The sequence below is a fragment of the Equus caballus genome, unplaced genomic scaffold, assembly GCF_041296265.1.
Source record: "Equus caballus isolate H_3958 breed thoroughbred unplaced genomic scaffold, TB-T2T haplotype2-0000561, whole genome shotgun sequence".
Lineage (NCBI taxonomy): Eukaryota > Metazoa > Chordata > Mammalia > Perissodactyla > Equidae > Equus > Equus caballus.
In genome coordinates this window covers 1-144,179 of record NW_027221924.1, presented here as the reverse complement: position 1 = coordinate 144,179, position 144,179 = coordinate 1, and the positions used below count along the sequence as shown (strand labels likewise).

The 144,179-nt window shown below is 41.1% G+C and overlaps 1 protein-coding gene and 2 long non-coding RNA genes across 8 annotated transcripts; 1 reads left to right on the top strand and 2 right to left on the bottom strand.

Moving 5' to 3' along the window:
* The first annotated feature begins 77,077 nt into the window (after positions 1 to 77,077).
* On the top strand, positions 77,078 to 120,903 carry LOC138922154 (ral guanine nucleotide dissociation stimulator-like). Of its 3 annotated transcripts, XM_070258988.1 has the most exons (18): positions 77,078 to 77,233; positions 104,440 to 104,550; positions 104,961 to 106,689; positions 107,891 to 108,040; positions 111,447 to 111,557; positions 112,310 to 112,420; positions 113,450 to 113,631; positions 114,987 to 115,180; positions 115,323 to 115,702; positions 116,461 to 116,676; positions 117,031 to 117,134; positions 117,637 to 117,706; positions 117,800 to 117,826; positions 118,748 to 118,825; positions 119,259 to 119,333; positions 119,887 to 119,919; positions 120,287 to 120,408; positions 120,615 to 120,903. In XM_070258988.1, the coding sequence occupies exons 6-18, from the start codon at positions 112,325 to 112,327 to the stop codon at positions 120,649 to 120,651; spliced, it is 1,614 nt and encodes a 537-aa protein (XP_070115089.1). In that variant the 5' UTR covers positions 77,078 to 77,233; positions 104,440 to 104,550; positions 104,961 to 106,689; positions 107,891 to 108,040; positions 111,447 to 111,557; positions 112,310 to 112,324; the 3' UTR covers positions 120,652 to 120,903. The 3 variants fall into 3 exon arrangements, with proteins under 3 accessions (XP_070115089.1, XP_070115087.1, XP_070115088.1); XM_070258986.1 differs by lacking the exons at positions 77,078 to 77,233; positions 104,440 to 104,550; positions 104,961 to 106,689 and having other exon boundaries at positions 107,347 to 110,980; XM_070258987.1 differs by lacking the exons at positions 77,078 to 77,233; positions 104,440 to 104,550; positions 104,961 to 106,689 and having other exon boundaries at positions 107,891 to 109,201.
* On the bottom strand, positions 87,904 to 108,184 carry LOC138922156 (uncharacterized). The gene is made up of 2 exons (XR_011435236.1): positions 108,049 to 108,184; positions 87,904 to 88,591 (listed from the first exon to the last, which is right to left on the bottom strand). It is a non-coding gene; the product is annotated as an uncharacterized lncRNA (long non-coding RNA).
* A 4,164-nt stretch (positions 120,904 to 125,067) lies between the features above and the next one.
* On the bottom strand, positions 125,068 to 143,024 carry LOC138922155 (uncharacterized). 4 transcript variants are annotated; one of them, XR_011435233.1, is made up of 5 exons: positions 142,722 to 142,975; positions 142,128 to 142,362; positions 140,669 to 140,962; positions 129,412 to 131,617; positions 125,068 to 128,101 (listed from the first exon to the last, which is right to left on the bottom strand). It is a non-coding gene; the product is annotated as an uncharacterized lncRNA (long non-coding RNA). The 4 variants fall into 4 exon arrangements; XR_011435234.1 differs by lacking the exon at positions 140,669 to 140,962 and adding an exon at positions 132,415 to 132,522; XR_011435235.1 differs by lacking the exon at positions 140,669 to 140,962.
* Positions 143,025 to 144,179: the final 1,155 nt, after the last annotated feature.

Genomic DNA, 144,179 nt, shown 5'->3' with positions numbered 1-144,179 from the left:
ATCAATGTCGTCGCTAAAACAAATGTTATGATGAGGTCCATTACTGCACTGTGAAAGGCAATCAGAGAATGACCAGATCCAACTGGTTTCGTAGAGAAAAATGGTTTGAAAACAAAAGTGAGACAAATTGTTTGTTCTCTCATGTTCCATGGTAAAACAAGCTCTTGCCTCAGTGCCCCTCACCTCAGGGCCCAGGAGTTGATCCTCTTTCAAATGGGAAGTCAGAACTTGAATGAAAGCATCTGACTGTGACACATATTAACTAGACAAAAGTTTCAGGAGTGACTTTCTGTTCAGTTTTGTGACAATTTAAGCACCAGAAATCAATAGTTTAGTGTCTTCGACAATTGCTGTAATTTTTTTCTTTTTTCTTAGTGATTGTTTTTAAAGACAACAATTCATAACTAGAACAAGCGCTGCTTGAATTGTAGTCAGTGTCAACTAAGAAGAATATTTGCATCAAAACTCTATAAAACTGTAACTCATCACTGTAAGACTACTGATCTGCCAGCAGTCATCTTCTCTGGAATCTCAACTGTGTCTTTAGAAACATGTAGGATGCAATTATTATATAGTTCCCAGAAATATTTTGAAAACAAAACCACCCTGAAATAGAAATGATACAATATTATTATATTAGCATAAATTCTTGAGAAAAGTTTCAAAATATACTTTTTTAATATTTGAAAGTTAGAGAGTATTAAATATTAGATCTTTTGCTTTTAAGATTTTTTTGACTTCCATGTTAAAATATAATATTCAAGTAAAAAATTAGATTTTTATCTTATGAATTTCTCATTTTAAAGTGCATATCATCAATTGGGAGAATGTATGCTAAACTCAAAACAGTGCCAGGATGCAAACATTGTAAACTTTAAGCCCATGAATTGTAGCATTTTGTAAACTATTCAGAATAATCACAGAAGATAAAATTGATATCTGTTAAATTGTCTTAAAATAATTTATAACATATAGTTATGAAATAAAGAGAACTATTAAATAACTATAAAATAAACTATGAAATAAAGAGATCTTGTTGCTATTTAATATTATCAAACTTACAAGTTATTATTCTGACCCACATTTATCTCCTACAATTGGTGCGTGTGGGAAGGTGACTTCTTTTATACTCATTGTAATTTATCTTTACAGGTTATTTTCAGCCACCCATCCTAGAAGACTACTTTGACTTTCTTCTTATAAGACTGTACAACCAGTGATCTCTCGTTGTAGTTATCTATTGATTCCTAAGTTACCACTTGTAATTCCTTGAGAGCTTTACTATTTTCAGCATTATTTCTGTTATATATCTTGGGGTTTCACTATCTACAATGACAGCTCTTTCAATAACTGTCACCTCACTCTGTGACCACTTCTCTTCCAAATACTACTCAATCTTTTCTAAACTATTCACTCCTATGATCATTCATTAGTTCTTATCATTTCCCCAAAATTCACCACCTTCATCAGCTCAGTTTCCAGCATTCAACTCTTTACTAATGCCTTCAAAATTACAAGTCATTCACAAACCATTGTATCCTGACTTCAAAAAACCTTTTACCTTACTGAGACTTTTATTCGTTGATCTTCTTGAGTTTCTTTAACTTTATTTATTGATCTTCTTAACATTGATCTTCTTAACTTTTTATTGTTTCTGCCTAATATGTTCATTTACTACTCTTTCTAGCGTAAATGCAACGGGAATTCATAAGGATAATCATTAAAATTACTTCTTTGTATTGCCTTTTTTATACTTTCAACTGAATTCTACTTTTATGCTCGGCAAACCCACAACACTATGAATTGGGGGGTGGGGAACAATTCAGCCTATAGTATCCATTATTGAAATCAGAGATTTTCCTTTTCAAACTTTCCAATTCACATTTATCAAAGATACAGGATTTCTTAAATATTTCAGTACTTTAAATGAGACTTTGTGGCAATTTAGAGTTAAGAAGTTATTTTACTTGTGAAAACAAAATGTAAACATAGTTTAAATGCTTAATTCTTTGAGTGTATGCAAACTTGTGTCAAACATGCTTACAAAGTGGGCAGTTGAGACTCTATACTAGAAACAATTCATAGGGTTATAATATAAACATAATATGAAATTAATATATTAATGATATCAGAAACAAGTGGAAGTCATGACTTTGAAAGAGTTATAGAAATGGAAAACATAAAAAATCTTATCCACTACATGATTTGTCGTAGGTAAAGAAAGAATTTTTCAAGTAAAAAACGGTATTCAAACACATAATAGTGTAGAGTTTTCTAGAATACATTAAAGTGTATTTACATTGAGGGAAGGAAATATCATGTTTTAGAAAACCTGAAAAATCTCCTGATAAAAACATGCAGAAATGCTAAATAAAATCAAATTAATATCATTTTTATTTGGTATAGAAGTAACACATAAGTGGGTTTTTCTCTTTATCCAGATTGATCACCTTTGCTTAATTGGGATTTATAATGCTTTATATTGAGTATAATTACTGCCATAATTTGCTTTAAGCCAGTGTGATACTGGTAAATATTGAGCAAGTTGGCCAGATAACTAAAACAATTAGTATTTTATTTTCCTAGGACCATATTTCCAGACCCTATCCTTGCCCTAATTGCTTTCTCCCAAACATCTGGGGACACAATATTGAGATTGAGTAACTCTCCTGTAGACTCCCATTTCGGGGTCTCCTTTGTGGATCTTGTTTCCCATGTTCCACTGTGAGAGTTGTTTGCAAAGGCACGGCACTAGGTCCATTTCCTGAAGGACATTTAGCCTCTGAATCCACTCTGTGTGGATCTTATCTGCAGTAAGTAGACAAGTCAAAGCTACCTGAACCTAATGTTTTGTTGGACTAGAATTCCTTCACTCCTTGATCACTCTGTTATTTTTTGTGTTTTGGTTTTTCTTGAGTACTCTCACCACCATCAATCAGACAGGTTTATATTACTGGTTATATATTTGTCTCTTCTGATTCAATCTCCCCTTTATTGGTTGCAGTGAGTAAATATTTACTTTTTCCTAATTTATTTACGAAACTAAATAGTTCAGAGAAGTAGGAATGAAGTTTGATTTTTGTCAGCTTAAGCTTAGAGAAAATGATAGGATTCAAATTTACCCCTTCATATACTGTTCAAAATTAGTCTGATCCACTCTTCCTGTTGCACACACTTTCAACAATAAAGAAATTTTATAATCAAGTAATCTCGAAACAGCATGCTCTATGTGACTCTCATTCTCTAAGAAGATCAGTTTATTCAAAAAATCTAGTGTAATATAAATATCTTCTATCATTTCTCCTCTCTCTTCCTTCTCTGGGAATTATCTTAGAAATCCTTTAATAAACTGTATTAAATGGTCAGTGAAGCCATACGATTCTGCTCCATGGCCAGAGTAGTAATATGATATACTGGTTAAGAAAACAGATTATGAATCAAAGTATTCTGAGTACTTATCATGAGTCTATTCTCTATTTTTATGTAAACTGGGGAAAAATTAATTAATATTTCTGTACTTCAGTTTTCAGAAATAATATAAACTTCACACAAAACAAATCTAAAGTTTGCTTATTTTTCTTTACTTACATTTTGATTTTACATACGAATGGACCAAATTTAAAGTGTAGATACTAGATATTGGAATACTTATGAAAACATTCCTTATTTAAATTTTAAAGATTGATGTAAAAATTTAACATGTTGTAGCTACCTCTGACTCTTCCATCTGAAGAAAAGAGGATTTGTATATGTTAGAATGAAGTAAGCCACAATTAACAGAAAACACTGAGTCCCATACACTTAAATAATAATTAGACTTGTTATATCATATCGGCTCCACTCCAGAGACCTGACTGATGGGTAATTGAATAGGTTAATGATATCACGTCTTTTGCATCTCTCTGCGCTGGCTGGCATCCTGAGTCTAAGTGTTACCTTCAAATGACTCTCATTATAGGAATAATACAGTTGTGATAATTCTATATAACAGTAACAAATGAAAAACCCACACCAATGCACAAATCAATTACCGGCGAGACAATGGAATCCCCAAAATGTAAGATTACTCACTTCGAGTGGAATGGATACTGAGGTGTCAACAAAGTGAACTAAGGAATTGTTTATGATCGTGAAAATATAGATTGTGGTGTCTGGTCTGCATACCTCCCCCCCCCCCCGCCAAAAAGAACAACAACAAAATCCCTGCGTGATTGATAGCATTTTCTTTTCAAATTTCTTTTTGAATATTATTTAGAAGTTTATTATAAACATATTTAAACTCAGAGAATTAAAATTTTAGTGCCATAAGAGACTTCACAAATAAAAATTCTGACTACTTCATATTGTGAACAGGTTGATTGTCTTATGCAATTGGTCTAAACAATGATCAATTTGATACAGTAACTAAAGCCCTAGGGTAAGGGTAAACTCTAGATGTATAAAAAAAAAAACCTTAATAACAAACCTCAAAAAAGAGACTAAATTAACTACCTGACTGTAAAAACACAACAAAGAACAAACAAATTCTCACCATTCCTTTAAAAAAAGATCACAAAATTCAGAATTTCTATTTGTTCACTAAGTCCAGAGTACAAAATCACCAATTACTGGACCTAGTAAGAAGTAGGAAAACGTGACCCATAATTAGAAAATAAAATTGTTAAAAAAACAACTCCAAGAAGACTAGTTATTGGGTGTAGCAGGAAAGGCCATTGAAATGACTATTACAAATAGGCTCAAGAACTTAAAAGAAACTATGGTTATTATAATGAAGGAACATACAAGGAATTTTAGGAAATTAAACTATAAAAATAAGCAGATAAAATTTTAGAACTGAAAAGTACAATACTTGGAATTAAAACTACAATAGATGGAATTGACATTAGATTTGAAACGGCAGAGGAAAATACTCAGATCAGTCAACAGGAATTATCCAATCTAAATATCAGAGAGATGAAAAATTGAAAAAAAAAAAAAAGGAAGAAACAGGGCCTCAGTGATCAGCTGGATATTATCAAGTAATCAAATCTGCATAAAATTGAATCCTAAGAAATAAAGGCGAGCGGGAAAAAACTGCAAAAATATATTGGAGGAAATAATGACTATGAGATTTACATATTTGATAAAAAATGTAAACTAATATATCCAAGAATCTCAGCAAATAGCAAACAAGATAAATAAAAAAAAAATGCATCCTAGGCACATAATAATCAAATCTTTGAAAACCAACAATAGGAAGAAAAGCTGAAAGAATCAAGAGAAAAATGACATACTACACACAAGGCAAGAATGATATGAATAAATCTGACTTTTCATCAAAGACAATAAAATTCATAAAAATATAACAATATACTTACATTTCTGAAAAGAATGTTAACCCGGAAATCTATATCCAGAAACAATATCCTTTAAAAATGAAGATTAAATAAAATAAATAATCAAGAAAACTAGAATATAGTTTATTGCTAGTAGACCTGCACAGAGGGGATGTGAAGGACATCTCTGAGTCCACAAACCATTGACACCAAACGGAGACTCAAAAACTACAAGAACGACTGAAAGGCTGTAGTAATAGCAAATATTTCAGTAAATATAAAATACTATCTTATTACCTATTTACTTTCTTTAAAAACATATGGCTATGTAAAGCAATACTGTGTTATTGGATTTAGAATATATGTACTTGTAATATTTATGAAAACAGTGGCAGCCATGAGAGCGAGTGGTAAATAGCCGTAGACAGTCACTAGGCTGTCATTTTACGATGAATACAATGATACAATAAATGATATGATACAATTTTATGATACATAAAATGATACACTACTAACTCAATGTAGGTTTTAATAAGTTAAAAATTCATGTTCAAATCCCTAGAGAAAATAAAATTTAATTTAATGCAAAAAAGGATAGCTTAAAAACTAATAAAAGAGTTAAATTGGAATTATGCTACATTTCTACTTCTGGACAGTAAAGTGGAGTTCTGACATGTCACTGATAGTCCCAGGCTGGCTGAGCTCTTCTATTTAAAATCACTGGTCAGTGTGGTAGATGACAGGAAATGTGCTGAATCACAGAGGTGACACACATGTCATTGATCAAAGTCATTTAAACATGTCCAGCTACAGCTAGCCAGGGAAAGGCAACTGTACTAAGTGCCTTGTTCCTATTTGAAAGATACAAAAAATAAATTCTAATCCTCTGTTAAAAATTTTACGAGTTGTGGTAAACAGAATAATTGACCCCCAAATATATTAGATCTGAATACCTGTAATGTATAAATAATTTTATAAGGAAAAACATTTTTGCAGATGTGATTAAATGAAGGTATCAAGACAGAGAGATTACCTGGATTTTCTGGGTTGGCCCTAAATGCAATCATAAGGAGAAGGAGAGAAAACATTCCACAGAAGAAGAGAAGGCATTGCCATGAGGGAGGCAGAGATTGGAATGATGTGGGCACATTCCAGGATTGCAGGCAGCACCCAGATGCTGGAAGAGGCAAGGGACGGATTTTCTCTCACAGCCTTCTGAGGGAGCATGGACCACCTTGATTTCAAGCCCATAAAAATGGTTTTGGACATTTGGCCTCTAGAACTGTGAAAGAATAAATTTCTTTCTTCTTTTTTTTGAAGATTGGCACCTGAGCTCACATCTGTTGCCAATCTTTTTTCTTTCTTCTCCCCAAAGCCCCCCAGTCCATGGTTGTATATTCTAGTTGTATGGCTTTCTAGTTCTACTTGGGATGCCACCTCAACATGGGTTGATGAGTGGTGGTAGGTCCTCGCCTAGGACCCGAATCCGCACAACCCTGGGCCGCTGAAGCTGGAGCAAACAATCTTAACCAGCGGGCCACAGGGCCAGCCCCAAAGTCCTGTTGTTTTAAGTCACTGTTTGTAATCATTTCTTACAGAAGCCATAGGAAACTAATTTACCAAGTTTTCCTAAAATATCTTGCTACTTAATTTTCTCTACAACTTTACCAAAACACCGCATATTGCATTTAATTACGTTTTGAAATATTAAGTGTATTCCTTTTAATTTGCATTTTATAACATTTTAAGATGATGCTTTGTGATAGTTTCCCCCAATGTAGCTTTTTCTTTCATTGGTTGTATTCCACAGAGAGACTCAATTGGAGTAAATTTGATTTCTACATTCAAATCACTCTGATGAAATAAGTCAAGATATAAAATGAACATATAATTTATTTGCAGCCAGCATGTAAATTAACATTTTTCAGGAAAAAATCCTGCTTCTACTTTAGCATTTTCTGATAAATCATGACATATACAAAATAATTTATTTATGAGCATATTTTATTGATTAAGCCAATAACTAAAGAACTCCCCTGAAGGTATTTACTAGAACAATCAATGACAGAAATCAGTGACAGAAAATGACATTGTTATAATTTTAGGAGTTAAGCGCCTATGTTTATTTTTAAGAAGTGCATTCTGATTCTATATTTCTTTAACAAAGGAATCTATTACACGATTTACATATGATGAAATGTTAGCGAAATATTGTGAGGTTAATGTAAAATTCACACAGAGATTCAGGGTAGCAGTTACCCAAAGTCAAACACGTATCTTCACTTCTTGGGAAGCATCTGACTTTAAACTTTTTAGGTCAAATATAAATGCTCAAAATGTGTGGAAAATATAAATCTGTGTCTCAATCAGGATCAAAAAATAAAAAAACTGTGAATCACTAACAAGTTCAGGAATTAATTAATAGGAAATTAATACAAAGAGTATCTTCTGATCCAGAACAGAGGTCTAAGAATCTAATCATACTCAGTGATGGGCTTTTGGGGGCTATGGGTTAAACAAAACTGGAGAGAATTAGGGGGAGGTGAGGATAATAAGCAACCCACCCTAGAAACCAGAGTGAACTTAGACAATGCTATTGCCATGACTGAAAGCCCAGCTTCTGATTTTTTCAAGCCCTAAGACTGGTTTAGGGATACCATCAAAATTTGCTAATGATCCTAGATTCCTATCAGAAAGAAAGGCAAATCTCTTAAAGAGAAGATAATACCATCTTTAGCTTTATTTTTTTTCTCTAATTCTTCGTACACAATTCTCAGCACTCAATCAAATATAACCAGGCACCCAAGATGACAAGATGACATAAAAGAAAACTGTAAGAGACAGCAAACCACACAAACAAGTCCACAGGGATAGTATGTATAGGAGGAGTCAAGTTAAAATAACTCTGTTTATTAAAATAGAGATACACAAAACGTAAGACTGATAAATTCAGAAGAAATCAGAAATCAGTTAAAAAGAACTGAATACTGTAACATGTTTTTCCTGTTGAATTTTCTTGTCCACTTTGTTGAAAATCAACTGATTATATATTTATTGGTTTATTTTTGTACTCTCTAATCTGTTCTATAATCTCCATGATTCTCTTTATTCCAATATTGCAGTTATGATCTCATTAGGTTCATAGTTAATCTTGAGAACATGTTGTGAAAGTGCTCCAATATTTTTCTTCTTATTTTGAATTCTTTATGCTATTCTAGTTCCTCTGCATACCCTAGTAATTTTACATCCAGCGTGTCCATGTCTACAAAAAAGCCTACCAGAATTTTGATTGGGATTACATCGACTGCACAGAAAAGTTGGGGGGTAAATGACACCATTAATATAAATTCTTCCAATCGCAAGCGTGGTTTCCTCTTGTTTAATTAAGTATTGTGCCTCTTTTGTTAAATCTATCCCCAGAGATATCATAGTTTTGAGGCCATTCTAAAATTTGTCTTTAAAATTTTATGTTTCAATTGGTTATTGTTGGTATATAAAAATGCCATTTATTTTTGTGCCCTCTGTTTTTTATGCAACCCTTCTAAATGTACCTTCATCTGGAAGTTTTTAATAGTTTCCTTTGGATTTTCTACATCATATTTATATGCTTGAGGATTAAAAACAAATTCTATTCGTCATTTCCAATTTGAATTTTTGGGGGAAGAATTTAAGTTTACCTTAGTCCTAATATGACCTTGTTAGTAACATTGCAAGATAAAAGCAACCATGATATAATTGTGTTTAATAATAATTTCCCTCCAAAATTCTATAAGAAGTCTTTTTGAAACATGAATTTGCTTCCTTTACTCTAAATGAAAAGCTTGTCATAAAATTATGGTAGATTATCCTTGATATATTAAAGTAACAATATTATAATGAAATATGCATAACTAATTAAATAAACACATATTAGAAGTGCAAACTGGAAATCTTTCTTATTCTTCTTTTGTCTGTTTTGATGAAGTCTACAGCAAAATAAAAATATGTCACCACTGCCCTAAATATAGGAGTATTAGTTACCACACTGGAAGCCCCTATATCAAGAACATTTTCTTTGCCTATTATATATCAAAGTCCAATAGCTGTTTCTTGTTTATTTATTTACAAATTTGATGTTCATATCTGACGTTTAAATTTGTAAGCAAATATCTGTAAAACTTCCTTTTCATTGTTTTCTTTAAAAAATTCCCCTTAGGAAACAAAGGAAAAGAGATATTTGGCATAGATAACACCCAGTGAGTAAATGACCAGGCAGCAGATATGGTGTCTCTGGAATAGAGTTTATCTCCTATTGATCAGTGCACTTGCCTCTGGGTCAGCACACAGGAATATACAGGGTTGTATTTTCACCTAAGGGGTCGTTTGCCTGGCCTTTCTACTGTGGTATTTTTAAATAACATATGAGGGAAAACACTCTCTCAAAGCCTAGTGTGATGGAAGATTGAGATACAGCAGTAAGATCATTTTGAAGAATCTTGGCCTCTTGCCCTGTATTGCTACCTTACTCCAATGAGGAAGCACAAGCTACTTACCCACAATTGTCTGAAGCCAAGAGTCCAAGATTTGAAGCTAGTGCCACATGACGTGGTAGAAAATGGGCCTCACTTGAGTTTCCGTGGCTGAGGAAACACTAGCCCTTCCCAAGCTGTAACCAGGGCTGTTTGATCCAAGCTTTCTGATACTAGCTCTATGGTTTGGGAAACCAGTGGCCTTTGGGACTGATTAGCTGCCTCAGCATTCTATGAGGATGGATGCACTTAAATTTCCATAGACTCTAACTGGAGCTCTGAAGAGGACAGCTCCCTCTCTGGAAGGCTAGTCTACAGGAGAGCAGTCACATTAGCCTGTACTTCTTGTTAGATTTAATCCAGGTAACAGAAAGCAATTTCTGTCTTGATAATTCTTCATTATGCATTTCAAGGGATGCAAAATGAATATATACAGTCATATTATACAGCGTTTATACTACTAGAGAAGCTAGACAATTTACATTGATTGTCCATGTTTTTTTACAAATTTCCGTAGGATTTTCTACCCAAATCCAAAATACCAATACTTTTAATATCGCTTGTCACTTTTCACAGAATGTCAGGCAAGATCCACAAAAGTTTTAGTCAGCAGAAATAGCAATAATGGTACCTTCGATGATGCTATGAGTTATAACATGCGACACTAGTCAAAATCCTGAAAAGAGTATGACATTGAAATTAATTTTTTTTTTACTAAAGTCTGATCCCTTTTTCATCACGGCAATTCTTCCTAATGGCTGCATTTGCATTAGGCTGCAAATCCCTAGCATTGCTGTTGCAAGTGACAAATAAAAATGGCAAGCAATAGGATATATTGGAGTATATGAGGAAGCCATTTGGTATAAACCTAATTCGGCCTGACCTTGTCTTTCCAAAAGGGCCTGAGCATGGCCACTGAGCATGCATTGTATATCTGCTTTAGAGATTCCCTATGGCAAGAGCAAAGGCCCTTGAGATAAAGGTGCAACTTCTCTCCCCCTCCCAACCTTGGCATCTCCTTAAGGATTAAGTATCTTTCCTTAGGCTAGAAACTGATTGCTGCGCGCACCTGTGACCACCCAGCTTGAGACAATAGACTTGCCTCCTGCTACGCCCACCGAGATAGCAGACCCACTAACTGCTGTGTTCATCAAGCGCTGTGCTGACAGGGCAATCTTGTGACTATTGTGGGAGGGACATTTCAATCGTATGTGAAACATACTCTTTGAGGGTATATAACCACCCTATGTACCCTCACTTCTTTGGAGTGCTCTGTTTCTTTGTGGAAAGACTCTCCCGGGTTATAATCCTAAGATTTAAGGTCAGAATAAACTCACCCAAATTTTCATTTATAGACTGGTTATGGATTATTTTCGTCAACACAAGAATTTCTAACTTGTTTCTTTATTTCTTGAGTTTATCTTTTTTGTTCATTATTTAATAACCAAAACCCAAGATTTTTAATTTTTTGCCCTGGTCGTCTCTTGTCTTCAGGGTGACCCATGGATGCTAGCCTCCATATTTCTAGGGCTTGTCATTACTTCTACTTCTCTCTTTCTTGGAAACATAGGAGATGTATTTCCCAGTACCCTGTGATAGTGGGGCCTGGACATTAGGTATATGTCACTTTGGGGATCAAGTATTGAAAGGCATTGTGGGATTCCTCATGCTTTCCTCCACAGCAGAAGGAAATGCTGAAGGCCTGTGTCGACCTGGTAGAATTATTAGCAGGGGAATCCTCTGTCACCCTTGCCTCAGGTTCCGAGGGAACTGGAATGCAGCCCACTTGCTGACTCATGTGACAAAACAAGAAATTGCTTTGCTGTTTTAAAAAATACTCCTACTTTTTATGGTGCAGGGGAGGTGTTTTTTTGCTACTTTTCCTCTACAACATCATAACCTGGTAAATACAAAATTGCATTCCAACTTTAATTTTCCAAGCCCGTTCCACCAAGAACTGGCTCTCAGGTATACAGTAAATTTCTCTGTTTTTATCGAGTTACTTTGCCTCCATCCTTCCCTGGGCCAATTACTCAGCTTCCTTCTTTCTCTGATATCCATATTTTTTAAATTTTTTTTTTTAAGATTTTATTAATTCTTTTTCTCTCCAAAGCCCCTGGGTACATAGCTGTATATTTTTAGTTGTGGGTCCTTCTAGTTGTGGCATTGATATCCATATTTTCATTGCTGGTTTCCTCAAGCTTGTGCTCAACCTTGCCAATAACTCAGTGTCCACTGTAATCCAGGTAACTTCGTTTCAGTCAAAAGCAAAGAATGAAAATCACAACTCTAGTACTTTTCCACTTTCAAATCTTTAGCAGCTGAAATATAAGAGTAAGAAAATCTCAGTCAGTTCCACTTGAAATATAAGCAGCTCAAGGAAGCTTGTACCACCGGAAAATGTCCTCCCGCTAGTGAATATTCTGAATCAGTAGAATGCTTTTAAACTCAGCATGGAATACATATATCTGATTTGTAGAGTTTCACTTTCTGTCAGAGAAAGAAAGGTTACATTCCCAGTGTGTTTTGAAGAATGCTTTGGTTTTGGAGAAAAACCCCTGCAGCATTTTGACTAGGAAGTACCCTCTCAAGAAAGATTTCCCATCATGCCTCACTTTTAGTTAGTAAGTGCAGAGAGAATTCCTGAGGTTTTGTCTTTATGATGTAAAAACAAACGAACAAAGACTCACAACCAACTGATTCTTTAAAAAATAGTACCACATTGTTTGGATAATTGTATCAAGAAATTCTCTGAATTGTTTGAAAGTGGCAGCTTTCTTAAACACCAAATAAGGAAAGTAAGTCCATAAACAAATCATGTAGCTCGTACCCCCTCCCAAGCAAAGACCCTCAAAATAATAAGTTTTGATCAAGGAGTAGCTGGGATCTTTCTTAATGGGGTAAGAAATTTCAATGATAAATTGAGAGATTGACTATATTTGTAAAAGTTTTGAATTCTGACAGGATTTATAATTAGGAAATTAGGAAAAACTACTGTTGCAAATTAAGAGCAAAAAGAAGGGTGGCAGTTTTGGCTTTAGAAAGCAGAAAGAGAGAGAAATTGAACAATAAACACATAATAAACTGATATTATGTATTTTGGTATGTAAGTCTATTATATTATGGGTGAGGACATTTAAGGAGCCTCAGAATATATAATTTTATATATTATTTATCTGTAAATCAGATATATTATTTTTTGTCCACTGAATGCAATTAAATCAATCTTATGTTTCACTTGGGGTGTTTTAATAAGTTGGTAAAAATGTTTTCTATAGTTTTATAGTCACAGTTTCCTGTAAAATAGTGCTTTAATAGGAAAAATTTGTATTATAAGGGCAACAGTGCTTACTATTTATTTTTCTATGCTATTACAAAAAGAAAGCTATGTTAGATTTAAGATCCCGGGTTTGAAACCTTTTAATATGATTAACAATATACACATACATACATATATGTGTATACATGTATATGTAGGTGTATACATAGAGAGACAGACAGACAGACAGAGGGGGAGGGATTTGTTCAAGAAGTTCAAATGTTTGAATGAAATTTTCTGCTTTCACCCAGAGAAGCAATATTGCCTAAACTATTAAATTGACAATTTTATCTCTAAGTTTTCTTCTCCATATCCCTTAATTAATGACCACCTACACCATCATAGTTAAATCTATCATTACTGATTTATGATTTTCTTCACCAGAACTAAACTGCATGTTCATTGAACACAAATTGTTGGTGTAAGTTTTTCCGGCTATTTATGCTGGATAATATGATGAATATGAGTCAATCAAAGTAAAGCCAAATTTCCATTTGTAGAGTACATTATAGTTACTTTCTGAAAATCAAGTCCATCCTCTGAAATTGTGGAAGAGCTGTGTTATTTGGATCGGCTTAACCTTGTTTCCAATAGAATGATGTGTCTGGATTTGTCAGTGCTAGCTAGAAGCTAGGCAAGTCTAACACCCTTTGCCATAGGGACCGACTTAGGCTATTGCATCAGTCCAGCCTGGGACAAGCACTAGAGCTCATCTCTCCATGGTAGGGATTGGTTCAGGGATGACAGGTGAGTTGGATGGTGTGATAAGAAGGAAGCCCATTTTGTTGGAAGAGACTTTCACTCTACTCACTAAATATTAACGGTCAACTATAAATTTGAAGTTGTCAAATTTAACAGGTAAAAATACAGACTGCCCTGTTAACTTTAATATCAGATAAAAAATAAAGTTTTCTATTTGTATGTCCCAGATTTTGCATGGGACATACTTATAATAAAAAAAAAGTGTTGTTCATCTCAAGTACAAACTTAACAGGGCATCTTGTATTTTATCTGACAGCCCTACGTAAGTGACTAGCTCCCTTTGGATATGAGAGAAATTAACTTGATAACAAAGCCTTCATGAAAGAGGATATGGCCAAAATAACTTAAAGGCCACATAGTCAGAAATGTGGTTTTACTATTCTAGAATTCTGCAATATGTCTACAGTTTTCATTTGCACACACTACTAAATTTCTATCTTTTTGTTAAAATTTTTTTATTTGATCTTATTGATTTGTGCCACTAAGAAAACACAGTGAGTGAAGAGATATAGAAATCTCTGAGCAGAGAGAATTCCAAGCAGAGGGAATAGCAGAAGTTAAAAAACCTGTAACATGAGTAGATTTGTCAGGTTGAAGAAGAGCAATCAGTTCACTGCAGCTGGAATACAATGAAAAGGAGGAGAGTGGTGAGAAATGAGGTTAAAGTGGTAGCCAAGATCTAGAAGGGTTGAGATTTGTGGGTCTCAAGATTTCAGGATCATATTCTCAGCATGGTGCATTAAGGTGAATGTGTTGAGAAGGGAGTGGTATGATTTGATTTGAATTTTTAAAAATATCATTCCAATAGTTGTACAGAAATTCTATAGATGAGCAGATTTAAATTTTTTTGCGATAATTTCGGTGAGTGAAGTTAACAGTGTGCACTGGGGTGACAGTGGTAGAGATAGAATTGTGCAGAAATACTCTGTTTATTGGATATAAAACCAAGAAGAGATGACTGCCTGGCCTGGAATCTCAGATCCATCACTTACCACTTTTGTGACACAAATCTAATTATTTAATACAGATTTTCTCAACCACAGCACTACTGACATTATCCTCTGGGTAATTCTTTGTTGAGGGGATGCTGTCTTGGGCATCATAAATGTCTAGCATCATCCCTCTCTGGCCTGTACTCACTAGATACTAGTAGTGTGTCCTCAGTTGGGAAAACCATAAATGTTTTCATACGTTGCCAAATATCCTCAGGGGGATGAAATTGCCCTCAGTTGAGAACCACTGAGTTGTTTTAACACTTTTTCTTCACTTTTTTCATCTGTGATATGAGGATAATAATAATCAGTTGTATAAAAAGATGAACTACATTAGTCCTTAAAAATTTTGTCTTAATGAAATGTTATGACAAATGCATTAAATCTCTTAAAATTAAAGGATTATTAAACCAAATAATTAATTATACCCATTTTATGCCGACACCAAGAAATAGATGAAGCGGAGAGAGATGGTAGAAAGGGATCTCCCTGTTATCACCACACCAGAAAGAAAGAATCTTAAAATTATCTTAAGTAAAATGGACAGTCATGTGGTACTACTTGAAATAGTGTGTGCAGAATTTGCCACCAGGGTCCTCTTTTGATAAAGATTTGAACTCATAGAAGGGATATATTCATTATATACTTAAATGGCAATGTTAAAAACAGTAATTTTTTGTTTCAAATGTTAGAAAATTAAAACTTCTGTTGTAGGTGCGACCTGAATTCTTCTGATCGCCAGCAATTGTGAGACTTTCCTGGGATCGTATGTACATGCAAACTAATCCAAAATTGATACTTAGAATAGAAGTGAATTTGGGAGTGATTGAAATTAATGTATCCATTGAAAAGTCAATGTACAGTGTTGGTGATAACTTTGAATGAAGAGGAAGATTTTATTACATTATTTTCATCTCCAAAACATCAGTGTTCTAACCTGATGGACTCTATCAAAAACAGGAGCTATAGTGACAGAATTCTCTAACATGGTGGCAGCTTCCCAGATATTACCACGTGAGGTAATAATTTGTGTAACAACACTTGAAGCTATCAGTGTAGGCCTTTGCTTTCTGAAGCTTGTCAAACCACATGTTATCTGTGTGTTTGCATTTGTGAACAAATCTAAATTTTGTAAAATTTGTACACATTTTCAGAAAATTTTATTTTTAATAGATTCATAGAGAACTTATAGAAATAAATTTTATTACCTTCAGCTTTTTCTCAGTGAAATACAAGACATTTTTATTCAACATATATTTTCATTCTGCTACTTTGTTTAAAATTACACACTATGATTTTAATATCAGTTATTTCATTCTTTATGTAATCCGTTTGTAATAATTTGTATATAAAACAATTTTTTGAAATTCTTCAGGAATAATTACTGAAGTTCTTAAAAATTCTCAGTTTAAGAATAATTCATATAATTTATTAAATAATAGAAAATTCTCCTAAGATTTTTTATATGGTCTTTCAGTTTTAAATTGAACACTTTCACTTTCAATCTATGATGGTATTTTAGAAGCAGAGATATCAGTATTGATTGATTTTTTTTTAAGATAAAGAGAGAGAGAGAGAGAGAAATAAAGATGGCTGTGCGATTATGCATAGGTTTGTGCACACACATACATTTCCTAACTCTACCCACTAGGAAGCCTGTAAGCAGCGACACCCAGTGGCAGAGAGAACAATTAACACCTAGATCTTGGTTTCTCAACATCATTGTCCAATAAAAGAAAATAGAGCTTCTTGGAGAAGTGGTGTACCAATGGTCCAATTGAAAACAACTTAAGCAGCAAAGTAATGATAGCTTTGGACTATAACCCATAAAAAGAAATAAATATTTATTAGTCTAAAATAATGTAAGTAAATAATTGAATAAATAAATTAATGGTGGGGGAAAGGACAGCTCTTCCTTACAGAAGAATCTCATTTCATCAATAGAGAAAGAAGGAAAGAAAATCACCATTAAACTTCACGATAATAATTGTTTAGGCAAGATTCACCAACAGATGTTTAAATTAGTGAGTGAAAGCTTGAGGAGAGACACATTAATATAGAATGTAAAGAAAATTTTAATAAGTAAAATATTCCACTCAGCATTCTCTCATAAAATAATGGAAAAATCTCAGGGTTTTCTATATTTTACTCATTTTTGTTAAAACTAGCTTAATTTTAGATAATGATATACCTCAGAATACTTTAAGAAATAGGAGTGTTATAAACTGAGAACAATTAGAGAAGTCTCGTGCTTGAAAATCAATTTGTCAAATTATTTTAACCATTCTAATGACATGAAGACAGCTTACTGATCTTGTTTAATGAAATCATTCACGTGTGTATGTGAAAAATATACAAATATAAATGTAAACTTATACATATATGTGTATGCATGTACTTATTCCCTAGGGCTGCTGATAATAAGCTGAATGAAATTAAAATTAATGTAATTTTTGAATGCTTGCTAATAATTTATTACCCACATTAGCTACTTTTGTCATTGGTTTTTGCTTAACCTCCAAGAACTAAATCACATGCCTATCCCTAATGGCAAAGGAATATAGGAAGTTGAAATTTTTATTTTATTTTGCTTTACACACAAAAAGTGTATTTTAAGTTGCAAACTAACAGTCTGCTATTATAACTTAAAATTAAGCGACAAATAAAATAAACTTGTTTTATCTATTAATTTAATAACTTTATTAAAGAGATTTCCCAAGTTATAGCAAAAGTATCAACATAAGTATTTAAATTTATATTTGTATAGTATTTTCAACTACTATTTAAGTTCTTCTTTTTATCTTTAGGTAACTAACAATTTTCTTCCATTAGATCTGTGTCAGATAGCTAAAAACAGAAATTTACTTTCAAAATCAAGCAAAGAAATTAACTAATTAAATATTATCTGAAAATTTAAATTTAAAATAATGAAAGTTGAGTGAAATTTAGCACTAAATTCTCACAAGATATGAAATATCGCAAACATGGTAGAACTCCTAGGATATTGATATTCAAAAAATAGTATTGCCATTCTATACTGAATTTTAAACCAGCATTCCTTTGTTCTTAATTGACAGAAGTTTTTCCTCTACTGACAAAATACACAACCAGGAATCTCTAACAAGTTCTGTACACACTAGGCGATAATTTTTCACCAAAATTATTGTATGCAAAATATGATTGAAATCATGTATATTCACTACCTACCAAAAAGTAATTCGCTTGTTCTCTTGAAAGTTCTTTTCATCTTGCTATTAATTATATCTCTTCTATGAAACACAAAAATACTGGAGGAAAGAATGTAGAATATTTTACCTATTGGTTTAATAAAATATATTAATGTATCATGCTACATAAATATACAGCTTAAAAGCACGTAAGAATTTATAATGAGAAGTCTTCACCAATCATTTTGCTTCTTATTTAGTATAATAATTCAATATCATAATATCATCTATGCAAGTATATTGATTTTTCTTAGAACACATACCCTAGGATTGTGAGCAGTTAGAAATTCTGTTTCTTATGTAGATTTCTGAGAAATAATAAAATTATATTCTTCCAGAAATGTTCTCATCTAACATAATTTATAGTTAAAAGAGATATTAAAGAATATCCATTTGTGTTATGTCCATCCAAGCTCACAACTGTCTGAGAATAGTATCTGAGGATTGGGATGACAGTTAGTGAACAAGATCTCATTTCTTTTCTCGTATCTCCTGGAGGCTGCAGCACTCCATCTAGCCACATCTCAGGAAGAACAGTTGCACCTAGGACAAAGGAGCTCATCTATGTAGCAAGAAAAGCGAGCTACTTATAGAGGCCATGGGAAATTTAGAAGATAAGGAGATAAATGAGCAAGAGGTAAGAAAAAGTGCTCTGGATTTTGGATAAGTTGAGTCCCCAATGTGTGGTTTCTGAGAGCATTTTGATGCTTATCCATAAACAGGAATATAGATTGTAGTAGTGAGACTACATAAAAATGCAAAGAAGGAAAAGAGGTGGGAGGAAGATAAAAGAGGCTTTAAAAACAAGGTGGAAAAGGAAAGAAAAAAGGATTTTTTGTGCATCAATTTTGACTGCAGCTCTTGGATGAAAGTGCCAACTGTGGGATGGGGGCCATAGAGGAGATGTCGAAGGAGAGAGAGACAGAGAGAGAGAAAGAAAGAATTGATTGGGGATCCCTTATTATTAAATCAGAGTATTTGAATTTATACTTACTATTTTTCTTTCATGCTTTCAACTTCGAGGTAAGTGAGAGAGCACGGAGCTGCCTGTGAGTGTGTGGGGCAGAGAATTTGCCCTTTGTTTCTCTTTAATTTTCATGTCAAATAATTGTTTAATTTTTCCAAGAAATACAAACATGTAGTAGGAAAAAAATCCTAAAAGGTTGGTAGAAAAAAAAAAAAATCCTGCAATGCTAATCTGCTCCTTACCTCACAAGGCAATAAGTTTATACTACATCAGCTATATTTTCTGATATGTAACATTTTTCAAAACTTGATTTCAAAATTTAAAAAATACAATTTTATTTTAAGAATTAAAAAATGTAGAAGGATTAAGGGACGATGTAACAGTCTTCACAGTTTCTCCATTGTTTGTTAATTTTACGTCCAATCACTATCTCTGTGGTAAATATTAACACACTAAAATTTAATCTGCTATAATCTTTTTCATGCTCATCCCAACAGATATGCACACAGATGTAGTTGTATTTGATTGAAACTGTGTATGTGTGTGTGTGTGTGTATTTATGGATATAAAATCATTGTATAAACATTTCTTTGTGACTTGCTGGTCTTTATTTATTTATTCTTTAAATTAACAGAGTTGATTTTTTAGAGCAGTGCTAGGCTTACAGAAAAATTAAGGAGAGAGTAGAGTTCCCATATTCCTCCTCTCCCACAAGCAGTCTTCCCTGTAATTAACATCCTGTGCTAGTGTAGTATATTTGTTACAATTAATCAGTTAATGTTGACACATTATTATTATTTAAAGTCTATAGCTTACATTAGAGTTCACTCTTTGTACCGTACATTCTATGGGTTTTGACAAATGTATAATGACATGTGTTCATCATTATAATAGCATGCAGATTACTTTCACTACCTCAAAAATCCTTTGTCCTACCTATTCACCTGTCTCCCTGTTTCCTAACCCTTGGCACCCCAACCACTGGTCTTGTTGTTGCAGCCATAGTTTTACCTTCCCTGGAACATCACATGGTTGGAATCATACAGTATGTAGCCTTTTAGATGGGATTATGTCACTTAGCAATATGCATTTAAGGTTGCACCATGTCATTTCATGGCTCAATAACTCATTTCTTTTTATCAATGAATAATATCCCATTTTATGAATAATATCCCATTTTATGGATGTACCACTATTGGTTTATCCACACACCTATTGAAGGACAACTTAGTTGCTTTCAAGTTTTGGCAATTATGAATAAAGCTATTGTAAACACCTGTGTGCAAGTTTTTATGTGGACATAAATTTGGTAAAACTCATTTGACTAAACACCAAGAAGAGTGATCGCAAGTTCCTGTGATAAGAGTATGTTTAGTTTTTTAAGTAACTACCAAATTGCCTTCAGAAGTGGCTGTACAATTTGCATAGCATCAGCAATTAATGAGAGTTCCTGTTGCCTTACATCCTCACAAACATTTGGTGTTGTCTGTGTTTCAAATTTTAGCTATTGTAATAAAAATGTAGTGGTAGCTCATTGTTTTAGTTTCCAATTACCTAATGACATATGATGTTGAGCATCTTTTCATATACTTATACGTCATCTGCATACCTTCTTTAGTGAATTGTCTTTCCAAGATCTTTTGCCCAAGTTTTGGGGGGTCGTTTGCTTTCTTTTTTTAAAGATTGGCACCTGAGATAACAACTGTTGCCAGTCTTCTTTTTTTTTCTTTCTGCTTTTTCTCCCCAAATCCCCCCAGTACATAGTTGTATATTTTAGTTATGGGTCCTTCTGGTTGTGGCACGTGGGACACCCCCTCAGCATGGCCTGATGAGTGGTGCCATGTCCCCTCTCAGGATCCGAACCCGTGAAACCCTGGGCCACCACAGCGGCGCGTGCGAACTTCACCACTCGGCCACCGGGCCAGCCCTGCGTTGTTTGCTTTCTTATTGTTGAGTTTTAAAAGATCGTTGTATATTTTGAGTAACAGTCTTTTATCAGATATGCGTTTTACAAGCATTTTCTTCCAGTCGGTGGCTTTGCCTTTCATTACCTTAACAGCATCTATAGCAGAGGAAAAGTTTTTAAGTTTAATGATGCCAAAATTTCCACGTTTTTTATTCACAGATTATGCTTTTGATGTTGTATCTAGAAAGTCATCGCCAAACCTAAGGTCACATAGATATTCTTCTATGTTAACTTCTAGAAATTTTATAATTTTGTGTTTTACATTTAGAATAGGATCCATTTGAGTTAGTTCTTATGAAAGCTAAAAATTCTGTGTCATGATTCATTTTTCTGGAGGTGAATGGGCAATTGTTTCAGCACCATTTTTTGAAAGACTATCCTTTCTCTATTGCATTCATTTTGTTCCTTTATTGATCAGTGGACTGTATTGCTCTAAGTCAATGTCTGCACTCTCTATTCTGTTCCGTTGATCTATTTGTCTGTTCTTTTGCCAATAGCACACTTTCTTGATTTCTGTAGCCTCACAGGAAGACTTGAAGTCTGGCATTGGGAGTCTTCTACCTTTGTCCTTCTCTTGTATATTGTGTTGGCTATTCTGGGTCTTTTGCCTCTTTATATAAACTTTAGAATCAGCTTGTCTACATCTACAAAATGACTTGCTGGGCTTTTAATTGGGATTGCGTTGAATCTATACATCAAATTGGGAAAAACTGAGATCTTAACAATATTGAGTATTCCTATACAAGTACATGGCATATCATTCCATTTATTTAGATCCATGATTTTTTTCATCAGATTTATATAATTTTCCTCATTTGCAACTTTCATTTATTCTTTCTCTAATGCTCTTGCTTTCTTTATGTACGTCTGAGTTTCTGATCTATATCACTTTCCTTCTTTTAAAGAATTTATTTTAACATCTCTTGCACAGCAAGTCTCATGGTGATAAATTTCTTCATGTTTTTGAATTTTGAATACTAGGTTGATTTTTTTCTTTCCTCACTTTAAATATTTTACTTTCTTGTTGTTTGCATGGTTTCTGAAGAGAAGTTCAATGTAATTCTTCTCCTTTCTTCTCTATGGTAAAGTGTTGTGTTTCCTCTGGCTTATTTTAAGATTTTTCTTTGGCTTAGATTTTCTACAGCTTTAGTATAATATGCCTAGGCTTAGATTTTTTGGTATTTATCCTACTCTGTGTTGTCTGAGTGTCCTGTATCTGTAATGTGGCATGTGACATTAATTTTGAGAAATCTTCAGTCATTATTAATTCAAACATTTCTTATGTCTGTTTCTTTCTTCGCCTTCTGGTATTCCCATTATGTTTCTGTTACACCTTTAGAATTGACCCACAGTTCTTGAATCTTCTGTTCTATCTTTATCATTCCTTTTCTCTTTGCATTTCAGTTTTGGTAGTTTCTGTTGTCATATCTTGAATCTCACTTCAAGCTTATTGTATCCAGTCTATTGAGGAACCCATGAAATTTGATTCTTGATTTCTGACATCTCCTTTTGAATCTTTCTTACTCTTTCCATCTATCTGATTATGTTATCCATCTGTTATTTTCTTTTTACAATTTTTCCCTTGGAGCCTTCAGCATATTAATCTTGGTTGTTTTAATTTCTGGTCTGATAATTCCAAAAGCCCAGCCATACATGCTCTATTACTTCAGACTGTGTTTTTTGTCTTTAGTATGACTTGTAATTTTTTGTTCAAAGCCAGACGTGATGTATCCTGTAAAGAAACTGAGGTGGATAGGCCTTTAGTTGGGGAGTTTATGTTTATTATGCTAGGAATTAGGCTATGGGCACTGTTTTCTCCAGCTGCAAGCTTCAGAGGCTAAAGTTTACTTTGGTGTCCTTGTTTTGGTTTCTCCTGTGTCTTTGAGTTTCCCTAGAGACTCCTTCACAAATAAGGTCTGAAGCGTGCAGTTCGTTCAGTTGCAATCCCCCATTATTGCACAGCAGCCTTATTGATGTTGTGCTAAGGTGTGGGGGGAGGTGTTCTATATTCCCATGATTATGTTTCATTCATCCTGTGCCCCAGGCTGTGACCTTCATAAGTGCTTCTTAGTTTCTTCCTCCCCTTAGCTAATACAGGAAGGCTAGAGTGGGCTAATTATTCATTTCCCTTCTCCATGTTGATTTGTCTCAAGTAAAGTGGTTTCACTTGAGGGTAAGTCTTCGTGAAGCTGCGTTTCCAAAGAGCTGCCTTTCCCTCACCCTGCCTAAAGGATAAGGAAATTCTTCTTAGGAGGAGGGATATTTTCTGTAAGAATCTGTAGGGCTCCTCTAGGTAAAACTCATGAGTGTGTGGGGGCCCCTCCGGAGTTAAATCTCAAGCTTGTCCACACGAAGACCTTAAGAATTCATCAATTACAGTTTGTTTTCCTATCACAATATCAGCTCCAGCAGCAGGCTTCTACACCTGGACTTTTGCTCCACTAAGCTGTGGTTCTCCATAACTGCCGGTCTGCCCCTCCAATTTTGGGTGCAGTAATTTGCCCTGTGACTTCAATTCTCTGACAGATCTAAGAAAAGTTATTAATTTTCAGCTTCTTTTTCTTTTTTCTTGTTATAAGGACAGGAGGGATGACTTCCAAGCTCCTAAATGGCCTATTTCTTAATTTAAAAATAAATCATCGACATCACCACCAGCTTGTATTTGGCTCTCTCTCTATTTTTATTTCTCCTATTTTTTCTATAAATATACATAAATTGGATCATATCTTTCATACTCCACTTGTTGGTGTGATTCTCTTTTGATTTGCCCCTCTCCTTTCTCCCTCCTCCAAACTACTCACATTGTCATTCCTCCATCCCCTTTGTGTATCTATGTCAACAAACTGCTCTTTTTCTCTTCAGATAATCATGGATGTGTGCATACACACCCAAATTGCTTTATTTTTTGATTTACAACATATAATCATAATAGACTCTTTTCCCTCAATACACTGAGAGAAATTTGCTGTTCCCGCAACTGCTTTCTCCTAGAGTCAGATTGTACCATATAGTCATTTTGGGGACCCTGTGCTATCCATCTAAGACATTAAGATGTGCAAGATCCTGTAACAGTTAACTAACAGCAGTTACTTTTCACAGCTGAACAAATGACGTAAATAAACACAGACACTCTGTTTCTCATTTCCTTATTAGAAGTTAAATTTATATGTGATTCATTCACCAGATCCCAAAATAGTGTATGTTTATATATGTTTGTATATATATATATATATATATACATACACACACACACACACACACAGATACACATGTAAATAATGTATTATTACACAAATATGAAGCGCCTAGAATAGTCAAATTAATAGCAATACACTCATGTATATCTGTATATATATGTTTAAACATACATATATGCAAACACATAAGCCTATATGCGTATATACACAAACATGCCATACATTACATGTATTATTAAATGTCTACATATGGTGTATTTAAAATAGTGCAACCTCTTTTGCAGAATACTTTAACAATAATTCATCTCAACATCAGTGTATACACAATAAAAATTTATCAGTGTGTTTTTAGGTATTTAAAATAAGTGTTACTTTGATTAAAGGTATTTGTAAAAATAGTCCAATAAGGAAATTGTTTTGATGCAAGCAATCTTTCATAATCACCTGTCAGGAAAAATTTCTAGAAACAAATAAGGTGATCTTGAATTAAGCCCTCCCTCAAGGGAATTTTTGTTTTTATGAGGTATAAAAATATATATTTTTTCAATTAAAAAATAAAATCCATCTATGTATATCCATGTTTATAGCAGTATTATTCATAATACCAAAGGTGGAAGAAATTCACAACCTCATCCATAGATGAATTGATAAAAATAATGTGGTATGTACATTCAGTGGGAAATTATTCAGCCTTAAAAGAAAAGGAAATTCTGACACAAGCTTCAACATGGAAGAATCTTAAAAACATTATACTAAATGAAATGAACCAGTCAGAAAAGGACAAATAAAGTATGATTCTAGTGATAAGAGATATCTAGAACAGCTAAATTTGTAAAGACAGAAAGTAGAATGGTGGTTGTCAAGGGCTGGGGGAAAGAGGAATGGGAAGTCATCGCTTAATTGTGCAAAGTGTCAACTGGGAAAGGTGAAAATGTTCTGAAGACAGATGGCGGTGATGGTTACACAACAATGTCCGTGTACGCAAAGCCACTGAACTGCATGTTTAAAATGGTTAAAATAGTAAATTTTATATTACGTATATTTTACCACAGAAAAAATCCGTCTGTGAAACATTAATTACTAAGTGTTTGGCTGAGACGGAAACTTAAAAATGAACAAGTTTCAAATTTAAAAAAAAGATTATTACTTTAAAAATATTTACCATAAATTGTAAACATCAGAAATGAAAAAAAATTTAGTACCACATTTCCTTCAGACATTGAAAAGAAAGTAAGAGGCTACAATGAATAAAATAAATACTATCTAAAAATATCTAATGAAAACTGGTTTTTTTCTTGCATGAGATGCCATTTACTGTTTTGTTCAAAGGCAAAACACAGCTCAAATTGTCAATTCTTCCATGTATTTATAAGGGCACCATACAAATATTCTCTTAATTATGAATTCTGTCCAAATAAGACCTACGATATTTGTTCAACATTCTAGAGACTGCTTAGATAAAAAATAATACATGGTAGTCATTTCGAGTTTAAATTTTACAGCAAGTAATAAGACTGTGTTATTATTTTCCTTCTCAAGCATTGTGTCGTTTGAAGTTGGAATGTGAGTTACTGTGTGCTGTGCATGAACATGTATGTTTATGCAGAAGAAAGAGACACAGAGACATTTCTCTGATTTCACATGTTACTTTAAAAGGGAATAACTAAACTTTGTACTTCAGTTTCTAATAGGTTACAGATGCCAAAGATAAGGTAGGTGCAAGATGCTGACAATATTAAGGATACTAATAATCTGAAGCTGAAGTCCTTAATTTTTAATAATATTTTAAACACAGAAATCTGATTTAAATTCATCCATATGAAAAACGGGTTCATTTAGAAAAATACATTATAGTCTAAGTTTTTCATTATACTTTTGTTAATATTTTGAAATTCAATTCCAATGTGAGTAATAGATTTATGACTATACACTAAACTTTTATAATTGGAATAAATATGCATATTGTGGATACTGACACTATTTTTAGCTTTGTGTGCAGGATGCTTTTTCATTTGGTTTTTGGGCAGTGGTCAGGGAACCATCACTGGCAATTTATGACTCTAAAGTCAAACAATATTTTAGACTCATGATGTACCATTTAAGCCAAAGGACATATTTACGGTAAAAGCTCTTTTCCTCTTCTCAGCAATCTTTCTCTGTTTTTAGAAATATTTCAAACTCATGGTCTTCAATACGTGTTTGGCATTACAAAACTAACTTCTGGAATATTAACATGGAGCTAGATATAACCTCATCTGTACTTTCATTACTTTAACGATTCCACAAATATTTACTGAGGGACTTTTCATGTATCCCACACTGTTTTGGTTAACTGAGAAGCATCAGTGTATAAAAGAGAGGAAGTACGTGCCCTTGGGGAGCCTTCATTCTAGTGCAAAGAAGAGTGACTGACACAGAACACTGTGTTAGTTCTTCTACCAGTTAGTATCATCCCAAATGAAATCTAAATCATAAATTCTGTAGAGTAATTTGGTTCACTATTCTCCACAGTCTTTCTATCACTCTGGACTTGAACTTTATTTCTTTATTGACTCAACATTTACAATATTTCTGGCTTATTCCTAACTATAATCTAACATTAACAAAGCTGAACACCTATTCCAGTCTTCAAGGCTAGAAGTCCAAGATCAGGTTGTTCCCAGAGTTGGTTTCTTCTCAGGTCTCTCTCTATAAAATGTCCATCGCCTCTCTGTGTCTTCACATGGTCTTCTGTATACATGTCTGTGTCCTACTTTTCTCCTCTTATAAAGACACCACTTCTATTGGATTGGGTCTTGCCCCTATGACCTCATTTTGCATTACCTTTCTAAAGGCCCAACCTCCAAGTATAGTCATATTCTAAGGTACTGAGAGTTAAGACTTCAAAATACAAATTCTAGGAGGCCACAGTTCAGTCCATAACATAGTCTTTATATTTATCCACATACTGATCATTTCTGGAGCTCTTCAATTCTTCATGTAGATTTGCGTTTCTGTCTGTTATTCTTTCCTTTAAGCCTGATGGAGTCCTTTGGTCTTTTTTTTTTAAGGGAAGTATGCTACCCATGCATTCTCTCAGCTTTTGTTTATCAGGAAATGTTTTGACTTTGTCTTCATATTTTTGTATGAGGAAGATTGGCCCTGCGCTAACATCTGTTGCCAATCTTTGTATTTTAGCTTGAGGAAGACCTCTTCTTCCTCTATTTTGTATGTGGGATGCTATCACAGCATGGCTTCATGAGCAGTGCATCAGTCCATACCTGGGATCTGAACCTACAAACCCCAGGCTGCCGAAGTGGAATGCATGGACTTAACCACTATGTCACCAGGCCAGCCTGTTGTCACTTCCGACTGATAACTTTTCTAGATATAATATTCTTGGTTGACAGATTTTTCCTTTCTGTACTTGAATATTTCATTTTATTTAATTCTGGACTTTCTTGTCACTAAAGAAATGTCAGCCATTAATCCTATTGTTACATCCCTGTAAGTGATGAGATATTTTTTTTCCTGCAGCTTTCAAGATTTTCTCTTTCTCTTTAATATTCAGTTATTCTACGAGTTATTTCACATGTCTGACTGTGGATTTCTTTGTGTTTAGTCTAATTGGGATGGTTTTCATTAAATTTGGGAAGTTTTCTGTCATTATACATTAAAATAATTTTTACTTCTTTCCCTTCTCCTTTCTTTCTGAACTCCCATTATACTTATGTTGGTGTGCTTGATGTTGTTTTCTGTTACTTTTAATCTTTCTTCAGTCTTTTTTCTCTTAGTTCAACAGACTATTTCTACTCATCCATCTTCAATGTAACTGATTATTTATTTCACCTTAAATCCACTCTTTAGAACTTCTAGTGTATTTTTGTTTCCTTGTTCTAATTTTAGTTATTATATTTTTAAATTTAGAATTTCCATGTGGGTTATTTTTGAAATTTCAATCTCTCTATTGAAAGTATCTATTTTTAAAAACATTGCCATTATCTTTTAAAAATGATTTTCATATATTTCTAATAGCCACTTTGAAGTTTTTGTTTACTAAATCCAATATTTGAGCCCACTCATGTGTGGAACCTATTGATGGCTCTTGTTTTGCTGAGTATGAGATACATTTCCTAGTGTGAACATTTTAGATAATATATTTCACTAACGGTGAATTCTTATTATTTGTTTTTCCCCCACTTTGTAACTTGTCTGGACCTAAACTGAGGAATGCTTCCCATAGTCTATGACTGCTCATGTTTCTGCCTTTTAAAAAAAATATTTTTATGTCTTTTATCACTGCTTTCTATAGATTTCCCCTGTGTTTGTGTAACTTTGTGTTTGGCCAATGATTTGAACATAGATTCTGGTCAAACATCTGAAACCCACTAGGCTTCCACCCTCTGATAATCACTCTTGGTGGCTGCTTAAAAGCACATTCAAAATTGAGTTGGTTCTCGTTTCTCCATGGTTTTTCTTACCACCATGCTCACCCTGGCATCCCTGTGCATGCATATAATGTCCAGACAGCCAAGGATTTAGGGAGACTTAACTGGCCTTTCTGCAGCTTTTCCCAGACAACTATGATAAATTTCTGGCTGGTTCACTGCTTATCCTAAGCTAACTATGGCCCGAGTCTCACAAAACTGCAAGTTTCCCATGCCTTTTCTGTCCACATTTAACGCTTTTTTCTGACAAAGTCATGTGTTTTGCTTGCCCCTTCCCTTAACCTAAAACATGTCCACTACATCTCTCAGCAAAGTTGCTAGCTTTCATAGCCAGCCTCACCTAGTGAAACTCTAGTTTTTGGCACAGCTTAGGTGAGGGAGGGAGTGTTATAAATCAGCATGCTCTATAACTGTCCTGAGTTCACAAGAAATCAATGTCATGAAATTTAAAAGTTGCAGCACCTTCACCTTTGATTACATTGACAACACTGCAAGAACATCATGCTATCTAATTCAAAAATTTTCATCAACCAAAGCAGACACTCTACACCCATTAAGCAATAACTACTGATTCTCTCCTCTGTTCAGGCTCTGGTAACCTCTAGCCTGCTTTCTGTCTTTATTGATTTGCCTAGTCTAAATAATATCAGTGGCATCATACAATATTTGTCCTTTTGTGTCTCCCTTATTTCACTTAGTACAATATTGTCAAGTCATACATTTTGTAGCATGTATCAAAACTTCATTCCTTTTTATGCCTGAACATTATTCCATTAATATTATACTACATTGTTTTATCCATTTATCTGTTGGTGGACACTTGAATTGTTTCCACTTTTTTGTTATTGCAAATAATTACTGCAACAAACATTGGTATACACTTACATGTTTGAGTCTCTGTTTGGAACATAATTAGGTATATACCTGGGAGTGCAATTACTGTATTGTATGGTAAATGTATACATAGTGTGTGCCTTCCAGGAGTCTATAGCTGTCTTTTTCATTTTTCCTCTGTTGAGGGATTACAAATTTCAAAATAACTTGTTTAAATCACAGCTGTTCCTTTCTAACACTTTTCACAAAATTTGATTACCACCTTTTGTTTCATAAACACTCCTTACTGCTTTGGTTATGTCTTATAGTGCATAGGCTGTTGTGTGATTATCTTGTAAATGGGAAATCATATTTTAGGTTCCAAGGACATGGCATCAAAATATTTTGCCATGTTGAAACTTATTACCTTTTGGCCTTGGACAATTTCTGAGTTTATGCCACCTTCATTTTTTCCAACATGTCTTTTGCACCTATTTTTACACATAGAGACAAAGTGGCCAGAAATTAATATAGGACAATCTTATAAAATAATTATATCTGATCTTAGCTAAGCTATTTCTACATTTTACATTTTATTTATTGTAAATACATAATTTAAAAATGATTAAATGATGAATCAAGATTCTACACTGTTACACAAAGGTATTCAATAAATATTGTGAAAGTCATTCCATATTCACTTGGATAATATTTGAATTCTTTAATAAATATAAAATCCCAAACTGGGCCCTGTTATGTGTATGCATCCAAAAATAAATAAAATAGGAGCATTACAAGAATTATCTGCTTATTTAGTTGCATAAATTTTACAAGTTGTACCTATAGTATATTTTAAAGTCTGAAAGAAAGTAAACTATTTGAAATTTACTTACTATTCAATTTTCAACAAAATGTTTTATGGTTACTAGATTAATATTTCTATAAATGTTACAGATATATGCTAAATATTTTGTTCTTAATATGTTTTCATTAAAGAAGCTTACATTAAGCATCTACTATAGATAGTAGGAAAGGAAAGGGCTAGGTGCTGTAGAAGAGAGAAAGACAGAGACAGACTTTTGAAAGAGGAAGATGTGAATACAAATATTAACCAACATACTAAATGCACAATTGAAAGCTTTTTTGTAAGGAAGATTGGCCCTGAGCTAACATCTGTTGTCAATCTTCCTCTTTTGCTTGAGGAAGATTGTTGCTGAGCTAACATCTATGCCAATCTTCCTCTATTTCATGTGGATGCTGCCATGGCATGGCTTGACGAGTGCTGCTGGGTCCGCGAACGGGATCTGAACCCACGAATCCTGGGCTGCCAAAGCAGAGTGTGTGAACTTACTCAATACACCACTGGGCAGCCCACATGATTGAAATATTTTTAAAAGCCACTAGCATCATAGGCTAGAGAATGATTGATATTAACACTTCCATAAGGAATTTATATTTAACAAAGTAGACAATTTTGATGTTAGAGCACACATTTAAATAAATTCGGATTGAATAATTAATATACTAATCACAATAAAATTTGGCAACTTTTAAAAAAATTTTTTCTTTAGCAGTTTCTTACAAATATTATCTGGTAAAAAATACAGAAATTATTTGAATTAAATAGAAGTTTCTGTGAGAAATATTTAAAATAAGTAAGATCAAACATTTAGATATTTTTGAAAATGAGTAGTTTAAGCTTAAGTATATTTATGTTAGAATATGCTATATTTACAGACACACAGATAGTGATTTCGTAGTTTTTAGTCTGTTAATTTTCATGGTACGTCAACGAATAATCAGCTTCTCTAAATAAGCTTATAGATGAGCTTCGAAATTACACCTCATTTGGAAACATTACAAAATAATATGCAGGTAAACTTATTCTAATATTTGTCAAAAGTAATTCCTTTAAATTATAATCATCATGCTATGTCTGATTCATATCTAGCGCAAGTTCTTGAATGAATTAAAAAATGTTTCTATTAAGTTTGATCTGATAGTAAAATAGTGAAAGTTTGAAAGTAGTGCTCTTGGAAATGCATCCAGTGAATAATGATCAAAATTCTAAAATATGCTGTCTCTATATGTTTACTGCTAATTACAACCAAAAATTTTACAGCAACTTGATGACCTTCTAGGATGGAATTCAGAGATATAATACATTTAACTTGTAATTAATTTGTACAATAATTTGCCACCTTGAAGTTTTATTTTATTGAAGTTATATCAAAATAAAAATTTTATTGAAAGTGAATTATATTTGTACCACATATGATTTGTACTTTTACAGTTGTCACCCTATGACTGATTAACTCTTCCGGAAGATATTAACAGCCTAGCCTGTTGAGTTTTCACTTTTCAGCTCTGCTGCACTTCGCATTTCTAAGATTGTTATTATATTGCTTCAAAATCTATTTGCCTTTGAAGTCTAAAATATCCAACTGTCAGAAAGCAAAGGCATTTGGTAATTAATTTAACACCAAATCAGGCATCTGCCATGGCAATGGACAGAGCTAATTGCATATGCATTTTTTAATACTTGTTATGCTTTGAGTACAGGCTGATAAATTTTCTTGAAAAATGTTTAATTGATAACTTTTTAAGCCATGTTATCAATTTATCACATATCAATAATCAGTAGAAGCCTTCTTTGCTTACTGATTTTGATTGAAAACCTCAATGACAACATTGGTGATCAACATTTCAAATTCATGTATTTCTATGCCTGCGGCAGACAGACAGACACTCCAACCCGTACAGATGGAAAGCAATGTTTATCTCAATGTTGGTGTCTAGAACAAATGGCTAAACCTACAGAAAGAATATCATCAATCACTTTCTCACTAACTTATGACTCTAAGAATTTGGATAAAAAAAGGAAATTATAATGATAAACATATGGGTGCATTTATGTATTAATCATATCATAAATTATGGTGTCTCTGGAAGAGGTCAAATATTTCACATACAAAAGTTCACACATCACAGAATTATGTTCATTTGTTATGATAAATGAAAGCCTGTTGATGGCAAATAGCATCTAATAACAAAGTTATTATCATTTAAAGAAAAAGACCTTTCTAATTTTCACTAGACACACTTAAAACCAGAAACACGCCAAGCCAATCTTTGAGTTATTTACTTAATGTTAAAATACAGCTGATAAAAATATTCATAATGCTCTTTTATGTAGAGAGTTTGAAGGTAAAGTTCCTTGAGAAAACTACAGGTTTTTGTACTTGGTACACAAGGAATGAAATTCTAAAGCACGGAGAATGCGCATTTCTTCACGTGATTAGCTCCCCAGTTTTAGTGAATACCTCTGAGAGATGTGCAAATACAATAAAGTGTATGACTAAAGCATCACACTTAACTCAAGACTCATTCTATACAGTCACCCTATCTGCAAATATTTAGTATGTTATTTCTAATACTTCACAGTATCACTGCCATCGATGATAGTAATACTAAATTTCCCTTTGAAAGCATCCTAACTTGCCAATTTCTTTGACTTTCTAATACTAGAACACTTATATAGGTAAACTGAATATGTTAAAAATGAAATGGAAAACAAGGTAAAATTAAGCTAGCATAACAAAATTATTTGATGTACTTAAATATTTGAAGAAGATAAAATTAGATAAAATTTATTTGAAAAAATAAAATGTCAACAATTTTAAAATTAAATAATGTGTTTGAAAATGGTTATATGCATTTAAATATAATGTATTTAATATTTATAATTAATTTGAATATTTGTATGATTTAGTGATGCTGCAAGTATACATTTTTACCAAATGAAATGGGTATATATTAAAATTAATTCCCTGTCAAAGACCAGATCAATGGCAAACATTGCTAAAAAGAACAAGCTTCTGAGATTAAGAATTAAATCTAAAGACTGAAAATTTTTACTATCAAATATAAATTGCAAAAGGTGTTTTGAGTCAGATTTTTTAAAGGAAAATTATTTCTCAGCATTGCCAGATCTCATAGCATGCACAAGATGGCAACATTCTACATAATACCCACTTTCTCCAGAGGGGTGTGGAGAACCACATTAGATTTTGGTCAGCTCTGAAGTGGCTGCCACCAGGTTGTTTGTCTTAATTCTCTACTAGTAAATGAACTTGACAAAGATTTCTCTTTTTTTCCACACTTGGACTTGAATGATTTCATTGTTTGTGGTCAAGTAGATTGATTCAAATAATGTCACAAAGCAAAAGTGTTTATAGCTTGAGGAAGAGGCTCTCGGAACATCTCCTGAATTGAGTTTGGATTGTCATCCTCATTAGATCTTTTACTTCTAGTGTTTCTCATACGCCTGCTGCCTGATTAAAACTCATCCTTACAATATGAATCAAGAAATGCGGCCAAAGAAGGATGTGATTGGTTTTCAAAATAGACAGATAATCTTTGAATTTTTAACCATGTCTTGCCTTTTATTTTACACACATTGAATAATGCACCTTTCCTGATATAAAATGTTAAGGGCTCTTTAGAGCAAGTAGCAAATTAGAATCCCCTTGCCTGTTAATGAGTGGTTCCAGCAACATATCGACTATGACTGCTTGTAAAATAAAATTTGTCCCCAGTTTGTGTTATTATTTGCAAAGTACAGTATTTGGGGGTTTTTGTGTGTAAGCAGAAATTTAAACTTACTTTTTGGATATTGTTGAAATTATGCTGTTGATTTTCCCTCAATTTTTATTATGAAAACACTTAAGTATATAAAATAGTTAAATAAATAATTTTACTCCTTCTTCACAGATTTCACGGTTAACCTTGGGCCTTATTTGCTGACTCTCCCTCTCTCTCTTTTTCTCTGTCTCTCTTTTATTTATTTCATATCACTTGTAATTCACATACAGATTCCATGATACTTCATGCCTAGATAGTATATTTATACTCTAAGTTTTTCCAAAAATGACTTCATAAATATTTTTAGATATATGATACAATATAATTTCACTCGTTGAATTTGGTTGTTATATCTTCTTAGTCACTTTTCGACACTGAACTTGCTTCAACTTTTTTATTTTGTGACATTAATTTCTTATGACCTAATGACAGTTGTCTTATAGATTGTCCTGCTTCTGGATTTACTTAATGGTTTCTTCCTAATTCCATTTATTTCCTATAATTTAGAAACAAGGTTTAAGGAATTAATTATATTTAGATTAAATATTTTAGCAAATATACCTCATGAAGTATCATATCAGAAACACTATTTAGTAGTTGCTTTTTCATTTTCTTTCAACATCATGTACAAGTTTGTGACAAGGCAAAAATTGTTTTCAGCTTTATTGAGATACGATTGCTAAGGTAGATCTTAAAAGGTCTCATCACCAGAACGAAAATTGTAACTACATGAAAATATGGTTTTAATATCATTTTTAACTAGTGTCTTGTCTTTGAGGAAAGATAATGAAAATGGGCTTCTTTCTTCCCCACATTCAGTAATTCTGTAACATTAGGCTATGTGATAGTCACAAATAAAGGCTTAAAAAAGTATTAAATTTTTGCAGTTCCTAACTCACTCATGGACTTCATCATGGTTGTTTCATGAGCTTTAACATTTGTGTGACTCAAATATTTCACCAATATCTGAAAGTCACTATATAGCTATTAGCAATAATTTTATCAACAAGCTTTGCTCATGGTATTGGTGTTTTATTCTAATTTGAAATGAAGGTAACCTAAAAGATTTCACAGTTATTAGTCAAGAATATGCTCGATCAGCAATAGCAGTGTGAAAATCAATAAACAGAAACCTCACTGAAAATAGAGTTGAGAGGCCAGAAAGGAGAGCTCTCACATGTATTAACCATTGCAGAGCCCAACAGGAAGAAGACTTCCTCTTCCTGCCCAGTAATAGCCAAGGAGAGACTGTCACAACACGGCCAACGAAAAGCCACCACGCTTTGATCTCCTAGTCTCCTCCAATGGGCTTTTTGCTTACAATAGCTCTCCCAACTGTCTTTGCCCTCTATAAGGAGGTTTCTCCTCCCCTTGTTGCTCAGGACTTGCATGTGGCTCGCCATAGTTGCAGACTCCAAATTGCAGTTCTTTGCTGATCCCAGGTGAAGCCATTTTTGCTGGAGAAATAATTGGCTGTCTGTTTCTTTAAGGTCAAGACCAGAAACAATGTTGAAGTCACCATGTAATAGAGCCTTCTAAATACTGACACTGAAATCAAATTGTAAATTAAAGCTCTTGTTTAGTTTATCCCTAACATGTGAATGCGTATACAAATGCAAAAATGAACAATTTCTTATAGAAAAATGAAATCTAAAATAAAAGTCTCTCTATATCTTGAATCTAACTTACAATTTCCACTGTGTTATTCTATATCGGTCAAATGTTGCCAAAATAATATTGTGAAACGAACTACCCCAAAATTCTGGATCCTTAAATGGGAATCATTCATTTTCATCTGTGTATTTGTACATAAGTTTATTTAGGGTGGGCTCATCTGGGCTTAGCTCCAAGCTGGAGATTGCCAGTTTGTTTCATCTGTTCCCCATCCTCTATGTATCAGCAGACTAGCAGAGACATCTTTTTCTTTTTTCTTTTTTTTTTTTTAAGGAAGATTAGCCCTGAGCTAACATCTACCGCCAAACCTCCTCTTTTTGCTAGGAAGATTGGCCCTGAACTAACATCTTTGCCCATCTTCCCCTACTTTATGTGTGGGATGCCTGCCACAGCATGATTTGATAAGTGTGCGTAGGTCCACACCCAGGATCGGAACAGGCAAACCGTGGGCCTCTGAAGCGGAGCATGCGAAGTTAACTGCTATGCCACTGGATGGGCCCCAGAGACATCTTCTTACTGTGGCAATACAAGAACCACATGAAGGAAAGTCCAACTGTGCAAGTCCATTTTAAGCCTCAATTTGCACAATGTCGGCTAGCATCCTTTGAATCAGGGAACCACATGCCCCAGTCCAAAGACAAAGGTTAGAGAAATAACCTCTGCCTCTAAAGGGAGAAAATGCAGGGTTATGTGATCAACTGCCTGGAAACAGAAAGGAAAGAAGAATTTGTTCCAATTACTCAATTTAGTACACTTCCGATGTATTGTCCACTCTGGACTCATCAAATGTAAGAAGTATTTCCTGAACTTTCTATAAGCTTTCATGCTTTGGGCATTTAATTTCATTTTCCAATGACTTTTCCTAAATTTGTACTCTTTCCCTCTCTGTCTCCGTCTGTATCTGTTTCTCCCCCTCTTTCTTAGCCTATGAAAACAACATGAAGTGTCTATTCTCAGTGAGCTATTTTTCAAAACATCAAAATTCTTTTGTCTGTGACAGAGACCAAAGAGAACAGAAAAAATGCGAAAGTCGTTAAGATATTTCTGGGGAAAACTAAACGAACGAGGAGAAAGAGTACACAAAACAACCTTGGTTACCTGTCCCCCTTAGCGAACAAGTGTGAGGAATGTGCCCGTGCAGGCTTTCCTATTGACCGGGTCCCGGCTTCCTTTGCACACGTAGCGCTGTACAGATATCTGCGCTCATGCTCTCCATCAATACTGTGAATACAAAGTACATTGTAATTACAATGCAATCCACTGCCAGGAACTGCTGAGAGGCTAATTAAGTAATTTCTACAAATTACTTTTAGATGCTTCAAGGAAAGTAGTTTATGGATGTCAATTATAGTTCTGAAGTATTTGCTGCTAGTTATTGTCTGAAAAAAATGACTACTCCCATCTTTGTTTAATGTGTTGAATATTGTCCTTAGTTGTATAATGTGTTGACAATTTTCCCTATTTTCCTTCCTAGAGAAGTAAATAAAATTTTGTTCAAATTAACTCTGAACATAGAATTTTTCAAACAAATAAATGGAAAATTACATTAATAGAAATTAATAAAAGTAATTAAATAGGAAACAAATCACATGTGATTCTATAACATCAGAATAATTGTAAAATATCAAAATATTTTAATAAAATGTTAAGGAAACTTTGAGCAGAATTTTGTATGTCATTAACCATGAAAGAATCTGTTCTTCAAAAGCGGAAGTAAGTTTTAGTATAATCTTGCTAAGAGAATTGTTTCTGTAAAAACATTTCAATGATGCAATAAATAGACAAAGAATAAATATATAGAGCTATTCACAGCTAGATACATGGATAATCCACAGCTTCCTGGATGTGGGAGTAGTTCTACAATTTCATCATTCAGTATAAAAAAAGGAGTATTTTTAAAAGTATATTTTACAAAACAAAAATACGTGTATGCATCATTTAAAGCAATTAGAAATCTACCAATCTTTTTTATAGTGGGGTATTTTATAAACATTTCATAACACTGTAATGAAATGGAAATGAAAATGACTATGAAAAGTAAGCCAGAGCAATTACCACAAAAGGAGGAAAGTCTGCATTATTTCTAAGATAACATTACCCCTTTTCATTTAGAAAATAGTAGGAAATGTTTTCATTAAAACAATTAGTAACTTTGAATTTGGGCACGTTTAAAGAAAATTTCCAAGTATTTCAATATTAAGGAATATAATGTATGCAGAATATTCATGTGTGAATTGTGAACAGAAAAAAATCAGCATATATAAAAAGGACATTTTGTCCTAGACTTATGGTCTCTTTTATTATATGATATTTATATATTTATTCTTGTATTTTTCTATTGACACTTCTACCTAGACTTATCTAGACTTACTTTTAACAGTTTCAAGCTGAATATACTTACACTTATAAGTATGATAAAAATGATGTGATAATGTTTCTCATACACTTTAATGCAAAAAGCTTAATTATATTTCACATTATATCTTAAGTATATTGACAGGCTAAAATACAAAAAAATGTGTGTTCATGACATATTTTGCATTGCATATCTTAAAACATTTTACATGGTTGAATATTAGTAAACATCAATTGAAATATTTATTTTATGTACCAAATTCGACTAATTATCACTCTCAGAAGAAGGCAATCTTTCTTTTGCTTTCTTTTTACTGAGGAAGATTCACTCTGAGTTGACATCTGTGCCAATCTTCCTGTATTTTGTGTGTGGGTTGCTGCCACAGCATGGCCGGTGATGAGTGGTGTGGGTCTGTGCCCAGGAACAGAACCCAGGCCACTGAAGCAGAGTGTGCCAAACTCAACCTCCAGGCGGTGGGGCCAGCCCCTAACACTTTTTTAAGATTGTAAAAATTGTAAGGGAAAACAAACTTTAGAATACACATACACACACACACACGTATTCACAAAATAGTTCATTTAATAAACATTTAATAATCATTAATTAATAAATGAATGAAACAGTTAATAGATTAAAAATTCTCAGAATTCTCTAATTATAGCTAGTTAAATCAGCATAGCCATAGATGTACTTGGAAAAATTAGCTGTACCATTTTTATGATTATATAATTTTTTTTAATTTTTATTTTTTCAGATGTACATCATATTTCGAATTCTGTATACATTACATCATGTTCACCACCCGAACACTAATTACAGTGCATCCCCTCACATGTGAGCCTAATCACCCCTTTTGCCCCCCCTCCTCCCCCTTCCCCAAAGGTAACCACCAGTCCAATCTCCAATGCTGTGTTTTGTTTTTGTTTTTGTTTTTATCTTCTACTTATGAGTGAGATCATATGGTATTTGACTTTCTCCTTCTGACTTATTTCACTCAGAATAATACACTGAAGGTGCATCCATGTTGTCACAAATGGCCGGATTTCATCATTTCTTATGGCTGAGTAGTAGTCCATCGTGTATAAATACCACATCTTCTTTATCCATTCGTCCCTTGATGGGCACCTAGGTTGCTTCCATGTCTTAGCTATTGTGTATAATGCCACAATGAACATAGGGGTGCAAGTATCTTTATGCCTTTGTGTTTTCAAGTTCTTTGGATAAATACCCAGCAGTGGAATAGCTGGATCCTATGGTAGATCTATTCTTAATTTTCTGAGGATACTCCATACTGCTTTCCATAGTGGCTGCACCAGTTTGCACTGCCACTAGCAGTGAACAAGGGTTCCCTTCTCTCCAAACCCTCTCCAACATTTGTCGTTTCCTGTCTTGTTAATTATAGCCATTCTGAACAGAGTGAGGTGATACCTCATTGTAGTTTGGATTTGCATTTCCCTGATAGCTAATGATGTTGAGCATCTTTTCGTATGCCTGTTGGCCATCTGTATATCTTCTTTGGAGAAATCTCTGTTCAGATCTTTTGCCCATTTTCCAATTGGATTGTTGGTTTTTTTGTTGTTGAGCTGTATGAGTTCTTTGTATATTTTGGATATTAATCCCTTATCTGATATATGGTTTGCAAATATCTTCTCCCAATTGTTAGGTTGTCTTTTTGTTTTGTTGATGGTTTCCTTTGCTGTGCAGAAGCTTTTTGGTTTGATGTAGTCCCATTTGTTCATTTTTTCTTTTGTTTCCCTTGCCTGGTCAGACACGGGACTTGAAAATATGCTGCTCAGACCAATGTCATAGAGCGTACTGCCTATGTTTTCTTCTAGAAGTCTCATAGTTTCGGGTCTTATAATCAAGTCTTTAATCCATTTTGAGTTGATTTTTGTACATGGTGTAAGGGAATGGTCTACTTTCATTCTTTTGCATGTGGCTGCCCAGTTTTCCCAACACCTTTTATTGAAGAGACTCTCCTTTCTCCATCGTATGCTCTTGGCTGCCTTGTCGAATATTGGTTGTCCATAAATGTGTGGGTTTACTTCTGGGCTCTCAATTTTGTTCCATTGATCTGTGTGTCTGTTTTTGCGCCAGTACCATGCTGTTTTGGTTACTATGGCTTTGTAGTATAATTTGAAATCAGGGAGTGTGATACCTCCAGTTTTGTTCTTTTTTCCCAGGAATCCTTTGGCTATCCTGGGTCTTCTGTTGATCCATATAAATTTTAGGGTTCTTTGTTCTATTTCTGTGAAAAATATTGTTGGAACTTTGATAGGCATTGTGTTGAATCTATTGATTGCTTTAGGAAGTATGGGCATTTTAACAATGTTAATTCTTCCAATCCAAGAGCACGGAATATCTTTCCATTTCTTTGTGTCTTCTTTGATTTCTTTCAACAATGATTTATAGTTTTCAGTGTACAGATCTTTCACCTCTTTTGTTACGTTTATTCCTAGGTATTTTATTCTTTTTGTTGCAATTGTAAATGGGATTGTACTCTTAATTTCTCTTTCTGCTACTTCGTTGTTAGTGTATAGAAATGCAACTGGTTTTTGTACATTGATTTTGTATCCCACAACTTGACTGTATTCCTTTATTATTTCTAAATGTTTTTTAGTGGACTCTTTAGGGTTTTCTAGATATAAAATCATGGCATCTGCAAAGAGTGACAGTTTCACTTCTTCTTTTCCAGTGTGGATCCCTTTTATTTCTTTTTCTTGACTGATTGCTCTGGCTAGGACTTCCAATACTATGTTAAATAAGAGTGGTGACAGTGGGCATCCTTGTCTGGTTCCTGTTCTTAGAGGGATAGCTTTCAGTTTTTCTCCATTGAGAATGATATTTGCTGTGGGTTTGTCATATATGGCCTTTATTATGTTGAGGTATTTTCCTTCTCTACCCACTTTATTTAGACTTTTTACAATAAATGGATGCTGTATCTTGTCAAATGCTTTCTCTGCATCTATTGAGATGATCATGTGATTTTTATTCTTCAATTTGTTAATGTGGTGTATCATGTTGATAGATTTGTGGATGTTGAGCCATCCCTGCATCCCTGGAATGAAACCCACTTGATCATGATGTATGATCTTTTTAATGTATTGTTGTATTCGATTTGCTAGTATTTTGTTGAAGATTTTTGCATCGATGTTCATCAGTGACATTGGCCTGTGATTTTCTTTTTTGTGTTGTCCTTGTCTGGTTTTGGTATCAGGATAATGTTTGCTTCGTAGAAGGAGTTAGGAAGCCTTCCCTCCTCTTCGATTTTTTGGAAGAGTTTGAGAAGGATAGGTATTAAGTCTTCTTTGAATGTTTGGACAAATTCACCAGGGAAGCCGTCTGGTCCTGGACTTTTATTTTTTGGGAGCTTTTTGATTGCTGTTTCGATCTCCTTACTGGTGATTGGTCTATTCAAATTTTGTACATCTTCTTGGTCCAGTTTTAGAAGGTTGTATGTTTCTAAGAATTTATCCATTTCTTCTAGATTATCCAATTTGTTGGCATATAGCTTTTCATAGTATTCTCTTATTATCTTTTGTATTTCTGAGGTGTCTGTTGTAATCTCTCCTCTTTCATTTCTGATTTTATTTATTTGAGCTTTCTCTCTGTTTTTCTTCGTGAGTCTAGCTAAGGGTTTGTCAATTTTGTTTATCTTTTCAAAGAACCAGCTCTTGGTTTCACTAATTTTTTCTATTGTTTTTTTAGTCTCTATTTCACTTATTTCTGCTCTGATTTTTATTATTTCCTTCCTTCTGCTGATTTTGGGCTTTGTTTGTTGTTCTTTTTCCAGTACCTTTAGGTGCACTTTTAGATTGTCTATTTGGGATTTTTCTTCTTTGTTGAGGTATTTTTTGATTTCTTCTTTGATTTCTTCATTGGCCCAATCATTGTTCAGTAGCATTTTGTTCAATCTTCACATTTTTGTGGCTTTTCTGGTTTTCTTTCTGTAGTTGATTTCCAGTTTCATACCTTTGTGGTCAGAAAAGATGCATGGTATTATTTTGATCTTCTTAAATTTATTGAGACTTGTTTTGTGGCCTAATATGTGATCAATCTTGGAGAATGTTCCATGGGCATTGAAAAGAATGTGTATTCTGTAGTCTTTGGATGGAAAGTTCTGTATATATCTACTAAGTCCATCTGGTCTAATGTGTCCTTTAAGGCAAGTGTTTCCTTATTGATCTTCTGTTTGGATGATCTACCCATTGGTGTAAGTGGAGTGTTAAAGTCCCCTACTATTATTGTGTTACTGTTTATTTCTCCTTTTACCTGGGCTAACAACTGTTGCCAGTCTTCCTTTTTTTTTTCCCCAAAGATTGGCACCTGGGCTAACAACTGTTGCCAATCTTTTTTTTTTTCCTGCTTTTATCTCACCAAGCCCCCCCCCTTACACAGTTGTATATCTTAGTTGCACGTCCCTCTAGTTGTGGGATGTGGGACGCCGCCTCAACGTGGCCTGATGAGCAGTGCTATGTCCGAGCCCAAGATCCAAACCCTGGGCCACTGCAGTGGAGCCAGCAAACTCAATCACTTGGCCACGGAGCTGGCCCCTGATTATATAAATTTAATTAGCACAACTTTCCCATTAAAAAGGTTATCCATAGCAACAGACTTTAGGTGCCCCTAGATTGCTATTGTTATTGGCAAATGAAATTAATAAAAGAATATTGGGCAAATAAGAAACCTAGGTGTTGCTTCTCTCACTGAATTTAATAGACAGTGGCAAGTGACCCTAACCTCCTGGCAAATCACTTAACCTCTCTGAACCTCAGTTCCCTCCGCTGTAAAATGAATGGCTGTGCTAAATGAACACCACATCACTTCACTTAGCTTTCTGAGATTTCCTGCACCTCTGAAAAAGACTTCTGAATATCAGGATGTAAAAACTCTGATTACCTGCTAAATCTTACATTTCTATTTTGCAATATGTTCATTTCCTAAAAATTTGAAACTTTATTTGTACATTTCCATTATGCTTATTTACGGACTTTTCACTAATGGAATTTTGAGCATATATATCTTCCTAGAAATTAAAAAATTTCTCTCAACTTCACCTTCATCGGACTCATTGTTGCAAATAATTAAATGTCTCAAGGTGTCAAAACTAATTTGTTCACAGTAACATGTAGCTTGGTTGTTCAAGGTTCTGAAAAGAGAAAGGCTAAAAGGGTTGGCAAATGGATTGCACTGTGAAAAATGAAGAAACTATGGCCTTAAATTGTATATATTTAAAACTTTCTTGAAAAAAATAAATCACCTCGTTTGTACTTTCCTATGCTGTGTAATAGCTATGAGAATACACAAGTTGTAATAGCACTATCCTAGGAAAATAACATGTACTCTTTTTACATTTTCTGTTACAGTTTTGATTCTTTAGCTTATAGTCGATTAAAAACAAAGTAAGAGAGAACATTTTAACTAAGAATTTGGCCCATTAAATTTCTTAGTCTTGGAATTACACAACTGTCATTATTTAAATGCTGAGAAGTAAATAATATATAGTATATGCAAAAACAAAAGCAAACAACACTTATAGACATACCTGAATGTGGATATAGGTCCATAACCATTAAAAAACTCAGTGGCTTTGGCTTACAAGAGGTGAAGTAAGTAAATCTTGAAAATTGGAAACTAATTCCACTTTACTTTCTGAAGTTTTCATATCTTAAATCCATGTTTCTAAAATCTATTTCACATGTATTAATTAACTGAAGTTCAGTGTTTATTTTATTTCTTAACTATACACAATATCACTTTCTTATTTTATTTATATACTAAAATAGTACATTTTTGCTTCAGATTATTGAATGACTTGGACTTTATTAAACCAATTTAATTCTGATGTTTCCTTCTAATCATATTAATATGGACATTCTATTGCTTTTCACTAGTCAAAGTAGAATGTCATTACTTTGATCCTTAAACTCAATACACCTATATACAATTAATCTTATGAAGACAGAATTTTTAAGGAGTATGATTTACTTTTTTTTTTCTGCTTTATCTCCCCAAACTCCCCCATACATAGTTGTATATCTTAGTTGCAGGTTCTTCTAGTTGTGGGATGTGGGACACCGCCTCAAAGTGGCCTGACGAGTGGCGCCATGTCTGCACCCAGGATCCGAACCCTGGGCTGCTGCAGCGGATCGCGCAAACTTAACCACTCGGCGACGGAGCTGGCCCAGTGTGATTTACTTTTCACCGATCCGAGCGTAGAAGTTTGCTACATTAGAGTCAGAGCTTTCTATCCCTTTCAAGTTTCAAAACATAGGATCCCAACACTCAGAGCTACATTAATATTACAAATAGATTGATGATAATAAATTAAACTACACAATGAGAAGTAGGATTCTACATATGTCTACTTATTGAGTATCTTAAACAAGTGAGGCACTGTGTTAATTATGTTATAGATATAATTTTTAATTCTCACAAGCCGTCAAGTTAGGTATTTTTTTCTTTTCATTTTTCAGTTAAAGTAATTAATTCACCCAAAATCACACAACTAAAGGTTGACCCAGTATTAGAAGTCATGATTTCTCCAACTCCAAGGCATTTTTTGACTTCTTGATTGTACACACCAATATGTAACAACTATAAATAAAAGAATCGTGTATCCTGCTTTGCTCAAGCGAGCCCTGCTTTCCTCCTGTTGTCTTAGAAAAATAAAAATAGAGCTTTCTTCATTATCAGAAAAATCCTGGCTTGGATGAAAAATTATATGGTGTCCCTAAATATAGAAATTATATAAGGGATCTTTACTTTAATATCTAATCAACAAGGCATTTGTGAAAATCATTAATTAGCTCAGTATAATCTGTATTCCAGTAAAGTCTAGTTCCTTTTCTGTGGTTCCTCAGCTGCTATTTTCTAATTAATACTGTGCAAAGTGCCACTCTGTTGTGTCAGGAAACTTATTACTGAAATTCTGATTGTTTATTACATTGTTCAGTGCATAGATGTTTAAGCGCCAAATTGTCCATTGATTTCTGAAGAAGGCTTTGCAAATTTCAGTCTGCCTGTTCTTGTAATTGAAGAGTGGGGGTAAAATTTAGTTCTGTTTAATTAAGCAACCTGTTCTATGGTTGTGCCTATATGGGTTTTTGTTTGTTTGGATTCTCTATGTAGATACATCTGGGTCAAAGTTCAACATGTTGGCAAGGTAGGAGGTGTGTTTTAAATTTTTCCTTGCAATGTCAGTTGAAAAATGGATCTCTCCTTTCATAGTGCCATAAGATCCTGAAAAAAGCCACTAACCCTCACCTGGCCACAGCAGTTAGGGAGCAATTCTGATTAATGACATGGTCACCTGATTAGAGCAGGTTATTACACGTAAACTTCCATTTCTCGAAGAAGCATTGTGGACCTCTGACCTTGAACAAAATTTGTATCTCCACATTTCTTTTTAAACTACTTAAGATCTACAATTTCTCTAACTAATGGAAGAAGCAGAATGTAGAGTATGAAGAATAGGTTGTGAGTCACATAGATGCAATTGTTAATCCATGTCCTGCCACTTATTAGGGTGTGACCTCAGGTAAATCTCTTTAAACACCTTCAGCCTCCAGGTTCTTATCATCATATAAAGACCTGAGTGCATAATACACTATGCTGTCCAAGGAAGATATGATTTATAGCTCAGACAAAGCGTTTATCTCAGGGCCTGGAGCATAATACTTGCTCGGTAAAATATACCTGCTATGGTATGATTATTACATTGCACACTCGGTTTTAAACATCAAGTTTGCAACTACCCAGAGACACAAAGTTGTGAAAATCACAACGTAACTTCCACAGTCTAGATAGATGGACTGTAATGCAGAGTGAAAATACAAACTCAACTATTTTATTTGTAGATGTGACAACATTTTATAACATTTGAATTCATCATTAGTATTTATTATCTTCTACTGGTTTCCATACAAAACTATTTTCCTCATTTTCTTAAAAATAGACTCAAATAAATTTTAGATAAATTAATGCCTTAAACAAAAATCAAGGTATCTGCCTTCTAGTTCCTAGACTAACAATGTGTTCTTTGGGGAAAAAATATCAAATTGATTAATTCTTATTCATAAGGAGGAAATGTGTAAAATAATCTGTCCACAATGATAAAGATAAGATTTTGTTAACTCTTGTACGAGAAGGATTTGTGGCTGCTAAGTTTAATACCTCACGGGGAAAATATCTGTTAATATTCAGCAAATCTTAGGAATATGTGTTTGTTCTCTAAAATGAAATAAATATAATGGAATATTTAAAACAGATAAAAATCAATAACATTTCACCCATGTTATTTCAGAACTAATATGACCCTCTGGAAGATCTTCATTCCATAATTTCTTATGTTATAGAAACTTTTTAAAGACTCCTTAACTATATTTTTTCTCAATGGTATATTATTTTATGGTGAATACCATTCTAATAATAGTAGTTAAAATTTATGATCCTCATATCAATAATATGATTATGTTTCCAAAGACACAGAGTTTCTCACATGTTTGACAAATAATTTTTAAAATTTTATTTAATAATTTTGATCTGAGGAAATCATTTTGAAATTTAATACTCACTGTGTAATCTTCACCGTGTCCATGGTGACTTTGCAACAGTTCAAGCCCTTTTTATAAATGCAGTTAAGCTTGTATCCTTAGCAGATCAAGTACAAATACTTCCACTCTGTTCTCTTGACTTTTAACTCACTCTTTTTTCAACTCAAACTTAAAATTCTCATTTTTTCCTCCTATTTTTTCCAGATAAAAGTGGCCTTCTATATCTAATAGAACAAAGGTTTATCTCAGTTCAGGGAAAAATAGTTATTCTAATTGCAAGTGCCATAGAATATATTGTCTGTAAAAGATGAGATTGTGCTGAATACACTCACAAATCAGTTCATCATACTTTTTTGGTCTCTCTAATGTATACCAGGTAGTTCAGCTTCTGATTATTTGCTAATATTCAGGGACACTGAGCATTAATAAGAAACCATATCTTTTAATTTGCATGAAAACATAGATTCCTATAGAAAGAACAGGAACCTGATTTACATTGCTATTCAGGATGTTTTGGAAATTATCACGTGTGAAGATGTTTTGAAGAGTAAGGCATACACTAAAAGAAAAGCCTAAATGTTACTATGGGACTTTACCTTTCCAGCCTCAAACTTTGCTCACCATTTCATTGTTTGTGTTCTCTAATGAAGCAAGAATGTGGTTGAAATCAAGAACCACTTTCCTGAGGGCAGCAGAGCTACTTCAGGACCCATGACCGCCTGTGCAAGTAGATTATTAGAAGAGGAAGAAATTCAGATAGACAAAGAGAAGTATCAGACAGCATTGGTTAAGAGACAATTAGCAGCAGCATCGGCAGCAATCCATGAAGAGAAAAATAATAATAATGCAAAACAGTTGTATGAGTCCCCTCCACGTTCCTCCATAAAGATCCTTGTTTTCTGAGAGTAATAGAAATGATACTACGGTGGAAGATATTGGATTTGCATGGTAAAGAAACAAGACTACTTCTTTGGGAAAATGTCTGTGCGCACCCTCTGCCCATTTTTTGATCAGTTTGTTTCTTTTTTTGTCATTGAGTGGTATGAGTTCTTTGTATATTTTGGAAATCAACCCCTTGATTTGCAAATATATTCTCCTGGTTGGTGGGCTGTCTTTTCATTTTGTTCATGGTTTCTTTTGCTTGCAGAAGGTTTTTAGTCTGACATAGTCCCATTTGTTTATTTTCTCTTGTATTTCCCAGGTCTGAGTAGACACAGTATTCAAAAAGATGCTGCTAAGACTGATGTCAAACAGTGTACTGCCTATATTTTCTTCTAGGAGTTTTATGGTTTCAGATCTTACATTGAAGTCTTTAATCCATTTTGAGTTAATTTTTGTGTATGGTGTAAGATAATGGTCTACTTTCATTCTTTTGCATGTGACTGTCCAGTTTTCCCAACACCATTTTTGAAGAGACTTTCCTTTCTCTATTGTATGTTCTCAGCTCCTTTGTCAAAGATTAGCTGCCCATAGATGTGTGGTTTTATTTCTGGGCTTTCAAATCTATTCTATTGATCTGTGTGTCTGTTTTTGTGCCAGTACCATGCTGTTTTGATTACTATAGCTTTGTAGTATTCTTTGAAGTCAGAGATTGTGATGCCTCCACTTTTGTTCGTTTTTCTCAGTATTGCTTTGGCTATTTGGGGTCTTTTATTGTTCCATATAAATTTTAGGATTCTTTGTTCTATTTCTGTGAAGAATGTCATTGGGATTCTGACTGTGATTGCATTGAATCTGTAGATTGCTTTCACTAATATGGACTTTTTTTTTTTTTGGAGTAAGATTAGCTCTGAGCTAAGGTCTGCTGCCAATCCTCCTCTTTTTGCCGAGGAAGACCAGCCCTGAGCTAAGATCCGTGCCCATCTTCCTCGACTTTATATGTGACATGTCTAACACAGTATGGCTCACCAAGCAGTGCCATGTCCATACCCGGGATCCCAACCAGCAAACCCTGGGCTGCCAAAGCAGAACATGTGCACTTAACCACTGCACCCCTTGGCCAGCCCCTGAGCATTTTAACTATGTATATTCTTCCAATCCATAACATTGAATATCTTTCCATTTCTTTATTTCTGCTCCAAAGGATATGAACAGACATTTTTCCAAAGAAGATATCCAGATGGCCAACAGACACATGAAAAAATGTTGAACATCACTAATTGTTGGGGAAATGAAAATCAAAACTATGAGATATCACCTTACGCTGATCAGAACGGCTATAATTACCAGGACAAAACGTAAAAAATGTTGGAGATGATGCGGAGCAAAAGGAATACTCATACACTCCTGGTCGGAATGCAAACTGGTGTAGCCACTATGGAAAACAGTATGAAGCATTCTCAAAAAGTTAAAAATAGAATGCCAAACAACCTACCTATCCCGCTACAGGATGTTTATCCAAAGAACTTGAAGTCAACAATTCAAAGAGGTTTATAAATCCCTGTGTTCACTGCAGCATTATTCACAATAGCCAAGACATGGAAGCAAGCCAAGTGCCCATCAACTGATGAATGGATGAAGAAAATATGGTAAATATACACAATGCAATACTGCTTAGCCATAAAAAAGACAAAATTGTCCTATTTGCAACAAGATGGATGAGCCTTGAGGGTGTGATGTCAAGCAAACTAATCCAGACAGAGAAAAACCAATACTGCATGATTTCACTCGCATGTGGAAGACAAACAAACATGTGGACAAAGAGAACACATCAGTGGTTACCAGAGGAGAAGCGTTGGAGGGCTGGACAAAACGGGTAAACAGGCACATATGTATAGTGACAGATGAAAACTAGACTATTAGTGGTGAGCATGATGCAGTCTATACAGAAACTGATAAGCAATAATGTGCCATGAAATTACACAATGTTATAACCCACATTATGACCTCAATAAAATAATTGAAAAGAAAAACAAGAGTGCTGATGTTCAGAGAAGTGTCTTTATGTGTATCTACTCACCAGCAAGTGAAGTATTCCTTCACTTCCAAGTTTTAATGCTAACTTAATTTAAAGTATTAACAATTTCTATTAGCAAACAAAGGGTTCTTCCATTTATTAAATTCTGAATATGTGCTATGAATTCTTTGGTGAATTTATGGCTAAATTTTTATTTTTATCATTATACCAATCTAAAGGCAATTAAAATTGCTATCACTCCCTCAGAGGAGGAACTAACTCTTTTCTTGTGTCACACAATTCTTGAGATGTAGAGCCAGGATTAATTGTTGCGGATGAGATACTAAAGCACAGGTTTCCACGATCCCATGGAAGAAATATTCCCATGATATTCCTTTTGTTGTTAAAAAAAACTATATCAAATGTAAAAATGTAAATAGGCTTACATAATTTAAATATCATATTAAAAAGTACAATTTGTCTCTAAATAGAAAATATTTTTCTGGGGCACTTTAAACCATAAAAGGAGAACAGGAGGAAATAAAGGCAATGGTGAAAGATAGCTCCCACTGGCTTTTAACGTTCATTTTTATTAATTTAATCCTGAATGTGTACATAGGGTATTCTAGATAAGAGACAGATTTCTCATGAAATGCCTCGCAGTAAATAATATGTCTGTTGGTGCCCGTTGCCCTAGTCCTTACCCCTAGAGCAGCTTGATGAGAGCCAGGTCAGTTGTCCTAATGAGTAGCTGGATACTTCATAGGCAAGATATGGGGGAAAATGACACACTTCTGCTTATAAAGGGGAAGGGGGCAGTTGTTCCCTCCTGAAATATAATGGGCCTGAATCCTAACTGAACCCTTTGGCATGTAAATAATCTCTCCCGGAGTCAGACAGCCTCATGGTTTTGGCTTTTACCAACTAGAGGTGTCTCCAACCCTTGCGTCTTATTTCTCCTTGAAACGACAGTCCCTAGGGAGATGTCTTAGTGGTCCACCCTGACTAACTTAGGTGCCCATCTTAGGGTGTAACCATTTGGCTTTGGGAGATAAGAGAACTTTTAAACAAATGGATATGGATTTAATCCTTATAGTACATTGATGTTTCTTAGAGAAGTGAAAGCAAATGTTCTCCCATTTTACAGCGCGTGTTTCTGTGGCTCAGGAGACTAGGCCTTTTACAGGAGCACAGAGAATTTGCCAGCAGCAGCAGAACTGTTTTTGGAAATGAGCAAGTGGCAAAGTGTTGAGAAGGGAAAAGATCTTGTGAAGACCTGTGGTAAAGCATTGTTGGCTATACGATTTGGGGAAACTTTATAACTGGCACGACGTTCTCCTCTACTCTTAACAATTGTTGGAAAATTTTCTCTTGTAAACTAAGCAAGATCAGTCTTAGGTTAATTTACTCAGGTGGAGAAGCATGCTTTCTCTTGTTCACTGTACGATGTGTGAGAAAGTAGAGCGGCCCTCTCCTCTTTTCCCATTAGTGGGCCAATGAAAATGCCCCAGTGCATCCCCAGTTTACGAGTACTCAAGGCTACTAATTCTCAGTCCGCCAAACATTCATCACATATCTAAAATGCATGAAGTGTGTGAGGTTCCAATTTTTGAAGGTATCTGAATAATTAAAGTTTCATTATTCCAAACATCATATAGTGAAATGTGTTGATAGGTTAACAGATTACTTAGGAATAAAGTGCCAAAGGCAGTGTCACGATGTTCTCTTCTGAAGGCCATGCCCACAGCCAGCTCTGTGCCACAACACCATCTAAATTGCTATGCTGGGATGGGTTTAGGTACCTACCACATCATAGGCAAGAGGGCTAACCACTGACTCGTGGATCTGAAGCTTCTTATTACAAAGCTAATGCATTGTGCAGATTGCATCATGCCACATGGGTATAAGAAAAATCACAGTGCTTATTGTTTTGCTCAAGATTTTGTGGAAAATCGTAATGCTGGATTTTGTCCAAACTTTAATTCTTTGTGAATCTTCTTTCCATAAAATTGTCCACTTTGTAAAATGAATCTAGAATCTGAAATACAGGGCCTTAATATCATTGTCTTTGAACTTCCTTTTCTCAGCATTATCCTTGGAATTAGAGGAAAAAAAAATGATTATTTTATTGACAACCTCTAATAAAGCTTCTTTTATTGCCCCTTTTTTTTCCGCGCAAAAAACCGCCTGCATTTTATCTGCCCCAGCACTATAAAGTATTCTGCAGGATCATTTCTCATTCTTCATAAACCGGCAGCATGCCCCAAATCAACAGTGACTGGAGTTGCTTGTCTCTAGGTCAGTTTGCTCAAACAGTTAGAACTTGTTTGTCATAAATCAGTTGAGTCCACACGCAGAGATTGATATTAATGCTTTGTTAAGAGATTTTCAGTATGGTTATTTTATACATTGCTGGTTTTGTTTGCAAAATTTAACCAGTGAAAATTGCTCCTCAAGACTCAGAAGCAGGCAACGCCACAAAGTTTACTGTCCTAAGTGGAAGTAATTGCACTCAAATTGACCCAACCTGGAATAGGAAAACATTTAGTTACAGTAATGTTCCTTTCCCTTCTCCTCCCACATGATGATCAAGGCCTTGATGCTTACCACGTCAGAAATATTAAGGAAAGGCCTGTGATCTTTTCTATTGGCGTCATCCATTTTCCTTGTGCCAAGCTCAGAGCTTAGTCATGCAGATATTTGTCATATCTTCCAAGGTCAACTCACATTGTGTTCTGTCTCCAGGTCTCATGCAGCCTATAAGAGATTTTCCATTTCTCATGGTCCTTGTTTGAACTTCTCAGTGACATTCCACAACTGGCATCTCTACATTGGTTTGTTCCGAGGGCTTACATATTCATTTTGTAGAGAAGTGTCCCCTCTGCTTGAGCACAATATTAAGAAAATATTGTGAAAGTTTCTCACAATATTTTCTTAATATTTCAACAGGCATAATGGTAAAAATACAACATTCAAAATGGTTGACATCCAGATACAGTAGTGTTTACAAGGTAAAATAAAGCCATATATGATAATATTGGAGAAGACAAATGTCATAAAATCAATGGTCTGACATTCCTGGTTAAAATACTTTAAAAAGGGGGGGAAATTATACAAAAGGTAAACAAATAAAAGAAACTAATAAAGAACAGGAATCAATGGAATAGAAAATAGAAAAACAATGAAGAAAATTAATAAAATGAAAAACTGATTATTCAAAAATATCAATAAGAGGGATGAACTTCTAATTAGGCTAATACAAATATGAGCAAAGGCAAAAATTAATAGTATGGAGAATGGAGGAGGGAACTTCCATAGTTATTAAGACATTAAAAAGATAATAAAGAGATGGTATTAAATTTTATGCCAGAAAATTTGACTACTTGGATGAAATATGCAAACTATTTGAAAGATACAAATGACCCATGAAGAAATAGAAAATCTGAATATCTCTATATGCATGAAAGATAATAAAAAATGTTTTGTTGAGTAAGCAACTTCCCACAAAGAAACTTCTAACGTCTGAAGAAAGACAAATATAATTCTTAAACAGACTCAGAAAATAAACTTGCCTTGTTAGAAACGTTAAGAAGTTCTTCAGAAAGAAGGAAAATGCTGTGAGTCAGAAAATGGGTCTTTCAATAGACGAACGGATGGAAAAACTGCGGTACATGCACACACTGGGATATTTTCATAGAAAAAAATAAATGAGCTATCAAGCCACAAAGAAAACCATGGAGGAACTTTAAATTTATATTTCCCAGGGTAAGCAGTCGGACTGAAAAGTCTACATATTATATCACTCCACTTAAATGGCATTTTGGAAAAGGCAAAACTACAGAGACATTAAAAAGATCCGTGGTTGCCAGTGGTTTTGGGGAGAGGGGAGGAGGGATGAATATGTGGAAAACAAGGACTTTTAGGGCAGAAAAATTACTCTGCACACTATTGTAATCGTGGATACACAATATTATGCATTTGTCAAAATCCATACAACCGTACAGCACAAAGCATGAATCCTAACAAAATTAATTTTAGTTGCTGATAAAGTGTCAATATTGGTTGTTCTTCACTTGTCACAAATGCACCATACTGAAAGAAAATGTTAATCACACGGGAAACTGTGAGTTTGGGAAGGAAGTACACGGGGACTCTCTGCACCATCCACTCTCATTTTAAATCTTTACAAAAGTAACTGACCAAGTTAATATGGAGGAAAAGAACTATCTTGACCTCCTTTACGCAATATCAGGTCAAATCAGTCGTTGATAAACTTTGTTTTAGCCTGGTTAAAGCAGAGTAGTACAGCTTGAAAAAATTGTGTGTTATTCCAGGAACGCAAGGTTTGTTTAATATATGAAAATTAATGCACTTCACTATATTAAAATAATACATAAGAAAAGACATGATCATTTTAATAGAGGCAAAGAAACCATGTGAAAAAACTTTTAAAAATTCATGGAAAACCTCTCAGCAAACTAAGAATAGAAAGACAAATGCTCAGTGTTGAAAAAATAAAAATAATGATTTCTACCTAAAATCTTAAACAATGCAAGTATATACTTGTCACCATTCCTTTTCAACTTTGACCAGATATCAGTGTAAAAAGATGAGAAAGAAGAAACGGAACATAAAATTCGAAAGGAACAAGTAGAACTCTATTTTCTAGAGATGATGTGATCATCTATGTAGATAATTCAAAGGAACCCCAAAAAAATGAATACTAGAAACAATAAGTAATTTTATTAAGTAGCAAGACACAAAGTTAATACACAAAAGTCAAATTTACTGCTATACCTCTCAATGGGCAGGTAGAAAATAAAATAAAAAGTAACATCATTTACAAAAGCATAAAATTAAAATTCTAGGAGTAATTTAATTGGCAATTTATAAGATGTGTCCACTGGAAGTTAAAAGTAAAAGACTCAGAGAAATTAAAGATAGAGTAAAGAAATAAATATACAATTCTATCAACTGGAATATTTGACATAAAGATGGCAATTCTTCCCTGAGTTCATCTATAGATTAAATGTAGGCCTAATTGAAATTGAAATTCTAGCAGGATTTTTAAATTATATAAGAAACTGAATCTAAAACATATTTGCTAAGTCAGAGGTCCTAGAATATACAAAATGATTCGATTAAAGGAAAATACTTGAGGACAGATATTTCCTGTGTTTAATATTTACTATTAAGCTATATGGAACAAAACAGTGTGCTGCTGGCATATGGATTCGTAGATAAAGGAGTTGAACAAGCTAGAAAGTCTGGAAATACATCCCCTCTTACGTGATAAATTGGCATTCTACAAAGATACTAAGATTTGTATGATAAAATGAAAATGACTGTTAATATCAAATATCTGGCAGTTTTTATAATGTTAAACAAACACCAGATGACCCCACAATCCCACTCTAGGTATTTAACCTAGTGAAATGAAAACCTACGTCCACACAAAATCTGTTCGCAAATGTTTATACCAGTGTTTTCTCACAGTTGCCCCAAACTGGAAACAACCCAAATGTCCTTCAACCAGTAAGTAGATAAAGAAACGATGGTGCAGTCGTACCATTGGATACCATGCAACATTAAGAAGGAACCAACTGTTAATGCTCACAAATACTTGGATGAATCTCAAAGGTAATAAGCAAAGTGAAAGAAGCCAGACTCAGAAAGCTGCACACCATGTGAATCCGTTTATGTGGAAACAGAGAAGGCAAAACTACAGGATGGAGAAGAGACTAACTTCAGGGTTAGAGATGGGGAAGGCATTTGACTATAAAGAGCAGCTCAGTGATATTCTGGAAGACGACAAACTGTTCTGTATCTTGAGTGTGGTGGTAGTTTACACAATCATATGCATTTGTCAATTCTCACAGGGCTGTGCCTCTCAAGAGAGTGAATTTCACTTTAGGTAAATTACAGATAATTTTTTACAAGCAAAGAATAATGCACATTTCTGCCTATTTTCTTTCTTGGTGTGTCTTCTTTGCACCTTCCTCCCCAGTTTCTGTTGTCAAGAGAAGGCAAAGGTAATATATACGATTGTAACCTGTGGTGTCTTGCCATGAGAAAACATGTCATAGACAAACTGGAACTAGGGAGCATTAAGGTTCTTTCCAAAATGATGGGCAGGGTTTAGGTCAAACAAGATTTAGCAATGAAGAGATCCATTACTGCCTCTAGGCCTGAAAGAACAAAGGAGGGAGCAGTCTCCGGACTTGGAGAGAAAGTCATCTGGTGAGGGCTGCCTGGGGCCCTCAGTCCAGGGAAGCACCCTACCTGCAGTGCCCAGCCCAGGGACCAGAGGGAATAAATATCCTGAGGGCCCTCTTCTTCCTGCAGGTGGCTGACGCTTGCAAAACTTAACCAGAAACTGTGAAGCAAGAGTTCCCACCAGTGCAGTCCAAGCAGGTCAGCCTCACTGGGCACAGAGCCAGGCAGAAAATGGGGACATATATCTGGATGGGCAAATGGAGGCCATCCAGCAAAACCATAGCATTTCCAATAAGGAACTGAAGGAATAGAATCCATATTATTGAAAAAAAAAAAAAAAAGCTGAAACACCTAATGTTAGTTATCCCATCTTTTGTAGCTCCTAAGAAGCTCCTGTTATTTCAGGATTACATATTCACACTAGCCTTTGTATTACTAGGAAATCGTGTGTAACGATGCATACTACAACATTATTTTTCAAATAAAAGTGAAATTTTGTAAATATATACTAAATGATCAAATATAGATAAATTAACTTTTTTTTTTGCTGAAAGCTATTCAAGGAAATTCCTTGTACTTTTTACAAAACAGACTATTCTTTTAGATATTTTTTCAGACATAAATTTGTATCTAACAATAGATATTGGGTTTCGCATTGTCTTTTCTCCTTTTACTCTGTCACTTTTTATCCTATATCCAGAAACGCTGAACATCTCATCAAATTCCATAGCTTCAATCGTAATCTGTGAGTGTGTAATGAACACATCTTCCCCACTCGCCTTCACCTCCTTCCATTCTCCAGTCATAATGTCCTTCATTGGATGACATTTCCACCTAATGTACTGAAGTCACATTCTCATCAAAACAGTTCAATACAAAGCTCATCACACCCTCTTCTCCATGAAGAGACATTCTTTTTCCTTCATCCCATGAAGAGACAACCTTCTTTCTAGCTTCTCTTTTCATTAATATTCCATAAATAGGGCATGGGGTATTTATCTATGGTACCTTTTCAGAAAGATTGTTGTGAAGAATAAAAAGATAAAGAATGTGAAATATTCTGCTAAAACGTTAAATAAAAATGTTTTGAGATTTTATATTCCATATTTTCAATGTATAATAAAGATTGGCGTGGATTAGGAAAACTAGATTTATTTTTCAGACACACTCAGTGTCTTCAGTGATCTATTTTTATGTTATTCATGTTTAAGACGTTTCAGAATTTAAATTTCCAACATTTGGCGTTTACTTGAAAACATATGTACTGTCTATAGTAATTTGCTCACTAATAGGTTGGGTACCTTTTTATACATATGTCACATTTCTAAAATTTATTTGGCCACTTCCTATATTAGAGGCTTGCTAAATTTATCTCAACATTTTTAATAAGCACATGCTTATTTGCAGAATATCAGCATCCATATAAATTGCTTACAAAATATGGCTCTGTAAGTATTTTATATTAAAACATAAATATAGGTGATACCTTTGTTAATGATTAAAATAATATCCAGTGATATTATAAATTTGATATTTTCACATTTAATTGATTTTTTTTACATTTTAAGATTACGTGCTGTAAAAATGTCACATTCTATTTATTCAAGTGACTTTTGATTTCTCCATCTTGATTCAATGACAGATGCTGTCAATGTTTTCTACATTTGGTCACTAAAAAACATGTTTTGTTTGAATTACCAATGCTTCTACTTTTAACGTGACTATCCTAATTTAGCAGCTAGCAGAATAGTTTCCACATTTTCAATTTATTGTGCCCAGTGCACTAGATTCATTTATGAATACCTTTGTTAATGTCAGCTCCAGCTGAAAATTCTCAGAGGCTCAGTATAGTTTTAAGATTAAAATTGAAGCTCCTTCCATTAGTTCTTTTTTTATGGCTGAAAATATCTTCCTTTTTTCATTTTCCATTCTTTTAATTTCAACTTGTATCTTTTTTTATTGTGGTAACACTGTTTTATAAAATTATATAAATTTTAGGTGTACATCATTGCCTTCTGATTTCTGTGTAGATCGCATCATGCTCATCACCCAAAGACTAATTACAATCCATCACCACACACATGTGCAAATCACTACTTTCACCTCCTCCCTGTCCCCCTGCCCTCTGCTAACCACCAATCCAATCTCTGTCTCTATGCGTTTGTTGGTTTTTTATTTTGTTTTGTTTTCCCAGTAATCTTACTGAGATCACAATGGTTTATAACATTGTGTAATTTAGGGTGTACAATATTATTTATCAATTTCTGAATACACTTCATCGTGCTCATTCTCAGCAGTCTAATTTTTATCCATCACCGTACATATGTACCCCTCTGTCCCTTTCGCCCACCCAGCAACCTCCTTCCCCTCTGGTAACCACTAATCTGTTCTCTTTATCCATGTGTTTGTTATCTTCCACATATGAGTCAAATTATTCAGTATTTGTCTTTCTCTGTCTGGCTTATTCCACTTATCATACCCTCCTCAAGGTCCATCCCTGTTGTTGGAAATGGGACAATTTTGCCTTTTTTATGGCTGCATAGTATACTATTGTGTATATATATATATATATATATACCACATCCTCTTCATCCATTCATCTGTAGAAGGGCACTTGGGTTGCTTCCACATCTTGGCTACTGTTAACAAACTTGCAATGAACATAGGGGTTCATAAATCTCTTTGGATCATTGACTTCAGATTCTTTGGATAAATACCCAGTAGTGGGATAGCTGGATGGTATGGTATTTCTATTTTTAATTTTTTTAGAAATCTCCATACAGTTTTCCATAGTGGCTGCACCAGTTTACATTCCCACCAGCAGTGTAGGAGAATTCCCTTTTCTCCACAACCTCTTCAACATTTGTTGTTTTTTGTCTTGGTAACTATAGGCATTCTGACTGGTGTAAGGTGATGTCTCATTATAGTTTTGATTTGCATTTCCCTAATAATTAGTGATGTTGAACATTGTTTCACGTGTCGTGGGCCATCTGTATATCTTCTCGTATTTTCAACCTAAATGTCCATTCTGGCTTTTTCTGCCCCTTCTGTCTAATAATAAGAAGGAGGAGGAGGGGGGGAGGAGGGGGAGGGGAGGGGAGGGGGAGGGGAGGGGAGGGGGAAGGGAGGAAAAGAAGAAAGAGCGTCAGTTCACTTGAACTGCACATTGATCACCAAGTGCATTATTTCATGGCCTCAGCTTTGTGGTTTTTTGAATTGCTGTTTCTTCGAATACGTACTTCCACACTTTCTATACCCCGAAAACCCATTTTATACTACAAGGTCAAATGACACCATGTCCCCTAATAAATTCAATTTTCCTTCTTCGAAAAACCGGGATCATTTTCTACTGTGCATCTCATCATATATAACCAACTCTGGAAGAGCCTCCATAACAGCTTATTGCCTAATAAAGCTTAAATTCCTTCAATGCAAAGTCTTTTCTATTTACATATTAAGACAAACCTAAATACACCCACACGTAGCTATTTAACACACCTTGATTTGATTTGACGATACATCACCATCTAGACTATCATTTAAATGTGTATTTGTTAGGATCCTACTCTCTCATATTGCTTCTTCTTGAAAAATACTGCTCTTTCAGATGACTGAGCTACACAGTGATGGTAATGACTCATACATTCTCCTGAAAGTCTTAATCACAGAATCATCTTGATTCTCTATGCTTTTGACATTCAACTTTAAATGAAATTTGACAATTATACCTTTGTTTTTTGTAAGAATCCTTTTTATTTTTAGTCCAAAGTGACTCATAGAAGCCATCTCTTTGTTTACTTGTCATATCTGAGAGACGATGTCTACCGTTTAGGAAATTATTCCTTCTTCTGATTACCACTGTTGCATCCCCACAGCCGTGCACTGCATTCTATAACTTTATTCCAGAACACAGTAAACATTTACATAGAAAAATTTGTATTAAATATAACCTTCAAATTCTTGCAAACTCATGAGTCAGATACTTGGAGCAGAGGAAATAGAAAGTACCTTTAGCAGACATCATTTTCAAAAATACTGCCCTGAGTTTTCTTTGCTAGAAGAAATACTATTGTCTGGAGGTTCTGTTTCTGTTTTGTTAAAACACCTGCACAGCTTTCAAATTCTCCTCTGAAATCCCATGCTACCAGGAGAGAATGCTGACCTTTTAGCTCATTTTTATTTTCTGGCTGACTTTACAGAGGGTTACTTATTATATCTACTGTTGATAGCTATAATGACCAGTAATGCCAGGTCATCTTTCAGACTCTTTTTCCACAATACCAGGATTGTTACAGCGATTTAGAGATCTTGGAATACCTCCCACATTACTTTGACTTTCTCTCTATTCTACCAGCACTAGACCAACAGCTGCTGGGGTGTGTATGTCTATCCATAAAATGTAGATTTTTCCATGTTGGTACTCAAATTATTTCATTTCACTTAATTACACTCATGCCTGTCTGGCTGTGGCCACCATGATATCTCCCCAGACATGCTCTTCTGCACTTGACCTTGTCCTTCACCCATCAGGAAGGAGAGTCAAATTCCATGACCACTGAATTAGAGAGAAAAAACACATCATGAAGAAAAAAACATACTAAATAAGTAAAAGCCATATATACAACAAAGAATATGAGAAATAAAGCAGGGTAATAAATTACATAGTCCCAGGTGTGGACCTGATGCACCTTTTAAATAAGGAGATAGGAAAGTCTTCACTGAGTGGATGACATTTAAATAAAAACTTGAAGAGGGGGCCATGTATTCACTAAATTTTATTAATTCTGTTTTTTCATTAAATTCCACTTTATTTTCTGTAATTAATGTTTTCCCTCACTTTTTGGGTAGCTTTTTAAAGTTACTGTCTTTTTGATAGGCATAATTGTTTATGGTAAAGTTTATTTATGTACATGTTCAATAAATGTTTTCTTTTCCCCATTAATCAATTCATTAGAAATATTATAAATTCAGCTATTTTGTGTAGATATGAATTCCAGAAAAGAAAGATAACACCAGAATTATTAGAGCTATTACAGCAGCTACAAGGTGCTCTCTCTCTTTGTCCCATGTGACTCACAACTTTAGAGTTACTCTTTAAAAAGGGAGAGAATAAATTCTGATTTAAAAACTTACCAAAGAAAATCAGGCTTCGTTTTTCCTTTTTCAAATCTCTTGGACAAATCATATATGTTTAAAACTTGTTCTTTTATTTATTAGTTTTTCAAAAGAAGACATCTTATTCAGTAGTGTATATAATTAAAGGAAAACAATTTTCTTAAAAAGACAGTTTACAAAAAAATATATTTGGGTTTTTAATAATTCTCATTGAAAGAATATCTAGTAATTTAAAATGGAAAAATGCAAAAAGCCTGAGTGGAGCATGTTTTGTATGTTTATGTCATTGCAAGGGGACCTGTGTCATTGGAGTAGCATCAGGAACAATGAAGAGTACTGGGAGATAAGATCAGGAGGGAGCAAAAAGCTAGTTTCTGCTGGCCTCTGCCAGCCACTCTCAGGAATCTGCCTGCATTGTGAGAGCGACCGAGAGCCACGGGAGGAGGACTGAGCTATAGAATGACATGATGTCAGCTATGTTTTAAGAGGACCACTCGGGCTTTTATCTCAAGAGTAGACTACATGGAAAGGAGAGATTGAGTTACAGATTATTGCAATAACACAGGCAAGAGAGGCGGTGTCTTCATCCAGGGGGCCAGCAGTTGAGTGGTGAGAAACTTAATCACAGAGAGAACAGAACTGAGTGATTATATCAGAGGCACGAGAGAAAAAGAGGAGGCAGAGAGGACGCCAAGTGTTTGTCCTCAAAAATCGGAAGGATGAGGCTGTCATAAAAGGAAGCATACATACTGCAAGAAATAAGGTGATATAACATTCATCAATACTGAAATTAGTGTCTACCCTAGTAATATCAGAGACCATCAGTTTCCTTCGCTAAATGAGTTTATGAAAGCTAACAAACTTTGGTATAATAATAAAGAATAGGTAGAAAAAACTTAAAAATAAAAGAATTTCATTTGTAAAGCATAAGCTGTTCTCCCATACATAAATCTCTAGTTCCTATGAGGACATTTTACCCATACTATTAAATTAACTAATTAATCTATGCACTGATTTATTAACTTAATCAATAGGAATGAACACCTACCATAGGCTACTATTCTGTGATCAAGTAGTAAAAAATGTGTACCTAAATTCTAATGAGGATAAGATGTTAAGTAGATAATTTCTTTTTTTTAAGAGAACAGGAGGATGAGCCTTCTTTTTTGTTTTTAAGTAGGCTTTTTAATTTTTTTTTGGTGAGGAAGATTGGCCCTGAGCTAACATCCATTGCCAGTCTTCTTTGTTTGGTTCCCCCGGAGCCCCAGTACCTAGCTGTATGTGCTAGTTGTAGGTCATTCTAGTTCTTCTATGTGGGATTCCGCCACTGCATGGCGTGGTGAGTGGTGTGTAGGTCTGCGTTCAGGATCCGAACTGGGAAACCCTGTGCTGTGGAAGTGGAGCGCACAGACTTCACCACTCGGCCACGGGGCAGGCCCCCAAGTAGATAGTTTTAAGTAGACATTTATACAGTGATTTTTGATACTTACATTAATTCTTGGAGTGCTATCTTTAATTATTTTAAATATAATGTGCATGCAAATATGGCAAGGAGATATTTTTTGATATTGATTATTAATTGAACTTTAGTATTAATTGGGTATTTAGGATAAAACAAGAGAGAAAGGAAAATAATTGTGATAGACGCTGTGTATCTGGAGGACTATCATGTTCCAGAAGTTGCTTTTATAAAGAAAGCAGAGGGGGAAGAACTGAAGAGGTGGAAATAGGAAGCAGAAATGAGTAAAATTATGTTTAGAAATCATTTGACTTAGTGTGAAAATGAGGTGGTAGAGATTGTAGCAAAACATAAAACAGGGCCTCTGCCTAAAAGATTGTTTCAGGGACCAGCCTGGTGGTGCAGCGGTCAAGTTTGCATGTTCTGCTTCTCCACGGCCCGGGTTCATGGTTCAGATCTCAGGTGCAGACATGGCACCACTTGGCATGCTATGCTGTGGTAGGCGTCCCACATATAAAGTAGAGGAAAATGGGCACGGATGTTAGCTCAGGGCCAGTCTTCCTCAGCAAAAAGAGGAGGACTGGCAGTAGTTAGCTCAGGGCTAATCTTCCTCAAAAAAAAAAAAAAAAGAAAAGAAAAGAAAAAGAAAAAGATTGTTGCAGTAGAACAGACAATATATTTTGGAGGTCTATACTGTCCCTCAGTGATTGAGTAGCCTGGAGAAGAGAACACCAAAACCAAATGCAGAGCCAACGTACCTGTACAATTAAAAAAGGCATTTTCTTTAGCAAAACATTGGGCGTGAGGCATTGTGAAAAATTCCTACATTTTGGCATAACTGACAGTCTCTAGATAAGGTTCAAAGGAAGAGGCACACATTTTTGGAGAGAGTGGAGAATAGAGACAATCTTTTTCTCACCTCGTATCCTTCTGTCCGTGAACTGAAATCCATCTCATAGTGGCAAATTCTATGGGTGAAGAAAAAATATGGAGGCACTGTGGACAATTAGACCGGAGCAGGCTCCGGGCAGATGTGACTCAGCATGTTGCTGCAGGCAGCGCATGCGCCACCATGTATATGAACACCTTATGGAACCTACATAATGTAAACATCTGCTGGCTGTACGCCACTTTTGTCTAGGGTCATATAAAAGCAGCCACAAGGGGAACTGCTGCGCTCCCACTGTCTCTTGGCCAAAGTGAATAAAATGTATGTCTACCTTGCCCTCGGGTGCTCAGACCTTTTTTTCAACTCCTCCAGCACCGAGCCCCATGGTCCCTTCATCTGCTGTTTCTCTCCTGCATACACTTGGCATAGTCAAAAGGATTCTGAGGTGTATGGACCTATGGCTCCTGAGGCTGCCGGGACAGACATGTGGCCACCCCTGTGGAAGGATGGGAGTCCGTGGAGGGTACCCTGGTCAGCACTGAGATGGCTCTGCATGCCCAGGGGAGCAGGTGCCAGAGAACGCCTGGCCTGCCATGGGGCTGGCGGGCCGGCTGTTTTTGACAGCCTTAAGCCGGAACATGGATTCTGCCTTGTGGGATGCAGCCGGCATCGGGGAACTCCTAGCCGAGGAGGACACCCTGGAGGCACGGGTGCGGCAGTTGGAACAGGAGCTAGAAATGCCGCCTCGCAGCAACCGGCAGAGGACGCTGAGGACTGGGACGTAGAGGAAGCACGCCCTCTCCACGCTTCGCCAGTAATCCAGCCAAAGGTAAAGCATGAGCAGCCCTTGGGTCCAGGCGATGTTGCCCAAGGAGCCCTGATGGTGACAGAGTTCATGGCGTATACCACCTATACGCCAAAGGAACTGCGATACCACCTATACGCCAAAGGAACTGCGGGACTTGTGCAGGCAGCGGCTGGGGGAGCCCATACCAGCCTGGCTCCTGCCGCTATGGGATGAGGGGGCAGATCCCTTCGGCAGCTGCTACAGCCGCTGGCTAACCCAAGGGCAGGGAAATTACTCCATGACGGAGTGGGTGACGGCTGCCGCCTGGGACAGTGTGAGAGAATGCCGGGGAGCTCCCGGAGACTGTAAGCCCATGGCAGACCTATGTGGAACTGGTCCAAGTTATCCGCGTGCTGGGAACGAGATCCCGTCTGATTCTTTTGGGCCAGATACATGAAGTAGCCACTACAATGGCCACTTTGGGGAACGTAGAATGCCCAAGGAAGGAGAAAACCGTGCATGTCTCACTGCGGGGGAGGCCCCCAAGCCTAGAGCAGACTCGGCAGAGAATAGGCCCAAGCAAGTGACTGCATGCAGATGTAGATTGACCTGTTAGCTGCAGGCATTGATCAGACGAAAATAGACAGGCAACCAAACACTGTCCTGATGGCACTGAGGCACTGGTTAAACCCTGAGAAACAGTTCTAGAAGACAGCAGGAGTGGGGAAAAATCCTGGCAAGAGTCACCAGGCAAGCCTTCAGGATTTCTGAAGCCCTCAGGTGAGGAGCTCATGTACCTCTTTGACTAGGGGGAAGGCTGAGGTGCTCGGCTTAGGGGATCCCCAAAGGACCATAGGACTCCCGTGGAACTTGGGATTTACTGGTCCCCGAGCAATGTACAGTCTGTGCTGGTATTGGTAGATATTGGAGCTGATTACAGTCTGATTTACGGCAACCCGGTTAAGTTTCCAGAGAAGCTGGCATATGTTGATGGCAATAGAGACAGTAGGTGAAAGTAAAGCCAGTGTCTCTGTCCTTTGGCATTGGCCATTTACCACCCCGAGTGTACACAGTGTATGTCTCCCATGCTTGAGTATGTTCTGGGGGTGGACGTCTTGAAAAGACTGCGTCTACAGATGACCATGGGTGAATTCCACCTACAGGTGCGTGTGGTTGAGACCGTTGTCCTGGTGGACATGAGGAGATCACACAGACTACTGCAAAGTTAAAAGAGGTTGGGATGGTACAATCCACCCACGGTCCTTATAATGCCCTGGTTTGGCCCATGAAGAAGCCTGATGGCACATGGAGTATCACTGTGGACTACTGGGAATTAAATAAAGTGACTCCTCCATTACATGCTGCTGTGCCCTCAATGCATGACCTCATGGATCAGCTGACAGTCCGATTGGGACAGTACCACTATGCTGTAGACCTTACTAATGCCTTCTTTTCCATTGATGTTGCCACTGAGAGTCAAAATCAGTTTGCCTTCACCTGGGATGGCAGGCAGTGGACTTTTCATGTTTTTCCACAAGGATACTTGCACAGCCCCACTATTTGTCATAGATTTATCACCCAGGACTTGGCTGCCTGAGTTCATAGTGATACAGTGCTTGTATTTCACTACATTGATGTTGTGTTAAACTCTGACTGTCTTACAGATCTCAAACAGGCTACCAACTCCCTGCAGAGACATCTGGCAACATGTGGTTGGGCTGTGAATGACGCCAAAGTCCAGAGACCAGGACTTGTTGGGATATTAGCAAGTGTTTATCTCTCTTTTAGTCCAGGTGGTGAGACCCCGGTATGCTATGGAGAAAAAGCGGGCCCCTTGAGACTGGACACGCACTGCGAACCAAGCATTTAAGGTCACCAAGCATGCAGTGCAGCAGGTACAGGCTCTGCAAGTGGCTGATCCAGGACGGCCATATAAAGTGGGTGTCTGTGTTACCCAAGAGGGTTTTGGCTGAGGCTTATGGTAGTGACAGGACAGGATATGAGCTCCTGCTGGGTTTTGGTCCCAACTTTAGAAAAGGGCAAAAATGTGATATTCTCTACTAAAGAAACAGTTGACAGCTGCCTATGCTGCCCTGGTAGCATGTGAGGCCATCACACGAATGGCCCCTGTAAAGCTCAGAACTACATACCCTGTACAGGGATGGCTCAAACAAAGGAGTTCAGTGAGCTCCAGCCCCCTGAATATAGAGTTATAACAAGTGTTGGGGCCAGCTGAGTTCCTCGCTGTGGAAGAAAAGGCCCCAAAGTCTCCTCTAGAAATAGAGCCCACACCCTATGCTAAAGAAAAGTCCCTGTCCTAGAGAATGCTTGGTATACTGAAGGTACTAGTAGAGGGCATGCGCCCTTGGTCCGATGGCAAGTGGACTACATCGGACCATTACCAAAGACCAAAGGCACTGTGTACGCCTTTATGGCTGTTGATACGGCCACTGCTTTACTCTTTACATGGCCCTGTACGGCCACAGATCAGAGACAGACAATTCAGGCCCTACAGGTACTCTTTATGGTCTTTTTGGTTGACCCTTGGTTGTAAAAAACGACAAGGGGACACATTTTACAGGACAAGAAGTCCAACAGTGGGCCGGCCCCAATGTGCCTCAACATGAGACAAGTACAAGAATAAAAATGGTCATAAAATATGAAAGCCCCCACTGTAGATGGTTGGTGCTTTTAGCTCCATGGGGACTTGAAAAGCAGCGAGACTTACATATCACCCCGTGGGTGACTAGCAGTTGGCCCCCTTGGGTAACTGTCAGGCTGCCACAGACCAGTGCTGGTTCTATCCTAAAGGAAATGCATGTGATTTCTTTGTGGCCGATAATGAGTTCCCCTCTACTCCTCCATGTGGAGCCCACGCTTGCGGCATCTCTATGGACACGAAAAGTGTAATATCAATGGCCGGGAAGGCCCCTGTTGGTCGCCACCCTCTTGCCCCAAGATAAGGGACTAGCATGCATTTCGCTTAAAGAACGTGATTTATCTTTGTTGGCTCCTATCACTACCTTGTCCTTTTGCCCATAGATAAAGTACAGCGAACAGTATTGTAGAAGGGGCATACACCTGTACTAAGCTTGCCAATGTGTCTAACTGTTGGGTGTACACGGAACTGCCCACCGGAGCAGTAGAAGGCTTGCCATGGCGCATCCACCCCGCTTCGGAAAGAAACGAGACCTGGCTGTATTCCTAGAGACCATCTCATGCTCAGAGGTGCCAGGTGGCTCAACAGATACGCTGACAATGTGGACATAAGCAGCCCTGGCCAACCCCAAGCCTCTGAGACGGCTATGGGTGCTTACCCGGGGAGGCTGTTGTGCTCCACACACCTGTGCCCTTGTACATAGGACAACAAAAGGGAGAATACGACAACAAGGTGGATACCCCAGGGGCTCTGTCAAAAGGTTACACGAATGACCTGGCCCAAATATTGGTGAAACGTCCCTCCCTGTGTGGGGGTGGCCCCCACAGATATAGTACCCTTGGGCAGCTTCTGGGTCTATGGTAGTCATGAATGGCCTTATCTCCTGACTAACTTGATAGGACAATATACTTGAGGGTGGCCCTAAGCTGTCCTCCCTGCGGCAGTGGGTTCTCGCCACGCTGGTGGGTGTAGCTTGTCTCTTGGTGGCTACTTACTGATCATTGTATTGTTGTTGTAAAATGTAGCTTTAAGACGTCGTGCTGTGTGCACGTGCACACACCTCCTACAAGCCCGCGACTGCTGCACTCTAATGGGTGTAGAGTGAAAGAAAAATATGGAGGCGCTGTGGACAATTAGATGGGAGCAGCTTCCGGGCAGATGTGACTCAGCATGTTACTGCAGGCAGCGTATGCGCCACCATGTATATGAACACCTTATGTAACCTTCATAATGTCAACATCTGCTGGCTGTATGCCACTTTTGTCTAGGGTCATATAAAAACGGCCACAAGGAAAACAGCTGCACTCCCACCGTATGTAGGCCAAAGTAAGTAAAGAGTATGTCTACCTTGCCATCGGCGGCTCACCTCGTTTTTTCAACTCCCTGAGCCCTGTAGTCCTGTCCTCGGCTGTTTCTCTCCTACTTACAATGGGGCAGGACAAATATTTCTGTAATTAACCTGAAGTAGAGGCTCCAGAACCTGCTGGTCTGGGAGGAACAATAAAACCAGAGTATAACCTTGAATTTAAATGTTGACTCCTTCATATTAAAAGACCCTAGCAGCCCTTTATTAACAGGTTCTAATCGTGTCTTCACATAAAGGAATCCACACTCTAGATTGTAACGCTGTCCCTTCCAGCATGCAGCTGATGAAAGAGATATTTCTAGAGTGTCAAGTATTCGTTGATTCTAGAAGTCTTGAAAACGGTAGGTTTTATGTAATGTCAAAGCCTGTGTTTACTCCAGTGACCACTCAGATTATAGCTACAGTGTGTTTAGGAAAATGAACAGAATCTTTAGACTATATTTGCATATGTAGATGCAGCATGCATAATGGTTTCAACAAATATTTTTAAACCACTCTTCAAATCAGGATGAAAAATTGATCTTAAAATGGTTGACATTTTAATGATACAACACTAATCAAATATATTTAGAATTTTATTTCAGATTACATAATTTCATGATGGCTTTTAAAACTTGGCTGAGAATCACTGCATGGAAATAAATGAAAACTGGTAAGTATAGCTATGTACTGTGGTGTAATCCCTGATTTTCATCACAGGAATTTAGTCGTTGGTATTTTCTTTGTAGCATTAAATTGTTTTGTTTAAAAAGCTTTGTATAATTTGTGTTTTTAATTTTGTAAACAGCATCTATGTTGTAATGAGAGGTACTTAGAAAAATCATTAAAAAATTGTTTATTAACTTGCCTTGCCTTTTTGAAAATGCCTCAATATTCTGCACGTTATGAGTGCTCAGAACTATTGGCCAGCTGCAAGCATTCTGTTGAAATATTAGAGGACTTGTCCTGAATATCTTAAAGGAGACCTACTAATTAATTTAATCGTGATTTTTATTTTCAAATTAAAACAGCTGTGCTTTACCAAAGCTTATAACTGAAAATTTTTGTTTCCCAATTTCGATATACATTTGTAATTACACAGTACCTGATACGTCCCGAAACTGATAGGAACAAAAACATGGTGCTCCCCATTCATTAACTCAACTGTTTGGATTCAGGTAGTTGTAGGGGTGAGTAACATGTGAGGACACAGATATTAATTAAAAAACCTCACAAGTAAATGCAAAATCTTAACTGGGACAAACACCCTGAAATATAAGCACACAATATCATGAAACCATGTTTTAGGAGATAGGACTGAGGGAATTTCTGAAAGGACTCCCTAAAGAAATAGAAATTGGTCATAGAAAAGTAAAATGAATAAAGCCGGGATTAAAAAGATCTCCAAACAGAGGATACAGGGTTGCAAAGCTCTCTGGCAGCACGAGCGTATGCAGCGCTGAAAGGAGGTCAGCATGTCTTGAGTTCATAGAGTGAGGGGGGAGATGGTACAAGACGAGACAGGAGGGCCAGGGAGCAGTCAGAACAGCAACATTTTGAAGGCCATGATTAATTTTTTAAAATTGTGTGAACAAGTATCTAAAACACAGAATTCTTTTTTAAAGCTGGGAGAAGATAATTCTTGCCTTATTACTCCAGAAAAACTATGGCATAGGAATTTACAAGTTCTGAAATATATGTAAGAAAAACAAATTTAAAAATGCTTCCTATTTCATCAATCTCAGCTATTACTGAAGAGCAGTTTTCTTACTAATTTTACCATCCCTAACATCTTTAGGAGACATTAAAATGTCAGAATAATTATTTTAACACTATTTTTGCATTGAAGCAAGATAAACCAAACAGATTATGCTTCTAGTCTAGGAAATTAGTCAAGAGCTAAAATTATATGCCTTATTATTTCACAGAAAGTCAAATGAGAGATGTGTTTCTGTTTCAATAAAATAGAGGTTGGCTTTGAGAGATTGGAATACCTAAATTTTCAAACAAAAATTATAGCATCGTTATAGATGTGACAATGTCCAATGAATAAACCATTTTTCAAGCAAGCTGGAGTGTGTGGGGACAGGGTGAAGAAAGATGTGATTTCTACAGTGATGTGTCCCTGGTAACCATGCCCGAACGGAAGAGGAAGATTGCATTCTTTGTGTACAGATTCCCCTAGTCAGGATGGCAACACTCACTGGGGAGAGGGAGAGACTCCTTCCAGACCACGAAGATAGAAACTATCTGGTGTCTATCTCTGATGTATTATATAAACATAAATACTCTTTTGTTTATAAGAGTGGTCTTTGTAGAGGGTAAATTTATCTAACTGGTCTAAAAAGGAGGAAGTACTCCTGTGGCAAACAGGTAACAGTATGGTGGAAAAAAAGCAGTGATATACCTAATAATTTTCTGTTGCATATTACAGATCATTTGCTTATACATTATTTTAGTTGACTCTCAAAACAAGCATGTAGAGAATGACTTGTCCTGCCTCTATCAATTAACTCATTGCCAGTTCTTACTTTTATAACGTGCATTCTGATAATAAATGCATGTCTTTATCAAGATAGCTCCCTAAAATAAGTGTTGTGCTATATAAGAAGAGATCACCAAGAAAGAATACTGGACTGCTCTTTTGGGGGGAAAGCACATTTTCCCTAGATAAGTTGTCAAATATAAGAATCTCCTTGATGTCTGGAAATGTGTTTCTTAATTAAGCATAAAGCTAGGTTTTAAAACCTGTTCTAATTATAATTTATCAAACAAATGTTTTAAAAGTTCTCAAATGTTTCTCCACTGGGAACCATTTAATAATTATATTGTAGATATAATTAATTAATTTAGGTCAATAAATGCATCTCATTTTCAAATTTTGGAGGTGTTATAAAATCCAGATTCTTTATCTGTGGTTTTCACCAGCAGCCGGAGTGATTTCTTTTCAACACTATTACTTCTTTTTCAGTGATGTTGTACCATCAATCATCTCTCCTCTTCCTATCGATGTCAATGTTTTCCTTTCCATGGCTTCTTCCCCTCAGCAGATGAGCAAAGTCAACATCAACTTATGCTAAAATAGCTTCCTCATTTTCTCATTTAATATTATATCCTTTAAAATCCTTTTCAAGTTATGTTTCTTCCACCTTCCCTCATATGTGCCACATTGGTCAACTGGCTAGTCTTTCAATGGATTCTGAAATCTTACTCTGTCCCTACAATCCTGTTGTTCTTTCCTTGGGGCACATGCTTCCTTTCCCTTTCTGCCTCCCTTGGTCCATTATAAATTCATTTATTCATAAAATCCCAATTAAAATAAGACATCATCAATTAAAGATAACCACATATTCTCCACTAGAATCAGTATCTTGAACTCCCTAATCTCATCATATTTTGTTTCTCCACTGAGCAGCATGACCCTCATGGCCTGATTAGGGTTGCAGGCATGTACGTTTGATACACTAGAGGGCGGGGATTCTGTTTTGTTTATATTTCCTTGGGCATCACTCCAGCAGCAGTCTTGCTCAAAATTGCTACTAAGCAAGAATCTGACATGTGGAATATCAGTCTCATTCCAGCTTTGAGAGTGAACATTCAAGGAGGGTTCTTATATGCCTTTGTATTCGGTAGCCAACTGTTCTTGGGTTCTGGTCTGGAGTCAAATATTCTTAGATTCTAATGTTTAAATGATACCAAGAGTTTTCTTCTCAATCTGAGAAACCAAGAAACTGTGGCCTTCCAATGTCAAAGTGTTTTGCTGGGTCAAATACCTTAAAATCTGTACAAACCAGTTAATTGAGCCCAGCTCAAGAATACTTATGATTTTCTATCTACAGAGGCATTGCTACTTTGATATATGTTCTCAAATAAAAATGCCTCATGTGGCAGCTCAGTGTGTTATTTTTATACTTGTGTTTCTAATGTTTTGAATTTTTTAAATGTCTCTATGTGTGGTGTCTAAAATAAAACTTTACTTGAATTGCTGTGTAAAAATCTAGATCGCACTTGTCAAAATGGTCAAGAAGTGTGTTCCTCGATTTAAAAAAAGCTCATACATTATATTTATTTTTCAAGAACATTTCAAATCTCCACTTGATCATGCCTTATATGGACTTATGTTTTCTCCTCACTATTTTTCTTAAATTTTTGTACATTTGATTTATGTGGTTTTAAGATAATTTACTTTGAATTTTAATTTTTATTCAAATTCTAGAATATGGGTACCATAGGATCTCATATTTGTAAATCCAAGCAAACACCATGTGTCAAGATATCCTAATTTGAACAGAACACTTTGTTTTTAATTGTACAAGTTGTTTTTCATTAGTAATGAATAGAGAAAACTTGACATGGCAGATGGTGGGTGGGTGGACCCCCTGTAGGCACAAACTATCTTGGAAAACTAGAAGCCCTGGAGAAGGATTCTGGATAAATTGGCATTTGAGAGGATGATCTGTAGACAAAGAGGTCGGTGGGGGCTGGGGGGCGCTCCAGGGCTGAGCAGCGGGCGGGCTGCCACTTTTTCCCACTCTCGCGGTGGGCCATCAGAGTGGGTGGGGAGGGCCCCCAGGGCTGAGCAGCGCGGCGGCTGCCACTTTGACCCACTCTGGCGGTCGGCCTCCTGAGTGGGTGGGGAGGGCCCCCAGGGCTCAGCAGTGCAGCGCGCTGCCAATTTGACCCACTCTGGCGGTCGGCCGCCTTAGTGGGGGGAGGGCCCCTGAGCTCAGCAGTGCGGCGCGCTGCCACTTGGACCCACTCTGGGGGTCGGCCGGCTGAGTGGGGGGAGGGCCCCCGGGCTGAGCAGCGTGGCGGGCTGCCACTTTGACCCACTCTGGCGGTCGGCCGGCTGAGTGGGGGGAGGGCCCCCAGGGCTGAGCAGCACTGCGGGCTGCCACTTTGACCCACACTGGCGGTCGGCCACCTGAGTGGGGGGAGGGCCCACAGGGCTAAGCAGGGCAGTGGTCTGACACTTTGACCCACTCTGGGGGTCGGCCGCCTGAGTGGGGCTGGGGTCCTCAGGGCTGAGCAGCAGGGCGGGCTGACACTTTGACCCATCTGGCGGTCGGTCGCCTGAGTGGTGGGGGGGGGGGGCCTCCAGGGCTGAGAAGCGCAGCGGGCTGCCACTTTTTCCCACTCTGGCGGTCTGTCGCCTGAGTGGGGGTGGGGCCCCCAGGGCTGAGCAGCGCGGCGGGCCGACACTTTGAACCAATCTGGTGGTCGGTCGCCTGAGTGGGGGGTGGGCCTCCAGGGATGAGCAGCGCGGCAGGCTGCCACTTTTTCCCACTCTGGCAGTGGGCCGCCTGAGTGGGGGTGGGGCCCCCAGGGCTGAGCAGCGTGGCGGACTGCCACTTTGACCCACTCTGGCAGTCTGCCGCCTGAGTCGTGGTGGGGCCCCCAGGGCTGAGCTGCAGTGCGAGTTGCCACTTTGACCCTCTCTGGGGGTCAGCAGCCTGAGTCGGGGTAGGGCCCCCAGGGCTGAGCAGCGTGGCGGGCTGCCACTTTGACCCACTCTGGCGGTCGGCCGCCTGAGTGGGGCTGGGGCCCCCAGGACTGAGCAGCGTGGCGTGCTGCCACTTTGACACACTCTGGCGGTCGGGCGCCTGAGTGGGGTGAGGGACCCCAGGGCTGAGCAGCAAGGCGGGCTGACACTTCGACCCACTCTGGCGGTCTGCCACCTGAGTCAGGTTGGGGCCCCCAGGGCTGAGCTGCACGGCGAGTTGCCACTTTGACCCACTCTGGCGGTCGGCCGTCTGAGTGGAGGAAGGGCCCGCAGGGCTGAGCAGCGTGGCGGGCTGCCACTTTGACCCACACTGGCGGTCGGCCGCCTGAGTGGGGGGTGGCCGCCAGGGCTGAGCAGTGAGGCGGGCTGCCACTTTTTCCCACTCTGGCGGTCTGCCGCCTGAGTGGGGCAGGGGACCCCACGGCTGAGCAGCACGGCTGGCTGCCACTTTGACCCAATCTGGCTGTCAGCCGCCTGATTGGGGGTGGGCCCTCCCGGGCTGAGCAGCGCGGAGTGCTGCCAATTTGACCCACTCTGGCAGTGTGCCGCCTGAGTCGGGGTGGGGCCCCAAGTGCTGAGCTGCACTGCGGGTTGGGACTTTGACCCACTCTGGGGGTCGGCCGCCTGAGTGGGTGGGGAGGGCCCCCAGGGCTGAGCAGCCCGGCGGACTCCCACTTTGACCCACTCTGGCGGTCGGCCGCCTGAGTGGGGAAAGGGCCCCCAGGGCTGAGCAGCGCGGCGGGCTGCCACTTTGAACCACTCTGGCGGTCGGCCCTCTGAGTGGTGGAAGGGCACCCAGGGCTGAGCAGCGCGGCGGGCTGCCACTTTGACCCACTCTGGCGGTCGGCCGCCTGAGTCGGGGTAGGGCCGCCCGGGCTGAGCAGCGCGGCGGACTTCCACTTTGACCCACTCTGGCCGTCCGTTGCCTGAGTGGGTGGGGAGGTCACCCAGGGCTGAGCAGCGTGGCGGGCTGCCACTTTGACCCAGCCTGGTGGTCGGCCGCCTGAGTGGGGTAGGGCTGCCAGGGCTGATCAGCGCGGAGGGCTGCCACTTTGACCCACTCTGGCAGTCTGCCGCCTGAGTCGTAGTGGGGCCCCCAGGGCTGAGCTGCAGTGCGAGTTGCCACTTTGACCCACTCTGGCTCTCGGCCGCCTGAGTGGGGCTGGGGCCCCCAGGACTGAGCAGTGTGGGGGGCTGACACTTTGACCCACTCTGGCGGTCGGCTGCCTGAGTGGGGCTGGGGCCCCCAGGACTGAGCAGCGTGGCGTGCTGCCACTTGGACATTCTCTGGCGGTCGGGCAACTGAGTGGTGTGAGGCCCCCAGGGCTGAGCAGCGCGGTGGGCTACGACTTTGAACCGGTGTGGCTGTCGGCCTCCTGAGTCGGGGGGTGGGGGGCCCACCCATGCTCAGCACCTCGGAGGGCTGCCACTTTGACCCACTCTGGCGGTCGGCCGCCTGAGTGGGGGTGGGAGCGCCAGGACTGAGCAGCGCGGCGGGCTGCCACTTTGACCCACTCTGGCGGTGGGCCCCCTGAGTGTGGGGGTGGCCGCCAGGGCTGAGCTGCGCGGCGGGTTGCCACTTTGACCCACTCTGGCTGTCTGCCGCCTGAGTGGGCTGAGGGCCCCCAGGGCTGAGCAGCGCGGCGGGCTGCCACTTTGACCCACTCTGGCTGTCCGGCGCCTGAGTCGGCATGGGGCACACAGTGCAGAGCTGCGCCGCGGGCTGCCACTTTCACCCACTCTGGCGGTCGGCCGTCTGAGTGCTTGGGGAGGGCCCCCAGGGCTGAGCAGCGCGGCGGGCTGCCACTTTGACCCACTCTGGCCGTCCGTCGCCTGAGTGGGTGGCGAGACCCCCAGGGCTGAGCAGCGCGGCGGGCTGCCACTTTGACCCAGCCTGGTGGTCCCCCGCCTGAGTGGGCTGGGGCTGCCAGGGCTGAGCAGCGCGGCGTGCTGCCACTTTGACCCACACTGGCGGTCGGCCACCTGAGTGGGGTGTGGCCGCCAGGGCTGAGCAGCGTGGCGGGCTGCCACTTTGACCCACACTGGTGGTCAGCCACCTGAGTGGAGGGAGGGCCCCCAGGGCTGAGCAGCGCGGCGGGCTGCCACTATGACTCACTCTGGCGGTCGCCCGCCTGAGTCGGGGGTGGCCGACAGGGCTGAGCAGCGCAGTGGGCTTCGACTTTTTCCCACTCTGGCGGTGGGCCGCCTGAGTTGGGGTGGGGCTCCCAGGGCTGAGCTGCGCGGCGGGCTGCCACTTTGACCCACTCTGGTGGTCGGCCGCCTGAGTGGGGAAAGGGCCCCCAGGGCTGAGCAGTGCAGCGTGTTGCCACTTTGACCCACTCTGGCGGTCGGCCGCCTGAGTGGGGAAAGGGCCCCCAGGGCTGAGCAGCGCCGCGGGCTGCCACTTTTTCCCACTCTGTCGGTGGGCCGCCTAAGTGTGGGTTGGGCCCCCAGGGCTGAGCACGGCGGCGGGCTGCCACGTTGACCCACTCTGTCGGTCGGCCCTGTGAGTGGTGGGAGGCCCCCAGGGCTGAGCAGCGTGGCGGGCTGCCACTTTTAGCCACTGTGGCGGTAGCCCGCCTGGGTGGGGGGCGGGGCCCCCAGGGCTGAGCAGCGCGGCGGGCTACGACTTTGAACCGGTGTGGCTGTCGGCCTCCTGAGTGGGGGGGTGGGGGGCCCGCCCATGCTCAGCACCTCGGAGGGCTGCCACTTTGACCCACTCTGGCGGTCGGCCGCCTGAGTGGGGGTGGGAGCGCCAGGACTGAGCAGCGCGGCGGGCTGCCACTTTGACCCACTCTGGCTGTCTGCCGCCTGAGTGGGCTGAGGGACCCCAGGGCTGAGCAGCGCGGCGGGCTGCCAGTTTGACCCACACAGGTTGTGGGCTGCCTGAGTGGGGGATGGCCGCCAGGGCTGACAAGCGTGGCGGACTCCCACTTTGACCTACTCTGGCGGTCGTCCGCCTGAGTAGAGGGGGGCCCGCCCGGGCTGAGCAGCGCGGCGGGCTGCCACTTTCAGCCAGTCTGGCTGTTGGCCTCCTGAGTGGAGCGGGGCCCGCCCATGCTCAGCACCTCGGAGGGCTGCCACGTTGACCCACTCAGGCGGTCTGCCGTCTGAGTCAGGGTGCGGCCCCCACGGCTGAGCTGCGCCGGGTTGCCACTTTGACACACTCTGGCTGTCGGCCGCCTGAGTGGGGCTGGGGCCCCCAGGACTGAGCAGCGTGGCGGGCTGACACTTTGAACCACTCTGGCGGTCGGCCCTCTGAGTGGTGGAAGGGCACCCAGGGCTGAGCAGCGCGGCGGGCTGCCACTTTGACCCACTCTGGCGGTCGGCCGCCTGAGTCGGGGTAGGGCCGCCCGGGCTGAGCAGCGCGGCGGACTTCCTCTTTGACCCACTCTGGCCGTCCGTTGCCTGAGTGGGTGGGGAGTTCTCCCAGGGCTGAGCAGCGAGGCGGGCTGCCACTTTGACCCACTCAGGCGATCTGCCGTCAGAGTCAGGGTGCGGCCCCAAGGGCTGAGCTGCGCCGGGCTGCCACTTTGACCCACTCTGGCGGTCGGCCGCCTGAGTGGGGCTGGGGCCCCCAGGACTGAGCAGCGTGGCGTGCTGCCACTTTGACACACACTGGCGGTCGGGCGCCTGAGTCGGGTGAGTGACCCCAGGGCTGGACAGCAAGGCGGGCTGCCACTTTGACCCACTCTGGCGGTCGCCCGCCTGAGTCAGGGGTGGCCGACAGGGCTGAGCAGCGCAGTGGGCTTCGACTTTTTCCCACTCTGGGCGTCGGCCGCCTGAGTGGGGGTGGGGTCCCCAGGGCTGAGCAGCAGGGCGGGCTGACACTTTGACCCATCTGGCGGTCGGTCGCCTGAGTGGTGGTGGTGGGGGGGGTACTCCAGGGCTGAGAAGCGCAGCGGGCTGCCCCTTTTTCCCACTCTGGCGGTCTGTCGCCTGAGTGGGGGTGGGGCCCCCAGGGCTGAGCAGCGCGGCGGGCCGACACTTTGACCCACTCTGTCGGTCGGCCGCCTGAGTGGGGCTGGGGCCCCCAGGACTGAGCAGCGTGTCGTGCTGCCACTTTGACACACTCTGTCGGTCGGGCGCCTGAGTGGGGTGAGGGACCCCAGGGCTGAGCAGCAAGGCGGGCTGACACTTCGACCCACTCTGGCGGTCTGCCACCTGAGTCAGGTTGGGGCCCCCAGGGCTGAGCTGCACGGCGGGTTGCCACTTTGACCCACTCTGGCGGTCGGCCGTCTGAGTGGAGGAAGGGCCCCCAGGGCTGAGCAGCGCGGCGGGCTGCCACTCTTTCCCACTCTGGCGGAGTGGACTAAAAATAAAACGGATTCTTACAAAAAAGAAAGGTGTAATTCTTAAATTTCATTTAAAGCTGAATGTGAAAAGCATTGAGAATCAAGATGATTCCGTGATTAAGACTTTCAGGAGAATGTATGAGTCATTACCATCACTGTGTAGCTCAGTCATCTGAAAGAGCAGTATTTTTCAAGAAGAAGCAATATGAGAGTGTAGGATCCTAACAAATACACATTTAAATGATAGTCTAGATGGTGATGTATCGTCAAATCAAATCAAGGTGTGTTAAATAGCTACGTGTGGGTGTATTTAGGTTTGTCTTAATATGTAAATAGAAAAGACTTTGCATTGAAGGAATTTAAGCTTTATTAAGCAATAAGCTGTTATGTAGGCTCTTCCAGAGTTGGTTTTATATGATGAGATGCACAGTAGAAAATGATCCCGGTTTTTCGAAGAAGGAAAATTGAATTTATTAGGGGACATGGTATCATTTGACCTTGTAGTATAAAATGGGTTTTCATAGGTATAGAAAGTGTGGAAGTATGTATTCGAAGAAACAGCAATTCAAAAAACCACAAAGCTGAGGCCATGAAATAATGCACTTGGTGATCAATGTGCAGTTCAAGTGAACTGACGCTCTTTCTTCTTTTCCTCCCCTCCCCCTCCCCTACCCTCCCCCTCCCCCTCCCCTCCCCCTCCTCCCCCTCCTCCTCCTCCTCCTCCTTCTTATTATTAGACAGAAGGGGCAGAAAAAGCCAGAATGGACATTTAGGTTGAAAATACGAGAAGATATACAGATGGCCCACAGACACGTGAAACAATGTTCAACATCTCTAATTACTAGGGAAATGCAAATCAAAACTATGAGACATCACCTTACATCAGTCAGAATGCCTATAGTTACCAAGACAAAAAACAACAAATGTTGAAGAGGTTGTGGAGAAAAGGGAATTCTCCTACACTGCTGGTGGGAATGTAAACTGGTGCAGCCACTATGGAAAACTGTATGGAGATTTCTAAAAAAATTAAAAATAGAAATACAATACCATCCAGCTATCCCACTACGGGGTATTTATCCAAAGAATCTGAAGTCAGTGATCCAAAGAGATTTATGAACCCCTATGTTCATTGCAAGTTTGTTAACAGTAGCCAAGATGTGGAAGCAACCCAAGTGCCCTTCTACAGATGAATGGATGAAGAGGATGTAGTGTATATATATATATATATATATATATATATATATATATATATATATATACACACACACAATAGTATACTATGCAGCCATAAAAAAGGCAAAATTGTCCCATTTCCAACAACAGGGATGGACCTTGAGGGTATGATGTTAAGTGGAATAAGCCAGACAGAGAAAGACAAATACTGAATAATTTGACTCATATGTGGAAGATAACAAACACGTGGATAAAGAGAACAGATTAGTGGTTACCAGAGGGGAAGGAGGTTGCTGGGTGGGCGAAAGGGACAGAGGGGTACATATGTATGGCGATGGATAAAAATTAGACCGCTGAGAATGAGCACGATGAAGTGTATTCAGAAATTGATAAATAATATTGTACACCCTAAATTACACAATGTTATAAACCATTGTGATCTCAGTAAGATTACTGGGAAAACAAAACAAAATAAAAAACCAACAAACGCATAGAGACAGAGATTGGATTGGTGGTCAGCAGAGGGCAGGGGGACAGGGAGGAGGTGAAAGTAGTGATTTGCACATGTGTGTGGTGATGGATTGTAATTAGTCTTTGGGTGATGAGCATGATGCGATCTACACAGAAATCAGAAGACAGTGATGTACACCTGAAATGTATATAATTTTATAAAACAGTGTTACCACAATAAAAAAAGATACAAGTTGAAATTAAAAGAATGGAAAATGAAAAAAAAGAAGATATTTTCAGCCATAAAAAAAGAACTAATGGAAGGAGCTTCAATTTTAATCTTAAAACTATACTGAGCCTCTGAGAATTTTCAGCTGGAGCTGACATTAACAAAGGTATTCATAAATGAATCTAGTGCACTGGGCACAATAAATTGAAAATGTGGAAACTATTCTGCTAGCTGCTAAATTAGGATAGTCACGTTAAAAGTAGAAGCATTGGTAATTCAAACAAAACATATTTTTTAGTGACCAAATGTAGAAAACATTGACAGCATCTGTCATTGAATCAAGATGGAGAAATCAAAAGTCACTTGAATAAATAGAATGTGACATTTTTACAGCACGTAATCTTAAAATGTAAAAAAAATCAATTAAATGTGAAAATATCAAATTTATAATATCACTGGATATTATTTTAATCATTAACAAAGGTATCACCTATATTTATGTTTTAATATAAAATACTTACAGAGCCATATTTTGTAAGCAATTTATATGGATGCTGATATTCTGCAAATAAGCATGTGCTTATTAAAAATGTTGAGATAAATTTAGCAAGCCTCTAATATAGGAAGTGGCCAAATAAATTTTAGAAATGTGACATATGTATAAAAAGGTACCCAACCTATTAGTGAGCAAATTACTATAGACAGTACATATGTTTTCAAGTAAACGCCAAATGTTGGAAATTTAAATTCTGAAACGTCTTAAACATGAATAACGTAAAAATAGATCACTGAAGACACTGAGTGTGTCTGAAAAATAAATCTAGTTTTCCTAATCCACGCCAATCTTTATTATACATTGAAAATATGGAATATAAAATCTCAAAACATTTTTATTTAACGTTTTAGCAGAATATTTCACATTCTTTATCTTTTTATTCTTCACAACAATCTTTCTGAAAAGGTACCATAGATAAATACCCCATGCCCTATTTATGGAATATTAATGAAAAGAGAAGCTAGAAAGAAGGTTGTCTCTTCATGGGATGAAGGAAAAAGAATGTCTCTTCATGGAGAAGAGGGTGTGATGAGCTTTGTATTGAACTGTTTTGATGAGAATGTGACTTCAGTACATTAGGTGGAAATGTCATCCAATGAAGGACATTATGACTGGAGAATGGAAGGAGGTGAAGGCGAGTGGGGAAGGTGTGTTCATTACACACTCACAGATTACGGTTGAAGCTATGGGATTTGATGAGATGTTCAGAGTTTCTGGATATAGGATAAAAAGTGACAGACTAAACAGAGAAAAGACAATGCGAAACCCAATATCTATTGTTAGATACAAATTTATGTCTGAAAAAATATCTAAAAGAATAGTCTGTTTTGTAAAAAGTACAAGGAATTTCCTTGAATAGCTTTCAGCAAAAAAAAAGTTAGATAATTTATCTATATTTGATCATTTTAGTATATATTTACAAAATTTCACTTTTATTTGAAAAATAATGTTGTAGTATGCATCGTTACACACGATTTCCTAGTAATACAAAGGCTAGTGTGAATATGTAATCCTGAAATAACAGGAGCTTCTTAGGAGCTACAAAAGATGGGATAACTAACATTAGGTGTTTCAGCTTTTTTTTTTTTTTTTCAATAATATGGATTCTATTCCTTCAGTTCCTTATTGGAAATGCTATGGTTTTGCTGGATGGCCTCCATTTGCCCATCCAGATATATGTCCCCATTTTCTGCCTGGCTCTGTGCCCAGTGAGGCTGACCTGCTTGGACTGCACTGGTGGGAACTCTTGCTTCACAGTTTCTGGTTAAGTTTTGCAAGCGTCAGCCACCTGCAGGAAGAAGAGGGCCCTCAGGATATTTATTCCCTCTGGTCCCTGGGCTGGGCACTGCAGGTAGGGTGCTTCCCTGGACTGAGGGCCCCAGGCAGCCCTCACCAGATGACTTTCTCTCCAAGTCCGGAGACTGCTCCCTCCTTTGTTCTTTCAGGCCTAGAGGCAGTAATGGATCTCTTCATTGCTAAATCTTGTTTGACCTAAACCCTGCCCATCATTTTGGAAAGAACCTTAATGCTCCCTAGTTCCAGTTTGTCTATGACATGTTTTCTCATGGCAAGACACCACAGGTTACAATCGTATATATTACCTTTGCCTTCTCTTGACAACAGAAACTGGGGAGGAAGGTGCAAAGAAGACACACCAAGAAAGAAAATAGGCAGAAATGTGCATTATTCTTTGCTTGTAAAAAATTATCTGTAATTTACCTAAAGTGAAATTCACTCTCTTGAGAGGCACAGCCCTGTGAGAATTGACAAATGCATATGATTGTGTAAACTACCACCACACTCAAGATACAGAACAGTTTGTCGTCTTCCAGAATATCACTGAGCTGCTCTTTATAGTCAAATGCCTTCCCCATCTCTAACCCTGAAGTTAGTCTCTTCTCCATCCTGTAGTTTTGCCTTCTCTGTTTCCACATAAACGGATTCACATGGTGTGCAGCTTTCTGAGTCTGGCTTCTTTCACTTTGCTTATTACCTTTGAGATTCATCCAAGTATTTGTGAGCATTAACAGTTGGTTCCTTCTTAATGTTGCATGGTATCCAATGGTACGACTGCACCATCGTTTCTTTATCTACTTACTGGTTGAAGGACATTTGGGTTGTTTCCAGTTTGGGGCAACTGTGAGAAAACACTGGTATAAACATTTGCGAACAGATTTTGTGTGGACGTAGGTTTTCATTTCACTAGGTTAAATACCTAGAGTGGGATTGTGGGGTCATCTGGTGTTTGTTTAACATTATAAAAACTGCCAGATATTTGATATTAACAGTCATTTTCATTTTATCATACAAATCTTAGTATCTTTGTAGAATGCCAATTTATCACGTAAGAGGGGATGTATTTCCAGACTTTCTAGCTTGTTCAACTCCTTTATCCACGAATCCATATGCCAGCAGCACACTGTTTTGTTCCATATAGCTTAATAGTAAATATTAAACACGGGAAATATATGTCCTCAAGTATTTTCCTTTAATCAAATCATTTTGTATATTCTAGGACCTCTGACTTAGCAAATATGTTTTAGATTCAGTTTCTTATATATTTTAAAAATCCTGCTAGAATTTCCATTTCAATTAGGCTTACATTTAATCTATAGATGAACTCAGGGAAGAATTGCCATCTTTATGTCAAGCATTCCAGTTGATAGAATTGTATATTTATTTCTTTACTCTATCTTTAATTTCTCTGAGTCTTTTACTTTTAACTTCCAGTGGACACATCTTATAAATTGCCAATTAAATTACTCCTAGAATTTTAATTTTATGCTTTTGTAAATGATGTTACTTTTTATTTTATTTTGTACCTGCCCATTGAGAGGTATAGCAGTAAATTTGACTTTTGTGTATTAAGTTTGTGTCTTGCTACTTAATAAAATTACTTATTGTTTCTAGTATTCATTTTTTTTGGGTTCCTTTGAATTATCTACATAGATGATCACATCATCTCTAGAAAATAGAGTTCTACTTGTTCCTTTCGAATTTTATGTTCCGTTTCTTCTTTCTCATCTTTTTACACTGATATCTGGTCAAAGTTGAAAAGGAATGGTGACAAGTATATACTTGCATTGTTTAAGATTTTAGGTAGAAATCATTATTTTTATTTTTTCAACACTGAGCATTTGTCTTTCTATTCTTAGTTTGCTGAGAGGTTTTCCATGAATTTTTAAAAGTTTTTTCACATGGTTTCTTTGCCTCTATTAAAATGATCATGTCTTTTCTTATGTATTATTTTAATATAGTGAAGTGCATTAATTTTCATATATTAAACAAACCTTGCGTTCCTGTAATAACACACAATTTTTTCAAGCTGTACTACTCTGTTTTAACCAGGCTAAAACAAAGTTTATCAACGACTGATTTGACCTGATATTGCGTAAAGGAGGTCAAGACAGTTCTTTTCTTCCATATTAACTTGGTCAGTTACTTTTGTAAAGATTTAAAATGAGAGTGGATGGTGCAGAGAGTCCCTGTGTACTTCCTTCCCAAACTCACAGTTTCCCGTGTGATTAACATTTTCTTTCAGTATGGTGCATTTGTGACAAGTGAAGAACAACCAATATTGACACTTTATCAGCAACTAAAATTAATTTTGTTAGGATTCATGCTTTGTGCTGTACGGTTGTATGGATTTTGACAAATGCATAATATTGTGTATCCACGATTACAATAGTGTGCAGAGTAATTTTTCTGCCCTAAAAGTCCTTGTTTTCCACATATTCATCCCTCCTCCCCTCTCCCCAAAACCACTGGCAACCACGGATCTTTTTAATGTCTCTGTAGTTTTGCCTTTTCCAAAATGCCATTTAAGTGGAGTGATATAATATGTAGACTTTTCAGTCCGACTGCTTACCCTGGGAAATATAAATTTAAAGTTCCTCCATGGTTTTTTTTGTGGCTTGATAGCTCATTTATTTTTTTCTATGAAAATATCCCAGTGTGTGCATGTACCACAGTTTTTTCATCCGTTCGTCTATTGAAAGACCCATTTTCTGACTCACAGCATTTTCCTTCTTTCTGAAGAACTTCTTAACGTTTCTAACAAGGCAAGTTTATTTTCTGAGTCTGTTTAAGAATTATATTTGTCTTTCTTCAGACGTTAGAAGTTTCTTTGTGGGAAGTTGCTTACTCAACAAAAAATTTTTTATTATTTTTCATGCATATAGAGATATTCAGATTTTCTATTTCTTCATGGGTCATTTGTATCTTTCAAATAGTTTGCATATTTCATCCAAGTAGTCAAATTTTCTGGCATAAAATTTAATACCATCTCTTTATTATCTTTTTAATGTCTTAATAACTATGGAAGTTCCCCCCTCCATTCTCCATACTATTAATTTTTGCCTTTGCTGTTATTTGTATTAGCCTAATTAGAAGTTCATCCCTCTTATTGATATTTTTAAATAATCAGTTTTTCATTTTATTAATTTTCTTCATTGTTTTTCTATTTTCTATTCCATTGATTCCTGTTCTTTATTAGTTTCTTTTATTTGTTTACCTTTTGTATAATTTCCCCCCCTTTTTAAAGTATTTTAACCAGGAATGTCAGACCATTGATTTTATGACATTTGTCTTCTCCAATATTATCATATATGGCTTTATTTTACCTTGTAAACACTACTGTATCTGGATTTAAACCATTTTGAATGTTGTATTTTTACCATTACGCGTGTTGAAATATTAAGAAAATATTGTGAGAAACTTTCACAATATTTTCTTAATATTGTGCTCAAGCTGAGGGGACACTTCTCTACAAAATGAATACGTAAGCCCTCGGAACAAACCAATGTAGAGATGCCAGTGTGGAATGTCACTGAGAAGTTCAAACAAGGACCATGAGAAATGGAAAATCTCTTACAGGCTGCATGAGACCTGGAGACAGAACACAATGTGAGTTGACCTTGGAAGATATGACAAATATCTGCATGACTAAGCTCTGAGCTTGGCACAAGGAAAATGGATGACGCCAATAGAAAAGATCACAGGCCTTTCCTTAATATTTCTGACGTGGTAAGCATCAAGGCCTTGATCATCATGTGGGAGGGGAAGGGAAAGGAACATTACTGTAACTAAATGTTTTCCTATTCCAGGTTGGGTCAATTTGAGTGCAATTACTTCCACTTAGGACAGTAAACTTTGTGGCGTTGCCTGCTTCTGAGTCTTGAGGAGCAATTTTCACTGGTTAAATTTTGCAAACAAAACCAGCAATGTATAAAATAACCATACTGAAAATCTCTTAACAAAGCATTAATATCAATCTCTGCGTGTGGACTCAACTGATTTATGACAAACAAGTTCTAACTGTTTGAGCAAACTGACCTAGAGACAAGCAACTCCAGTCACTGTTGATTTGGGGCATGCTGCCGGTTTATGAAGAATGAGAAATGATCCTGCAGAATACTTTATAGTGCTGGGGCAGATAAAATGCAGGCAGTTTTTTGCGCAGAAAAAAAAGGGGCAATAAAAGAAGCTTTATTAGAGGTTGTCAATAAAATAATCATTTTTTTCTCTAATTCCAAGGATAATGCTGAGAAAAGGAAGTTCAAAGACAATGATATTAAGGCCCTGTATTTCAGATTCTAGATTCATTTTACAAAGTGGACAATTTTACGGAAAGAAGATTCACAAAGAATTAAAGTTTGGACAAAATCCAGCATTACAATTTTCCACAAAATCTTGAGCAAAACAATAAGCACTGTGCTTTTTCTTAGACCCATGCGGCATGATGCAATCTGTACAATGCATTAGCTTTGTAATAAGAAGTTTCAGATCCACGAGTCAGTGGTTAGCACTCTTGACCTATGATGTGGTAGGTACCTAAACCCATCCCAGTATAGCGATTTAGACGGTGTTGTGGCAGAGAGCTGGCTGTGGGCATGGCCTTCAGAAGAGAACATCGTGACAGTGCCTTTGGCACTTTATTCCTAAGTAATCTGTTAACCTATCAACACATTTCACTATATGACCTTTGGAATAATGAAACTTTAATTATTCAGATATGTTCAAAAATTGGAACCTCACACACTTCATGCATTTTAGATATGTGATGAATGTTTGCCAGACTGAGAATTAGTAGCCTTGAGTACTCGTAAACTGGGGATGCACTGGGGCATTTTCATTGGCCCACTAAGGCGAAAAGAGGAGAGGGCTGCTCTACTTCCTCACACATCGTACAGTGAACAAGAGAAAGCATGCTTCTCCACCTGAGTAAATTAACCTAAGCCTGATCTTGCTTAGTTTACAAGAGAAAATTTTCCAACAATTGTTAAGAGTAGAGGAGAATGTCGTGCCAGTTATAAAGTTTCCCCAAATCATATAGCCAACAATGCTTTACCACAGGTTTTCAAAAGATCTTTTCCCTTCTCAACACTTTGCCACTTGCTCATTTCCAAAAACAGTTCTGCTGCTGCTGGCAAATTCTCTGTGCTCCTGTAAAAGGCCTAGTCTCCTGAGCCACAGAAACACGCGCTGTAAAATGGGAGAACATTTGCTTTCACTTCTCTAAGAAACATCCATGTACTATAAGGATTAAATCCATATCCATTTGTTTAAAAGTTCTCTTATCTCCCAAAGCCAAATGGTTACAATCTAAGATGGGCACCTAAGTTAGTCAGGGTGGACCACTAAGACATCTCCCTAGGGACTGTCGTTTCAAGGAGAAATAAGACCCAAGGGTTGGAGACACCTCTAGTTGGTAAAAGCCAAAACCATGAGGCTGTCTGACTCCCAGAGAGATTATTTACATGCCAAAGGGTTCAGTTAGGATTCAGGCCCATTATATTTCAGGAGGGAACAACTGCCCCCTTCCCCTTTATAAGCAGAAGTGTGTCATTTTCCCCCATATCTTGCCTATGAAGTGTCCAGCCACTCATTAGGACAACTGACCTGGCTCTCATCAGGCTGCTCTAGGGGTAAGGACTAGGGCAACGGGCACCAACAGACATATTACTTACTGGGAGGCATTTCATGAGAAATCTGTCTCTTATCTAGAATACCCTATGTACACATTCAGGATTAAATTAATAAAAATGAACGTTAAAAGCCGGTGGGAGCTATCTTTCACCATTGCCTTTATTTCCTCCTCTTCTCCTTTTCTGGTTTAAATTGCCCCAGAAAAATATTTTCTATTTAGAGACAAATTGTACATTTTAATATGATATTTAAATTATGTAAGCCTATTTACATTTTTACATTTGATATAGTTTTTTTTAACAACAAAAGGAATATCACGGGAATATTTCTTCCATGGGATCGTGGAAACCTGTGCTTTAGTATCTCATCCGCAACAATTAATCCTGGCTCTACATCTCAAGGATTGTGTGACACAAGAAAAGAGTTAGTTCCTCCTCTGAGGGAGTGATAGCAATTTTAATTGCCTTTAGATTGGTATAACGATAAAAATAAAAATTTAGCCATAAATTCACCAAAGAATTCATAGCACATATTCAGAATTTAATAAATGGAAGAACCCTTTGTTTGCTAATAGAAATTGTTAGTACTTTAAATTAAGTTAGAATTAAAACTTGGAAGTGAAGGAATACTTCACTTGCTGGTGAGTAGATACACATAAAGACACTTCTCTGAACATCAGCACTCTTGTTTCTTTTCAATTATTTTATTGAGGTCATAGTGGGGGTTATAACATTGTGTAATTTCATGGTACATTATTGCTTATCAGTTTCTGTATAGACTGCATCATGCTCACCACTAATAGTCTAGTTTTTATCTGTCACTATACATATGTGCCTGTTTACCCGTTTTTTCCAGCCCTCCAACCCTTCTCCTCTGGTAACCACTGATGTGTTCTCTTTGTCCATATGTTTGTTTGTCTTCCACATGCGAGTGAAATCATGCAGTATTGGTTTTTCTCTGTCTGGCTTGCTTCCATGTCTTGGCTATTGTGAATAATGCTGCAGTGAACATAGGGATTTATAAACCTCTTTGAATTGTTGACTTCAAGTTCTTTGGATAAACATCCTGTAGCGGGATAGGTAGGTTGTTTGGCATTCTATTTTTAACTTTTTGAGAATTCTTCATACTGTTTTCCATAGTGGCTACACCAGTTTGCATTCCGACCAGGAGTGTATGAGTATTCCTTTTGCTCCGCATCCTCTCCAAGATTTTTTACATTTTGTCCTGGTAATTATAGCCGTTCTGATCAGCGTAAGGTGATATCTCATAGTTTTGATTTTCATTTCCCCAATAATTAGTGATGTTCAACATTTTTTCATGTGTCTGTTGGTCATCTGGATATCTTCTTTGGAAAAATGTCTGTTCATATCCTTTGGAGCAGAAATAAAGAAATGGAAAGATATTCAATGTTATGGATTGGAAGAATACACATAGTTTCAATGCTCAGGGGCTGGCCAGGGGGTGCAGTGGTTAAGTGCACATGTTCTGCTTTGGCGGCCCAGGGTTTGCCGGTTGGGATCCCGGGTATGGACATGGCACTACTTGGCCATACTGTGTTAGGCATCTCACATATAAAGTCGAGGAAGGTGGGCACGGATCTTAGCTCAGGGCTGGTCTTCCTCAGCAAAAAGAGGAGGATTGGCAGCAGACATTAGCCCAGAGCTAATCTTACTCCAAAAAAAAAAGTCCATATTAGTGAAAGCAATCTACAGATTCAATGCAATCACAGTCAGAATCCCAATGACATTCTTCACAGAAATAGAACAAAGAATCCTAAAATTTATATGGAACAATAAAAGACCCCAAATAGCCAAAGCAATACTGAGAAAAAGGAACAAAAGTGGAGGCATCACAATCCCTGACTTCAAAGAATACTGCAAAGCTATAGTAATCAAAACAGCATGGTGCTGGCAAAAAAACAGACACATAGATCAATAGAATAGATGTGAAAGCCCAGAAATAAAACCACACATCTATGGGCAGCTAATCTTTGACAAAGGAGCTGAGAACATACAATAGAGAAAGGAAAGTCTCTTCAATAAATGGTGTTGGGAAAACTGGACAGTCACATGCAAAAGAATGAAAGTAGACCATTATCTTACACCATACACAAAAATTAACTCAAAATGGATTAAAGACTTCAATGTAAGATCTGAAACCATAAAACTCCTAGAAGAAAATATAGGCAGTACACTGTTTGACATCAGTCTTAGCAGCATCTTTTTGAATACCGTGTCTACTCAGGCCTGGGAAATACAAGAGAAAATAAACAAATGGGACTATGTCAGACTAAAAACCTTCTGCAAGCAAAAGAAACCATGAACAAAATGAAAAGACAGCCCACAAACCAGGAGAATATATTTGCAAATCAAGGGGTTGATTTCCAAAATATACAAAGAACTCATACCACTCAATGACAAATAAACAAACTGATCAAAAATGGGCAGAGGGTACACACAGACATTTTCCCAAAGAAGTAGTCTTGTTTCTTTACCATGCAAATCCAATATCTTCCACCATAGTATCATTTCTATTACTCTCAGAAAACAAGGATCTTTATGGAGGAACGTGGAGGGGACTCATACTACTCTTTTACATTACTATTATTTTTCTCTTCATGGATTGCTGCTGATGCTGCTGCTAATTGTCTCTTAACCAATGCTGTCTGATATTTCTCTTTGTCTATCTGAATTTCTTCCTCTTCTAATAATCTACTTGCACAGGCGGTCATGGGTCCTGAAGTAGCTCTGCTGCCCTCAGGAAAGTGGTTCTTGATTTCAAACACATTCTTGCTTCATCAGAGAACACAAACAATGATATGGAGTTCAAGGTTTGAGGCTGGAAAGGCAAAGTCCCACAGTAATGTTTAGGTTTTTCTTTTAGTGCACGCCTAACTCTTCAACACATCTTCACACGTGATAATTTCCAAAACTTCCTGAATAGCAATGTAAATCAGGTTCCTGTTCTTTCTATAGGAATCTATGTTTTCATGCAAATTAAAGGATATGGTTTCTTATTAATGCTCAGTGTCCCTGAATATTAGCAAGCAATCAGAAGGTGAACTACCTGGTATAAATTAGAGAGACCAAAAAAGTATGATGAACTAATTTGTGAGTGTATTTAGCAAAATCTCATCTTTTACAGAAAACATATTCTACGGCACTTGCAATTAGAATAACTATTTTCCCTGAACTGAGATAAACCTTTGTTCTATTAGATATAGAAGGCCACTTTTATCTGGAAAAAATAGGAGGGAAAAATGAGAATTTTAAGTTGGAGTTGAAAAATAGTGGGTTAAAAGTTAAGAGAACAGAGTGGAAGTATTTGTACTTGATCTGCTAAGGCTACAAGCTTAACTGCATTTATAAAAAGGGCTTGGACTGTTGTGAAGTCACCATGGACACGGTGAAGATTACAAAATGAGTATTAAGTCTCAAAATGATTTACTCAGATCAAAATTATTAAGTAAAATTTTAAAACTTATTTGTCAAACATGTAAGAAACTCTGTGTCTTTGGAAACATAATCATATTATTGATATGGGGATCATAAATTTTAACTACTATTATTAGAACGGTATTCACCATGAAATAATATACCACTGAGAAAAAAATATAGTGAAGGAGTCTTTAAAAAGTTTCTATAACATAAGAAATTATGGAATGAAGATCTTCCATAGAGTCATATTAGTTCTGAAATAACATGGGTGAAATGTTATTGATTTTTATCTGTTGTAAATATTCCATCATATTTATTTCATTTTAGGGAACAAACGCGTATTCCTAAGAGTTGCTGAATATTAACAGATATTTTCCCCATAAGGTATTAAACTCAGCAGCCATGAATCCATCTCCTCCAAGAGTTAACAGAAATCTTATCTTTATCGTTGTGGACAGATTATTTTACACATTTCCTTCTTATGAATAAGAATTAATCAATTTCATATTTTTTCCCCAAAGAACACATTGTCAGTCTAGGAACTAGAAGGCAGATACCTTGATTTTTGTTTAAGGCATTAATTTACCTAAAATTTATTTGAGTCTATTTTTAAGAAAATGAGGAAAATAGTTTTGTATGGAAACCAGTAGAAGATAATAAATACTAATGATGAATTCAAATGTTATAAAATGTTCTCACATCTACAATTAAAATAGTTGAGTTTGTATTTTCACTCTGCATTACAGTCCATCTATCGAGACTGTGGAAGTTACGTTGTGATTTTCACAATTTTGTGTCTCTGGGTAGTTGCAAACTTGATGTTTAAAACTGAGTGTGCAATGTAACAATCATACCATAGTAGCTCTATTTTACTGAGCGAGTACTAGGCTCCAGGCCCTGAGATAAACGCTTTGTCTGAGCTATAAATCACCTCTTCCTTGGACAGCATAGGGTATTATGCACTCAGATCTTTATATGATGATAAGAACCTGGAGGCTGAAGGTGTTTCAGAGATTTATCTGAGGTCACACCCTAATAAGTGGCAGGACATGGATTAACAATTGCATCTATATGACTCACAACCTATTCTTCATACTCTACATTCTGCTTTTTCCATTAGTTAGAGAAATTGTAGATCTTAAGTAGTTTAAAAAGAAATGTGGAGTTACAAATTTTATTGAAGGCCAGAGGTCCACGATGCTTCTTCGAGAAACGGATGTTTATGTGTAATAACCTGCTCTAAGCAGGTGACCACGTCATTAATCAGAATTGCTCCCTAACTGCTGTGGCCAGGTGAGGGTTAGTGGCGTTTTTCAGGATCTTATGGCACTACTAGAGGAGAGATCCATTTTTCAACTGACATTGCCAGGAAAAATTTAAAATACACCTCCTACCCTGCCAACATGTTGAACTTTGACCCGGGTGTCTCTACATAGAGAATCCAAACAAACAAAAACCCATATAGGCTCAACCATAGAACTCGTTGCTTGATTAAACAGAACTAAATTTTACCCCGACTCTTCAATTCCAAGAACAGGCAGACTGGAATTGGCAAAGCCTTCTTCAGAAATCAATGGACAATTTGCCGCTTAAAGAACTATGCACTGAACAACGTAATAAACAATCACAATTTCAGTAATAAGTTTCCTGACACAACAGACTGGCACTTTGCACAGTCGTAATGAGAAAACAGCAGCTGAGGAACCGCAGAAAAGGAGCTAGACTTTACTGGAATACAGATTATACTGAGCTAATTAATGATTTTCCCAAATGCCTTGTTGATTAGATATTAAAGTAAAAATCCCTTATATAATTTCTATATTTAGGGACACCATATAATTTTCATCCAAGCCAGGATTTTTCCGATAATGAAGAAAGCTCTATATTTATTTTTCTAAGACAACAGGAGGAAAGACGGGCTCACTTGAGCAAAGCAGGAGACACGATTCTTTTATTTATAGTTGTCACGTATTAGTGTGTAGAATCAAGAAGTCAAAAAATGCCTTGGAGTTGGAGAAATCATGACTTCTAATACTGGGTCAACCTTCAGTTGTGTGATTTTGGGTGAATTAATTACTTTCACTGAAAAATGAAGAGAAGAAAAATACCTAACTTGAAGGCTTGTGAGAATTAAAAATTATATCTATAACATAATTAACACAGTGCCTGGCTTGTTTAAAATACTCAATAAGTAGACATATTTAGAATCCTACTTCTCATTGTGTAGCTTAATTTATTATCATCAATCTATTTGTAATATTAATGTAGCTCTGAGTGTTGGGATCCTATGTTTTGAAACTTGAAAGGGATAGAAACCTCTGACTCTAATGTACCAAACTTCTACGCTCAGATCGGTCAAAAGTAAATCATACTGGGCCAGCTCCGTCGCCGAGTGGTTAAGTTTGTGCGCTCCGCTGCAGCGGCCCAGGGTTCGGATCCTGGGTGCGGACATGGCTCCACTCGTCAGGCCACTTTGAGGCGGCGTCCCACATCCCACAACTAGAAGGACCTACCACTAAGATATACAACTATGTACGGGGGGGTTTGGAGAGATAAAGCAGAAAAAAAAAGTAAATAGTACTCCTTAAAAATTCTGTCTTCATAAGATTAATTGTATATAGGTGTATTGAGTCTAAGGATCAAAGTAATGATATTCTACTTTGACTAGTGAAAAGCAATAGGATGTCCATATTAATATGATTAGAAGGAAACATCAGAATTAAATTGGTTTAATAAAGTCCAATTCATTCAATAATCTGGAGCAAAAATGTACTATTTTAGTATATAAATAAAATAAGAAAGTGATATTATGTATAGCTAAGAAATAAAATAAACACTGAACTTCAGTTAATTAATACATGTGAAATAGATTTTAGAAACATGGATTTAAGATATGAAAACTTCAGAAAAGTAAAGTGGAATTAGTTTCCAATTTTCAAGATTTACTTACTTCACCTCTTGTAAGCCAAAGCCAGTGATTTTTTTTTAATGGTTAGGGACCTATATCCACATTCAGGTATGTCTATAAGTGTTGTTTGCTTTTGTTTTTGCATATACTATATATTATTTACTTCTCAGCATTTAATATAATGACAATTGTGTAATTCCAAGACTAAGAAATTTAATGGAGCAAATTCTTAGTTAAAATATTCTCTCTTACTTTGTTTTTAATCAACTATAAGCTAAAGGATCAAAACTGTAACAGAAAACATAAAAAGAGTACATGTTATTTTCCTAGGATAGCGCTCTTACAACTTGTGTATTCTCGTAGCTATAACACAGCATAGGAAAGTACAAATGAGGTGATCTATTTTTTTCAAGAAAGTTTTAAAGATATACAATTTAAGGGCATAGTTTCTTCCTTTTTCACAGTGCAATCCATTTGCCAACCCTTTTAGCCTTTCCCTTTTCAGAACCCTGAACAACCAAGCTACATCTTACTGTGAACAAATTAGTTTTGACACCTTGAGACATTTAATTATTTGCAAAAGTGAGTCAGATGAAGGTGAAGTTGAGAGAAATGTTTTAAGCTCTAGGAAGATATATATGCTCAAAATTCTGTTAGTGAAAAGTCCATAAATAAACATAATGGAAATGTACAAATAAAGTTTCAAATTTTTAGGAAATGAACATATTACAAAATAGAAATGTAAGGTTTAGCAGGTCATCAGAGTTTTTACATCCTACTATTCAGAAGTCTTTTTCAGAGGTGCAGGAAATCTCAGAGAACGAAGTGAATGTGGTGTTCATTCAGCGCAGCCACTCATTTTACAGTGGCGGGAACTGAGGTGCAGAGAGGGTAAGGGATTTGCCAGGAGGTTAGGGTCACTTGCCAGTGTCTATTAAATTCAGTGAGAGAAACAACATCTAGGTTTCTTATTTGCCCTATATTATGTTATTAATTTCATTTGCCAATAACAATAGCAATTTAGGGGCATCTGAAGTCTGATGCTATGGATAACCTTTTTAATGAGCAAGTTGTGCTAATTAAATTTGTATAATCATAAAAACGGTATAGCTAATTTTTCCAAATACATCTATGGCTATGCTGATTTAAATGGCTATAATTCGAGAACTCTGAGAATTTTTAATCTATTAACTATTCCATTCATTTATTAATTAATAATTAGTAAATGTTTATTAAATGAACTATTTTGTGAATATGTGTGTGTGTGTGTATGTGTATTCTAAAGTTTGTTTTCCCTTACAATTTTTACAATCTTAAAAAAGTGTTAGGGGCTGGCCCCACCGCCTGGAGGTTGAGTTTGGCACACTCCGCTTCAGTGGCCTGGGTTCTATTCCCGGGCACAGACCTACACCACTCATCAGCAGCCATGCGGTGGCAGCAAACCACACGCAAAATACAGGAAGATTGGCACAGATGTTAACTCAGAGTGAATCTTCCTCAATAAAAAGAAAGCAAAAGAAAGATCGCCTTCTTCTGAGAGTGATAATTAGTTGAATTTGGTACATAAAATTAATATTTCAATTGATGTTTATTCATATTCATCCATGTAAGTTAAAATGTTTTAAGATATGAGATGCAAAATATGTCATGAAAACACATTTTTTTGGTATTTTTGGCCTGTCAATATATTTAAGATATAATGTGAAATATAATTAAGCTTTTTGCATTAAAGTGTATGAGAAACATTATCACATCATTTTTATCATACTTATAAGTGTAGGTATATTCAGCTTGAAACTGTTAAAAGTAAGTCTAAATAAGTGTAGGCAGAAGTGCCAATAGAAAAATACAAGCAGAAATATATAAATATCATACAATAAAAGAGACTATAAGTCTAGGACAAAATGTCCTTTTTATATATGCTGATTTTTTTCTGTTCACAATTCACACATGAATATTCTGCATACATTATATTCCTTAATATTGAGATACTTGGAAATTTTCTTTAAACGTGCCCAAATTCAAAGTTACTAATTGTTTAAATGAAGACATTCCCTACTATTTTCTAAATGAAAAGGGGTAATGTTATTTTAGAAATAGTGCGGACTTTCCTCCTTTTGTGATAATTCGTCTGGCTTACTTTTCATAGTCATTTTCATTTTCCGTTTCATTACAGTATTATGAAATGTTTACAGAATCCCCCACTATAATCAAAAGATTGGTAGATTTCTAATCGCTTTAAATGATGCATACACATATCTTTGTTTTGTAAAATATATTTAAAAAATACTCCTTTTTTAATGCTGAATGATGAAGTTGCAGAACTACTCCCACATCCAGGAAGCTGTGGATTATCCACGTATCTAGCTGTGCATAGCTCTATAGATTTATTCTTTGTCTATTTATTGCATCGTTGAAATGTTTTTACAGAAAGAATTCTCTTAGCAAGATTATAATAAAAATTACTTCGACTTTTGAAGAACAGAGTCTTTCATGATTAATGACACACAAAGTTCTGCTCGAAGTTTCCTTAACATCTCAATAAAGTATTTTGATATTTTACAATTATTCTGATGCTATAGAATCACGTGTGATTTGTTTTCTATTTAATTATTTTTATTAATTTCTATTAAGGTAATTTTCCATTTATTTGTTTGAAAAATTCTATGTTCACAGTTAATTTGAACAAAACTTTATTTACTTCTCTAGGAAGGAAAATAGGGAAAATTGTCAACATGTTATATAACTAAGGACAATATTCAACACATTAAACAAAGATGGGAGTAGTCATCTTTTTCAGACAATAACTAGCAGCAAATACTTCGATACTATAATTGACATCCATAAACTACTTTCCTTGAAGCATCTAAAAGTAATTTGTAGAAATTACTTAATTAGCCTCTCAGCAGTTCCCGGCAGTGGATTGCATTGTAATTACAGTGTACTTTGTATTCACAGTATTGATGGAGAGCATGAGCGCAGATATCTGTACAGCGCTACATGTGCAAAGGAAGCCGGGACCCGGTCAATAGGAAAGCCTGCACGGGCACATTCCTCACACTTGTTCGCTAAGGGGGACAGGTAACCAAGGTTGTTTTGTGTACTCTTCCTCTTCGTTAGTTTAGGTTACCCCCGAAATATCTCACCGACTTTCACATTTTTTCTGTTCTCTTTGCTCTCTGTCACAGACAAAAAAATTTAGATGTTTTGAAAAATAACTCACTGAGAATATACACTTCATGTTGTTTTCATAGGCTAAGAAAGAGGGAGAGACAGATACAGAGGGAAAGAGTACAAATTTAGGAAAAGTCATTGGCAAGTGAAATTAAATGCCCAAAGCATGAAAGCTTATAGAAAGTTCAGGAAATACTTCTTACATTTGATGAGTCCAGAGTGGACAATACATCGGAAGTGTACTAAATTGAGTAATTGGAACAAATGCTTCTTTCCTTTCTGTATCCAGGCAGTTGGTCACATAACCCTGCATTTTCTCCCTTTAGAGGCAGAGGTTATTTCTCTAACCTTTGTCTTTGGACTGGGGCATGTGGTTCCCTGATTCAAAGGATGCTAGCAGACATTGTGCAAATTGAGGCTTAAAATGGACTTGCACAGTTGGACTTTCCTTCATGTGGTTCTTGTATTGCCACAGTAAGATGTCTCTGGGGCCCATCCAGTGGCGTAGCAGTTAACTTCGCATGCTCCGCTTCAGAGGCCCACGGTTTGCCTGTTCAGATCCTGGGTGTGGACCTACACACACTTATCAAATCATGCTGTGGCAGGCATCCCACATATAAAGTAGAGGAAGATGGGCAAAGGTGTTAGTTCAGGGCCAATCTTCCTAGCAAAAAGAGGAGGTTTGGCGGTAGATGTTAGCTCAGGGCTAATCTTCCTCAAAAAAAAAAAAAAAGAAGAAGAAGAAGAAGATGCCTCTGCTGGCCTGCTGATACATAGAGGATGGGAGACAGATGAAAGAAACTGGCAATCTCCAGCTTGGAGCTAAGCCCAGATGAGCCCACCCTAAATAAACTTACGTACAAGCGCACAGATGAAAATGAATGATTCCCATTTCAGGATCCAGAATTTTGGGGTAGTTTGTTTCACAATATTATTTTGGCAACATTTGACCGATATAGAATGACACAGTGGGAATTGTAAGTTAGATTCAAGATATAGAGAGACTTTTATTTTGGATTTCATTTTTCTATAAGAAACTGTTCATTTTTGCATTTGTATACGCATTCACATGTTAGGGATAAACTAAACAAGAGCTTTAATTTACAATTTGATTTCAGTGTCAGTATTTAGAAGGCTCTATTACATGGTGACTTCAACATTGTTTCTGGTCTTGACCTTAAAGAAACAGACAGCCAATTATTTCTCCAGCCAAAATGGCTTCACCTGGGATCAGCAAAGAACTGCAATTTGGAGTCTGCAACTATGGCAAGCCACATGCAAGTCCTGAGCAACAAGGGGAGGAGAAACCCTCTTATAGAGGGGCAAAGAAAGTTGGGAGAGCTATTGTAAGCAAAAAGCCCATTGGAGGAGACTGGGAGATCAAAGCGTGGCGGCTTTTCATTGGCTGTGTTGTGACAGTCTCTCCTTGGCTATTACTGGGCAGGAAGAGGAAGTCTTCTTCCTGTTGGGCTCTGCAATGGTTAATACATATGAGAGCTCTCCTTTCTGGCCTCTCAACTCTATTTTCAGTGAGGTTTCTGTTTATTGATTTTCACACTGCTATTGCTGATCGAGCATATTCTTGACTAATAACTGTGAAATCTTTAGGTTACCTTCATTTCAAATTAGAATAAAACACCAATACCATGAGCAAAGCTTGTTGATAAAATTATTGCTAATAGCTGTATATTGACTTTCAGATATTGGTGAAATATTTGAGTCACACAAATGTTAAAGCTCATGAAACAAGCATGATGAAGTCCATGAGTGAGGTAGGAATTGCAAAAATTTAATACTTTTTTAAGCCTTTATTTGTGACTATCACATAGCCTAATGTTACAGAATTACTGAATGTGGGGAAGAAAGAAGCCCATTTTCATTATCTTTCCTCAAAGACAAGACACTAGTTAAAAATGATAGTAAAAGCACATTTTCATGTAGTTACAATTTTTTTTCTGGGGATGAGACCTTTTAAGATGTACCTTAGCAATTGTATCTCAATAAAGCTGAAAAAAATTTTTGCCTTGTCACAAACTTGTACATGATGTTGAAAGAAAATGAAAAAGCAGCTACTTATGGTGTTTCTGATATGATACATCATGAAGTATATTTGCTAAAATATTTAATCTAAATATAATTAATTCCTTCAACCTTGTTTCTAAATTATAGGAAATAAATGGAATTAAGAAGAAATCATTAAGTAAATCCAGAAGCAGGACAAGCTATAAGACAACTGTCATTAGTTCATAAGAAATTGCTGTCACAAAATAAAAAAGTTGAAGCAAGTTGAGAGTCGAAAAGTGACTAAGAAGATATAACAACCAAATTCAACGAGTGAAATTAAATTGTATCATATATCTAAAAATATTTATGAAGTCATTGTTGGAAAAACTCAGAGCATAAATATACTATCCAGGCATGAAGTGTCATGGAATCTATACGTGAATTACAAGTGATTTAAAATAAATAAAAGAGATACAGAGAAAAAGAGAGAGAGGATTTCAACAATATCCAAAAAGTAAGTTTGAATTTCTACTCACACACAAAAAAACAAATACTGTACTTTGTAAATAATAACACAAACTAGGGACAAATTTTATTTTACAACCAGTCATAATCGATATGTTGCTGGACCCACTCGTTGACAGTCAAGGGGATTCTAATCTGCTGCTTGCTCTAAAGAGCCCTTAACATTTTATATCAGGAAAGGTGCATTATTCCATGTGTGTAAAATAAAAGGCATGTCTTCGTAGTTAAAAATTCAGAGATTATCTGTCTATTTTGAAAACGAACCGCATCCTTCTTTGGCCACATTTCTTGATTCATATTGTAAGGATGAGTTTTAATCAGGCAGCAGGCGTATGAGAAACACTAGAAGTAAAAGATCTAATGAGGATAACAATCCAAACTCAATTCAGGAAATGTTCGGAAAGCATCTTCCCTGAGCTATGAGCCCTTTTACTTTGTGAGATTATTTGAATCAATCTACTTGACCACAAACAATGAAATCTTTCAAGTCCAAGTGTGGAAAAAAAGAGAAATCTTTGTCAAGTTCATTTACTATTAGAGAATTAGGACAAACAACCTGGTGGCAGCCACTTCAGAGCTGACCAAAATCTAATGTGGTTCTCCACACCCCTCTGGAGAAAGTGGGTATTATGTAGAATGTTGCCATCTTGTGCGTGCTATGAGATCCGGCAATGCTGAGAAATAATTTTCCTTTAAAAAATCTGACTCAAAACACCTTTTGTAATTTATATTTGATAATAAAAATTTTCCGCTTTTAGATTTAATTCTTAATCTCAGAAGCTTATTCTTTTTAGCAATGTTTGCCATTGATCTAGGCTTGGACGCGGAATTAATTTTAATATACACCCATTTCATTTGGTAAAAACGTATACTTGCAGCATCTCTAAATCATACAAATATAAAATTAATTATAAATATTAAATACATTATATTTAAATGCATATAACCATTTTTCAAACAGCTTATTTACTTTTAAAGTTGTTGATATTTTACTTTTTCAAATAAATTTTATCTAACTTTATCTTCTTCAAATATTCAAGTACGTCAAATAATTTTCTTATGCTAGCTTAATTTTACCTTGTTTTCCATTTCATTTTTAACATATTCAGTTTACCTGTATAAGTGTTCTAGTATTAGAAAGTCAAAGAAATTGGCAAGTTAGGATGCTTTCAAAGGGAAATTTAGTATTACTATCATCGATGGCAGTGATACTGTGAAGTATTAGAAATAACATACTAAATATTTGCAGATAGGGTGGCTATATACAATGAGTCTTGAGTGAAGTGTGATGCTTTAGTCATACACTTTATTGTATTTGCTCATCTCTCAGAGGTATTCACTAAAACTGGGGCGCTAACCATGTGAAGAAATGCGCATTCTCCGTGCTTTAGAATTTCATTCCTTGTGTACCAAGTACAAAAACCTGTAGTTTTCTCAAGAAACTTTACCTTCAAACTCTCTACATAAAAGAGCATTATGAATATTTTTATCAGCTGTATTTTAACATTAAATAAATAACTCAAATAAAGATTGGCTTGGCGTGTAACCGGTTTTAAGTGTGTCTAGTGGAAATTAGAAAGGTCTTTTTCTTTAAATGATAGATTTGTGATCACTGACTTAGCCTCCGTATCTGTCACTGGTCTGTTCCGTCGTCTGTTTCCTCCTGAGTGAGATTGGGTAGGTTGTTGCTAGGAACTTAGTCTGCTGGGTCACTCAGTGTGTTAGTGAGCAAGAGGATGGAGGGTCTCTATGATCTTATTTCTGAAGCATCGATTGTGAGGCCTCCTCTTTCACTTCTCATTTACTTTACTTGATTGTTCTCTCTTTTCTTCTGTCAGGCGTTCTGTCTTCTAAGGGTTGGTCAATTTTATTTTTTCAAAACATTGACTCATCCTTTTGATCTTTTGTCTTTCTCCTCTATTTCCTTTCTTCTGTTCTCACCTTTGTGACTTCCATCCTTCTGTTAGCTTTGGATTCAGTTTTCCCTTTTCCTAGTTCTGTGTGTTCTCACTTAGGTTGTCAATTTGAGGTCCTTCTTCTTTAAGACATTACAAGTTGATCACTGCAAACTTCCCTCAGTATTATTTTTGCTGCATCCCATAATTTTGGTGTGTTTTTAATTCTTTTTGTTTGTCTTGAGCTATTTTTTAATTTCTCTCTTGATTTCCTCTTTGACCTAATGTCTGTGTAAGAGGCTGCTGTTTAATTTCCATCTCTCAGGAATGATGCAGGTTTCTTCCCGATATTGATTTCTAGTCTCACTCCATTGTGTTCAGGACAGATGCTTGGTATGATTTCAATCGTCTTAATTTTGTTAAGATTTGTTTTGTGACCTCAAACGTGATCCCTTCTGGAAAATACTCTGTGTGCTCTTGAGAAGAAGGAGTATTCTGCTGCTCTTCAATAAAATGTTCTTAGTATTTAATGTCATTTATTTCTACCGTGTCCTTATTTTCCGTCTGGATGTTCTATCCATTGTTGAAAGTTGGGTCTTGAATTCGCCGACTTTCAACTTGTATAATCTAGTGTTCAGAATACATAAATATCTCTTAGAACTCAATAACAAGAGACAAATAAAACAATTAAAATAGGCAAATGGTTGAAATAGACATTTCTCCAGAAGATATGCGGATGGCCAATAAGCACAAGAGAGATGCTACATGTCATTCATGATTAGGGAAAGGGAAATTCAAACCACAATGTGCTACTGTTTCAAACTCAATGTGTAGGCTGTATTCAACATAAAGGAAAATCACAAGTGTTGGTAAAGATGAGGAAGAAGGGGAGCCCTCATACATCACTGGTGGGAACGTAAAATGATGCAGCCACTGTAGAGCACAGCTTTGCATTTCTTAACATCTTCAAGCAATCATTGCCTTTGAGTTGGACAGTCCATTGTGAGGCATCTCCAAAAGAACATGGAAAACATATGTTTGCAGGAAAACCTGTCCATGGACATTCAAAGCAGCATTATTCACAGTAGCCCAAAAATGAAATAAACCCAATTTTCCACCAAATTATGAACACATAAAGCAAATGTGGCATATTGATACTATGGGATATAACACAGCCCTAAAAAGGAAGAAAGCACTGCGACGTGCTAGGCCCTGGATGATCCTTAAAAAAAGTGTGCTAATTGAAGTGGTACACAAAGCCACAGATTCTATGATTCCATTTGAATGAAATGCCCAGAATAGCAAATCTGCAGGGAGAGGAAACAGATAAGGTCTTTCTGTGGACTTGGGTTAGGGCAAAGCACAGAGACAGCGAGGCTGGGTTTCTTTGCAAGGTATTAAAACTGTTCTGCAATTAGATAGTAGTGAGAGCCACACAACATTCTCATTGTCCTAAACGTCACTGACTTGTGTACTTTCAAATACTTAAAATGGTGTATTTTATGTTGAGCAGATTTTCTTCAGTGAAAATTTGAAATTAGGGTAATTCATGCAGCTATTAGGGGTAAGGCACGGTGTAGCCCTGAGAGTAAACAGCTGATTAGGGTCTAGAGGCGAGTACGAAAATCACACAAGCAACAGTCTGACATCCAGTCCATAGTCATGGTCTCCACCTTGAAAAGACCAGTCGAGAAAATAGGTCAGTGGTCTTGGGGGCCCTGGGAATCTGTTCAGAGATCTCGGTTATACTGGGCAGTATTCTCACCTCTTGGACCCTCTGGTGTAGGTAGGTTTGAACTTGTCAGTTGTTGATGTACATGCAGGTGGTAGACCATGGGAGGGCCCCGACCCCTCCTTCCTTGGCCAGTAGAGATAGTCTGAGGCCAGGTGGTTTCCTAAAACCATTTGGCAGAGACTTAGGCGACTGTCCTACAAGGAGTAGAATAGAGTCTCATGGAGCTGCTGTCCGTGTTGGGTTGTTTGTCCACACTTCTGGGTGGCCTCAATTACCTGCTTTTCTGTGGCTACGGCCACTACCCTATGCCAGTCCAGTCATCCTAGTAGAACAGACATATCTCTTTGGGTCGGTGGTAGCCTGTCAGGGCAGGAAACTCAGGGACTCTTGGTCTGTGGGGTGCACCTCTAGGGGCAGGTCCGTGGAGACAATGATGTACTGCAGAACATCGCCTGGGGAAAGCTGGTCAGAGGATGTGGGGGAGAGCGGGGTACCAGGGAGCGCCTTGTGACGTGCGCCCACAGGAAGACCCGAAAGTAGATGTTCCTGCTATGAAATAGTCACCGGCTCTTGGGGGTCAAACCAGCGATTGGTGCCCATCCAGTGGCTCCCTGTGCTCTACGATTCCAGGTGATACAATCAAAGCGTGTGTGGGCCAAGAGCTGCTTGTGCCCGGGCACAGAATCACCAAGGTGGCCTCAAAGGCTCCCCCAAAATGACTCCTCAAAAAACAGCTGGGGCAGAAAATGTGTGGAGTATTTTGAAGGGAAGCTTGGGGCAAAGATGCTGTTTGATGGAGCTGGCTAAAATTGAGTTTCTCATCAGGGCAGGCACTTCAGCTGGGGTACCGGTGATTGGAGGCCATGTGACAGGCCCACCAGTTTCTGAGTCCCGATGCTGGGCAGCCCGCTCAGCCCACTGGACTGATGAAGTGGTGCTTACGAAGCCTCTTGCTGGCCTTGTGGAAAGCAGGGCAGTGTGGTGGGAGAAGTCGTGATAGTGTCAGAGGGAGTCATGGCGGGGATTGCGGTGTGGAAGGGGGAGAACTGGAGGCAGGTGCGGTGGATGTGTGACCAACAATGGTCAGGAAGGGAAACCCGGGTGTACCTGGGGCCAGCAGGGGGCCAGCAGAGTCATGTGTCAAAACCAGACGGCGGGCCCCAAGAGGAGCCTCTTACGCTAAGCCCCACGTCACCAAACTGAGTCTTGACTTCATTAGATTTTCGACTCTCCCGGAAACAGAATCTTAAACCAGTGGATCAGGAATCCCCCAATCAGTACTAGGTAGGTATTCCACGTCATAGACTGCTGCTGTCCCCTGAGGAAAGTAACCTTGCAATAAGCCAGCCACCCTCCCGCCTGCTGTGACTTCTTTTCCTTCTCCCTTCTGCCTTTCAAAGTCTTTCATTCTGTACAGCTCCTTGGAGCTGCTTTCTATCTGCTAGATTGGATGCCTCTGGGTGCAGGAATTGGTGAATAAAGCAATGAAGTTCTTTAGACTTACACAGTTGCATTTTGTTTCTTAACGGCTTGGTGGCAGCAGTGGGATTGGAAGGAGACTTCTCATGGCTTCGGGGATGAGAAACACGAGCGTTGGTACCCATGAAGCCTTTGGATTCTCCATCTTTTTTGCTGTCTCTGAGGGCTGTGGGTAAGTGTCTCGTGCATCTCAGCTCCACTCTCCTTGCATTGAGCTCCTGGGCTAAGTGACTTTCCAGGCGCAGGTTAACGGGCCAGTGTAGTCTGACAGGATGCTCTAGCAGAGCATCTGTCTCAGCCCTGGGTTCGTCCACAGTGCCAGTCAGAGTCTTAGCAGGCAGCTGGAGCTGGCAGATGGTTCCCTGGGACGCTGAGTCTCTAGCCCTTGGTTAGTCCACAGTCCCAAATTTGGTGGGGTCCGCTGGTTCTGCCTGCAGTCCCGAGTGTTAGGGTCTGCTGGTTCCGTGCGTAGTTCTGGCCAGGGGAGAGGGTGGCACAGACTTGTGCCATATCCACACCCGGTCCTTGAAAACTTCCCACATGCATTTGACACGCATTTTTCTCTCCTTTGACTGGATGCAGATGTCGATAAGTTCTGAGGAAATGGCAAAGGCACAGTGTGGAGGAATTCTGGGACCCTGCGTGACTACTTGGAAGAGTGCTGTCCCCTCCACCTGAACACCACCCGGCACTACCAGAAATGAGAGGTGTCCTGTGATCGTGGATTGGAAGCCTCCATGTTGTTAAGATGTCAACTTCTTCAAAGAAATGAGCCAATTAAATGCAGTCCTTATCAAAATCCCAATGACATTTTGTGCTGAAAAACACCCATCCTAAAACTCGTATGGAATCTCAAGTATGCCCAGATGTCTAAACTGGTCTTGAAAGGAAGTACTAATTTGGAGGACTCTCTTTTTACTGATTTAAAACTTGCTACAAACCTACAGTATCAAAACAGCATTGTAATGGCGTAAAGACAGACACATAGACAATCGGAACAGAATAGAGAGCCCAGAAATAAGATTGCCAAGGTTATTCAACAGCGGGAAAACAGTCTTTTCAACAAGTAGTTCCTGAAAAAGTGGATATCTTCATGCAAAAAGTAAACTTGGATTCTTGCCTCACACCAGATATAAAACTTAATTCTCAATGGATCATGATCCAAATGTAAGAGCTGAAACTCTTTGAAGAAAACATAGGAGAAAACTTTCCACAATAGGATTTGGCAATGATTTCATGGATATGACACTCAAGGCATGGGCAATAAAAAAAAAGAGTACACATGCCAAAATTCATGAATATTAAAACTTTTCGGCCTCTGAAGACAATATCAACAGAGTAAAAACACAACCCATGCAGCATGGGAGGCCATATTTGCAAATGATCTATCTGACAAGGGCTGAATATCCAGAATAGATCTAGAACTTCTAAAATTAACAACAACAAAACAAACAACCCAAATCAAAAACGAGCCAGGTACTTGAATAGACTTTTCCTCCAAGAAGATACGCAAATGGTCAACAAGCATATAAAAAGATGCTTAACGTGACTAATCACTGGGGAAATGTAAGTCAAAATCTCAATGAGACACCACCTCACATCCATGTGACGGCACTCCAAAAAATAGACAGTGAAGAAAGGACTCAAACAAATGTTGGCAAAGATGTGGAGAAATTGGACGCAGGTACACTGTGGCTGGAAAGTAAAATGGTATAGTTGCTGTGGAAATCAGCATGGCAGTTCCATAAAACAATTAAAAAATAGAATCACTAAATGTCCCCTCAATTGTACTTTGGGATATATACACAGCACAGCTGAAAGCTTGGTCTCAAAGACATATTTGAACACCCATGTTCATGGCATCATTGTTCATGATCGCTGAAATGTGGAACAACCCAAGGATCCATCCAGGGGTGAATGGAGAAGCAACATGGGCATATCGACACACAACTGCATATTATTCATCCTTAAAAACTAAGAATAATCTGAGATATGATACAACATGGATGAACGTTTAGGACAATCAACCAGTCCCAAAAATACAGGCCTTGTGTGACTCCACTTATATGAAATTCCTGAAATGGCCAGATTCAGAGAGACGGACAGCAGATGCAGTGGTCAGGGGTGGGAGCAGAGGAATGGGAGTGACCGATGAGTGGGGACAAGGCTTCAGTTCTGTGGGGTGACAAGAGTTGTGAAGATGCATTGTGCTGATGGCTGCACCACCATATGACTTTGGTCAACACACTGAAGATGCGCTTAATGAAATTAATGTGCTTGATGGCGTGCACACAGAAAAATGGTCAAGACGGTAAGTTTTACATTGTGTGTATTTTAAGCGAATAAAAATAGATTTTCTGTTAAAAGTGCAAATACAAAGAAATGAGCAGAGTATGATTTAGTGTTGCCATTCGTGCTCTTCCATTCTGACCCTGGTGTTTGTCTCAGCCCTTGTACCTGAGACAACTTTGATCAGACAAATGCTTTCATTCTGGGCCTAAGAGAACCTTGAAATCAGAATTAAACAAATCTCTTCAAAATTTTTGTTACAATGTATTTTTCAGAGAAAAAATAATAAGACGACATTTTTAATATTAAATTTGTTTGTTTTATATTACTTTCAGGTCTACATCAGAATGATTCAATATGTGTGTATATTGTGAAATGATCACTATAAGAAGTCTGGTTGACGTCTATCATCAAGAGTTACAAATGTGTTTCTCGTGATGAGAACTTCTAAGATTTACGCTATTAGCAACTTTCAGAATGCAATATAGTAATATTAATTCCTTGACTGCTATAAAATACGCACCATAAAACAATTCCAGTGTATCCATTTTGTTATTAATTCACTGAATCTGTTTTTTCTCAGAATCAATTAATTGTTATGCAAATGACTGAATTTCTTTTAATCTACATCATAATGTACTGAGTACAGGTTCTGACATTTTAAGTTTTGTTTAGGTGTTATTCTTTCTAGCAAGTAAACTTTCCTGAATCTTATCAGTCATATCAAAATATATTCGGATGTATTTCTTCTTCCATCGATATTTAGTCACTGATAAAGTTCACCGTGTGCCATTTTAACCATTATCAGTTTTGTGTGCTGAGGGTGATTTTACCCAGTAATAGACACCGTGTAGGTTCGAAGTCTCCTTGGAGGATAAGCAGTGGGGGGAGGTCAAAGCATGGAATTTGTTTCATTTGCTGAGGGTCCATTTTGACCTTGCTCTTACAAAACGTGTTCTTTGCCCATTTGGGAATCTGAAGCCCAGAAAGTTGGAGGGACTGGCCCAGACCTCAGGAGGGGGTCAGAATCCAGAAGATCAGGCAGGGCTCTGGCTTCCTTAGCCAGGGCTCAACCCCTTCCCTTCGGGTTTTCTTTGGAAACAGGGACCTCATGGTCCTAGGGGAGCCCTGCCCACCCCGTCCATGGGGGCGGTCATCTTCCTGTTCGCATCCAATCATGCACAGGCACACTCACACCGATTTCTCCTGTGTGGACCATGCAGGGACCCCAGGAAAGAGCAGACACCAGGGAAGTGACAAGAGGCCGAGGAGAAGGCGGTCGGAGGCAGCTCTGCCATGAACAGTAGCATCCGTCCTCCTGCCTACATGCCCAGAAGGCCCGAGACAGACCGAAGAATCCCTAAGGTTTCTAGGTGTGTACCTGTTCCAAGGACATCCCTGGCCCAGCCTGGAGGGCACAGGACTGGGGAGCTGGAGTCCACTTCTGTGGGCACCTGCTACTCTGATGAGCCGTTCTCCTCTTGTGTAGACATTGGGTAGAGGAGAGAAGACCTTGGTGTCCTCCTGTTTCAAGTGGAGTGCGTCCAGCGGGTGACTCCCTGGGTTCCGTATGATGCTCACGAAGGGTCTGTGGCCCTTGGTTCTCCATCGATGACGCCCTGTGCTCTGAGCACCTGAGAAAATGCTTTCCCACCTGCTGGAGATCCTTTAGAACTGAGAGAGGTTTGGGGGTTCGGGTGGATGAGAACTTGGGATAAGGAAGAACATGCCAGAGCACTGTGAACTAAGGCCAGAGTCCAGGGACAAGACCAGTCCTTGTTGGACTCCCGAGGCCCTCAATTGGCTGGAGAGGAGAATCATTGCCTTGGTTGAGGTCAGGATGCCTCCTGAGAAAAAAGGACACCCAAGTGGAGGGACAGAAAGAATGAGGGAGAGGGAGGCTCCTGAGGTTCCTCCCACGGCCTGGAAGCCTGCAGGTCCTGCTCCTTTACCCCTGGGACAGTGGGGAGCCTCTGCCTTGAGGACACCCAAAGAGACTTCCTGTTTGGTGGCTTCTGCCAGGGCTGCAGTGCTGGTGCTGGCCACCAGGGGGCAGGCAGCCTCCAGCGTCAGTGGTGCCCAATGAGGTTGCGTTTTCACTGTTGTCACTTCTATTGGGATGTAATTGCCACACAGCACTGCCTAAGTTAACACTGTTGTGTGGTACATTTCAAAATTGCTAAGAACCAAGAAGCTAAACTTCTCATCACAAGCAAACACTTACTTTTCTGTTTTCGGTGACGGATGTTAAGTGAACTGGTGGTGTCATTGCGCAGGCTGTGTGCATCCAGTCCCTGTGCTGACTTCTTAAACTTACACGGCGCCCACTCAGCCTGCCTCAGCTGCTGGAGCAGCGAATAGCTGTGCAGAGGCCTTTCCGGCTGTGCCCCGCCTCAGAGAGAACTCACTCCTCCTGGTACTAGCGCTCCTCTCCACAGTCTGACTTGGTGAAGAGCAGGAGGAGGGGACACGAGTTTCACAATTCTTCACTCAGCGACTGTGCACCGAGCACTCACCCTGTGCCAGGTGCTCAGGTGGGTGTAAGTGCAGGGCTGACAGTGACTGAGTGGTCCCTGCCGGTCAGGAGCTCACACTCTGGAGGGGACAAGGACAAAAGCATGAAAGCAAAGACATGAGAGGGGAAAGAGCCAGCGCTGAGGGGACATTCAGGGGCCTGTGAGGGAGGGCCAGGGGTCACCGGGTAGGGGTCTGAAAGGCCTCACTGGGGCGACATTTCCTGGGACCAGAATGACAAGAGGGAGCCAGCCCTGCACAAGTCTGGGAGCGGCGTGTCAGGGAGAAGGCACCCCTGCTGTAGACGCTCATGGGCAGAAGGGGGTTTGGCCAGAGGATGTGAGAAAGGTGGCCAGTGTGGCTGGAGGGAGCCTGGGGGGAGAGAGGAGGCGGCGGAGGGCAGGGCCAGATCCTGGGGCCTGAAATCACGGTTCCAGTGCCTTGCATCTGTAAACGGCAAATGCCTCATATCTCACAATTTTTGTGGTTGAGGAATCAGACAGAGATTAGCTTGGTTCTTCTGCTCGAGATGCCTCAAGGCCGCGGCCGCGGCCTCAAGTGATGCTCGACTGGCAGAGGATTTCCTCTCAGGTTCACTCAAAGGAGTCGAGGTGCACTTTGGACTCAGAGCATGGGTTCCTTTCTGTCTGTTGGCCTGGGCGCTGCCTCGGTTCTCTCCCATGTGGGCCTCTGTGTATGGCAGCTCAAAACGTGTGTGCTTGATTCCACAGCTCAGGGACAGGAGAGAGAGAGAGACACGGGAAAGAGAGAGAGACGGAACTTAAGAGAGGGAATAAGAAACAAGTCAGAGACTTTCTATGTTTAAAATTTAGACATGACACTCGTCCACATTGGCTGTGTTCTATTGGCGAGAGCCAGTCACTAAGCACTCAGTGGTCACACAGGAATCTGTGAGGGATGTGTGTACCACGGGTGGGGATCTCTGGGAGCCACGGTGAAGGCTGCCCACCTCACAGATCAAGATGAGGCTCTTGGGTCTCTTTCTAAACAGAAGAGGAAACAATGGAGAGGTTTGAATCCAGAGGATGACAGTGTCTGGATTTCATTCATCAACCCTCTCCTTGTGCTGACATTGAAATGAGGCCAAGAGAGGAAGTGCCTGTTGCAATAGCGCATTGCTGAACCCAGGCCTGGTTTGAGTGGTGTTCATGCTACATCCCTTCTCGTAATTCTTCCATCTCTTTGTTTGTGCATTCCTTGCACTTGACACCACCTCACAGGTGGTATGGATATTATTTCATATACACCTGATGATGTCCCTAGCAAGTAGATTCTAGGCGGATTCCCCTTGGGCAGGTTTGGAGACTGGGGAGGCCCTGAGAGGCACAATGAGTTTTCCAGGACAGAGAACTGGTAAGATAAAGGAGGTCTGAATTCTGCTCTGCCTCCTCAAAGCTGGGACCCTCATCACATTCCCAGGGAGCTGTGGCTGGGGCTGTGGAAGCTCCTCATGTAGAGTTAAGAAGAAGACATGGGGGTGGTTTGGGTAGGTCCGATTACAGGAAGCAGCCCAGGTAATGGAATCTTGAAAAAGTGACCTCACTTCCTTGGCGATAGACCCCAACAGATTTAGAACTCTGGTAACCAGGCAGTTAATTCTAGAGACAGACCCCTAGCCAGTTCATCTGACTGGAGACACTTCGGAGTAAAACATGTTTACTTGTTGTGTACCAGTTTTCAGAGGCTCTAGGCTCAGGAAAACCCAGAGTGTGAGATTGTTGTGTTGTTGTGGACATCGGATCAAGCCTCATGGCCAATTTGGCAGGAGGTACCCAAAGGTAATGTGGGGCAGCCCAGGGCAGCCCACTGTAGGGCAGGACACAACTCGGATCCCACCTGAGCAGCCCCATAGCCCTTGCACCTTGTGTGAGGGTTTGTGTGTGAGTGTCGGTGTGTGTGTGTACGCGTGGGCGCTGTGCGGGAAGGCAGCAGGTGAGGAGTGGGTCCCTCCTGGGCAGGAGGAGAGTGTTATGTGCTGTCAGCCAGGTGAGTCTGTCATATTGATACCCCGGGGCTTGGCTGGCAGCCTGAGCAGCTGGGTGCTGGGATCAAGCTGCTCTGCCCTTGTGTTAATCCTGAGCCGTAGAAGTTTCATCTAGTTCCCTCCCTGGTCAGATGTCTGTGCAGACGTCCCTCTGTGCCTGAATTAGGGAACAGAATTCCTCATGGGGGTGTCCCCCTGTGGCGATGTGCAGGCAGGCCCCTGATGCCTCCTGGCCCATCTGCCGGGCACTGTCTTTCCAGAACTCCACGCAGGAGATCTTTGAAGAGCTACATGATGGGTTCGACTTCTCTCCCTCCCTAGTCAAGGGGCAGGAGCAGCAGGCCGCCAGCAGCATCCTGTGCCGGTCTGAGGTGAGAGCAGGAGCAGAGGGTCTCCCCGCCCACCACCCCAAGATGTTCAGGTTGGGCCTGGAACCCAGGTCCGAATCTGAGCACACCCCTGGTGCCCTCACAGGGCTTTCCCACTGAGTGTCCTACGGCCTTACTCCCAAAGGAGTCTGGGCCTCCTCTCCTCCCCAGCCAGCTGAGGGCTCGGGTGGAAAGACACTCTCCACATGTTTCTTGGAATCGTAGAGGAAAGGTTTACTGTTGTTGTCACTTCTCACGAGGCCATGAGGACCTTAGCATTTTGCTCCTGTTTTGATTGATGTAACTTCCCGGCTGGGAAGCTGTAGCACTCAGCGCCACTGTCCTTGCAGACCTGCTCCAAGCCTCACAAATCATCACACTTGCTAGGCTGATTACACACAAAGAGCATGGGCGTGGATTACAGGATTCTATACATTTCTCTGCACCTTGTCATCTCACAAAACACTTCGAATCAGAGCAGTTTGTTACGTGCTGTAAAACTGGTGAGTCTGTGATATTCATACCCCAGGCTGGCAACCTGAGCAGGTGGGTGCTGGGGATCAAGCTCCTCTGCCCTTGTGTTAATCCCGAGCCTTAGAAGTTTCATCTAGTTCCCTCCCTGGTCAGATGTCTGTGCAGATGTCCCTGTGTGCCTGAACTAGGGAACAGAAATTCTCATGGGGGTGTCCCCCTATGGCGATGTCCAGCAGGCTCCTGATGCCTCCTGGCCCGTCTGCCGGGCATTGTCTTTCCAGAACTCCACTCAGGAGATGTTTGAAGAGTTATGTGTTGGGTTCGACTTCTCTCCCTCCCTAGTCAAGGAGCAGGAGCAGCAGGCCACCAGCAGCATCCTGTGCCGGTCTGAGGTGAGAGCAGGAGCAGAATGTCTTTACCCCCACCCCCCCAAGATGTTCAGCGTCGGCCTGGAACCCAGGTCTGAATCTGAGCACACCCCTGGGGCCCTCACAGGGCTTTCCCAACGGAGTGTCCTACGGCCTTGCTCCTGAAGGAGTCTGGGCCTCCTCTCCTCCTGAGCCAGCTGTGGGGTAGGGTGGAAAGACACTCTTCACGTTTCTTGGAATCATAGAGGAAATGTTTAATGTTGTTATCACTTTTCACGAGGCCATGAGGACCTTAGCATTTTGCTCCTGTTTTGATTGCTGTAACTTCCCGGCTGGGAAGCTGTAGCACTCAGCGCCACTGTCCTTGCACACCTGCTCCAAGCCTCACGAATCATCACACTTGCTAGGCTGATTTACACATAAAGAGGATGGCGGTGGGATTACAGGATCCTATACATTTCTCTGCTACTTGTCATTGCACAGAACACGGCAACTCATTGTAGGCCGCTCAGGTCAGGAGCTGAGGCCTTAAGTGACTTCATCATATTCCACAGAGGAGGACATTTTGCACAGTGATTCAGCCTTTCGATGCTGTTGGACCTTGACATGACCCAATTCTGTTGCCATTTGAGCCAGCACTGCAGGGCACATTTTAAGCGTGTCCGAATAGACTCTAAGTTTTCCAGGTCTGCCATGACATAGATCCGCAGATTGGCAGAAGGTCACTAATCATCTCTTTGCTCCTGTCTGTGGTGGGGATGTTCATTGATGACTCCCTGGGATAATGCTCTTACCTCAGGCTCTTAATGCACAGAGGTACAATTGTTCCTCAGGTCACAGAATGCCTTGAAGGTACTGAGTGTTTGTCATTCCCCTAAAAATCAAATTGTACTTTTAAGTCCAAAACCATTTTCAAGGCGGGCTCTCGTCCCTCTTGCACAACTTCCTGAGGTGCTGGGAGGTTCTGGTCTGAGCTCCAGACCCTGATGCTCCTGGTGGTTCATGGTGATTCCACTGACTCTGTGTCCCTCCTTGTCCACGTGGTATGCCAAGGAACCCACCCTGTCCGTGGCTGAGGCCCGCACGATGCTGACCCTCAAGGCAGGCGCAGTGCAGAAGGTGGTAGGCTGCCTGCAACCGTCTTTCCACGGCAGATCCATCTCCGTCACCACCTTCCCGTGTGTGTACCAGGCCTTCTACCCGACCCCACAGGTCCTGGACCAGCTGCTCCAGAGGTGAGTGCCCACCCCTCCACAGCACAGCAGGGAGTCTCCTACCTAATAAACGTGTGCCTTGGGAACGTCCCCACACCTCTCTGAGCGTCACCTTGCTCATCCAAATAGTGGGGTGGTAAGAGGATGAACCTCACAGGGTCACTGAAGGAAATCACGGGAGAAAGCACGGCAGACGCTTGCCTGGTGCCGGACTCCACAGAAGGGGCTGCTGCTCATGCTGCGTGTCCTCACGCTTACAGCTTCCGTCCCCAGTGAGGAGACTCCCTGCCTCTCCCCTCGCTGGCCTGTGGCCTTCCTGAGTGTGGAAAAGTACATGAAAGCAAACTGTTTTCCTATTGGCAAGACAATTTAGCGAGTCCATCTAGCTGATCCTGGTCCTTGTCTTCGGTGCGGCCAGAGCAGTGGTCTCTGTGGGCAGCAGAGGAGACGCAGGCCCACTCAGAATTCTGGGAAGGCTCTGGATGGGGTTCATTCATTCAATACTATATGTTAAGCTCCTACTACATTCATACCCTTTCCTACACACTAAGGATGTCCAATGAAGGAAGCAGACACTATCCCTGGGGCTCAATTCTAGCCTGAGAGCTAGAAGCTCACTTCTGGGCATCGTGAGTATTCATGCCCAGAGGACGTTAGATGTCACACCCTCTTGGCCTCCTCTAGATATGGACGCATGCTCTCCTAGTGAGACCACGATGACAGACTTCAAGGACCAACTAAGACCATGAGTGGTGTTGGGTCCAGAGGGAGGGCCTCCTGTGTCCACAGAAGGGGCTAGGAGACCATGGGGACTGTGGCTATGGATGGACTGGCAGACCCTGGATCTCACACCTCTTGGGGTTTCTGTGGGAGGCCTGAGGTCTGCGGTCTTCCCTACAGGAGGAAATGAATCAAAGAGACCTGTTCATGGGGTCCCAGTCCCGCCATGGGAAGCAGAGGAGAGGCTGGGCTGAGTCGGCCACTGAGAGACTCCTCGCTTCCACAGTTCCCTCTCCCTCTCCCTGCCCTCTGCACATGCACCTCTCCTAAGCACCACCACTGGGGCCCAGAACAGTAGGTGGTGAGCAGCCTGGTCACAAATCTGCCTCCAACCTCAGTCCTGATGCTCGAGCGTGGAGGATGGGGCAGGCTATGTCCAGGCCCTTTGGGAAAAGAGTGTCAGGTGGAAGACCAGACTCACACAGGCTCTCTGTTAGATTGGCTGATGACCAGGCCTTCCAGTGCAAGGACAGCCACCCAGGGATTGGAGTGGCTGGTCCACCCTCTGGGGCTCAGGCACAGAGAAGGTGCTGTGGGAACACAGTGTGGAACAGCAGGCCAGGCCTGTGACTCTCTTCACACATGCCTCTCCCCAGTGCCCTCTCTCCCATCTGGGGCCCCCGGCCTCAGGAGAACTCCCAGGATATGTGGCAGATGCTGCGCCACTCCAGGATCAACCTGACGTTGGCGTATCTCCAGGACCTCTTGCCTGGCTCGGTCCTGAAGCACCAGGCCACCCCTCTTCTCATCCAGGTGGACCTTTTCCAGGCCACTGAGTTGGAGACAGAGGGTAAGGGAGACCGTAGGCTTGGAAGACTACCCCAGTGGGTGGGTCACGACTGGGGATTCATTTAAAGACAGTGGGATCTTTCCTGTTTGGGGAAAGGCACATGGAAAGCAACTTATGTAGCTGACCCTTTCTCTTTCTCCAGCTCCTGCCCCAGCTCCAGCACTTCTGCCAGGTGCAGAGGCAGAAAAGGGGCCACATCTGGAGCTGGACGGAACTCCAGTTCTATTTCTGCCATCACTTCTAGCGCTGGAACCGGCAGCAGCGCCCTCAGCTGCTCCAGACCCCGAGCGAGTGCCATCAGCAGCCCCAGCCCAAGTGCCAGGTCCTGAACTGGACTCAACGGGACCAAGGGGTCTGCTGGGATTTCCACCTCAGGCTCCAGTAACAGCCGCAGACTCAGCTCCGGTTCCAGAGGCTTCCCACCCCTGTCGAGTGACCGGGAAGAAGCAGCCCGATGGGAAGCCTAGCCTCATGGCCTTCTCCCCAAGGGACGTGGCAGAACAGCTGACAGCCATTGACGCGGTGAGCATTCGGGCTCTCAGGGTGGGGTGGGGCAGGCCACCCCTATGCCATCAGCTGGCCCAGACCTGCTTTTCCCTGTGGCTGCTTCTGTGACCTGGGTCCCAATCCCAGCTCCACCACTTCCCAACCATGGGATCTGGGCAACTCCCCAGCCTTCGTGTTCCACCCTCACACTGTAGAGATGGGGACCAAGAGGCCCTGCTGGACAGAGGGGCTGAGCACATGGAGTGAAGTAGAACACAGAGGAAGCCTGGTGGGGCTTGGCCCTAGAGGTCGGGGAGGAGAACTCACTGTGTGCAGCCAGGAACTCAGGCGGCCCAGCCATCTGCTCGGGATGCTCAGCAGCCTCAGCATTTGTGATGCACCAGTCGTGTACTTCACTAAAAGGGAGACAACCTGACAAAGCCCGTGGGTGTAGCTGGCACAGGGGAATGTGCAGCGGAATGGGGCCTGGGACCAAGGATGCTCAGGATGCAGGGAGATGCCCCCTTGGGAGGAGCCAAGCGGAGCAGCCCTCTGGAGCTTGCAGTTTGTGGGGGTGGGCTGTGTGTAAATGCTCCTGTCCTTTCCCCACCAGTCTGGAGTCCCGGGTCCTCCTGTGCTGGGTGCTCTCAGTGGAAGAACAATGAAAGCGAGGGGCTCCCACCACGCTGAGAACACATCCTCAGCTTCCTGAGCCCCTCCTTAGACCGGTGACTCCTGCTTGGACACTCAGCTGGGCCGTGGCAGGGCTGAGTGACACTCCCCCTCCTCCCCAGGAAGTGTTCAAGAACGTCGAGCCCTCTGAGTGTCTGGGCTCCACCTGGGGCAAAAGAAACCGGCCCGGACATGAGAACGTGGCACCCACCGTCTGGGCCACAGTGGTGCAGTTCAACAGAGTAGTAAAGTGCGTCATGACGTCCTGCCTTGGGGACCCAAACGTGACGGCCCGGGGCAGGGCCAAGGTTCTGGAGCGGTGGATCGAGGTGGCCAGGGTATGCGGGGGGAGACCCTCTCCAGAGCCGTGGAACTGCCCCTTCTCCTTGATCAGCTCTCAGGACTGAAGGCTGCACTCTAAGCCCCTGCACAGTCGCTAGGTCCTTCCTGTCAAGGGCACAGTGACCTTGACTCGCATGTCCCAGTGGTGGGATGCTCACTTCCTCCCTGGCTCCTTCCTACTTTGAACGAAATTCCTCCTCCTGGAAGTGTTACTCTTTGGTCCACCTGTGCCCACCCTGGCACCCTGGCCATCTGTCCCACTCAGGAGGGGAGAGTGGAAGGGAGGGGGACTGAAGCCAGAGCAGACAGGGCTCCTGCTCCCCCTCCCAGCTCCTCCTCTCCCTCCTCAGGAGTGCCGAGCCTTGAGGAACATCTCCTCCCTGCACGCAGTCCTCTCGGCTCTGCAGAGCGTGCCCATACACAGACTGAAGAAGACCTGGGGGAAGGTGTCCAGGTGGGGAGGCCTCTCCGCAGGAGGACCAGGGGGAGGAGGGAGCTCCCACGTGTCTGCCATTGCCCTCTCGTCGGCTGGAGCTTCCTGGGTGGCAGTAAGCCCTTGGCACAGGGCCTGGGTGGGTGTGCAGTGTCCCTGATCCTCACTGGCAACTTAGGCCCCCAGTTCTGCTTCAGGAATCAGGTTCCCTCGATGTCACATAGTAGGTTGAACCCAAGTGGAGATTTTCAAGTGTTTGCCATACAGCAACAGAACTCTGTGCCCAGTGGAAAACCAAACTGGTCAAAATACAGCTGCTGCATAGAAAAGGGAGTGGCAGCCCCAGGTGACCAACATGAGAGCCCCCTCTGCAGTCCCATGGTGACGTCAGTGCTCAGAGGACCCCCACGAAAATCCTCATTCGGGCAGTTTGGATTTTCCAGATTCTCATAGAGAAGGGACTTGCACTTATGCCCCCTGCCCCATTGTTCCTGAGTTTCTCCTTCCTCCTTTCCCCCCTCAGGAAGAGCTGCCGAAAATTTAAAAAGCTCTGTGATGAGGACAACTCCCTTAGCTGGGAGCTGCTCATCAAGGTAGAGTGGAGGCAGAGGCGGGGTGTGTGGAAGGGGGACGGGGCAGGATGTGGACGGTCATTTCTCACTTGGAGTTTCTGTGTACAATTCCAGTCTTCCCTGGATGAACAGGAAGATGGGGTATGTTTGGTCCATGGGCAGGTGGGGGAGGTGTTTGTGGGGTGGGAAGCCCCGGTCATGGCAGGAAGTGGGGGTGTCTGGACTGATCCCGGAGGGGATGCTGAGCTGGCCGGTGGAGCAGGGGCTGCCTTCCATTTTGGTCCACGCTGTCAGCACTTAGATTCTTCCAGGCTGTTGCGTGCATGGGGTGGACGGGCGTATGTTTCTTCCCTGAACCAGCTCAGTGTGTCCTTAGGAAGCCAGGCCCCCACTGCTCCTTCTGTCTTCACCACTTCTCCACGAGGAGGGCACCCTGCCTGCCCTCGGGATGGGCACTGCCAGGCATTCCCCCAGGCCAGGTGGACAAATGGGCTGCCCAGCCTTGAGTCTGAATGGCTGGAGCATGACAGATGTTTGTGCATGTGTGACTCCCCACTGGCCCTACCACGGTCCCTGCTAGTCTGTCCCTGTCAGGAACACTCACCTGGGTCCTAGTCAGCAGTAACTGGTGCCCAGGTGGCTTATGGGAAGTGTCCAGGAAACTGGTGGTGCTCGGTGGATCTTTCCTGAGTGGACCTCATAGGCTTCACATGAAAGAGAAACCGAAGTGTCCTCTCAGCCCCGCCCCACCCTTTCACGCCGGGTGGGGTGAGAGCCAGAACCATGTAGACCGTCACTGACGCTGAGTCCTCAGGAGACCCTGCGAGGTAGGGGGAGTTGTCACACTTTCCAGATGAGGAGGCTGACTCAAGGAGGACAGGCCTTCGGCCCAAGGTCACACAGCGAGAGTGTTGGAGCTAGGACTGTTCTAGAATCAGAGTGTGCTGGAGGATGGAGTAGCATGGGTACCAGCTGACTTGGTTCAGACGTCCAGGGCTGAGGTCAGAGGGGCTGAGGAGAAGTGGGGTGAGGGGAGGATGGCCTCCTTGACCCTGTCCTCAGTCCTGGCAGAAGCAGCCCTCCAAGTTTGCCACCCTGCTGAGGACCCTGCAGAGAGGCCGGAAGAGGCAGCAGCAGAAGGTGAGTGCGCCTGTGGGGAGGGGCTCCAAGGTCAGAGGAGGGGACTCTGCCCTCCCAGCTGGGGGCTCCAATCCAGAGAGGGGGCCTTCCTCCTGCAGCCCTCCTCCTGTTGCCGCAGAGCCTGACACCCGCCCTTAGAAGTGACCAGGAGGAGGGCCTGGGGAGCTGCAGCAGGGTGGGTCGGGAGAGTGGCGGGGCCAAGGATTAAAGGCCCTGTGACCAGCCAAAAGCAGGCCCTGGGAGGTGACCAGGAGGAGTCTGGTGTTCTTGGAGGGTGAGGGGTGGGGATTGAGGGCCGGCTATAAAGGATTTGAGGCTGCTCCGTGTGGGGACCCTGGGCTGGGCCAGGAGGCTGAGCATGAGGAGTTTTCAGGGGAGGGTCATGGGGACACCTGAGACCAGGGCCTCATCCCATCTAATCCCAATGGCACAGGGCATCGTCCCCTTCCTGGGCACCATGCTAACTGACCTGATCATGTTGGACACTGCCAGGGAGGATTACGTAAATGTGAGTGAGGCCGGGGGCCAGAAGGGGATGACCAGGTTGGGACTTGGGAAGACACAGTCCCAGTACCAAGACCTGAGTGGTCAGAATGTGGTAACTTCCTGTCATGACAGCCTCCCAGGCTCCCCTGTGGGCTGGGACAGTGTGCCCCTCTTAGGGATGAGGGAACGAAGGCTCCACCTGGAGCCCGTCCCGGGTCCCCAGGCTGGCGAAGCAGCAGAGCTGCCCGCCTGCAGAGCCGCATGGGCTTTGTTGGAGGCGAGAGAGAAGTCAGCCTCCAAGTCAGGCAGCACACTGATGGAGCTGTCCCTGCCTGCCTGAGGACTCAGCCTCCCTGTCCGTCATCAGAGGGGCTTGGGCTACAGGGTCTTTGAGTGTCGGCCCCCATGTCCTCCCTTCTCTGGAGCCCAGAGCCTGGCCTGGGTCCAAGTCCTGTTTTCTGTCAGGCTCAGCCCCCTCCTAGACCTGGAGCTGGGCACCATGAGAAGGGGTGTGCACGGGGGCTGGTCATAGCTAGGGGGCTCGTTCTGATGGACTTTTGCTGTCTGCCTTCCAGGGCAATGAGATCAACCACGAGAAAAAGAAAAAGGTGAGCAGCTGTGGCCTTCCATGTCAGGGAGGAGAGGGGCGTGGAAACCAGAGACGCCCCTGGGCGGAACTCTCCTGGGCACCACCCGCTGCATCTTACATTTATTGAGAGTGTTGGATGACAGAGAATCAGGAGACCCATCCAGTGGGGGGGGTGGGGGCAGCGGTGGGCATCAAGCAAAACTTCCTGCGGGAGGGGCTTCTACCCATCTCTGAGAACAGGTAGGTCCTGCGTGGAATTGGAGGGAAGGAGGGTCCCATGTGAGCAAGGACCCAGGACCAGCCCCTTGCCCCACTCCTCACCCCCTGAAGACCCTGCAGCATCCCCAGCAGGCTCTGTCTGCATCCTCTCCTCCCTCTGGTGCCAGGAGCACAAAGTGATGATGGAGATCGTGCAGCTCCAGGAGGCTGCAGAGAATTACAACCTAGAGCCCCAGGAGCGATTCAGGGCCTGGTTCTGGGACATGGAGCAGCTCAGTGAGGACGAGAGGTGAGGCTGGACAGGACATGGGGAGGAACAGGTGCACTCTCCCTGCTGGCCAGTCCGGAGAGCCTGAGTCCATGACTCCCTTGTCAGCCCTGACCTGTCGCATGGCGATGGCTGGGGAAGTTGGGCTCCAGCTGCTGGGCAGATGCCGGGAAGGACACCAGGGTTGTGGATTGTGGGAGGCTGACAGGTGCCACTCTGTCCTGTAGCTACAGCCTGTCCTGCCAGCTGGAGCCCCGGTGCTAGTTGGCCAGCAAATCACTCCAGGCCCAGAGAGCATGGCCATCATGAAGCTGAGGAGAGAGTGAGTGTCCCGTTGTCGTATGACCTCTTCCTTAGCAGCAGGGGCCCAGCTGGGGCACTCAGGGTGCAAGGGCCCCACGGCCTGCCACCCCTTCCTGAGGCCAATTTCCATCTCTGTAGGGGTGAGAATCACTGCTTGTAAATAGTTCATGCCAGATTTGCAGACTGTTGTATTAAAGTCCTGTTTCTCTTAGAGCCTGGGAGTGGTGGTTCTTTCACATTCTGTGCTAATTTAAACGCTGTCCAGACTCTCAGATCCCTCACTGGAGTAAGAAATTTTGCAGTCATCCGATTATTGTGTGTGGGAGAGGGGGGAAGGTGCAGCCCCTCCCTGGCTGCTGAAGGAGACCCCCAAGTGCCCCTCCTCAGAGGACAGGTCCGTGTCAGCATCGTGAAGCTGGGCCAGGAGCAGAGACAGCCCCTCAGACCCCTGAGATGGGAGGACGAGGTGTTTTCTCAGGCCGAGCATCCACCACGGAAATGTGGGGGGCCCTAAAGCCACCACTTGCCAGGCCCACTCTGTGCCCCAGGAGAGGGGCTGCCCGTCCACACTCTGGAGGGAGAGGAAACATTTCCTGCGTCTCTTGTGGACGTGTCTCTGGACCCCATGTTGGGAACTTGTAGTTTTCTAGTTCAGCCACTGGAAACGCATCAGCTCTAAGTGGGGAAAACACGTAAGGAGATCAAACCGTGCGTGTGGAGAGGACAAGGCCAGGGGAAGGTCATTTGTGCAGGGACTTTGAGCAGGCAGGACCTCCCATCCTCAGTGTCCCCCTGGGGCTCCATGCTCACCCTTTCCCTGGGCTGGAATCCTGCTGGGAACTTGTCCCCAGCTCCGAAGTCCTCTCCCTGCTCGTCTCCTCTCCAGGGGAACACTTGTGGTGCAGCCGTCCAGGCTCCAGCTGGGCCCCGTTCCCGACACCCTCCTGCTCCCTGTGACCCAGGACCCCAGCCCCTGCACTTCCTTCTTCACTCTTGTCAAGTCAGAAGTCCCCTCAAGGCCCCACCCTCCCTCAGGTGCCTCACAGCCACTCCTCCCTGGCTGGCCTGATGGACCAGGATGGGTTCTGACAGGCGGGATAAGGGTCCATGTACCTGGCCAGACGAAACCCCCACTCGGTCCCTTGCTGACCAAGGTGACTTCCGGGTCTGTGTGGTGCTGACGTCCTTGGTCTAGGAGATCCGTCCGTCACACCCTGAGTCATGTTATTCCTGACTTGTCCTACGTTCTGGCTGGGCCCGAGCCCATAGACCTTTGCCCCTGGCATGGCTGTGCTCTCATCCGCAGTCTTGTGCTGTGGTTACCTCCTGGGCTGTGTGAGCCATTTCTGTTGGGGGCTTTGAAAGCTGAGGCTGAGAGGGGCAGGTGTAGGGATGTCCTCCAGGGGAATGCCACCCAACTATGATCTCTGGGCATCCATGGACAAGCCTTGCCTGTTTAAATCCTGAAGGGCTGGCAGTATGGGTGGACAAGAGCCACTGCGCTGAGTTCACCCAGAGTCCCCACCCGGTGATCAGGAGCTCAGGGGTCACCGCCGAGTATTGTGAACGTGCTCCCACGGAAACACCCAGTCACAGCAAGACCCAGATGACTTGTTTAGCGGTTCAGAGCTCTCCCCTCTGGATGGAGGCTGCCAGTGGCCCTCAGACACACAGGGGGCCTGGCCTCTGCCAGCGTGGCCTTCAGGCTGCGGCAAGGACGGAGCACACATCCTGGTTGCCCACGGCCTCCCTGACAGGGCACAGCCATCCAAGAACGTGACTGGCTACACGGCAGACCATCCTTTACCTCCAAGAGCAAGAGAAGCGCCAGGACCCAGGGCTGAGCAGGGCCGGGGAAGGCAAGAGGTCTAGGTTAAGAGTCTTTGTGCGTATCCACTCATTTTGCCCTCAGAATAATTTGGAGTGTTGTGGGTAATATCCCAGGTTTTTAATAACGTAGAGGAAGCACAGAAAGGAGGAGTAATTGGCCGTTGTAACCCACACCATCTGGCCTGTCCTCCTCAAACATGCCTGGGCTCTCTTGCTCCCTCACCTCCGCTCTTCTTGCCCGCACCTAGAATGCCTGCCCACCGCATCTCTGCCCCCTCAGACAGATGGCTTAGCCAGGGACTCCATCTTGACGCAGGGAACCTGTTGTCCTCGATGCGACCAGGGCCCAGGTCAGTTCTGAGTTGGTCCCCCTCCCTTGGCCGTGAGAGACAGAGAGAGCTCAGTGTGTGCCTGATTGTCCTACCAGATTAGAGGCTGAAGTCATGAATTTCCTTCTATCCCACCCACCATCAGGCCCAGAAACGAAGGAGCAACTGGAATCTTGTTGGATTGGGGGCACATTTTGTGCCAGAGAAGAATAGCGTCACACAGTTAAAGGGTCCTGGTGTGAGACTTTACGACGTTCTTCAGTGACACAAAGTTCTGCCGTGTAGTCTCACTAGCTGTTTCTTAACAAGCATCCCCCCAAGGCTGCTCCTGACCACAGAGAGTGGGAGTCAGAACTGGGCAAAGTTTCATCATCAGAACTCTTCACTGGTCTGTGGTCTTCTTGCCAAGAGAGTGAAACAGACCAAGGGAGACATCCCTGCTCCCCGCAGTTCTCGTGCCATGAGTGCCATCCCACCCCATTGCAGGGGACAACTGCTGGGTAGTCGGGCCTTCTCTCGGGCAGACATTTTGGAATGGCCTGGAAGCAGATTTGGGAAGTCAGCGTCAGCTCTCCGACCATGTCTCCAGAATCTTCATGAGCTCACAGGAAGCAGGACCTGGTTTTGAGTTTCTGAGCATGACTACACTAAGGTGGTCACTCAGGGCCTTGCCCAGGAGGCACCTCCTCCTGGAAGCAGCCGAGATGCAGGGACCTAGGCTAGCATCAGAGCAGGTGGCCTGGGGGAGCGGCAGCTTGTCTGTGGTACTCAGAGGCTGTTTAAAAGCATCCTGGATGGTAGGAGGTGTGAAAGAAGGAGCTGGACCAGGACTCGTGGGGAGCTGAGGATGGCTGGAAGGATGTGAGGTTGTCACACAGAGCTGGGTGTCCACCGTGATGGAAACAGAGGTGAACAGAGGCCAGGGCAGTGCTGAGTGTCCACAGACCAGTCAAAGCCAACTGGTGGGCTTCCCAGCAGAAGGTAGAGCCCAGTAACAGGGGTGTGAGGGGTGGGAGCAGACAGTACACAGCTTGGAGCGGGCAGGAGTTGGAGGCCCAGAGAGCTTGTGGTGAACAACAGGGCACGTTAAGGAAAACGGGGCCCCATCTCAGAGAGCAGCAGGCATGCAGCCTGGGCGACGGATGGAGCCTCAGACAAACAGGGCTGGAGCCCTCAGCCAGCACGACTGGAGTTCATTTCCAGAAAATAGAGAGGCTCCCTGCCAGGAGGACACGACCACGAGGCTTCGGGGGTCCCATAGCCAGGCTGGAGGGGCTAAGCCTCCTGATGTCCTGGGAGGAAGGGCTCCCAGGGCATGGGGTATGGAGCAAGGGGGCAGGGAAGGGGCACCCGAAACACCTCAGGAGCCCAGGGGAGCCTAGGGTGCTTGTTCCCTGGTGTCCAACCCAAGCGTGGATTCAAACGGGAGTGCTGACCTGCTGAGTGGTTCAGGCCCCAGGGCCTGCTGGCCTGCTGCCCCTTCCTCGCCCTGTGGCCTGGGACTGGGATGTGAGAAAAGCTGCTGAGCACGGGCTTGGTGTGACCATGGCCCACAGAGGGCATGCCAACCACACTGAACCCTGCATCCAGGAGGCATGTGAGGCCCGGCAGCACCTCTCAGGAGGGCCCAGGATGCGTTTTTCGTGTCCTAACGACGGCAACAATAGTTCCCTAGTGGAATGTGTCCTCATGTGAATGTAGCAATGAGGCAGACGGAGCTGGAAGGAGGCACAGAGATCCCATGCTAACCTGTGCATTGTATGGGGAACCTGAAGTGCAAAGGGCCCAGGAGCCGCTGTGGCTCATGTGGAGAAGCTCAGTCACTCAGCGAATGGATGGGGGCGTGAGCGCACACGGGCCAGAAACCAACACCAACTACCTTTGCTCCATGCACATCGCTCTGATTTTGAAGTGTTTCAGCTGAACAGACCATTTTCTTAACTAAACAAATGTCCAACTGATGCCCCCACTGATTCTGAAGGGGCCTCTTTCTCAAACTCTCAGAGCCACGCTGGCGGGCATGAGACCGCTCCTTGTCCCGACGGAGCTCCGCTGCCTCTTTCTGCCTCCAGCGTCCCTCACATGTGTGGCAATCTTCCTCTCTTTTGTCTGTGGGACACCTACCACAGCATGGCTTGATGAACAGGGCATAAGTCTGCGCCTAGGATTTGAACCTGTGAATCCTGGGCAGCCGAAATGAAACATTTGACTCAGCCACTACACCGCCGGGTAGGTTTTAATGCTTAAATATTCTTACGACATCAATGTGATGGAAAACTATGGCGCCTGTGTATTTTAGTTGGGGATATAACGCCTCCTTACTTTTCTACAGGATTCTGCAGCATTGTCTTGCGCCTTCTCAGCCTCAGCCTGGAATCAGCCTTTTCCTCAAGGAGCACTGGCTCCTTGTATGAGACCATGGCATTAAAAACGTGCATCTGTGAGCTCAGTGTGCTGGTTGCTCCGGGGTGTCCTTGCTTCTTGGCCCTCTCGGTGGCAGGATGCTTAAGTTAGGCTGGTGTGCTGATCCTTACCGTGTGTACACTGTCTGCTGTATATGTGTCTATATGGAAACAGCCATGTTTAGATTAAGGTCAACGTCAGTTCAGAGCACGGCTTCCCAGTCGAACGCATGGCCACATGGAGCCCTCCAGCCCGCGCCCTGCCCTCCCCGAAGCCTGCCCCTGCAGTAGTGGAACCCTGGCTCCTGCCATCTGACGACCACTCAGTCCTTTCTCCAATCCCGGTCTAGATGCATAGGGGCCTCACAGTTATTAACCAGTAACTGTTGAGAAAGAACTTTATCAATTGGGGCTTTCTGCTTGCTCGGTGTCTTTTCCTGTAGTTGTACAGATTCCAGTCATTTCCAAAGGTCCTTAGGTCAGCACCACTTCCCCCACCACTTGCAGTGAGTTTGTTTCTTCCATTCTCAATACGGTTAGACTCTCTAGTCTCATCTGCATTCCATCCAAGGATCCACCCACCTAAATCATTTTACTAATTTGTGTAAGTCAAGATTTGCTCTTTCCACTGTAAAAATCTGGGGATTTCGTCAAAGGCAGAGAGGCAAGTATCCGCCATTAAAGCATCACACGGATTTCCTGAACTCTTCATCCCTCTCCCCCGACCCCAGCCCTGCACAGCTCTGGGAAGCTGATCTGTGTATCAAATTGATAGCTTTGTGTTTGCAGAATGCCATATCAATGAGAGCGTACTCTACCCAGCCTTCGCAGATGCTTCTTTCTGTTAGAAAGGTGAATTTGAGATTCCTCCATGTGTTTTCATCTTGATAGCTCTTTCAGTGTTGGCACCTGATAGCATTACATTGCATGGATGTACCTCATTTGGGTGTCCTTTCATTTATGGAAGGTTATCTTTGTTCATTCAAGTTCCCTGCCTGTATAAATGAGGTGCAGTCTATATATGTGTGCTGGCTTTTTTGTTGACGTTCTATTTGAAAACATTGTGTAAATACCTAGGAAGATGGTTGAGGGATCACGTGTTAAGATGATGTTTAGCTCTGTAAGAAAGTGCCCAAGTGTCTTCCACAGTGGCTGCACCACTCGGCATGGGCAGCAGTGACGACAGAGAGTCTGTGCCGTCCTACCCCCCAGCCATGAATTGATCTCGTCTATTTGTGTGTCGAGGCGTCTCACTTTGTTTCAACTTGCTTCTCTCTAATGATAAGTGATTTTGAGCATCTTCTTGCATGCTTATTGTATGCTTATACCTTCATTAGCGAGGTGTCTGTTCAGATCTTGACCCATTTTTCATTGGAATGTTTGTTTTCTTATTGTTGAATTTATGATGCTTTGTACATTTTAATACAAGCCCTTTCTTAGATAGGCTTCTTCCAAAGATTTCGCACAGTCTAGGGTTGGTCTTTTTCTTCTCTTAACAGTGATTGTCACAGAGTAGAAAATTTTAATTATAACAAAGTCCACCTTAACTGGATTTTTCTTTGAAGACTCGTTCTTTCAATGTTGAAGATAAAAGGTCATTATGAAAACTCAGGTCGTATCTTCTCCTTTGCTAGTTCTAGAATTTTGATAGTTTCGCAGTTTATGTTTACATCCATGAACAATTTTTCTGAATATTTGTGTCATGTGAAAAGTTGGCATCTTTGCTAAGTTTTTTCCATATGGTCACCCGATTGTGCCATCACCATTTGTTTAAAAGACTAACTTTTCTCCATCAAATTGCCTCTGATCTTTTGACAAAGATCAGTTGCCCATGTTTGTGAGTCTATCTGTGGACTCTGTATTCTTTTCCATTTATCTCCTGGCACATTCTTACCCCAGCATCACACTCCCTGTACCTTTCTAGATCCTGGGAATGTTCATCACCATTCTACTCACCATAGTGGAGAAATGGAAACAACCTCAACTTTCCATCAAATAGGATAGATAGGTAACTTGAGTATATTTACACAATGGAATACTACACAGCAACAAAAAGCAATAAGCTCCTGCCACCTGCAGCAACAGTGTGACTCTCCCAGACATCATGATGAGTGAAAGAGCAGGACAGAAAAGACCACCCACTAGGATCCTACTTCTATCTCTGGTGGTAGACCTCAGCATAGCCATTTCCCAGGAGAAGGGTTGTGACAAGGGAGGGGCACAAGGGGTGGAGGCATGGGAAATATTCTACATCCTGCCCTGGGCGGTGGTACACAGGTTGTATGCTGCTGACTGAGTGAAAGGTCCTGGTGACATTAGTGATGGAGTTCATTCAATACTCGGGGTGAGGAGTGGGACCCCGAGAACCAGTTCCACAGGGTGCTCTGAGGGGACTGCTCCGAGGGTGTGAGCAGTCAGTGTACTGTGCAGGGAAGAGGAGAAGAGGGAAAAAATTTGTGACCAAGTTTCATCTATGTCAAAAAAGGATACGGTGCATCTGGGTGACATAAACAAGCATCTTCAGTCACACATCAAACAAGTTCAGAGATGCTGACGTTATCTGCGTGTGGAGGGAGACGAGGACCAGGGTCGTTAACTATTCCCACAATCTCTAAGCAATGCAGCGGGGGAGGGTGAGAGCGAGCTGCCCTTCACCTCTTCCTGCTCTGCAGAGGTTCAACAGGCGTCTTCAGTCATGAGACGTGGGGACGCAAGGTCGTGTGACACAGGCTGAAGACGGCCTGCACGGCTCCTGCGCAGCACAGCGTGGGTGTTATCGGACTGACTTAACGCCTATGCAGTTTGCGGGCGAGATTCACCCACTGGGCCAGGGAGAAGGGGTCCAGAAACCTGTCCACAAGACATAAGTGACACTTGTGCAGCTGCATACTTCATATTCACGCAATTCTCTGAATGTATGTTATAACCCAATGACACATTTTAAAGTCAAAAATCAAGTAACAAACACACAGCACAGAACGTTATCACTTGATATCCTAGAACACAGAAAGCATCCCCAAGTCATAGGAATGATCAACAATAAACCGGAAAAATGATGTGATTCTGAAATATAAATGTTCCAGAACCAGGAAGATCACAGGACAGGTAGAGATCGGCTTGGGACTGACCGCAGGCACAGCCTGTGACTCTGGGCGACAGCTCCCTGGACCTCACTTCCTGCTGATTAACACTGGTGTTAACAACAAGGTAATTACATCTGAATTTGTCTAATATTGTGTCTGCACATACACTTTCATCAATAATTGTTACAGCAAGTACGTCAGTCTTTTCTACAGTGACTCCCATGTTTTGAAGCGTGAGCACCTACTTCAGTTTTTCCCAGTGAAAGTCTTTTTAGTTTTAAGTAGAAACATTTTCAAGCACATGGAGAAGTAGAGAGAAAAGGGCAATAACTACCCTAATACATCCATCAACCTATTTAATAATTAACATTTTGTTATATTTGGCACATTATTTGTCTGAATTAGACTCTTTTAAAATCCATCTTATTATGGAAAGGCTGAGTATTAAAAAACAGAGGAGTAGAAAGAATTGGATCCTTCTTCATTCATTACCTGGCCCATTTCTATAAGGAGACTTTCTCTCGTCAACTGTTTGAATACCCTAAGGTAGGGTTCTTACAGAAGTCAGGATAAATGCTTGAATCTCTCTTTTCATTAACCCATTTTCCACAGACGATGTTGGTTCTCTGGCATCCTGAGCCACCAAAGGGATGTTTTCTGTTTGCCTTTTTGAATCCATGCTAGTCAATTCCTGAATACAGTCACACCTGGCATAATGACGTTTGGATCAATGACAGACCACATATACATCAGTGGTCCCAAAAGATTCGTACCGTAGAGCCTAGGTGTGAAGGAGGCTATCCCACCTAAGTTAGTGTAAGTACACTCAGTGATGTTCACACAAGGGCAACACTGGCTAAGGATGGATTTCTCAGAACGTATCCCGTCGTTAAGTGATGCATGACTGTACAAATATTTTGGTGTCTTTCAAGTCACTGTTATTACTTTTGATGCTCAAATTGCTCCATCTTTGACTAATGGGAGCCTAGTCAGGTTAGATCCTAAGACCTTTTCACAAGACTCGAGTTATGGTTGATGGCTTCCTATCTTTGGATACGACAAGATTTTCAGGCTCACCTGCTACATTGCTTGTCCCAGACCTAGAGTCATCCATTTCTCCAAGGAGCCCTGGTTGCAGTTAATGAGAAATGGTGCTTGGAGTCCACAGTCTCGTCACTAGAAGCTTTCACTAGTGATGGGTTGGTCATTGTTTCTGTATTATCATAGATTTTCTCTTCCCATCATGTATGTCCAAAGTTTTAAAGACCAAGAAGAATACATAGAAACCATAAAGGAAGATCATGAAAAGATGTTATTTTTAAAATATCTAGCAAAATTGAAAAAGAAAAAATAAAAATTCTATAAATGAAAAATTAAAGGTATTCAAAAATGCAAAGTAAGTCTATACAGAGTTTAAACAGCAATTTAGTCACAGCTCAAGAAAGAACTGTGAAATGGCATTTAGACTTGGACACATCACCTGGAATATAGAGCAACGTGATAAAGAGACAAAGAGACGTTAAAAACAGGATGACTAAATGATAAGGTCCAATTTTGTATAATAAAAGTCCAAAGGAGGCTGAGAGAAAATAAGCACAAGACAGCAATTGAAGAGATAATGGCTAAGAACTTTCCATAATTGGTTGTATTTAAGAAGCCCCACAAAGCCAGATATACATAAATTAAAAATTCATCCACATCAAATAACAATAAAACTACACAACCACAAAAAAACAAAGAACAACCTTAAAAGCAATCAGCGAATAAAGCAGGTTTAGTGTGAAAGAACCATCCTTAAACTAAAGTCTTCTCAGCAGTCACAGCAGAGCCCGGGATCCCGCAGGTCATATCCGCCAAAGGAACATAACCGTCCCCTGGAGTTCTGTATACACTCACGAGAAAGAGCGAACAAACATTCTCCCAGCAGACAAATACACAGAATTTGCTACTCATAGACCTCAATGCAACACTACTTAGGTGAGAGGCAAACTGAATCCAGAAGGCAGAAGAGGTTTCCCAGAAGCCATGGTGGAGAAGAGGAGCTTGCTACACGGGATAAATCAAAACAGGCCTGGACCATGAGAAACAAAAACAGAGAGCACCACCAGTCCAGTGTGGTTTTTGATGAGATACGTTTCAAAATGGTAGAACTAAAATGGTAGCCAACAATAATGATAAATGGCAGGAGCAATAAAGGCACTCCAGCATGCTCAGCCTGTAGAATGGTTTGGGGGGAGGCCAGAATTATTGATTACCTTTAGATCTGTTACCTGAAGTGCAAATGTTAAAACTTTAACAGTGCTACTGAAAATGTGGAGACAGAATAGTTAACCTCTAAGCTAATACAGCCGGAGAGAAGTAGGCATAAGTAGTCCTTCAGTAATATAATAGGAGATAGAAAAAAGAAAAGTTATTTAAAAAGAGCAATGGTAAATAGAGAATAAAATGGAAGAAGAATTCAAAAATATTAAAGGTCACAATAAATGTGAATGGATAAAACTAGTTAGTTAAAAGGCAGTAATTATAAAGATTAAAAACTCCAGGCCTATTTTGTTTATAACAGACACATGTGAAATATAACACCATGGAAAATTTGGAAGTAAAGATATAGGAAAAGATAGACCAGAGAAGTACTAATCAAATAAAAGCGACACAGCAATATTTGTCTTAGGCAAATCTGAAGCTGTATATAGTTGAATGGAGTCAACAAGCCAGCCTCAAAATGTATAATGAAAAAGCAGACAGATTACAAGGAGAAATGGAAAATCCATGATTACATTAGATTTTTAAAGCCTCTCTTAGAAACAGAAATATTGAATGAAAAATATTCATCATGATAGAAGATTTGACATCAGGTAACAAGCTTAATCTAATTGACATATGTAGAACTCTAGACTCAATACTTAGTGCATATACATTATTTTCAAACACACATGTAATTTCTACAAAAATTAACCATGCATTAGCTCATAAAGAAAACTTCAAACATACGAGAGTCAATAGGACACAGATCACTTTCTTTGACAGCAGTGCACCAAAACCAGAGATCAATAACAAAGATAATTGACCTTATTCCAAGTATTTGGAAAGTGAAACACATACATATACACCAATCAAAACGTGTCTAGGGGCCGGCTCCGTGGCTGAGAGGTTAAGTTCACGCGCTCTGCTGCGGCGGCCCAGGGTTCGGATCCTGGTTGCGGACATGGCACCGCTCGTCAGGCCACGTTGAGGCGGCGTCCCACATCCCACAACTAGAACGACCTGCAACTAAGATCTACAACTGTGTACAGGGGGGCGGGGTTGGGGAGATAAAGCAGAAAAAAAAAAAAAGATTGGCAACAGTTGTTAGCCCAGGTGCCAGTCTGAAAAACAAAACAAAACAAAACCAAAACGTGTCTAAATAATTTTATATCATAAAATCATATACAGTTTATAGACTATTTTGGAATGGATAACACAAAACTGAAAACAAAATGTGTGCACCAGTGACAGCAGGAATTGGAGGGAAAATGTCCCCCTGTGTGGATATAACAGAAGAGAAGGATGATTGAAAATGACAGAGATAACCTTTCAAAAGAAGAAAGGAGAACTGGAAACAGAACAATAGTATAAGCTCTAGGAAAGCAGAAAAAAGGGACACACTTAATGACATAGAAAACAAAGATAAAAGAGATCTACAAAAGAAAAATGCAACAAAATTCTTTCATAAAGAAAGAGAAAATATGAATAGCACTGTAACCATGGAGGAGAGTGAATCAAGTGTCAGGTTTCTGATGAAAGAGCACCACACTCCAATGATAGTTAGACAAGTTCCAACCACTGTTGGGAAAACAATCACCTCTTATCCATAAGCTGTCCTAGGAACAGACCAAGAAGGAACCTCCCTAACTCACTTTATGAGGCTAACAGTATAGCTTTGAAATGAAAACTAAACAAAGACAGTTGGAGAACGGAAAATTAGAGACCAACGTTGTTATGAACATGGCCCTATAATTGGGCTAAAATCTGAAACGAAATCTTAGTAAATGGGATCCAACATTGTATTTTAACAAAGCATCCAAGTCATGGAGGATTTACCTTAACTATTCAGGATGGCTTAACGACATGAAATCCACTAACATAAGCGCATTACACTAGGAACCCGGGCGGGTAGGGAATCAGCACCAAATGAACAAGTGCTCACACCTACAGATGGGGAGGAAAAGTGCGAAAACTTAACCAGCAAACATTTTACCAAACTTGCAGTACAGGGAAATGGTAAAATGATAAAACGCATCAAACAAAATGTTGCCGTAAACTTCTTGATCAGTGGTGAAAGCAAAAGTTATTCTCCTTAAAGTTAAAAGAAGCCCCAAGGACACTTGGAATCACCACTTTTGCTCATCATTGTAGTGGAGGTGCTAGCCAACAAACGAAGAAAAATAGAAGAAGTAGAACGCATAAGAACTGTAAAGGGAAAAACAAGATTCACTGTCATTTTCAGGTGATTGTTCTCTTAGAAGCTCTATGAAGCCAATCCTCAAACTGTTAGAACTAACAAAAATGGAGCAAGGTTGCTGCAGTCAAAATCAAAATACAGAAATCAATAGCACTCATTTATTACTGAAAAGATAACACCAACTAGAACTTTTAAAAAAGATACAATTCCACAGATAAAACAAGAATGGCTGGGAGCTGGAACTTGTAGAAGCTGAGTAATAGACACGCGTGTTCATTATTCCAGTCTGTCTCCCTCCGCATAAACCTAAAATTTTCTATTTTTAAAAGTTAAAATCTAAAATAGATCGTGACCCACTCAGAATAACAACAAATCTATCAGGTACTTAGGATACCTCGAAATGTATCTTACAAAGATGTGCAAGAATTTTAGAGAGGAAATTATTTAAAACTCATTGAGTAACATTAAAGGAAACATATAAATAAAGAAATGACCATATTCATGACATGAAGCTTTTTTAAAAGTTTTTTGGTGAGGAAGATTGGCCCTGAGCTAACATCCGTTGACAATGTTTGTCTTTCTTTTCCTCCCAAAGCCCCAGTACATAGTTGTATATGCTAGTTGTAGGTCATTCTAGTTCTTCTATATGGGATGCTGCCACAGCACAGCCTGATGAGCAGTGTGTAGGTCCACGCCCAGGATCTGAAGTGGCAAACCCTGGGCTGCTGAAGTGCAGCACGTGAACTTAACCACTCAGCCACGGGGCGAGCCCTGACATGAAGCTTTGATGTTATGAGGATGTAGTTTTCCCCCAAATTATAAGTTCCCATAGGGTATTATGGAGAACTCAGCAAGAAGATTCTAAAGTTCATACGAAATTCTATCAGTTCAAGAATAGTGAAGACAATTTTAAAGAGGAGGAAGGGAGAGGAGGAAGGGAAATGAACTTTTTTCAGCACTTAGCCCAGGCCAGGTGCTGGTCGCGGCCCTTTCCCTGTATGACCTCACTAATCCTCCCGGCAGCCCTGTGGGGCAGATACCAGTATCATTGCCATTTCCTAGAGGGAGACACTGGGGGAAAGATGACATCATTTGTCTGAGGTTTAGGGGGACCGATCTTTACTGTGTGCCCAGCACTGATGGGGTCCTGGGACATGGGATTCTCAGTGCTCACACCGGGGAAGTCCCCACAACACAGCCTGGTTAATCACCTCCCCAAGGCCCCATGTCAGGAACCAGCTGGCAGAGCTGATATGCAAAGCCTGGCAAGCTGACCTCGGTGCCTGTCCTCGACACAACAACGCATCTAAACCCTTAAGGCTTAGGTTAAATTACAGAACACTGAAACCACTGATACTGGGCAGGGCATAAGTCAATAGTCCAACAGAACTAGGAACCCAGAAGCACACCTGTCTATACTTGGTATTATCAGTGGGGGAAGGACTCAACAAATGTCACTAGGATGACTGGTCATCTCACCTATGTGGGGGAAAATAGATGCTGACCCCATGCAATAAACAATAAATTCCAGTTATACTAAACGTGAGCAGCGAAAAGTTAAAATTTAGAAGAAATGATAAAAAATCTCTTTTGGAGCTTAGGAAAGAGAGTAGGATATCTTGAACCAAATTTAAAAAGAAAAATGGGCAAATGATGAGAATAAGTAACTCAAAGAAGAAACGCAAAGAACAATATAAACACAGAGTCTGCGAGTCTCCAGTAATAGGAAAATGACAGTGGGGACAATGAAATATTTCAGTTCAGCTTGGCGCCACTTAGGCTGAAAATGTCACGTTAGAAAAAACGTGGGTAACCAGAACCAGCAGGCATCTAAATTGGTACAAGCAACTTAGAAAGCAACAGAGCAAAATACATTAAAGGAGAAAATGGGCTACAACTCAACCACTCATTTATAACAGACTCCCCAGAGCTCACGCCGGTGTGTACACAGAGAGGTGCAAGTATCCTCCACCACAGCAACACCACAAAGTTGGGGAAAACAGATGTTTATCACCAGAGGAGTGCACACTTTATGGCTTAGTCATTCAGTTAAAAGGAATGAAGCGGGGCCGCCCCAGTGGTGCAGCAGTTAAGTTCGCATGTTCCACTTCAGCGGCCTGGGGTTCACTGGTTTGGATCCTGGGGAGAGGACATGACATGGCTTGACAAGCCATGCTGGGGTAGGTGTCCCACATATAAAGTAGAGGAAGATGGACATGGATGTTAGCTCAGGGTCAGTCTTCCTCAGCAAAAAGAGAAGGATTGGCAGCAGATGTTAGTTCAGGGCTAATCTTCAAAAAAAAAAAAAAAAGGAACAAAGCAAGTGCATATATCAACATGAATAAGTCTTTAAAAACATATCGATTTAAAAAAAACAAGTGGCAAAGGCTGTTGTTGTATATAGTAGGGTACATTTACATAATATTTAAATACAAGAACAATATCAAGTATTGATTAGGGCTCTGCATATGCATATGAACCCTCCAACTTAGGAGCAGTGCTTGCTTCTGCAGGAGGAGGAATCAAATGGGGAGGGAGACAGGGATTCTGATAAATAGATCTTTAACATTTCACGGCTTAAGTTTTAGTACTTCTGAAGCGTATATTTAGTAAAATCTGGTTGGCAAGAACATGTGTATAACAGTTAGTGTCGTTTTTTCAACTTCTAAAATATTTCACATTTTATGAGACAATGGGAGATGGGGACCAAAATTGTTTTTCAATCATCTTTTCCATGATAATATCTCAAATTATACTGAAATTGGCTGGAAAAATGATTTTAGTTCAGAAGTTCCTTGGCATGCCTCACTTCAGGAACGCATCGTGGGCGCAGCTGCACTCTGAGAGTTAACACAGACTCTGATTCCAGTGCGGGCGCCCAAGATCACTGCCAAAACCCAGGATTTAAAAGACAAAAGCAAAAGAGCCAAACCAGGTTCTCAGATGACATTCAGATACATGTGAGCATAGACCTCATGAGAAATGCTTAAATCCTATCCTGGCTTTAATTACAAATACAGCAAAACACAAAACGAGGAATCTTTTGGTCAAGCTGCAGGGCGGCACTCAGCACGGCCCACGGAGGGATGGCGTGGCAGGGTCCCTCAGCAGTCCCCAGAGTGGCCCATTGAGACTGCCCCAGCGGCCCCAGCTCCCAAAAGCAGGTGAACGGCCGGAAGGTCCAGGGTGAGTCCGAGGAGATGGCCTGAATTTTTAAGCAGTTGCCTGGAAGCTGAGCTCATAATGTAGCCTTGGGATGACATGAAAGCTTAAAGGATAAAAAAATATCAATATGATGCTGAATTATTTGGCTTCTCCATCCCATCTAGCAATTGGAGGCAAGGTATTCTGGGCATTAAACAAAGCACAAGGAAGCCGAATGAAGAATGAGCTGGAGGAAGTGTGAGGATGGAAACGGCAGCCTGTCACAAAGCGTGAGATTCAGTGCACACAGTTCAAATGACAAAGTTTATCACAACCACCTTGCCATTCTATTTAAAACCCAATGAAATTACAATCTCATTGCTATAGACATGATAAGTATCCCAAAGATAGAGTACAAGATTACAAAATGTCTACCACGGCCTGTTAAGACCCCATCTGCGTCATGACACAGGCTGGGGAGCGCCTGCACCTGCCTCTTAGCAGAGGCTCACCCGCCGAAGCCGACGTCCCTCCTTTGCACGGCGAGGGCACTAACAGGACAGGCTGCGGGACTCCTCCGCCAGGACTGTGAGACCGTGCCGCCAAGGTCTGCAGACAGCTCCCGGCAGGGAAGCAATCAGTACACGCCTTTTTAAGTAACAAGTGCTGGGATAAGAACGTTAAGTTTAATAAAATACTAAACACACAGAGAGAAACAGCTACGGAGACTGTTTCCTAAAACATTGTGTCTAGATTATATCTGCTTCACTTTCTCCATGGCAGAGAGCTGATAATTAGAAAACTGAACAGATTACGGAGCTGGTTAGTACAGCTCCGGGGGTCACAGGGCCCCAGGGCCAGCCATTTGGTACAGAAGAAACATCGGAAAATGTTTCTCTCACCGGTCTTGGTAAATCATACTGTAGGAACAATTTAGCTTAAAAGGCCTCTGGAACACATTCTGATACAAAACAAAATTTTTTGGCAACTGTAATGAGTTCATTACAGCATCATCTATGCCAGGAAGAAAAACGCTCAGCTTCTTTAGGTGATGTAGTTGCATTCCTTAAAAGAGCCTTTACTTTCCGCAGCTGTAACATCTATCCAATTAGGTCTATGTTAACCGTATTTATAGATTTTTAAAAGAAAGCTTTGAAGCATTTAAAAATGGATGTGATGTTTGTTTCCACAGGCAGGAACAGAAAGAGCAGAATGAGAAGTGAGAGAAGGAACCGCGTCCGTCTGGGGAGCACGGTCACAACAGCAGGGCTGATCGCTCACGGACACGGCGGACCCTCAGGGTCGTCTGCACGCCCTCCTGAGATCCTACCGTAAGGAATCCTAATAATCACCGTAAAACACTCAAAGAGTTGGAGAGAAGAGAGAGCGACCGAGCTTTGGAAGACGGAAGAGGTTGTCCACTCAGCAGAGGAGAGCAAGCAGGAACCCCGTCTCCCGGTGGGGGGCCATCAGCAGGGTGAGATGGCTGAGCAGCATCCCAGAAAGGCTTGGGAATGGCAGACTGGGGGCATCTCTGGGGCCAGCACAGGCTGGGCTTAGGGGCCGTCCAAGTAGAAGCAGAGCCCCAGGTCCCTTGCCAAGCCAGCAGAGCTGGCCGACTGACCCCGTGTCCCACAGACTAGGAGATGTACTTTCTGGAGACTCTGAGGCAGGGAAGATCTGTACTCAGGGACCCCAGTCATAGCTCGAGGGAGGGTGGGAGCAAGGTGCCCACCAGGAAACGGAAGGATTAAAGAACAACCACAAAGCACACTCAAGGGTGAGACATCCACCTGAACTCTGATCCCGTCAGCTCACAGGTCCTGCATCCAGCTTAAATCCTCAGCAGGAGGCTTCAGGGTTCTTCTTTGGGGAACCAGACCAGGCTAAGAAAACACAGAAGGTCAGCGATGCATGAAGGTCCCTGTGCCAAATGTGTGCTTCTGAAGCACAGACAACTTTCGATCAGCTCCTCGGTGTCTCCTTAAATATAAACAGAGAGCCGAAATTCAGACGTTTGGAAAAGTCACGGCGGGGGGGGGGGCGGGGGGAGGAAACTCAGAGCTACTAGTGAGAATGAAGTCAGCAAAAGAATGCCTAAAAAATAAAAATGAACGACTCCAAGAGTTTAGAGAATTCTTGCACCCAGGAAAATGAATAGAACACTAAAAAAGAAACATTCACAGAACAAGAATATCTCTTGGAAATTAAATATCTGGTAGCAGAAGCAAATAACCTGAACAGCAGGGTTGGGAAAGGAAATTAAACAAACTCTCCCAGAAAGTAGAACAAAAATGCAAAGATGAAAAAGACGTAAAAAATTAGAGGATGCCGTCAGGGATCTGGGACATCCAGCTGATAGCAGTGTCAGAAAAAGCAGGATAAGGACAGTGAGGAAGAAGTAACTGAAGAAATAATACATGGAATTATCCCGGCACCTTACAGCGTGAGCTTTCACAGGAAGGGCCGCAGAGTGCCCAGCACAGCACTGACAAGCACTTAGCTAAAGCACACCATCAGGAAATGTGGAAATACCAGGGATCGAAAGAGGAGAAAAGGTTCCAGAAGAAACAAACAGGCTAATTCCAAGGATTGGCAGAGTGCCACCCGCTTCTCAAGCAGCAATGGGCCTAGAGACCATGAAGAGATGTCATAAAATACTGAGGAAATGCGACTTCCACCTTGGAATTTTATACCTAAACAAACCAGCTGTCAAGGGTGCAACACATAGACATATTTGCATGCAAAGTATAGCAGACACACATCCCAACCTTCTTTCTTACTCGCAGAACCCTGTTTTGTTTGAAACAACAATGTGTACAGCTATTTCCTTTCCTATCTTCCCATGTGGGTAGCAGTGGCCCTGTGCCACAGTAAGGCCAAGAGAAAAATCTGCTACGAAGGTTTCTGGAAATGTTCTTATTCTCCCGATAAAATAGATTTCACTGACTCTGATTTTTGCCTCTTCTGCCCTATTACTGCCTGGAATACAGATATAATGCCAAGGGCCACAGCAGCCATCATGACACCAGGAGTCAGTAAGCATAAAGGCAAAAGTCAACATGTAAGTATGGCAGATACAAACAAAAGTAAGATCCTGGGTCCCTGCTATTATCAGATCCTGACTCACTACACCAGCTTCCACACTGCTTACTTCACAACTGCTTCTCACGTAAAGGCAAAGAAAAAAAGGAATGAAAATTGCTGTAGTCAGGTTTTCTATTATTTCCATTCGAAGTCATTCCAAACAAGTTATGAAAAATTTTATCTCCCACACACTTCACAGCTCAGGTAGTTACTAGAAGATGTGCTCCACAAAATTAAGGAATAAACTAAGAAAAAGAAAATTATGATGCTCAGAAAACAGGTGATGCAACTCAGAAAGGACACAGAGGCATTCCTAGCACCTCGGAGAGAGGGCAGTCCAGAGAGGGCAGCCGTATGGCGTGCCTGAAAGTCCCCATTTTATATTGGAGCAGGTGGATAAAGGGCTCCAGGAGAGAGACCGCCAAGGAAAACAGATAATGGGTAATTCCCTGTGTGTCTGATCACACTGAAAAGAGTTTAACAATTCTCCCAGAAAGTGCAGAGGTAAAGATTGGGACACAGGAAACAAAGCCAAACAGGAACAAAAACAAAAACAGAAAGCAATTATTAACTGTAGGAAAAACAACAAGTTGTAAGAGGGATGAAATAGAATTATAGGACACTGCAGCTCAACTGTGAACAGTACGTGCAAAGTGTTCAAGTGCAAACATGGAACTTTGTTTTTTAAATTGTGGCAATATTACTCTGGAAAGTTGGAAAGAAGAGAAGCCAGTGTGGCTGGAGGAGAATGAGCAAGAGGGAGAATGGTCAGAAAGCAGATCATAGAGGAGAACAGAGACTGGGTTATCCAGAGGTTTGGATCGCCCTAAGAACCACAGAAAGCCACCGGGGAGTTTTAAACAAGAAACCGGCAGGAGTCAACTCATGATGGACAATGATGACGCTGGCTGTGGTGCTGGCAAGAATGCGCTGGGCAGGGCAAGAGAGAAAGCCAGCAGACCAGTTAAGAGGATACGACAACAGGGGTAAGAGGCTTCTGCAGAAGAGAGGAAAAGGAAAAAAAACGTGGCCAAGATGGGAGAAATGGGGGCAGGTGGGTAGATAGAACACATTTTGGAGGTTAGTGCCTTACAGAGGGAAAGGGGAGCCTCCCCGGGATGGCTTTCCAGGTGTTATGAGGCATCTTGAGGAGGCAGAGGACGTTGTTACTGAGGTGCGAATTCTGGGGGAGGAACGGGTTCAGGAATGGAGGGTCTGGAATCCAGTGTTCTGTTTTGGACCTGTTAGGACTGAGATGCCACTGAAGGGCACCAGGCAGGCGAATGTTCTGGACTCAGGGTAACACACAGAGAGACAAACCCAGGAATATGCTCTGCCTTCAACAAGTAGCCTCCTCCCTTGTCTCTGGCCAACATGAAGAATCTCTCATGAAATGCTTGGATTCTGAAATAATCTCAGTGATACAATCTGGTGCACTGACTAGGAGCTGATACTGAGAATCCACGTGAATCCCAGGATGTCACAAACTGTGACCCACTCAAAACGTTTAGGCCTAACTGGTTTTCTATTTCGACTCATATTTATCCTAAGGGAAAGCTCTCTCCACCAAAGCTGCAGTCGTAAAATAATAAAGTCCCCCTCTATGAAATAATTTCCCATTATTAGCTTGATTTAGTAAACATTGGCTCTAACAGATAATACCGTCCATGGTCAGTGGACTTCTGTTTACACGGAGAGCTTGTGCCCGGTTGGAGATCCCTCAGGCACACTCTGAGATTCAGTTCCAGGTTTTGAAAAGGTCTCTCTGAAAACACTTTCAAAAGGACCAATTTGTAGAAAAGTCTTTCAAAACACTTTGGACTACCACTATTTCCATTTGCAGCTCATCGACTTCTTTGATGGCCAGCGGTATTCTTTCTTGGCCTTCTTACTGCTCCTTCATTACTTTGTGCAAGTCTTACTTAATCATTAATTCCCAAATGAGTCTTCACTGCCCTGTGGATTTTAATGAGAGCTGGGTTTTAGCCACATTACTGTACGTGTGGTGGGGGCGGAGGGCAGCAATGGCAATTGCAAAATAAAATGTACCATAAAGTGGTACAGTTCGCGACTGAGGCCTGTCGTTGAAAAATAAACGCCTGTTACATAGAATCACAGAAATTGAGAGTTGGAGGCCAAAGCAAGTCATTCGTAGGTAGACCGACAGCGCCTCTAGCGGCAGAAAGGCGATGGCGGCGGTGGCGGAGATCCAGAGAAGCTTCTGAACTTTTAAAAAGGCACCTGCTGGGTCAGTGCTCATTATGCAAAAAGAAAGGATCCACGGGTGCCCAATTTTAAGGAGATACAACTCGGGAAAATTTAGATCTATAAAATAGCTATAATAGCCACACTTTAGTTTAATTTCGAAATGAGCTGTCGCTTTACACAAGGCTGATTTGACTTTATAGGTGAGAAACTGATGGCGTGGAGGGAGGCGTGAAAAATCTGCTAAATTTGGCCGCCACAGACAACTAGGGAGCAATTCGGAATTTAAAAAAGAGAAAGAAAAACTAAAGAAGTCGACCAAAGTGTCTATTTTACAAATAGAGAGCGTGGAACACACCTGGCATACCTGCGAAGAAGGGGACTGCTCACCTGCGTGGCTACTGCGCGTCCCCCAGGTGTATCTCTGGGGGAGACAGGGGTGGAAAGGAAACTTCCAGAGGGCCGACCCAGAGCCTGGGGGGCGGGGCGTTCACTCAGGGACAGGGTCAGTAAGATGACCCGAGGAGCATCAGCCAGGGCAACACTATAACTGTCAAGACATAGACAGACACCCTAGCGAATGACCCCCAGGGGGAGGGTTGGGAGGCGATGGGGCAGCAGCCTCGAGGCTGTGCCATCCGGCTACCCGCAGGCAGCTTCTGGGCCCGACCCAAGCGCTCCTTCTCCCGCCGGGAATTGGCATCTGGTGGGGGGCTGTCCCCTCCGCCAGGAGCCTCAGGACCCCCAGCTGCGCCCCAGTGCGCCCCCTCGCGGGGCAGCCCCGCCACTTGGCGTCGCCCCAGTGCTGCGAGTGGTGCCCCTCGGGGCGAGGTCCCCAGCAGCGGCCGATCCCGGGCGGCGGGCGGGAGAGGAGAGCTGGGCGCCGGCGGGGAGCCGCCTGGGCTCGGCGACTTACCTCGGGCGGCGCGCTCGCTGCCCTCGTCCCTGGCCTTCAGTGCCGCAGCTTGCGGGCGGGGAGCGGGCGTGGGACCGAGGGATTCCCTGCTGCAGGGAGTCAACTCCAACCGCTCCGCAGCCCCGCCGCCGGTGAGCTCGTCTACGCCGTCATTTTTTCAAAGCTTTCCCCCGTGTGCGCGCGCGCTGTGCTGGCAGGAGCCAGCCTGAGCCTTAGGCCGGGAGGAGGAAGATCCCTGGTGAGAGAAGGAGGTCAGTGGTCTGGATCCCCGGCCAACAGTCACCGGCCTCATTACCAGGGGCAAACGATCGTCTCCCCCGCACCCAGCTGCCGGCGACGTCCCGCGGGCTCTAGAGAGGGCACATGGTCGCGCCCGGGGCGGCTGGGGGCGGGGCTCCCTGGGTCGGCGCGCCCAGCGTCGCAGACGTGGCTTGGTAGCGGCGCGGGCGCCCGGAGCGCTCGCATCCCACCCCGGAGGATGCGGCCGCGGGGGCGGGCGCCGGCTGCCAGCGGCACGGTCCGCGGCCCGGCCCAGCTTCCCAGTCGGAGGCGGGGAGCGGTGGCTCGCGGATCCCTCCCCCACTCCCGGCGAACCTGCAGGAGGCGGGTGGCGGGTCTGAGAAGCGGTCCACCGCCCACGTCTCAAAACCGACCCCGACGGCGGCGGCCTGAGGAATCAGCCTGGACTCAGGGGCGGGCGGCTCCGGGCGTTCGGTTCTGACGCAGTGCTTCAGGTTTCCGGGGGCGGGTTGACTCCCGTTTCCTTCCCATGGCCTGGACCCAGGAAAGAGCGCATGGCGATGTTTCCCAAACTTGCCTGATCCAGAGAAGCATCTGGGTTTGTGTGTGAGCAATACAGATTCCCGGGCGCCCTCCCACGCCCTTGGAATGGGACTCTCCAGGCCGGGGACCCAGGGGACCGCTGGGGGTGGGGGTGGGGGTGGGCAGCATGCCGCGCGTGGAGGGCCCTGCCCTCAATCCTGGCTCCTGGCGTCCCCGCCTCCTCCACTGCAGCCTCCCTGAGCTGTGAAGTCAGGACTCCAGTGCCCTCTGGGGACCATCCGGAGCTCAGCGAGGGGGTTACGCAGACTCAAGGGGCTGGCTGGCTGTATCAAGGGGCGGGGCTGCGACCCACCTTGGGGGGCTATGGCGATCCCCAACCTTGGCGACTTATTAGAAGGAAGCGCGTTGAGATAAAACCACCCCACCCAGATTAATTAACTCGGAATCCCTGCAAATGGGCAGAGCCTGAGTCAAAGCCCCAGGTGCTTCCACTGTGCAGGCAGGCCAGAGGACCAAGCGCCCCGCCGCAGCCTGTCCTGTGCCCTCCCACCCAGTCTCAGGGGCCAAGAGCCCGCAGTTGAGGAAACCCCCTCCCTCACCATTCCTTCCTACTGGAAAGTGGCTGTTGCTCCATCTGCCTCCTGCCCCCACGTGTCTGCAGTGCCCAGGAACCCTCAACCCTCTCAATAAGGCGCAGGCCTTCTTCACAAACCAAAAGCGGGACCCACTGGCCCAGAGGCCCCCGTCAGTGCCAGGGCATCTCAACACTCCTGGAAGCAAGGCTAGGGTCCAGCCCAGCTTCAGTCCAGCCCTGCCACATACCCGCTCTGCACAGCCTTTCCTTGTTCATTCGTTTGCTCCATCAGCAATTAGCAACGCTGTGTTAGGGGCTTGAGAACCCGACTAATGAGAACCCCCGCTTGCCTCAGAGACTTTTCTGTCTGGTAGGACAGACTGACAAATCAGGACTATCAAACGAACCGTGTGAGCTGGCTACTTAAACTTTCTAATAAGCATTCGATTGTTTGTTAACTGCTACATCAATTATTATGTACTTCAAATAATCGTAGGATTGTGCTAAAGTGCTTCCCATGCATTATTTCATTTTAAAATCCTGACTATCCTAATGAGAACCTGCAGCACAGAGAGGTTAAGTAGCTTTCCCATAGTCACACAGCTAGGAGGTACGTCAGAGCCCCCACCAGAGCTGTCTGCAGACACAGCCTGTGTGTTTCTGACTGCCAGACTTCGAGGACACATCTGTTAGGG

Coding starts and splice junctions, on each gene's coding strand:
- LOC138922154 (XM_070258986.1), top strand. CDS start 110,855: ATGTTTACTTGTTGTGTACCAGTTTTCAGAGGCTCTAGGCTCAGGAAA. Junction 117,135..117,636: donor ACCTGGGGGAAGGTGTCCAG/GTGGGGAGGCCT, acceptor TTCCCCCCTCAG/GAAGAGCTGCCGAAAATTTA. Junction 119,920..120,286: donor ACCACGAGAAAAAGAAAAAG/GTGAGCAGCTGT, acceptor CTCTGGTGCCAG/GAGCACAAAGTGATGATGGA.